A 144179-nucleotide genomic window follows, 5' to 3' on the forward strand; every position below is an offset into this window, starting at 1 on the left:
TGTGTGCCAAAACCCAGGTGTTTAACCCATGAACGTCTAGTCTAAGCAATCATTTTCACCTTTTCAGCATCTGTGGATAGGAATAAGGATTGAGTTGTAGTGAGTTTAGCCTGTGGGCTAGGTTAAGGGCCAAGATAGTACTGTCTGTAGTTTCCTGGCCTGGGACAAACCTGTTTGATCTTGGTGTACTAGATGCCCCATATAGAACACGAAGAGACAGAATTTTTGCAAAAATCTTGAGATCAATATTAAGGCGCAATATTGGGTGGCAATTCCAGCACTGCTTGGGGATGAGGGAAATTGAACAAAGTGCAGTCCTAGGGTCTCAAGGGAGAGTTTGTAGTTTTTCAGTGATAGACCGTCTGGAACCGGGCACTTTTAAGTCTAAGAGAACTTCATGGGTAAATCTAGCTCAGGGAGGGTAATAGGGCACTCAAGAGACTGTCTCCTCCTCAGAGAGCTGGCGCTAAACTGTTCGTTGCAGGGGTGCAGTAATACTGAAGAGAGTGTGCTATTGATAGGAACACTTGTAAGAACTTTGTTGGGAGAAGGCTAGGGTAGGTACGGATTTTAGAGATTACAAGAGTCTCTGGCTTTTTAGATATTTACCAGGCTTTAATGCAGTTATAGGTTCGGTGTAGTTGAGGAGTCTGAGGAGTTCTTGCAGATCTCCCTCAAGTAGGGAGGTTTTGTGGAAACGCTCTTCAGAGGCAATACGCTCATATAAAAACTCTAGTTTTTCAGAGGTTTGCTTTTTCTTCGGAAGTGTGTAGTAACTAAGGCTTTAATATTGTTCAGGCACCATGTCCATTAGTCAGGTTGGAGGAGATGGTGAGGATCAAAAGAACATGGTTGAAGCAGGTGGAGACTCCAATTTGAGTATGGAGTAAGAGTGGAATATGTTAATAATAATATTAATAACTAGTATTTATATAGCGCCTTTCTTGCTTTACTAAGCTCATGTAACATGATTACCAATGTGTCTTCCTTCAAGAGCCCTAACAGAAGCCTTCCTGCCACCCTATAGTGTGGATGGGTTGTGGATACACAATACTAACACCTCTTCCCCCACCATCTAATCAGCAACAACTAGGACTTGAAAGCTGAATTGCATTCTTCAGTAACTGTAGTGAGGGCTGGTTTTGGCTCTGCCTTGGGCGCCAGAATCATGGGGGTGCCAGCAAAAGTGTATTTTTCCTATTGGTCCCAAATTCCTCTGTCCCTCTTACCTCCCCTGATGTCTGTCTTCCCCAAAAGCTCAGACTGTTTGCCAAGTATGAGTATACCCAATATTTTTTACACAATGCAGTAAGTAGGTCTATAAATGATATTGTGTGTATATAACCATACAATAACTGTGTAAAACCATAAAACCTGAGTGTAGTACTATGTACGCTAAATCCTTGGAATCACCATCATAGATGAAACGTTTTTCTGCCTAGTCCTTAAAAATAGGTCTTTGCCCTCTTCATTAACAACCAAAAAATACTCCCAGTGGAGTGAAGGGGTGCACTACACTAGAATCCAGTCTATTTTTTGGTAATATCCCTGCTCATCCCTTAAACACCATTCATTAAATCTCTAATATGATATTTAATAACTAGCAATGATGTTGATGCTTTTACAATAACCATTTTCTATCATGCTTGTATCATGAATCTAAATAAAAACATAAAGCAGAAACAAATTATATTGTATTTAATTATTTGCAAAAATAGATATTATTATCAACCCTTTAAAAAAAACAGAATGTTTCCATGAATAACACAACCACTTAACTTACATAAGAATACATTTATACAAGCAAAAATATATGAGGTCTCACCTGAGAAGAAACACTGATTGTTTATTATTTAAGGAACTTTTCAAGGTCTAGACTGACCAACAAGGATGATTATAAAAATTCAATCACCTTTTAACACTCCGTCTCCTGATAACATAAAACAGTTTGAACCCAAAATAATATAATCTGTGTTATACCCAAAAGACGATGACTTTTCCAATGCTTTCTGTATAAGAGTAAAAACAATGGGTACTTACAGGTAGATTAGTCAGTAATCTGCAACAAGGTACCATATACATCAATGATCAAATCTGATGTCATTTTCATTCCCTCCCGAAAAGCATAATATTAGGAAATAGTATTTTACACCAAAGTCATCAAACTGTTTAGCACAACTGTCTTAGATTTGCATGGCAAAACACTGTAATTGTCCCAATATAGAATATTTCAATATGACATCATCATTACTTAGAGTTCCGTCTCCTAATGATGATATGAATTGCTGGATTTGAAGTCCAACGTTGCAAAGACTGGGAAACAAATTGAAATACTCAATTTCAAAATAGGATATACAAGTAAATATATATATAGGGTACAGAGACTCTTCCTCGAATGATGATGTGTTTCAAACACCGTAATGTGTATATTTCGTCGGATAACCAACTGCTTTAAAACACTAGTCAATCCATTGATCGACTGGCTTTTCAGGAAAGACAGGGATCAAAATCCAGTATGAGCATTAGGCCTACCTGGAATAAAACCTAGTAATATGAATGTGTGCTACCTTTTTAACCATAAACACAACCCTGTGTGATCAAACATTGAAAAGACGTGCAAAGTGGCTTAGTGAACAGTCCTTGTAATCGGTGAAAGTCAGCCATGATCCCTATAGCAATTAACATTTGCTTGTGACTGTTAATGAGTCTCTTCCCTGTGAACAGCAGCAAATGTAACAAGACTCCCCAGTACCCTGCATAAAGGTTACACGTTGGATAAATATTCTTCCATAATCCCCCCCAAAAAGATACCAGTAAATAGTGGCCCAGTGCAGCAATAATTCCAGGTGAGGCATGTCCAACCTGCAGCAATAACCCCGGACCTTTGTTCACTTTGACATTTAGATGTTTCATATCATTGTCTGTTTTCCAGTTCCAATGTATAAATAAATGTGATCTTAACACTTCTTAAAAGTATGGGTAAGTAATCAAAAACAATGTTTCCACTCCATTATAAAAACGCATAAAATGCAAATATATAAATAATAAAATCTGCCAAAAAAAAAGAGAGGTTTTCTAGGAGAATTATAAAGCTAAAGGATCTGTTAGTTGCCGCAAGGTGAAAGCTAAAACTGCACCAGGGTTCACAGGTCACTGAGCCGTTTCCCTTCAGAAAAGATTTGATCTCATAGGTAGAATTCATGTAATTTTGAGTGGAGACTTCTTCTGAGCACAGAGTAAGGTGACGTACGGAACCCCAATGAAAGCCCACTTTTCACTTGGCCAGAACTTGATGACGGGCCCCTGTTCTGGGATTTCAGAAGCAGCATCGAAGTAGGCGAAGCACACACAGCCCAGATAAGCAGCGAGGCAGATCAGGATGTGCCTGCAAGAGAAAAGATAAGTAAGCGATCAGCTGCTTCACCTCCCACCCAGTACACCGAAAAAACGTCCTCTTTGTGCTGGAGCGGAGTAAAGAAGTTGAACAGACACTTCCTCGTGCCTCACACTTCATGCAAATTATGGTTTACATATAAAATATAAGATTATGGCTAAATATTGGATTGTGGGACCACCACTTTAAGAGCACTGGTACATGGAGCTGTACAATCAATGAAGGTTTGTGATATCACATTACAGACCTCCATAGCAGCTTCCACTTGGGTTTCTCTAACAGAAGAATAATGATATTGCCGTATTTGCTCAATTATTTCCCGGCTGTCCCATTAGACACCAGTGAATCCGAAGCATGGGGGACAAGTCTAGGGATGCACTGGTAAGTTGGGGGAGGGTAAGAGTGGCATATGGGCGGTATAAGGGCTTTCTGGAGACAGAGTGGCATAAAGGGGGTTAAAGGGAATATCAGGGAGGCAGAGTGGCATATAGGGGGTTAAAATGAATATCAGGGAGGCAGAGTGGCATAAAGGGGGTTAAAGGGAATATCAGGGAGGCAGAGCGGCATATAGGGGGTTAAAAGGCATATCTGGGAGGCAGAGTGGCATACAGCGGGTATAAGGCATATCTGGGGGAGAGTGGCAAATAGGCGGTCAAGAGGCATATCTGGGAGGCAGAGTGGCATATAGGGGGTATAAGGCATATCTGTGGGGCAGATGTGCATAACTGGGGGCAGTGTGGCAAATAAAAAGGAAATAAAAACAAAAAATGCATTTTTCTCAATCATAGTTTTTTTTTTATTAAATAAGAATTTTTTGTTACATGTGATTTAATATTTACTAGTAAAACATTGTTCCTATAGGGTAGCCTTATATTCAGGCTTTTTCTTTTTTTCCCCCTAAATTAATATTCACATTTTGGGGGTTGTCTTAATCAAGCAAATACGGTAAACTAGTTTTTAGTGGGACGTTACCTGATTTACTTTTGACATAAGCTGCCAAACATCCTGTTTTCCGGGGGACAGTCCCAATTTTTAAGTTCTCTTCGACTGTCCCACATTGCTGATAGTGGCCATTGTCACCGTTATGTGCATTATTCATTATGTGGATTGCAGGCGGGCACTTACCATACACAATGGAGGTACGGAAAGTTGAAATATGACCATATCTCGCAGAAAGCCTTGTCACTGATCCAGCAGACTAAAGCTAACATCCACCAACATCCAGACATCAAGCCAAGTTTGTAAACACGCATGTTGTCACATCTATAATAGTCACGAATTAGGGGGGAAAACACATTTTTAAGACATTGTTATTGCCTTGTTACAGGTGCTAATGATGCTAAATATTTAACATGGTTTTATTTAATATGGGATTGTGCATAGGCGGCCAGGGTGGTACCCCTGTCAAGCATTTTAACCCCTTTAGTCCCAGGGGTTTTTGGTACCTCAAGGCCCAGAGCATGTGGTCCCTGCCACTGCAAGAAGGTCAGGGCGTCAGGGCGTACCCGTACCTCCATAGGGGATTCTTGAGATGTGCTTTATGGACGTACTGGTACGTCCATAGGGGACTGAAGGGGTTAACTCTATGAAACAAAAATTATTTTGTATACATTGTCCCTATGTTAGCTGTTATTAAAATACAAACTACCGTAATATATCCCACCTTCACAGATGTTTAACACAATAACCCTTTGCGCTACCTTACAGATCAGTATTTTGACAACTGATTGCATATCACGTAAAAGCCATTTTCTCTTGATTTGTGTAAAATGGACATATTGAAGTTTTAGATAGTCACTATTCCAGGAAACTATTCCAGGAAACATGACTTGACACGGACCTGAACAATGACATTGCTGAAACTGCACTACATCTCACATCCACATGCACCACAGCTGGCCAAGAAGGAAACAGATAGACTGGAGAAGGCACACTTTGTATACATTGCGACACATGGATTGCTGGATTAGGCCACTGTGTGTGTGTTGCTTTTTTTGTCATAGTGTCAAAACAATGTGCATGTCTTTTGGCATTTTAAAAATTAAAAGGATTTTTATCATTACTCTTGCAGTTTTGTGTCTTTAAATGTCTGGCATTGTTATAAGACAGTGGATTCCCAAGCACCAACATAGTTTTATCTCTAGCTTTACTTGAATACTAAGTAAATAAAGCACAGAAATTGCTTCATTTCTAAATCCATTGTTTTTCTCCATCCTTTGATCACACTCATTACACAAAATGTTTTTGACCCCTGTGAGCCGTGTTACGGTGTCACCTTCTCCATTTATGTTGTATTGTGGATCTGAATGCTTGTGTCTAATATATTATTCCAAATGTGTGAGTTGAGGTCAGGTATATGAAGGAGCTATATTTTCTCCACATAAATAAACCAGTGATACACAATTAATTGGTAGAGAATGCCTTTAGTGATCCACCAAGAAGTTGCAGGGGCTTCATGGGCCAGGGGTAAGCCCCTTCCTCTGAAAAAAAACACATAATGCCAAAAGAGTCCAAATCCAAGAAAAAAAGTCCAGAACTCACCTCTTCAGTTCCGTTATCAGTAGCACAGTGCAAGGAATTCCAAGAGTCATAAGGGAAATGTTGTTCATGGCAGGCTTGATAAAAGCTAGTATTGTGGTGATTCCAGAAAGAATACCCACAGCTGCTTTAAATCTCCATCTACAATAGAAGGAAAAGATAAATCACAAAAGTCTGCATACCATATCACAGTGTTATCAGCCTCTTTCCTTCTGGGTACTATATGATTCTGTCCACCAAGTATGCCAGAACAACTAGACAAAATATAAATAGCATTTTCTAGTATCTTAAAGGACACTCCAAGTGTCATATGTTCTTTAAAGGGACGCTGAGTATATGATAGCGGAGTGTCCTCTTTAAATTATTTTTTTGCCCTTGCAAATGCATGGAGGGAATCATCAGAATGCCCCCTATGCATTTGCCCTCCTTTCCTGCCACCCATATCCTTGGCTTGTAGGAGAAGCATTTGGCTGAACACATCTCCTGCTTGCCACAACACATCTGAGCCTGAAACTCTGCTGAATCCTTCACGTTCCCACCAAAATATATATTTGCACTCAACCCTCTGCATCCTTGCTATAAATTGGGCTTTTTTTAGTTTTAGTATGTTCTAATGTACACTGGATACAGCTGATCAGATGGTCTTGTTGTTGGATTTCTGGCAACATGACTAACTGTGAACTGCAGGGTAACAGGCGTCAGTCTCCCACTCGCATACATCTTCAATGCAAGAAAAGGTTACCTGTCATTTCTGAAAACTCTAGGCAAATGTCTTTTGGGAAACCACATAGCCAGTGCAGACATCAGCACCCACAAGATGGCCAGTTCGTCCAGCATCTGTCCCAAAAAACTGAGTGTTGCGTGAAAGTAAACAGATCCGATACCTGCAAGATCACAAGGACAAGTGAATCACACCAGATATTTGAGCAATAAGGCTGTACATGTATATTCTGCTAGATAAATACCATGTTTCGTTTGATGCCTGTGCTCTACTAAGAATATCTTAAATCCCCTTTATCCCCACTATGCCACTGGGCGTTCTCGAATCCTTCGGGATTAGTAGAGTGGTCATATCTTAAATATCTCTGAACGAGGAAAGTAGGAAAAGTAGTTACTAGTACTTTGCCCAATGTGCCATATTTTCCGTCCAGGTATGGTGAGCCTTAATGGGAAGGGTGACCCTAGGTAGATCCTTATCAGTAGCGGAACCTAGCAGTAAGAAACCCAAAATGAGAACGTTTCTGGACAGTGAGGTATTTTAACCCTCCAGGAAGCCACGGGAAATGGTTGTACTCTCTAACATACAATGAAACAAACAATGGGTGAAATCAATAGGATCCTTCGCCTAATATGAACCAACATCAAGGAAAAGGGACATCATCATGACGATTTTCTGTAACTGAATATTGATATTTGTCAAAGCTCAAAAATGAAATGTTGAATTTGTGTGATTTACTGGCATGTCAATAAAGTAGAGTACATGCAAAGAATTCTCAATACACGGAACTCGTATTTAAACAAAATGAAAACAATTGTGTAGAAAGAATGCTACGGTTTGTAGTCCAGGATGTAAGTAAGAATGTTCCCGTAACATGTCGCAGTCCTTGGCACACGGCGTAAATGTTAGACGTCACAGTCTGTGTGTTCTATCAAAACGTCCTGTACTGGAAATAACACGAACTTACTTTGTTTTCCAATACGTATAAGATTTCGAATGACACTCACTGACACTTACCGACCACAACAAGCAGGGCCCATATTAAGTAAATCCCACTGTTGAAGTAGGTCGCGTACTGACGGAACAGGCACATGCATATGGGTGGTAACACAAAAAACAAAATGTTGCTGATCTATAATGAAAAAAAAAGGAAGAAAAAGTGGAAATGGGACATTTAAAACAAGGAAAGCAACACAAATTTCACATAATTTCGTATTTTTGTATTAAATGTAATAGTATGTACAGTATGCCATTTGATTTTAAATAAATAATTGGTTTTTAAGCACACAGTGGCTCTTAAAAGTGAATTGCTTTTTTTTGTGCAATTAGTGACCAGATATAAAATCTTAATGATTTCCCAATTTTATTATGTTCAAATTTGATTGCATCGAGTAGTTCCTACAATCCTAAAATATTTGGGGGTTATAGACCTTCTAATGGTTAACAAACTCTTACTAGTGTGACCAAATGGGTGCAAGGCTATTTTATTATTACTTAACCATCCATAGATTGTATGGCTTTATTTTAGCAACATTGTTGGCTGAAGAGTAGTCAGGAGATATTTTAGTTTATATGTAAACAGCATTTCTATGGCATAAGTGGGCTCCACACCTTGCGAAACATGTTCCAGAAAACTTTTTAACTGTACAGTTACACAGGTAGTTTTAAGTGATTCTATAACATTCAATAAAACAAAACATTTTTTAAAGGCGACGGGTTAACTTTAAAAATATTAACAAAATATAAACATGCCGGCAATAAGTGTATCCAATGGAGGATCAAAAATGTTATGTTACTCTTTGTGATAACCTGTCCTGCTCACATACCTCTTATAACCTGTATAATATGTTCTTGATTCGTCCCTGGATGTTAGTTAATATCCTACCAGCATTAATAAACTGTATAGCTACCATTGAAAAAATCCTATCATAATCTGTCAACGCTGTCGGATTGTGAGTCCAACTACTGGCCTAGAATTAATAAGAGTTGATCTGTAATTGAAAGGGCAGAGCTGCTTTAGAAGAATGACAGCCTACAGTGGATGCCTACACTATAATTGTCCTTATCGGTTCCCCAATCCTACTTGTCAAATATCTTTAAACTATACTGTCATTAAGTAACAACTACCTTGTGTTACTGGCCAAACAAGTCGCATCATTTATAGACATCTGGATCCACCCTCAATGAATCTGTCATTGTGAGACACCTATCAGACGAATCACTAAATGCATCTTAGAGCGCATACAATTATCCGGAATCTCTGAGATTCTTTAAAATACTACTGCTGCTGAAGGTGAAGATAGAAAACCTAAATAAAATGATATCTTCTGCGAAAAGGACAACCAACAGAGCAGAAGACATATACAGATGGATAACGTTTTTCTCACTCTCTTTATCATTCTTACCCAAATAAAAGAAAAGATCTAAAGTAGGAGAGATAATTTAGACTTTACAGACTGATAAAATGACATTAAAGAACTGGCTCTAGACAGATCACCATTGTGGAATCCTTTTGTGTGTTTCCTTTTCGCTATGATCCCACACACCAATTGAAAAAGGGATCATTAGAATTCAATACTGAAGAACCAGGGCTATCTTAACCTTAAAGGCTCCTGGAAATTGTCCCTTGGGCCCCCTCACCTGCGTAGTGTAAATGCCCCCCTCGACACATCTCCAGTGTTAGTTTGCTGAGTTAAGGAAGAGGAAACCATTGTGGGTCACCGGCTGCGGGAAAGGCCTACTGGGGATGACTTGCTAAGGACCCCATTGTTATTAAAGACGGCCCTTGCAGGAGCTGGGAAGATTTCCCTCACTGGAAAGACTTCTCTCCCATTACTGCATCTACCGATTGTCTGCAACATAGAGACCTTCATTCACCTGAATAATACAAGTAGTGATGAGCATTTGGAGTATGATGTTAAATAGAACCAAAGGAAACAGTTAAGGCCACTTTCTATTTTAATAACTGTGTCACATCCTCTAGAACAAAATAGAAATGAAAAAGGTTCAAGAGGGTAACGCGAGGAGGGTAAAGTTCCTGTTTATCCAGATTTATCTATAAGAAACACAACCATGAGCCTAGGCACTTTTGCTTAAGGGCAATGTTCAGAATGAAAGCCAAAACATTTTCAGTGGATAGGTCCTGGTATGAGGTTTTATACAAATGGATAATGGAGAAGGGATGGTGATAAAGAATGTGGATACAATCTGGTGGAAAAATGCTAAATTTGGAACATTTACCACACAGCTGATTACTGGAAAGCAGGGACTTTGCCCCAAAACTGGATATAAGCAGGACAGACTCCAGACTCTTGATATATTTTCCTTACTAATTATGTTATTATGGGAGTTTGTTTAAGTTCATCCAGACTACATTGTGCCTTGATTGGGTTTTAAATTGAATACAACATTATCGGAAAACGTCTAGCACTCTTGAAGGTGATTGTGTAACTCAAATGAAACAAAATAACGCCTAACTTTTATTAAAACATTAAAATGCCTTTCTCCTGACAACAACACACAATGAGGTCTGACAACATATTTTTATTCTTACCAATATGTCCATTGGGTAATATGTATTAAAGGTGCTTTACTGGCGGTGATATTATCATTACAAAGTGATGCTTTATTACATTGATTTGGGTAGGTATGTGCATGTGAGAATGATGGGAGTCCTTTCTGGTCTCAAGTATGTTGATGCCCAGTTAGAAGCACCATTTCAAGGCACTGGTATGGCAGGGCTAAGTATGTTCCTCCACTACAATAAGGTCAGCAGGGCCATTCACTACCAACAGTCACATGGGACCCATAGTCACAGATACTGGCAATTGCTGGGATGTAACACGAGGCACCAGCAGAGGGCAGACTAGCATTAGATCTGCATAGAACATGCTGCACTGAATAGAATTACTTCTACTAATGCAACAGATTGAAACAAAGTTATTTGTAAATACTTATATATAATATAAGCCACTGTTCGTACTTTTATTCTAGTCAATTACATTGTCTCCATCCAAATAAAACAGGTTATGCAGGTGCCAGTAACTGAATGAATCATCAGCTAGTCCTGTGTACAACAGAACCACTGTCATTACAATTATATTATGAGGTTTTCTTCTTAGAATTAGGTTGTCCACCTGTTTTTTTCCTTCTTACGAATGGTTGTTTATTGACATTATGTTTGCTGAACAATAAATATTCAATAAAAAAAACCTAAAACCTGTTTTATCTTCTATCCACAAAAATTTACCCCAGGACTACACAATACATTTCCATCTTGGAGCAAATGTACACAGCACTGGGAAATGCCTGATAAATCATATATAAATGTAAACAACAACCTAATTTATCAAGCTTCATCTTGAAGAAAGATAGGCAAACCTTACAAAGAGAGTAAATGAAAACAAATGAGTAAGTGAGTGATCATGACAGTGATACATATACAATAGACTTGTGATTTTCTAGAATAGTCAGAACATGCATGGTTAACTTTTCAATGAATATCTGTTTTTTTAATAATATACAGGCTATTTGTCACATTTCTCATTAATAGATTGTAGGCTGGCAGGTACAGGACTATCTTCCCCATGTATGCCAGTATATATTGTATATTGTCAGCTTTAATGTTATTGTCATTGTTCACTCTCCTCTTATTGTAATAGTGCTAAGGAATCTGCTGTATATTAATGTAATGGAAAGAAGTTACCAAACAGAATTACAATGGATAAGGACTAGTCTTCTAGCCAAGATCTCACAGAGTACTTGGAGGTATTGGGGTACTTTGCCCTTAATACCATCCTCTCCTAGCAGATTAATTCGAAGATAAACAGGATATGGTAGCTGAAGGCATCTCTTTTACATTGAGCAGAACAATTTGGCTCTGGTATAGCCATGAATGGTGTATTGGTTACTCAAGGAACTATTAATACATTCAATTTCCACAGATAGAACAGCATAGGAAGCAGGAGACAACAGCATGACTTGGATGATACAAACCGTATTGTAGAACTCAGCTATGGAGGGGACAATCTTGTAGTTGTCTTCACACCAGTCTACCTCTGAGCTCCCAGCTTGAAGATGATCCCATATCTTTAAAGAACCCATTGAAGATAGTAAGATGGTAAGCCTGACAAATGGGTAACTGCTGGTGGTCTAGGCAAATATCCCCACTTAGACACAACAGGTGTCAGATGCAGAGACAGACACAAGAAGAAGACAGCAGTGGACGCTTAGCCAAGTTGTTGATTGTCTAGTTGTGCTGTTGTTGGAGTCCTCCTTGTCCTGGGTTCACTGTAGGTCACTTAGCAAGTCTGGGCTCCAGCTGTTATGTGAGTAGACGCTGGAGTGCAGCCTTTTAACATACACTGGCAGTGGGTGGAGCTTGATGTCATGTGCGAGACACCAAAGATTGGAGAAGACAGTGGAGGTCTGGATGAGTCCTGCTGAAGCCTCCTGATTTGGTGTTCTTTGTCAATCAATAGAATGCTGGTGATCTGAGACCTATAGTACCCGGTGCTGGTAATGTCACTTGTCACCAGCCTACTAAGAGGACTCCATGGTGTTGAACATGGTCCTGACCTCCTTGATGAACATGATATATTAATATGGAGACGCTGCAGTAATTCCTGCGTGTAAATAAGCGTGGATCAGATGACAAGGCTGGCTGTCAGGGGTTCTGTGTGGGATAGGAGTGACAGCCTCTGCCTGGGCTGACAGGAGCAGCTGTGCTGTGCAGCTTCTTCTTTTGTGCCTGGTTGTTCCCTGCCATCTGGCTGATACCCTTGCTGCCTCTGCTATTAACCCTGTCCACACACTGGGTGAGATCCCTCCCTAGCATGGGCTCTGTGAGCTGTAACAATGTGCATGGCTGGGTGGCGCCTGGACCTTTTCCCTCCTCTCTGCTTTGCTCAGATCTGTGTAGTCTCCTCCTAGCAGACTCTGTTTACATCCTGAACTGGACGCAGAATCTCACCCACTTCTTTATTTGTTAACCGAGGAGGTCGGATTACAAGGCATGCCACTGAATCTGGATTCATTTGTCACATGTTTTGAGCCAAAGTGCTCTTATGAAGGCAACCTTTCCCCCGGCGTTCTGGATTTATTTTTTATATATACACACACACACATACAGTATAGACAAACACAATGCACTTAAGCTAATAACACAAACTATAATAATGTTTCATGTATATATTGAACACATCCATTAAATATTCACAGTGCTGGTGGAAAAGGTAATTGAACCCTAAGATTTAACAAACCTCCTTTGGCACTAATAACTTCAAACAAGCGCTTCTGGTAGCTGAGGATCAGACCCAGGGGTGTAACTAGAAGCCTCGGGGCCCCAGTGCGAGAATAGGTTAAGGCTCCCCCCGCCCCAACCCAATCTACCCCCTTCTCACACTATCTACCCCCTTCTCATTATCTACCCTCTCCCTACCCCCCTTCTCACTATGTACCCTCTCCCTACCCCCTTCTCATTATCTACCCTCTCCCTACCCCCCTTCTCACGATCTACCCTCTCCCTACCCCTTCTCACTATCTACCCTCTCCCTACCCCCTTCTCACTATCTACCCTCTCCCTACCCCTTCTCACAATCTACCCTCTCCCTACCCCCCTCCTCACTATCTATCCTCTCCCTACCCCCCTTCTCACTATCTACCCTCTCCCTACCCCCTTCTCACTATCTACCCTCTCCCTACCCCTTCTCACAATCTACCCTCTCCCTACCCCCCTCCTCACTATCTATCCTCTCCCTACCCCCCTTCTCACTATCTACCCTCTCCCTACCCCCCCTTCTCACTATCTACCCTCTCCCTACCCCCTTCTCATTATCTACACTCTCCCTACCCCCCTTCTCACGATCTACCCTCTCCCTACCCCCTTCTCACTATCTACCCTCTCCCTACCCCCTTCTCCCTATCTACCCTCTCCCTACCCCCCTTCTCACTATCTACCCTCTCCCTACCCCCCCCCTTCTCACTATCTACCCTCTCCCTACTCCCCTTCTCACTATCTACCCTTCCCCTACCCACCTTTGTAGGTCACTTACCGTGCAGTTCTGTGGTGGGGGCGCAAAGCCTCTGCCTCGCTGCTCTGCCACGGTGCGCACAGCTTTACTGCTGAGCGCTGGGGCAGCGCTGAGGCAGGCGGCGGCAGGGAGCAGAGGAGACAGAAGGGCGCCGAGTGGTTGCTGAAAACGACTAGCAGAACTCCATGGCCCGGTCACAGTCGCGACCCCTGCGACCCCGGTAGTTCCGCCACTGATCAGACCTGTATAATGTTCAGGAGGAATTGTAGACCATTCTTCCTTACAGCACTGATTGAGCTCAGCCATATGCCTAGGATGTCTGATATGAACGGCTCTCTTGAGGTCATTCCACAGCATCTCTAATGGGTTAAAGTCCGGTCCACTCCAAAAGGCAGATTTATTTTTTTTTGGAACTATTCTGTAGTAGATTTACTTTGATGTTTAGGGTCCTTGTCCTGCTACATTACACATATAAACATAGATTGTGTCAGTGGATAAGAACTATTTGGCACATTCAAACTGCCCAATATCTGAACACACAAATTCTACTGAGCATTAGCTGGCAGACCCTGACATTACCCTGTATGATAGACTATCGGATCAGTGCCAGAATGGGAATGAAAAGCAGCCCTGGTAATATTAAGAGCGCATGTGACCACACGCCACACCAGGGGTATAACTAGAAACCACTGAGCTCTGGGGCACTCAAACTTCACAAGCAACATGTCCCATAATGCCACCTTTACCCCTAAACAACTTGTCTGTGCTACTTTTCCACCCAAACAGCTTGTCTGTGCCATCTGTTCCCCCAAACATCTCACATGCCACACCAGGGGTTTAAGTAGAAACCACTGAGCTCTGGGGCACTCAAACTTCACAAGCAACATGTCCCATAATGCTACCGTTACCCCCAAACAACTTGTCTGTGCTACTTTTCCACCCAAACAGCTTGTCTGTGCCATCTGTTCCCCCAAACATCTCTGCCATCTTTCCGCTCAAAGCAGCTTGTCAGTGCCCCACGCAGCATGCAAAAAATAAAAATAAATTCATGTATGAAGAGTGGTAGAATGATCTTTTTGAATCAAGAAGTCTGTGTTCCATTAACATATACTTTTGTGTGTGATTTTGAAATCTGTGAGTGTTGTAAAAACTACACTCCCAGCATATTAAATTTTAAATTTGCAATCTGTGATATATGCAATATATAATTTGTGTTGGCAAACTAGATGAGAAAGAGGAAAGGTATGGTTAAACAAAGACATAGCAAAGTGTTGAAAAATGCATCAAACTTATCGGGAAATGGACAAAGCAATAGAAGAATCTGAGTGAAAAGAATGAAAGGATTTTGTAAGGGTATCTCATGCCAGCCACTCTGTGACATTACTGAGGTTAACTGAGGTTTCAGTGGAGTTACATCATAATCCCAATGGATAGAGACAAATGTTCAAAATTCAGGAAAAAACGGCTTGACTGAACAGAAATCCTGCATTTTAATTAAGTTTATTTAAAGAGGCAGTTTAATGTCACAAACACCCAAATTAAAGAAGAATGCATGTTAATGTACTCCACAAACACTTTAATATGCATTCTTCTAAATGAAAAAAAAATTGTGTGAAAATTCAAATGACTGTATATAAAATAAAAGACTTACCCGACCTTGAAGCTGCAGTTATGTTGCTGCAGTCGCCCTCCTGCTTTGTGGTCTGACGTACCGAGCCAGGGCTGAAGCTGACTGGGAGTAAGTATATCATCTGCAGGGAGATATGTTCAGCCACACACATCACCTACACAAAAGTAGTTGGGGCAGGAGAAGGGGCAAATTAATATGGGGCATTCTGCAGAATCCCCCATGCATTTGCAAAAGGAGCCCCATGAAAATGTAAATGGACCACACAAGTGCATATGATGGCTAAAGTGTCCCTTTAAGGGACAGTCTAATGTCTCTTACACCCCATCTAAAGAAGAACGCATATTAAACTACTATGTAAGTTTCAAAAATAAAAATAAAACACCTAATGTAGTAGCTGCAACCCTGCTGCAGAAGCTGCCACCCTTCTCCCCAGTCTGAGAAATCAATGGGGATGCTTTCTGCTGTCTGTGCATGAACGGACACATAACGAAAAGCAGTTTGACGGATGGGCCAAATGGTTCTTATCCACTGTCAAATTCTATGTTTTAATGCTTCTGTATTATCAAATTTCCAGGAAAAGTACACCAAGCCCAGCCTTGATTCATATGAGAGCTATTCTTCATATTTTGCATATCGTACTGGAACTTCTGGAACCAGAATCTCGGCAGAAGTCAGAATGTTATGCGTTGAGGGCTTCCACAAGCTAAGGTCTTGCGCTTAGTCTAAGATGAACTTTGAAGATTGATTTGTATAATATCATCATAGAGATTCTTTGGGAATATTTTGACTTAAAATGTACCTGGAGCACATACAGGACCACAACTTGCTGCCGCCTTCATACAATATTTCCACCGTCGGCTAGTTATGTGGTGCAGTTTGTGGCAGTGAAGTAGGCTGTACATTACATGTTTAATTTTATTAATAGTGTGCCAGAAGATTTGGTTTCACTATGAAAATTGGGGGGGGTGCAAATTAAAAATATGGTATATGGTAGCCTGGTTCTGAGCGGTCACTTGGCATTATGTACAGATAGGTCCCACACTTGCTCACTCACAACACATACACTAACATCTGATGCTACACAACACACATGAAGCTCTAGCTGTGTTGCAGAGAAAGACACTGATGTCCTCAACTGCATTTTGTGGTTAGGGACCCTAAATGTTTGCCTAAGGAGATAAGAGAAAACATCTCTCAGTAAAGACTGTTATTGGATGGAAAACATGAAAAGGAATGAGGGGAGTTGTAAAGAAGTGGTGAAGCGGGATCTGTGGTGGAGAAAACTGCATATTTGTCCCCAAACAACGTGTCCGTGCCCCCAAACAGCTTTTCTGTGCCATCTTTGTCCCCAAGCAGCTTGTCAGTGCCATTCTTTTCCCCCAGTTTGTCTGTACCATCTTTGCCATTAAACAGCTTATCAGAGCCCTAAAACAGCCTGTCTGTGCCATCATTGCCACCAAATAGCTGGTCGGTGCCCCCAAACAGCCTATTTGTTCCATCTGTGCCCCCAAGCGTGGTATCTTTCTGCCTGCCTCACTCACTCACTCCCTTACCCTTTCTCTCACCCAGGCCCGGACTGGCCACGGCAGGGCTGCATTGACTTAGGGGCTGATGGAGCTGCAGCTCCAGGCCCCTACCCTACCTACGGCCGCATTAACGCAGGGCATAAGGGGCACCTGCCCCTTAAGCCCGCCGCAACTGCGACCGGGTCCGCCACTCTAAGGGGCCGGGAAGTCCCCACCAAGGCCGACCTTACGGGTCTGCGGCCGCACAGGGTTTAAATTAAAACATCGGGGTTTTTTTAACTTTATTTAACATCCTCCATGTTAAATAAAGTGTTTTTTAACTTTATTTAACATGGAGGATGTTAAATAAAGTTGAAAAAAAACCCCGATGTTTTAATTTAAACCCTGTGCGGCCGCAAACCCCTAAGGCCGGCCCTGGTGGGGGCTTCCCGGCCCCTTAGAGCAGGACCGGCCTTTGGGGTGTGCGACCGCACAGGGCGTCACACTCTAGGGGGCGGTCCGCACCGGGTGCCGCTCATCAGGGGGTGCCAACTTGCGGCACCCGGCACCCCTCCAGAGACGGACAGTAATGTCCGCCGCTGGAGGAGCAGGCTCGCAAGGGAGCGGTATCGGAGGTCTTTAACAGACCTCCGGTTCCCTTGAGTGATTTTAAGCCGGGTTCAACCCGGCATAAAATCACTCAAGGGAGCCGGAGGTCTGCTAAAGACCTCCGATACCGCTCCCTTGTGATCCGCGCGGCAACAGCTGCTGTGCGCCGGGGTTTGTTGTTAGATCCCGGCGCACAACACTGAAGCCGCGCCCACCGGTGTCCGTGCCCTCTGAACCGGAAGAAGACAGAGAAGACAGAAGAACTGAAGAAGAGGAGCGAAGAGGAGGAAAAGGAGCTGTAAGGAGTAAAGAGGAAAGGTAGGAAAATATTCAGTAAGAGTGGATTAGTATATATGTGTGTGGATTGGTATATATGTGTGTGGATTGGTATATATGTGTGTGGATTGGTATATATGTGTGTGGATTGGTATATATGTGTGGATTAGTATATATGTGTGGATTGGTATATACGTGTGGATTGGTATATACGTGTGGATTGGTATATACGTGTGGATTGGTATATACGTGTGGATTGGTATATAGGTGTGGATTGGTATATAGGTGTGGATTGGTATATATGTGTGGATTGGTATATATGTGTGGATTGGTAAGTGTGTGAGAGTGATGGGTGTTATGCTGTACCATTTCCAATGTCTTTTTCATGATCTAATTATGCTCTAAAAGTACATCATAACTCCCATCACTCTATACTGTTCCATACAGTGGCAGAGCTGGGAGGCAGAGGCCTTGCACCCTCACCGCAGGACTCCTGAAAGGTAAGTGAACTTCAAAGAGGGAGAGGGTAGATAGTTAGGAGGGGGTATATAGGGAGAAGGGCGTGAGACGGGGGAAAGGGGGTAGATAGGGGGAAAGGGGGTAGATAGGGGAGAAGGGAGTGCGAAAAGGTAGATGGGGCAGAAGGGAGTGAGAAGGGGTAGATAGGGCAATCATACTCATGCCAAGTCTGCGAGTACATCCTGGAATCTGGGTATGCCTGGGCATGATAGGAATGTGATTGCTGTTAACAATCATATATATATACATATAATATTGTTTTTTAATTGTTTTGTCCTATTTTGGTGTGTTACTTACTTTAAATAAAAGGGGTTTTTTTATGGTGTGGGGAGGTCATATTCGGTTTCGGACAGGTAAATGCTGCATTTTCGGTTTCAGTCCAGAATTCGTTTCGGTGCATCCCTACTACTAAGCCAGACAATGAAGTGGTAGGCCTACACCACAACAATGTTTGGCGTAGTATGTAGTGATTGGGGTTATGCTGCACTATTGTCAATGTCTGGCTCAATGTATAGTGATAGGGATTACGCTGTACCACTGTCAATGTGTGCCTCAGTATATAGTGATAGGTGTTATGCTGTACCACCGTCATTGTCTGCCTCAGTATATAGTGGTAGGTGTTATGCTGTACCACCGTCAATTTCTGCCTCGGTATATAGTGATAAGTATTATGCTGTACCACCGTCAATGTCTGCCTCAGTATATAATGATAACAGTGAGAAGAGGCAGAGGTGGTAGATAGTGATACAGGGGGATAGATAGTGAGAAAGGGGAGTTTTGTTACAAGTTTTTATTCCTTTCTTTTTTTGGGATGGGGGGGCACCAGAGGAGTAGTCCGCACAGGGCGCCAGAACACCTAAGGCCGGCTCTGCCTTAGAGTGGCGGACCCGGTTGCAGTTGCGGCGGGCTTAAGGGGCTCTGCCTTAATGCGGCCATATAGGCCCAGTCAGTCCGGTCCTGACTGGGCCTATTTTAAGGTAGGAGCCTGGAGCTGCAGCTCCATCAGCCCCTAAGTCAATCCTGCCCTGCCACAGGCGCGGTCGCAGTTGCTGCTTGCTCTGGCAACAAGGTAAATAGGGTGAGGGAAGGGGCTGCAGTGAGAAGGGGCAGAGGGGGGTTAGGTAGTGAGAAAGGGGGAGAGGGGATAGATAGAGGCGGTACATATTGAGAAGTGGGGAAGGGGGTTACATAGTGAAAAGGGGGAACATAGTGAGAAGGGGCAGATAAGATGATGAGAGGGGGTAGTGTGAATGCGTATGAGAATGAATGAATAAATGTGTGGATGAATTGTGTGAATGCGTATGACAATTAATGAATTCATGTGTGGATGAATTGCTTGAATGATTTGTGAGACTGCATTAATGAATGTGTTAATGATTTGTGTGAATGATTAAATGCAAAGATGGTACATGAAGGGTGGGCTTTAACAATAAATAAATAAATAAATAAATATGGGCTGCTCAGGCTTAAATGCCCGGGCCTATTTTTTGTCCCAGTCCGGGCCTGCTCTCACCCCTCATACTCTTATTCTCAAAATCGGGCATAAACTGTATTAAGTAAGCAACATTAGCTTTTGTTTAAGATAATGTACTTACATATCTGTTTGATGACTCATTTACTTAATATTTTATTTTAGTTAAAGAAAAAAAATCAGGAAAGCTAAGAAAAATGACACACAAAAATAGCAGTTATGTAATAGCTACAGCTTTTCACAATTCATTGTTAAACACCTTAAAAAAACTATAAGGAAGATAATTTTGTCCTGTGTGTGATAAAAATACATCTGATAACCATAAAGAAATTAATGGAGGATTTACATTGTGTATTTTATAATATTTTTGTAGCTTGTAAGTTTGGTTTTAGGCAGCATTCTGTTCTGGAAAGCATTCTAAAGAATATCATGTCCAATGAAGACTGCAAAGGTACATACTGACTGTAAATGTTGTATGGTGATTGTGACAACTTATGCTTATACAACGTATGCTGATGAAATGTCACAGAAGAAATTCTGCGCAAATTGTTGCCACTATATAATAATAATATTAATATTAATAATATATACAGTCCTTAAATGCGGATTTTAATCCTCAATCAGGCCCTAGTTCTGGGTATATAAGGTCCACCATACACACTGAGATGGTTCTCTGTGTCAGAACGTAAACAAGATTTGGTGAGATCTAGAAACTTTTTCTTGAGAAAACAAAAATAAATCCGTCCTCTCCAAATCACAGAATAACTGTCCTTTCGGGAATCCGAGTGAATACAACATTCACCACTTTTGTGTGCTGAACACTATATGCTTTGACCCCATTGGATTGTCTTCAGAATCCGATATCTGCCCCAGCAACAAGTACATCATAAATAACCATTCATGCTAAAATGATCCAATGACATCAGAGATGACAACTGACACTTCAATGAGATGCACATAGAATGAAGTCTTTCTATTCACAACAAGGGAAACCCCATTCTCAATTGTTTATTACTAGTAGAGGACAATATCCCACTGAGCTAATGTGTTGAAGACAATCTTATGTAGTGACAAGAAGATACTTGAGGTTCCTTTGCACAATAATCGATTTAATAATTACATTTTTTTAAAATATCGTATGTCTCATCCCTAGATAGTATAATACAAATTTTTTGCTGTGGCATCTAATTTCCAGTTATATTCGGCTATACATTTGTTGGTAAATGATGAAAGTGAAGGTGCTTACCAGGATGGAAACACTGCCACGTTTTTGCATGATATAACGAACAGCATTTTATGGTTTACTTTAAAGTGTAAGAAACATCAGCGAATAAGTTTGGATATTAGGCTTTCTGTGGCAAGCAATTTCTGGCTTATTTTTTAGCCAGATTAGATTTCCTCCACTAATGTGCCTCATAGTGTTGAACAGCTCTAATGGAGTAATGTGTATAATAATAATGCTAATCAATAAAAAATTGTGTGTAGAAATAAGAATATTAATAATAACAATAATTGTAATAATAATACTAAACAATTAAAAACAATATTTGTGTATAGAAATAAAATAATAATAATTTCACCTACAAAGTGGGGTTTAGTGAATACACCCCAAGGTGTTAACTACATGTTTTAATTCACTCTGTGAAACCCTCCACTGGCTCCCAATTACCTTTAGAATTAAATTTAAAATCCTGGTACTGACATAACACTGCTCCTCCATACATTTCTGCCCTCATAAGCAAATACTCTCCTACTCGATCCCTATGTTCTTCCCGTTGGCTAAGGCTCTCCTCCTCACTTATCACCTCTTCCTTTTCCCATCTACAAGATTTCACTCGGCGTGCCCCATATCTTTGGAATCTACTCCCACCGAACCTTCAGCATTCACCCTCCCTCCCTACATTCAAGAAACATCTCAAAACCCACTTCTTCAGAGAAGCCGCACCATCTTAGCTGCTAGAACTTCCTTTTCATTGATACAATCACCACACTTCCTCTCACCCGTTCTCTGTGCCTTATGTTTGTCACCCCATTCCCTCAAGATTGTAAGCTTGCGAGCAGGGCCCTCTCCACCTAATTTATGAGTTTGTCTTAGTCTTTCAATTCTAGTCTTCTCATACCCCTTGCAAATATCTATTGTATTGTATTAACCGCTATATAAATAAAAGAGAATAATAATAATAGTTATGGCAAAGAGCCATAAAAAATAATGTTGTTTTAGTTTTCCCGGGTTCTGCATCTCTGGAATGCGGAGAATGGATTTGTAGGAAATGTCAGAGATGCTATCTAATAATTATCACATTCCGCATTCGTCTATATCGGCGTCAGTGTTCTATTCGAAATAACATTCATCAACTACATTTATGACCTCCGACCAGCCGATGGCGCTTACACACTGAGGGTATCTTACTGGTGACGTCACTACCGCCTTCCCCCCCTCCTCTCTATGTGAGCTCATCGCACGGAAGTTCGGCCTCTTTCCGGTGGGGGATCCGAGACTGACTGGTCTGCTGCCATGAAGGTGAGCCGGGACCAAACTAACTAAATCGTGCTCGGGAACTTTACCTTTCGGGAAATATCGGGCGCCTCCTGCAGAATGGACTATGCGGCAGGCGCTGAGCCTGTGCCCGCGGCCCTCCGGCGTCACGAAGGCCCCGGATGGAGTTGGATTGAGAGGACTCTGGTGTTGGGGCCGGGGGAGTGAGACATGGCGGCGGCCTGTACCACGTCCCCACTACTTTAGCGCGCAGCGGCATGGAGTTGAGCTTGCGTGCTGTCCAAGTGTCAGACTCTCCCTGTTACAGCAGGACAGGCCAGGGCGCCATGTCTCCGTCCGGGAGCAGTAAACTGTCTCATCTTCGCACACCGCTCGCTGCTAGCCTGATGTGTGTCAATGCTGCCTCTTGTTACCGGTAACGGAGCGTATTGTAACAGTGTTATACGAATGACGTATGTTTAATGCTTCTGTATAGCATGTGATTCTTTTACGTTATGTATTGCATCTTATGTTAAGTCTTCTGTGGCAGTGATCGTTTGGGTTTACTTTCAGGCTTTTATGCCGGCTTGTATAAGGCTATAGCACATGGCAATTATATGATGGGTATATATTGGGAAGTACTGCTTCAAGTAGACCTAAAGCAAGTTATGTTATAGCCTAACGTCTTCCTTTTGTGTCCTGCAGCTGAATATCTCTTTCCCAGCCACTGGCTGCCAGAAGCTCATTGAGGTTGATGATGAGCGCAAGCTGCGCACTTTCTATGAAAAACGTATGGCCACAGAGGTTGCCGCAGATCCTCTGGGTGATGAATGGAAGGTAAGTTGTTTAATGTATGGAGACGCACCATGTGTGCGTTCTGAACTGTGTGGCAACTCGACAATTAGGCTGGTTGGCTTCTTTTGGTGTTTAAATCATGGAACGCTGTTGCTTCTGTTTGACTAAGCTGTGGGATAATTGATTCATTTCTTTGCAGGGATACGTTGTCCGCATCAGCGGTGGAAACGACAAACAGGGCTTCCCAATGAAACAGGGAGTCCTCACCCACGGCCGTGTGCGTCTTCTCCTGAGCAAGGGCCACTCTTGCTACCGCCCCAGGAGGACTGGTGAACGCAAGCGCAAATCTGTCCGCGGCTGCATCGTTGATGCTAACCTGAGTGTCTTGAACTTGGTTATTGTCAGGAAAGGTAAAATGGGGCTTGATGCATAAGTGCTATTTAATCTCAGGGAATAGAAAATTCTTTATAAACTAATCAAATCTGAAGTGCTGGCAGAGACCTGGTCTGAGGAAATATGAACTTGAAAGAACTCTTGTCCTAAGTTTGGTGAAGCTCTGCTTCTCCTGTGACTGAGGAGAGTATCCCAAATACATAGTCTCGTTGGGGTATTTGAATAACGGACACTGTTCTAGGCAAGCATCTTCACTCTGTTTTACCTGTATTTTAGTGCATAGGGAAAATAAACATGGCTTTTGAGTTATTGAGTGTTAGGGATGGGCATTTAGCTGTAGGAAGGCTTGCGATATAATTGCACTCAACAATTGTTTGGTTCACCGTAATGTGCAGTTATTTAATTATACACTGATCTGATAATATCTCGGGATCTAATCCTATGGTTTTTTAGGTGAGAAGGACATTCCTGGTCTCACTGACAACACCGTTCCCCGTCGCCTGGGTCCCAAAAGGGCCAGCAGAATCCGCAAGCTGTTCAACCTGTCCAAAGAAGATGATGTGCGTCAGTATGTGGTGAGAAAGCCACTCGCCAAGGAAGGTAAGCTTGTGTTCTGATATGAGTTGCTCTGGGTGTATTTGGTTACCTTAAGTATTGACCAGATTATTTTATAACATGGTGAGACAAAATGCCATGCCCTTCATTCATCTTGGCACATTAATGATGCTAACATACCAGAAATGTAACTACAGGTTATAAAATTCTTAAATCTATTAATAAACTCAAAGTTTAATGTTTTAGTATGTTTAGTATTTAAGGCTTTATTTGATATTTATTACTAATATTGTTCCAGGAATCTTTATGTAGTTATTGAAATGCCTCATTTGTAGCAGGGTTAATACGTCTACCTTGTCTACTCGCTTTTTTTGGATCAAGCAATGATCTCTGCGGTCCAACAGCATTATCTAGATACTTGATATAAATGTGTGTAAAGTGTATGTTGGCTGATAGCCCTTGTGCTTGTCTGCAGGAAAGAAGGCCAGGACAAAGGCACCCAAGATCCAGCGTCTTGTGACCCCTAGAGTTCTGCAGCACAAGCGCAGACGTATTGCTCTGAAGAAGCAGCGCACTCAGAAGAACAAGGAGGAGGCATCCGAGTATGCCAAGCTGCTGGCAAAAAGGACAAAGGTATGATCTCTTGTGGTAGTAATACTTAATGATGCTGTTTCCCCTAAACACTGCAAATCTGTCGTATTCCTAAAGAAGCCAAAGAATTGTCAGTTTGTTTCTCTGAAAGTTTATTGTATAAAAACACTTCAGAAGGTTTTTCCGTTGTACCAGTGCCTGCTTTTTGAGTTGCGTGGCCAGTCTCCTGGAAATATGAGGCTGTTTAGGTTATTTCTGGGAAGAGGTTGGGCATTCAGCAGTACTAGGAAGGTTATAAGTTATCGGTACTAAATTCAGCAGGGCGAGCTGAACACCTTTTTAATTGCTTTGTATGTAATGTGTGCAGCTTGGCATATTCCTTCCTGTTCCCCTGAGAACTTTCTAGAAGAGCGTTTTGCTATAAGCTTCGTATCTGCTCTAAATGCACTTTCTATTGGAAAACCAATGAGTTTAACACCCTGACATGATATAGAATCACTTGGTGACAGCGGGCAAACAGTTTCTTTGCCTTTTGCTCCTTGTGGATTAGAAAAACAGTTTCTGGGGCTTAAAGTCTCTGTATTGAGCAAGCACGGCCACAAGTAGGCCCCTCTAATGGACCGATTGCCACACAAGATGATTCTCCTGCTTGATTGTCTTGAATCTAGGCAGTGCAAGAATGAGATTTCAGTAGAAATATGCTGTACACTTGACCTTGGTTTGCTGAAATTCTATACATTCAAATGCTATTGTTTACCTATCGCACTGTTGCACTTTATGAATGTGGTTGAAATAGAAGTGTGGCTTCTCAGGGTTAATGCTTTAGTCTGTTCAGATAGTTATTTATGTGCATAAAGGTAACTATTGGCTTCTTTATGTACCTGAAGGTCTCCCACTTCATTTGAATACATGAGTTCAGACCTCTTCTGTAATAGTGCATTTTATGTATATTTACATGCCTCATCTACCATATTGTTGTGCTACATGGTCATATGTATGGGTTATGCACCTTGAGAATAGTCTGGCAGTGTGGTTAACTTATTAGGTAGCAGTAAAACAAAAGGTACTTCTTTGTATCTAAGCTATTTATTCCCACCATTACCCATTACATTGTTCATATTCTCCCTCATATTGGCCGTTATCCTGTCTCTATTCCTTTGCTATCTTACTCTTCTTACACTGCTCATCTGGAAATTGCCACTCTAAATGAATTTTACTGAACACTCAGTGGCTAGCTGAAGCTTCTTACATCACTACGTGTAATCTCTATATTACGGCACTTTAATACATTGGTTTTATTTTTTGCTTTATAGGAAGCTAAGGAGAAGCGCCAGGAGCAGATTGCCAAGAGGCGTAGACTGTCTTCACTGAGGGCATCCACATCCAAATCTGAATCCAGCCAGAAGTAAATCCTCATGGTGTAACCAAATAAATCTTGTAAACTTAATGACACTTCTGTCTCCTTTTTGTTTGTCCCCTGGCTGTGTCTATTGAAACCAGGAAGTTTGTAAACTTATATATACGCAGTGCTTTCTGAAGTAGCAGACAAACGGCATGTATGCCAGCTAAACATTCTGCTACTATCATTGATTTTGGTTGGAGCTCAGTGAGACGTGTGCTGATTAACACTCCCAAACGAGAGAGGATTGTTTCCGAATGATTGCCTGCGCAGATCTGCATGCAGTAGATTGCACTGGGGGGATTTCTTTAAGTATCATTTAAGCAGGTAAAACCATTTTTGGTATGGTAACCTATAATACCAATATATGAAAGGCATTATGGAATGATGGATGAAATAATGTATGGGGCATTCAAAGCTATTAAGGCTACTGGGTGAAGGAGGAAATCGCCCCCTGAACATTGACACAGGATCTGTGCCGCAAAGCAGATTGAAGGACATTGGAGCGGCCCCGCTGCCTCAAGTTGCAGAAAGATGCTTCAAGGCGTTTGTCCGGGAGATATTTTCAACACAGAACGTTGTCAGTTCTAGGAATTCAATATTTAAACACACAAGAAAATAGAAATCACTCATGGAACAATAGAATACCAAATGGCTATATGAGTTAAATGAAATATCTTGTAATACAAGATAATCACTGGTGATAAATGATGTGGGAATTGGAAGAAACAAACAGCCTAGAAGCAGGATTGATAAATCTAAATTGGCTGCTTAGTGTAGCTGGAGGTTTTTGTGGCAACAAAAGCTCCCAGAACACAGATACGTTTTTGCAGTGGAAACTTGACATTTCAGCACGAACAGTCTTTGTTGGTGAGATTAGTCAGGTGTTATGATATATACATTTTATTCCTTATGTAATAGCCCAAGATATCCTCTGCTGTTGAACCATTCAAGGGTTAGTATGTAAATCCTGGTCTAACACCCACACACAGGGCTATGTCGTGTGAAGCATTTTGACTAAATTCTCATGGTAGCTGAATACAGATGCAAGTACTAAAAAATTAAAAGCATGCATTCTATTCAGCCCTTTACGTTTTTAGACGTGTACATTTATATATATATACTTACAAATATACCATTTATATCTAGCTCTGTAATTTCTTCCTTTACCTGTAGTAAGCTAAAAATTAAACACATTGTCAAAAAATCTATTTGTATAATAGAATGAATTCTCTGCACATTTCATATTTTTCATATTCAGGGGAGTACTTCCAAAAGGGGCAGAATTAGCCCCTATATTAACAGGCACGTGTTTTCACATGCACATTAGTCTGGGTTTCTAACCTAGTGCTGGCTGGAGCTTACACTGAGCTCTTTACTCAGGAGGGGCTTTTGAACTCTCACCTGATTAGATCAGCTCATGAGTTGAGAAGTCTTTCCTGATTGGCTGAGTTCATTTCTTTAACTAACTCCAGGACTGAGGCTGCAGCAAACAAAGTCCCACTGTGGGACTGTCCTGGGCAATCCAGGACCCTAGCAAGGGCTTCTCTTATAGCCCCCTATAATTGGTGGTCCAGTAGTACGGCTGCCAAGCTTTTATTTTTAGAAAGAAAACTCCCGGAGCGGGCTCTCCACGGCAGCCAGCCCCCATATTACTGTAATACTTGTACACCCTGGATGGTAGCCCTGCATTGGACACTGGTGGGTGTGCATGAAAGGAGTTGCTGGGCTAGATAACAGCTTTCTGGTCCCAATAACTAAGGTTCAGTAATAGGACTTATTGGCAGTTAAAAGAAGGCTTTAATCATTTTCAAAGCACTAATTTGACTTTGGGGAGCTTGGGTGGTACAGACCACGTATCGACAGCCTCTGCCCGAATGGCTGCTGTGTTGCATGGGTGCAAGGGCTTGGAAAATGCCATATAGATGGCACTACTGCCGCTTCCAAGTCCTACATCTCTCCTTTGCTTAGCTTTTTATGCTGCATCATCTCATATACTCTGACAAGATGTGCTTTTTGAAATTTTGAAATAGTTGTTTTAAGGGACAACTTGCCCCTAACCCTTGGGAGAGGGGGGCCAGCATGTACTCTGAGGTGCCCATAAGCCTTGCTCCTCTATCAGACTTCTGATCAGTGTTTCAACCTCCACATGTAATTTGTCACGTGTTTCAGAAAGACATGTATTTTCTGTATCCCAAAATTCGGTAGTTTTAGAATTCGTACGAATGCATGTCTAATAGGAGTTATACCATACCACCGTCATGCTCAGAATATAATGACAGGAGTTATGCAGTCTCACACTATTTAAGGGGAGATATGGTGCAGCATTATCTGGCTTGCTATATAATGATGGGAGTAATGCATACAACCATCACTTTATTGTCCCTAACATCCCATTAAGCTCATGCCAAACACTTGCTTAGGCCGGAGGGAAATTGCTTTAATATTTATGTTTAATGCTGCAATGGAACACAAGTTTTGGGTTGTTTTTTATTTTGAACAATGTCTCTTTAAGTACTCTTCTCTTTGTTGGTGAAGCCACCTGTAGGACATTCAACATTACCTATACCATTTGTGATAGGAGTTGCCTTGGTGAGTGACCTTTGGTCTGCGCTCATTTTGCATCATTCACTTACACACAAATTAAGAGTTTTTTATTTATTAATATATTTTGGATTCTGTAAGTAGACCACTGATTTATTACTTTTATTCTGAGTGCCATTTTTGCCATCATTCAGAGCTATATGCAGGCAATGCTTTTTAGGTCTGTTGCACACACTTAGTCCAGTTTAATCCTTTTACTTTTTTGCTTGTAGTTTTATTCTGGAGCTCAAACCTGAAGCTAGCACAGATTTATAGCATTCCAAATACCAAAGAACATAACATTTAACACTTTTCTTTTATACTTTTTTTATTTTCTTTACCCAAGAAACACATTAAGAGGTAATTTCTATATAGATCACTTTTCCACTTTTCTATACACGATTCTGATGACAAAACAGAAGTTTTGCAGTTCAAACGTACAAAACCATTTACTCTAACTAAAAGCATACAAAAAGAAAGATACAAAACAGATTGCATCCCACCTATTAAATACGAGTTTTAAACACTTTATATACATGGCATTGCCAATTTAGGCGTACAGTTCCGCCCTGAAAGCTGTGTAAACCTCTAGACTATCTTGATATTCAATCATCGCGTGTTTACAATATATACACGGATATCCACATGTATATATATATATACACACGCACGCATCACGTCATTTATTCAAGGCCAACTGCGGTGGGTTGAATAAGCTGTATGAATAAAGCATCCCTTCCGAGTTCCACAAGAAAGTGGTAGCCTTAGAGAAACCAGGAAAAAAAAAAAAAAGTCCAGAAAATGTGAAATGATTGTTTAAAGATCTTATATAGATATTAATGCAGATCTCACACTGCTGCAGCATTATTAATTAGGCCAGTAGGACAATTAACATTGCAAAATGCAATCACACAATTCAAGAACTGCTTGTCAGGTACAAGGGTTAGGTTCCTGATCATCCATATCCTACCCAATATAGCATTACACATAGCTAAAGACTGTCTTCTATAAAGACTAAGAAAGCAGCAGTATTTAGACTAATATTGTATAAAAAGCAGTAATTTTTCCCTTAGTGTCAGGTGTAATCTGTAGATATGAGCTTCTCTGTTTACCTTTACTGCAATCTGCTCTGATTGACTGCATACAAGCAGAAGCATCATATACGCTAAACACTTGGCAGGGGATCCCGTAGACCCACTAATATTCATGTCACCAGAGATCTTTTTTTTCCGGAGAACAGTAAAAATATACTAAAGAGTTATAGGCACAATGTGAATAAAGAAGGTTAACCAAAACAGTAACAAGTTCCCTTTAATGTCAGCTATTTGGATACATACAGAAAATGCATAAAATCAATGGGCCGCAACAAGACCTAAAAATCTTTTAATAGCCAGAAGACTTGTTAAAAAGACACCCCCATCAATACAATGGATTGACACACACACACATACATACAATGGACGGAAATGAATTATAAGAAACCCAGAAACAACTGTTTTGGATGTAAGGTTAAAAAAAAAAAAAAAAAAAAAAAAAAAAAAAAAAAAGAAGAAGATTGATGAAGTGTTATGCAAAACGTATAAGAACTCCAGGGTCATCATTTTTAAATAATTTTATATAAAAATACATTATATATAATCTTTCAGAACAGCAAATGAAGTAAAAGCCCAGCGAGCCAAGTACAGTTTGTGTCCAAAATAATAATAATAAAAAAGTTACGTGAATGGATATCTTTCAATGTTTGAACTCCTATTACCCACGGGAAGGCCACATGTGAATATCACATAGACCACCGTGGATGCATGCAGAAGCCATCCTGTTAGCTGCTGGTACATATTCTGCCCAAAGTAAACCTTCACAAAGTCTATCTTATCGCCTTCGCTTCCTCACGACCTCTGTCCAACATCTCTGTGACAAAAGCAGCTGTAACTTACACGCTAGCACAGACTTTATGAATAAGCGGTCAGATTGTTCTTCAATCAGAATGAATACAATGTCAGTAGACCTCTTCTGTACAGTCTAGCGGGATTGTAAACAAAGACACAAAGCTGGACAAAAAATGTGCCAGTTAAGTTCTCTGGCACACAACGAGCTAAAATCAAAGTAGCCGTGTCAGTAAAAACAGTTATTTAATAAGACTGGACAAGCAACGCCAAAGGCATAAGCTGAGGACAGCAATTGTATATATATTTCTGTAACAATGCAGCTTTGTGAAAGCAGATCCTAAATAGAAAATATATATTTTACAGGTGATTTCTTAAAACAAAGAAAACTATAGAGTCATAGAGTAAATGGTGCGTTGTCAGTGTAATAAAAGAACGGTAAGGCACGAATGGCTGTTTAATTTGTCAGGAGGGCAAGTTATGTATAAAGTCCATCAAAGGTCAAGTATCATTGCGCACATTATCCAATGTAAAACCAATCAATTATCTGATTACGTTTCTATGCTAAATGTGCCACTTTTGACTAATTATTGGTGAAATGTAATTTGGAAGCATTAAGTCCAGCTGAGAAAAAGACCACATCTGAAAGATCTTGTCCTGATGGAACCTCAACAATAAGCAACAAGTAATGCTTAATTATAATTCTGCTGCTGTTAATATGGAGCTTCATCCCTGTTATATTATAAAAAAGGTCACGTGTAGCTGAGGAAAGCAGACATACCAGTGACTTTTGAGAAGGTCTGCAATATATTACACATGTAGGAGGTACATGGCTTTAGGTAAATCCCTTGGCAGATATTCCCTTCATGTTGTACCACACATAGATGGGTCAAACCCAGAATGTGAATTCAACAGGTTCCCTCAGGCACTTTAGGAACGAGTATAGTAAATAAATACAATATAAGGCGCCCTGAGTCTTGCTAATAGCGAGTATCTAGTTCAGCCTGTGAGCTGTTCACGCACTATAAAGCTATGAGCGGATCTACACGGCATCTATCCTGACAGCCAAGGCCACTAGAGAGCCAAGTCAAATAGGGATCAGATACTGTTTGAGATCTTGAAAAGGAGGTTGGATTATCTATTCAATTCTAAATTCATTTACCAAGTTTGCAAGTTGTTACGATTACATTTCAGCTGTGCACAGGACAACAGACTGTCTACATAGCTACAGTGACTTAGTCTAAATTGTTTTGGTTTTTAAAGACTACTACACATGCAGCTCCATAGAGTACATGCCACATAATTGCAGTCGCCATAAGCAACAGAAAACTATACATAAAGCCAACATAAAACCAGGCGTAAAGAATGAATAATGTAGTGTACAATCACAGAATGTTTAAGGCACACTCGAACCCTGTTATTGCCGATATCTGTCATATGTACAAATGCAATGCGATGTGCAACGAATGAGGGCTCTCGGGAGTACTTTCTGACTTATGTACCCAGTGATGATCTTAAGAAGGCACCATGATTATCAGTTACCTTCCACAAAATAAGGCACAACACAGATATGGAATATTAATGTGCAAATAACGCTGCAGGAGTTACACATGTTTTGAAGCGTAGTCCTGTCACCATGGCAACCCCTGGAATGCCCAATCAGCGAGTACATTCTATTGCTTGCTATGGTGAGAAGTCTACTTTTTATACTTTGTATCGCAATCACTTTTTTTTTTTTGCACATACAGAATATTTCAACTGTCAATTGTTTCAGCTGGGGAACAAAATCACCTATAAATCACAATTATTTGAACTGCAACATTTCAATAGAAAATAGTAGTGCTAGTAAATATGTATGAATTCACAAACTATAAAGGTAGGTAATGGCACTGGTTGACTGACCATACCAGTAGCTCAATGCCAACAGAAGTCCCCAATTATTCAGTAGCTTGGCCGGTGAACCAGAGTTAGGATGCAGCTTAATGTGTGGATGAAAACCCACTACTTGTGATACATTGTAAGTTAGAATCATTTTTCCACTAAAGAGATTGTCAGATAATGTCTGGGGTCTTATTGTAAAGGGAGTTCGCCATCTATTCACTATCTACAGGGCAGCAAAGCTGTTTCCAGCAGTTTGTCAAAGAACAAGTATATGTCACAGCAATAAATGTAAATACAAGGGGTAACAAGAATGATTACAGGAGCTGTAGAGTGCGTCCAGCATCTATTTCATACCCACGTACTGGGTTATCTAGAAGAATGTTTTTGTGTTATTATTTCTTTGTATTGATGTGAGCATCAAATGTAAAAAAAAAAAATAATAAAAGGCCACATTAGTAGACTCGCATTTACAAAATAGGGGTGCATTTACAAAAAGGGCCTGTCGTATTAGGCCCTTTTCAGAAGATCCCAAATGCTTCCTTGCCCATATGTCACAAAAGTGAGAATGAGGATATGGTAAGCATGTCCAAGTGGGCAGGGTGCATGTTCTTTGTCTTTAAGGTATCCTCCTCCTGCTCCTCACTTGTGCAATAACATGAAACTAAAATAAGACTCTGCTTGTGGCCTTACAGTTGAAAGCGCTTTGGATCTTAGGATTTCAAGGGAGCAAAGTTCAGTTCTAGGTATATAATTTCTCTCAAATCACAGGGGCCCCAAATTTACTCCTGCAGCTCTCCATGCTTTTGTTTGGGGGTATATCGATTTTCTTCATTTTGTGAAAGAGCTCAATTGGAAGTTTTTCATATGCAAGTCTGTATTCACTGTCAAAGGCCTCTGCAATATGAAGACAATAAATGCATTAGTATTAGAACTGTGTGCACACAATATTAAACAATTCAAAACTTCATGCCACAGAAGCATTGGTGCATAAGTCCAATATCTTTACACATGTATTGTTGCCGGGTTTGCTTGTGACTTATTTTTTTAAATCTAAAAATATTTTACTGGATTTACACAGCACTTTCCCTCTATCTGCTATGAAAAAATAGCATATAGTAATACAGGGGCGTCCAACATGCGGCCCGCGGGCAACCGATCTTACGCGAGCCGCACCTCAAGCCCTGCTACTTACTTGTGGGAGGGTTTTCTGGACTGCACAGAGGAAGCGGAGTTCACGTGACCTCCTACTTCCTCTGTGCTTTAGCAGAGAAGGCAGAGGGAGGCCGCGCCCCCTGCTGAAGTCTGTGAGCGGCATCGAGGAGCTGCAGTGCAGGTAAGGGGGTGGGGGTGGGGGTGGGGGTGGGGAGGGTGTTTGAATGAGTGTGTGTGATTGAGGGAATGAATCTGTGAATGAATGATATGAATAAATGAGTGTGTGTGTGTGTGATAGCATGGATGTGTAAGTGCTGGAACCTAGGCATGATGGGACTGTGATTGCTGTTAGCAATCACACTCCTATCATGCCAAGTCAGCCAGTACATGCTGAAACCTGGCTAGCTGCCCCCCTTGTGTATTGATATTGCCAGCAGTATGGGGTCTGCACATCACTTACAGCCACCCTGTACCAGCGTGTATTGGCTGACTTGGCATGATAGGAGTGTGATTGCTAACAGCAATCACAGCGAGCACAGTCCCATCATGCCTAGGTACCAGCATTTACTGGTTGCCTGGGTATGATAGGAGTGTGATTGCTGTTAGCAATCACACTCCTATCATGCCAAGTCATATTGCTAATTTTGTCCAATTGTGTGTTACCTACTTTTATTAAACATGTGAGTTTTTATTATTATTTTTAAAGGTGGCGGTCATTTTCGGTTTTGGCTAAGTGAACCCTGAATGTTTTGGTCCAGAATTTTCATTTTAGTTCATCCCTAGAATAAATCTAGGGAATCCTGAATTTGTAGTCGCAAAACTTTCAAGGCCCAGAAATCAGTGAGAGGAAGAGTAAAGGTTTTGTGTCATTTTACTTTATTTTAATCTGCATATTTTATTAAAGGCCATATTTTTTGTCACAGTGAAAAATGAGTGCGGCCCGCGCACGTATACAATTCTGATGAAGTGGCCCACTGCAGAAAAAACTTGGACACCCCTGTAGTAATAGCTGCTATTAAGTTATAATAGTCAGTCAATTTTAATTGGTAGCCATGCCCTTTTGTCTTAATTCTTGTTGAAACAAGAATTTACTGAATAGTATTTTATTAATATCCATGAACGCTGCTAGGCACCTAGATTGTAGGTGCCTACTAACATCTGAACAGCATACAGTGTCCTCCTTCCTTGTTTCATATATTTATTATACACATTTAAGCGTTTCAGATCATCCATTTCAGTTAATCAAAACCTATATCACCCATGTCAAAAAGTAATTGCCCCCTAAGCCTAATAACCGGTTATGGCACCCTTGGCAGCAATAACTGTAACCACATTTTACATCGCTGTGGTGAAATTTTGTCAGAGTTGTTTTAATTCAGCCATATTAGAGGGTTATTGAAGGTGATGACACAGCATCTCAATCAGATTCAAGTCGGGGTTTTAAGTCAGATGTGGACTTGCGTGAGCTTTATGTCCTGTACTGAAGGCCGGGCATTCTCCTTCACAATTTTCTGGTAGAGGGCAGAATTCATGGTTCCATCAATTATGGCAATTCTCCTAGGTCCTGAAGCAGCCCCAGATCATCACACTACCACCACTGTGTTTGACTGTTGGTATGACGTTCTTATTGTGGAATGCTGTGTTAGGTTTATGCCAGATGTAATGGGACCTAGGTCTTTTTTTGCTTTGCAACTCTCCCATGCCTGTCATTTTTGCACAGTCTCTTTCTTATTGTGGAATCGTGAACTCTGACCATAACCGAGGCAAGTGAGGCCTGCAGTTCTTTCCATGTTAGTCTGGGTTCCTCGTGACCTCCTGGATGAGTCGTAGATGTGTGTTTGGAGGAATTTTGATCGGCCACCCTTGGAAAGTTTTGGAGTAACAGAGTTTTTGCTGGAGCTCCAGAGCCTTAGACATCGTTTTTTAAACCCTTTCAGACTTAAAGATGTCAATGACTGTTTCTCATCTGTTCTTGAATTTCTTTAGATCGAGGCAGCTTTTTGAGACAGGTTCTATTTAATCGATATTTAGATTCAACAGGACTTGTAGTGGGCATGCCTGGGTGTGTCTAGTGAATTCTAACCCAATTTTCAATTACATTTGGTTAGTTAGTTGATTTGGTAACAGAGGTGGCATTTACTTTTCCACATAGGGCCAGGTAGGGTTGGATAGCTTCTTTACTGCATTTTGCATTTTACTCCGATTAACTTTGTCTATTAAAATTAGTTTGATGATCTGAAACACTTAAATGTGTGACAAATATGCAAAAAAAAAAAAAAAAAAAAAACTCGGCAAGGGGCCAATACCTTTTCACAGCACTGTAGCATTTCATGTGCAAGGGGAAGCTAAGGGAACTTATAATTATAATTTATTGTGGACCGTAAACAAAATAAAAATCTAAACTTCAGCTTACCAATGTCGATATATTCTCTTCCAAGAGCAACCAAAGAAAGGTATAATATTTCTCTGTACAAGCTTCTGTGGGATACAAAAAGTCATCTATTAACCATTAGGACTAAAATGTTTTTAATTATGCTACAAAAGGCATTCATATGATATATTAAGTGCTGATTAAAGGGAAAAAGAAGAAAATGAGCTCCAGGGTGTGTTTCCAAGCCTCACCTTTGCCGTTTGGCTGCTGTATTATATTTCAGCAGGAGAAGGCTGATCGGTCTCAGGACATCATTGTGCTGGATGCTGAGAGTGATGCTTTCCAGTAATTCATTCGTGGCTTGGAGGTCAGGCTGCAGAGAAGAGGTTGTCTTCTTGGCTGCTTCTTTAAATTAAACACAAATATTTATTTATATATATATTTATAACATGACCCCTTAGTTTTGTTTTGTACTCTTCGTGACAATGGCTGTTTTAACAGTTCTGCGGTGTTCGTGCTGTAATTTACTTCTCTTTTAGTGAACCCACACAAGTTATATATTGATTATTTTTCTGGGCAAGAAAAACTTTTTCTGTTTGAAAACTAGACACCCCAGTGTATTTCCAATGCTAGTATTTCAACTCTTTCCGCGCACTAATTCTACCACCAGCCTTTGTGGAAGTAATTTCTTTCTACAGCCGTTTAAAATTGTGATGCATCTGTACACTAAAAAGGGTAACATTTGAAAACCCCTAAAGAAAATCTTAGTGTCTAGATATCGCTTGTGTCATAAATATATAGATTTATTTTGGGAACTTCATAACAACAAGTTAAAAAACAAAATATACCTAGATTTCTCCACTTGATATAAAGTGCCTCTCCTGGGTCTTGATGTAGGTGGACATTATCCCATAGCAGCTGGACATAGACAAGCTTGCTGTCCTGGGACAGGGATGACTGGGGGAGCTGCAGATAACAGAGAATATTATCCAAAACTGGAAAGAAACCTCTGGTTGGTGAGACATAAATGTCACCATTTAACCTACATAGGCTTTAACATGATCAGGAATTAAAATCCTCACCTGCACTCCGCCATTGCAGTGTTCTGAAGAGAGGATGAGACCAGGCAAATTGCTGGGTAGGTCCATGCGCCTGAAGTACCACACTAAATTCCAGTAGATAATTGGATGTTGGTTGATAAAGGTGGATGTATGGATAACCTGGTCTCCATCGTTTTCCAGCAGAGACTCCAGCTCTTTACGCAACACAAGTGGGCTAAGGTAGGGCACTGAGACAGGAGGGGGATTCTGCCTCTTTTGCAATGGATCCTAGACAACAGAGATTGGTTAAGCACTATGCACTCTTCATACACAAAAATATGAGCTTGGACTTAACGTATCACCATATGGGACTGTGCTTCTATGTATCACAATGCATACTACAGATCAATTACTATGACAATGGAGAAATCCAGATTACAAAACTAGGAAGAAACAAGATAGGTGACAAAGATTTTAATAGAGGTTATTTGCCATGAGCTGGAATATATCTTCCGCTTATAACTGAAGTCTTACAACTGTCTCCTTTCTAGCCAATGTCAATTATATGTCACTCAAGTAAGTGATCAATTATCCTTTCCTGAGGATAAAGGCCTCTGAAGACGACCAGTTGATAGCATCTTCAAGCACTTACAACTTCCTGCAGGCTATTTGGAAGGCTAACAGTGGACACTCCATGAGACGGCCTCTGTGACAGGTCGATATTCTGCAGAGGTCCTCCCACACTGTGACTTCTGGTCAATGAAGCAACTTTCTTTGGTGTAGTGCCCGTTTCAGAATGTGTTGCATTTGCCTGTAAAGCCTCCGTAACCTGTACTGTACTGGAACTGAAAAACAAGGAGTGCATCTCAAAAAATATGCTTGTCACAAGAACTGTATGGTTTGTCATCTCAATACACCTCTTTGCTTTAAGCAGCTAATCAGTGGCAATAAACGCTGGACCACGAAGGTAGCTGCAGAGCCAGTGACACTGCACAAGTTAAGTGTTTGAAAACCCAGCATATGTGTATGTATATGGCCTATTGCCAACATACAACTACTGTTACTATTCTCTCTTACATACACACACACACACATATATATATATATATATATATATATATATATATATATATATATACACACACACACACATATACACAGTACATGTATCATCTGAACACCACTAAATTATAGTAATTTTACTTGCTTTAAACCAAGTGCATAAATGTTATATGTTGCACTATAGGGAAAATACCAATTTAGAAATGTAGACATGTAGGTAAGGGGGAGCGTGAGGAGAGGGAGCATGATTAGTGGACCTCTCACATACCCCTGTTCAGAGGCTGTGCTTCCTGCCACTGTAGCCTGAAGTGGGTCAGGGGGATTTACGCTCATTAGGTCACCGTCTGCAGGGCTTGATGCAATTTTATGCTCTGCATTCTCCGCTGACTGGACATTGGTACTTTGAAGGCTGTCTCCAGAATTACTTGGCTTGAGAAAGAAACTATAAAAGGTAAAAAGGATCAAATGTCAGACTGCCTCACATGACAACAAGAAGGTTGTAACAAACCAGAGAACAATGCACAAAAACAATGCTAAAACCTTTCCGTCTTTTTTTTTGACCCCATAGTCCTAATTAATATTCCATTTAAATAAATAAAAAAAAATACAACATACATTGATTTCAGTAACAGTTCACAAACCTTGCAGAGCCACGGAAATCTTTAAATTCAATGTACAGAAAGGGCAAGAAGGTGGCTTTACAGAAAGGACAAGTGGTGTTGAGGTTAGAATCATCAGCAGTCCATCCTGCCATGATTTCCTCATCATAAACGAGTGCATCACAAGCTCGGCATTGAGAGCAGCTGGATATGAGGACCTAGGAAAAAGAAAAATGCGAAAATAGGACAGTTACAGAGTAGCTAGAAAAAATAAGAGCTTTACTAGAGTCGTGACCAGGGCCGGCCCAAGGCAAAATGCCGCCCCCCCCCCATCTACCCTTCCTCTCCCTCCGTCCCTGCCGCCCCCCCCCCCTTCCATTACAAGCCGGCACCGAGACTGAACAGGGAGACTCGCCGCAGAGGAGAGCGGGTACTGACCACTCGGCACCCCTTTTGCCGCCCCAAAAAAGGCTTGGGGCGGCAAAGTGCCGCCCCTTCAAAAGTGCCGCCTGGAGCGGTTGCCCCGCCATTGTCGGGCCGGAACATCTCTGTTCTTTAAATCTATACTTAAATGTTCAGTCAAGCATACACTAGCTTAACCAACAGGTTCGCAACATTATCCAACAGCACATGAGAGCGAGAAGTGGCAGTGACAAAGCAGAGATCTCTGTCAAAGGGGCACATACATCTGATTCCAAAGCCCCTGTTCCTAAATGTAAGCAAGAGCAAGGGATGCATCTAAAAATGTTGTAAGCCGGCAGCAGACTCAGAGAGCTGAATCAATGTCCATATTTACCTCCATAGCACAATTCTGAAAGATACTGGAGAGGCTGGTGTTCTGAGAAGATGCCTGTTCCGATTTCTCACGTTCCAAGCCCCGTGTGCTTTTCCCAGGAACAGCTTCATCTTAAGGAGACACAAAAGAGTTTTGCGTACCTCATATACCAACGAAATGTTTCAAGAGGGCGAGCATATTCTCATAATGTTTGGGTTGGGGGTTCTTTCAGTTAATTTATTTGGATCCACTTCTTATCTAATGCTAGCCTCATTCATAAGCCTGCAAAACTATGATCCTTTCCATAAAGCAAGGAATAAAATATTTTTCAGATCTAACACGTGTTTTCTGTAGGACTCCAATCTAAAGATAGAACAAAGGGTCTTGACAGCAGGCCCAACATCAGAACTCTCAGGATGCAGGACAGACTTAAAGCCTGGGCCCCTTTGCCCTAACATCAACCCGCCCCATGCCCATCACATTTTCCCAGCTAGGTTTAGTGGTATTTTCTCCCCCTCATAACCAACATGCGTCCATACTAACAAGCAAACTCAACACCATACACTTACATTCAGACACTCGTTCTCCTGCTCCCCTCTTATCTCCCAGGCCCCACTAACCCTAAGCTCACTCCCGACAAAATCATACGCCGACATTCACCAACATACGCACTGATACACTCTTGCTAACAATTACATACACTTTTACCCATTTTAACATATGTGGACACTATACATACGCACAAACACACACACGGCCCTGTCAGTGCACGTCTAACAGGTGAGTCCAAGTGGTTCACAGTTAGAAAGAGTATTGAATCTTAGGACCTTTCATATCAAGTCTACCAGAATGCTAGGAAAGAATATAAGAATAAGATCCCTGGGAAACAATTTGGCTGGTCGCTGTTGCAGGAGTAATCTTAATACAGAAAGCTGGACTGTCAATCCATACTTAAGTCCTTTTCAGACATTCTTGGAATAGGAGCAGTATATCAGTTGCTTAATATTAGCTATGCAGAAACTCCTAATGAAAAATCATTACACAAGTTGTCTAGCAAAAAACGAAGGGTTTCACAGATGAGCTACTTACTATTTAAATAACTATGCACACTGGCGTCCCCACTGCTGCTGCTAAGGCTGGTGTCACTTTGTGTAAGATCACTAGCAGGTCCTTGAAGGCTCATCTTAGAATTCACACTTTCACCGTGTTCTTCAACATTTGAGGAAAATTCAGACCGACCTCCAACTTCATCCTACAACGCAAGCACCAAAGAGAACAAAAGACACACAAACTAATTTAGCTAATACTTTGTATAAAAGCTTTATGGAGGTCAGTAAAAACTGTAGCAAGTAAAGCTTTGTAAAATGTAAAAGATATTTTAGCTAGGGCTGTGAACGATTCACATCGATTGTAACAACCGATGTGAAACGTTCGCAGCCCTAGCTAAAATATCTGGCAAAAGTTCTGGCAGTTTTTGCAATACAAGTCTCTGGTGACTTTTCACACTCAACTTATATAATGTTTGAACAGAAACTATGTAAAAAAAAAAAATATGTATATAGGCAGTGAATGAGCTGACAGCAAGGACTGAATATATTAATTTTAAAATTTCAGTGGATAATTTACTTTTTTCTTAGAATAATGTAGCAAGTATTCATATTTACACGTTCCAGTATGTGGAATATGATTAACATAAAGGGGATTTAGCATGACCACTTAATACTTGCCTCTTCATCAGAATAACTGTAGGCCGATGAAACTGCCCCCCACATCTTACTGGCAACATTGGCTGCCTGCTTCATGCCAGACTTCAGGACATCCATTTTTGGCCCAGTCAGGAGACTGTCCAGCTTAAGACCAGGAAAAGAGTTTACTACAGAACCCAAAGAGCCATGCTGCGACGATCGGACAAGGGCAGTCAGTGACAGCGACCGCTCCTTCTGGTTGTGTAAGTGGTGCTTCGGACTGGAAGTAAAAGTCTTAGACCTTGAGACAGCGTTTTTCTGGTTCTCACTCTGCAGGTCATCTGGAGGAATCGTGTCTGCCGGGAGGCTGGAACGTCTCTCTGGACCACCAGTGGTCTGCTTATCAGTTACCTTGACTAACTCTGCGCTTCCAAGTTCCATGCTGGAGGATTTGCTGCCCAGTGGGCTTTTTAAGTTCATATAACTTTCAATCTCATCCGCTAGGTTGCGAGCCACAACAGGTGAAATGATCTTTTCCTCTGGAGGAGGTGGACTGCTCTCTACAATCTGTGAAGCCAGAAGGGACAGTGGATCAAGACCCGTTTCAACTCCCTCCCTCTCTGCAGTTTTGATGAGACCATGGAAGCTGTTCCTCTTGCTTGGTTCCTCCAGATGAGGTGACTTAACAGGCAATCTTTTCTCCACTGTGCCTTGTACAGTCTCTTGTGTCCCTACAATGCTTTCTTCTTTAACAGTGTCTAGCTGATCCGGGAACTCCTGTTTTTTGTTCCCTGATGCAGGTTCCAGGGCTGGCTTAGCTGCAGCTTCATTTACATCAAGTTTCCTCTCAACTACCTGGCTATCAACAACATCAAAGCTAAATTCTTTCTTTCCTTGCGGAGGCGGTGGTGTTTTTGAGAGTGCCGCGGTGAGGATCTTGGCATCAGCTCCCATTTTCATGGCCATCTCATTGGTAGCCAAGTCAAGGCTGCCTTTCTTAAGGAGCATACCTGCACGACTCTCAGAACTGAAGCTGCAGCTTCGCTCAGAAAAGACCTTCTGTCTCTTCTGAGTTCTCTCTCCAGACTTCTTACTTTGAACTTCATTAGAAAAGACTACATCCTCAACATCAATAATGAGCGGTAATGGCCCACTTCCTGTAAACAAAGAAATCTAGCATATTTACCTCATCCAATACAACAAAACATGCATGGTTTGCCACAGTACAAAATGCACAGATATCAATAAAATTCTTAAAACAAAAATTGTTGTGTTGACAAAATTTGTCACCTTTGATATAGACTTAGATTTACAAGAGCAATACCATCTTCTTGTTCTGGGTCCAGTGTTTTCCATGTTAATTTTGTATACTATTGATTTTAATGTTGTTAAGTCTCTCACATTGTAACCATGCTATTAAATCTGCTGGCGTTCTATAAATAAAAATACTAAAAAGGCTGACAGGCCTTAACAAATGGTGTTCATACAATGGCACGATGTTCCACCTGTTCTATATGAGAAAAAGCCTAATGTAAAGTAGATACAACAAAAGATAAGGCATTTCAGAGCATTAAAGTTTCATTAAAGGCTAACACAACCCAACACCTTTGTTCATAAAATAACAAGCCGTAGCTAGAACAGACATCACAAAATTCAAAACCAAATCTGTTAACATACATCATATAAGACAAGCACATTGTGTCCCGCCAAAATTCAAGGGTGGCCTCTTTAGCTATATGCTATATCAATAAAAAAAAATAAGCAGATTAAAAATACACCACTACTATAATTATGAAAAGCTTGCTCATTCTAAATACATTTCTTTTTAACGTGATTTCCAAAAGGCCATGTTGGAAAGTTTCACCCTTGTGATGGCTACCCTAGCTGAAGGTACCTTAGATGATGAGTCCCTAAGGGAGGGGGATTTGGATGGAAAAAAACACTCTAGTAACCTTGCAAATAACTCACCACTGCTGTTCTTCCTCCCACTGTTGTCAAAGATGCCAGAGGGAACTTTAACAATGCTGCTGCCGCATGGAGAGTATTCTGGTGGGTTTGATGTTTCAGAGAGAGACAACAATCTTTCTTCATGGTTCTCTATGTTGGTTACTGCGACCCCCACTACAAAATGAACATATAAATCAATCAACAGTATGGCAACAATAGAATATGCTCTCCTAAACATTCCTGTTCACAAATGTCAAAGTATTGCCCTTTTTATTGTTCTCATTTATTTAAATAGCATATCAGGTGTAAAGGAAAATGGATACACCTATATTGGTCCAAGGGAAGATGGAGTCTATCGTGAAAAGTAATTCCTCTTATTGGGCCAACACAGAAAAAAGTACAAGACACTAAGTATCCAGGACCTCAGAGGTCATAAAGCTGCTTTTTTACGTGTTGGGCCAATAAAACCCTTGATCCGTGACTAAAGGCTCCATATGGCGTACGCCACATAAACATTTACAGACAATGTGTACCCACCCACCCCTCTTAATTATAAGGTTGCAAGCAAAGGAATAATATGGGGTACAAAAGAGGCGAGAGAAATGGCAAGAGACAGGAGATGACTGGAGATGGGCATCCTACAGGTGCATCAAAGGGAAGAAATAATGGTCAGAAGTTCAGTTGTAGCTTTTTTGAAAAGAAAAAAAATTAAATAAAAACATGCATAAGGGGAAAAAAAATAGTTCCTTTGCTTTCCAGAGCTTTTTCCATTTAAATGAAATGTCTGGTGTCGCATAACGGACATTTATTTCTGGACTTTTCCTTTTTATTTTATTTTTTTAATGGGAATCAATGCAAACTGAAGTCATTTTCAGATAATGAAACTATTTTGGCATTGTTTAAACAAACAGACTTTACAGGCACAATGTGATGCAAGTAACAGCCTTCCAGAACACCTAGGATGGACATATACGTCACAAGGTATCCAAGAGTGCTTGACCAGCAACAAACAGACATAGAAACAGATAACGTGACCCCAGACAGGAACCATTTTTCCTATCTAGTCACCTTAATAAGACCTAGCATGTTTAAGTCCCCTCACTGTATCCACTAATTTGACAACCTTCCGGTGGGCAGAACTGCCTTTGAGAGACATAATAGAGCTACAGCATGCATTTAAAACATACAAAGAAATTAAAGTCTAATTTTATTTCAGTAATGTACAAACTAGACACATCTTCGGGCCCTTTGTTTCAGAGCATCCCGAATATTTACAGTGCTTGAACTCTATAAGAATCGGTTTATCAGGACAACACATGTCCCTTTTCCATAAATTGCGGGTGCTGAAGAAATAGCATTACCAGCTCCTGCAGCAAACGATAACTTACCTATCGCATTAGCAGACGAGGAGGCAATTTCATGACTTGAAGGTGAATGATTTGACTTTGGTGTATATTCTGTTTTAATACCGGGTTGTTCAACATGCTGATGGTGAGTGAGATCTCCCTGTGGGTCTTTCTTGGAGGGGGAACTCTGAGCAGACTGGACCCCTGCAGAGAACCGTGACAACAAAAATCATCCTCCATTGCTTGTTTCAATATCCACATTGGCTAGCTATCGACCTCTGCTGCGTCTCTAAAAAGCAGCAGTAACAAGGCAGTTTTAGCCACCTACTAGACGGTATGAATATAAAAAAGCACAATTACTTTGGTCCATCACTGTTTAGAACAGAAAATCCATGTTGTAACTTCCCTTTGCAGCCCTGAGATTCTGAACCCTTTTTCCCGTCAGGTAATAAATTGAACCAGATTTTTCTGGGTTGCCAAAATTTTCCTTTAGTACACGCCTCATCTTAGAGCTGGTCAACTATTAAAATTAAACACTTAAGCACCCTATGGATATACACATGCTGGAGGCGCTGGCCTTCCTGTTCCCTGCTAGTATCACGGGCGGGTGCATGTGCAGCATCTTTGTATATGGTTTTACATTTACAGTTTCACATCATATTTCTTGACACCTTATCTTGCGTCCTACTTACAGTTTGTGCAGGGAAGATATTTTGCCAGCAGTAGGGTTTACAAATAATTGCCTACCTGTTCTCCCAAAAGCTTGTTTTATTCTGCCATCCATTTGCTTGTGTTTCTCCACCAGCTGTTCTTAATATATTACCTATTCCTACACTTCAAAAAGGTAATTGCTAAGTTTGACATGCTCCTCTAAATTTACACGTTTCCCATTCCAGATCATCACCTTCATTATTACTCAAAAAGTTAAATGCCATTTCAGATTTGGTCCCAACGTTTTCTGCTCTTGCAGATGTCCTTTCCCCCATCAATCCACTTTTCCCTAACCACCCTTACAACAACTGTTTTCTCTAAAACTAGTATTGATCTCCACTCATTTTAGATTTAAATACATCCACAGAATAGTAGTTTTAACACACAGTGACGTACAAAACTTTATAGCCATCCCAAATGGCAAGCACGATGAAAGACAGAACCATGCAGCATCTCTAAACACAAATGCTAAAAGAAAAAATCTAAATATCTAAAAATGGCATGCAATAGATCAACAATTTGTCGACAAACTGATTAGATGTTAACCAACAGCAATACAGTTATGTATCGAGCACCTATTAGATTGACTGCGAGGAGGGTTAAAGGTCAGTAGAGTAATAATGAATACCTGTGCTAGAGCTGTTATCAGTGGAATCAAGTCTGATTAGATCCCCCACGAAGAGAGAGTTAGCATCGTTAGAATCATCCACTGTCATCAAGTCCCCATTACGTGCAAGGCTCTGAGAAGCTAAGGTGAAAACATGTTATTATGCATCAAGCATCCTAATAATAATAAAAAGAATAAACGCGCGAGACAGGAAGTTAACAACAGACCAGATCACACGCCAGGAGGTATGCAGGGCCAACCAAGGGATCACTTTCTTAGGTAATCATCAAGGAAGCATTTGCAACATATTAGAAGTCAACAGAGGAGTTTGGCAGTTCTCTATGAAACTGGCCAAACGTAGTGGAAAGCAAATTGACTGCAGACATCGAAATTACACAGGCTCCTTTATGGAGAGCCGGCTAGCGTTTAAATGTGTTTAGAGTCCTCTCAACTCAACAACTCATGATAAAGGTTAAGCGGCCTTAAAGTTGATTACCTTGTGCCATCTGTGTTTTATTGACCGGTCTCCGGAATTGCGCTAGACCATGTACCACGTTCCGCACTTTGGTCCACAGAAATTTACCACTGCGATTGCTACTTGGCCACTGGCTAACCAATACAACCTAAACCAAGACAAAACAAAACTATTTATACAGCACAAATACACCAAAGCGAAGGATACAAATTGAGGAAAATGAGACAAAAAAAACCGGGGTCCACTGGACTAAAACATGCAGAAGAAAAAGGATATAGTTGTGGGCAGGAGTACAGATTAAAGAGACTGATATTTTATCTGTGGAGAGAAGAGGCGAGACTGTAAATGACCTGCATGTAAATAGGTAATAAGTAATAGAGCATAGCTTACCTTGTTATAGTAGCCGTAGGTAATCGCATTTGGCTTTATACCAGCATTTTTCATTTCAAACAAGACTCTCACAGCAAGAGCCGGAATTTCCCATATGCCACACAACTGCATCACAACTCTGTAACACACCTGAATAGAGACAGGATTTTAGTAATCTGCAGAGGTGCATATTACCACAAACTGCAAAGATCCATTAATTTTGTTTATTGTTATGTGGTTCCTGTTCTCCCCTTATACCACCAACATAATCACCTCTGAAGCCCGGTTTGCACATACCCTCTTTGCCCGACGGGTCCTAGCCACAATCCTCGAACTGTTTCTCAGCTAGGGCCCGAGCACTTGCGCGCTGACTTTAACCCCCAATAACCTGGACACCATTGACCCCACAAGGGCGCCCTTTTGTAGAGTTAATCCACATGTGGTGGGGTACAGGCAAGAGGTGGTTTCGGAGAAGGAGCCTCCCATGGAACCCCAGTTTCTACGACCTCCAAGAGGACGGGGTTCATGGAGCGCATGGTCTGTCCCGGGCAAACTTTAAACTGCTAATGCTCGGGGGCCCAACAGTGGATCATATCGCTTTTTGGACAGAATATTCTAGGGACTCCGAGCTATCCATCGGTACCCCGGGTGCCTGCTGGGATTCCTCATTGGCCGAGACCCTGGCTGATGCCGCTTCCAACCAGATTTCCAAATAAAAAGAAAAGGGCTTGGGAACTTATTATCCAAGCACTCCAACCTGTGGCACTTAAAAATTCCTTCTTTATGCGGCATGATCATGACATACTATGATTAAATGTAATATAGTCCTGTGACCTGTCTTTGTTACACACAGTGGGGGGGTTGCACCTTATGACAGATCTTCTGCGCATGATACCCAAGGACGCCAAACTACTTGCATATGCGTATTATCTGAGTTGAAAACAAAGGCAGCGAAAACCATGAAATCATTCATTATGGGACTTTTTTTTTTTTTATCTTGAGTATTTTATGTTCTGCTGTCTTGATTGATCTTTGCCCATTACCTTGTACTTATTGAAGCATGGCTATAAATACAGTCTAAGAAAGTTTGCTAGTGTGCATCATAAATTAGAAAGCTATGTAGTATAGAATGCACCCACAAACACTTTGGGTCTTTGTTTTATCACTTTTTTCAACAATAAGGGAACAAAGTTGTATCAATGTATACATAAATGTTTAGCTTCATCTATATCCTACATACATTCACTTGTGTCAGGACAGGTCAGTTTCAGCAAACGTCCTTAGAGACTATATACATTTTATAAGTGAAATACCTCTAAGACTAGGATGTTGTCGGACGTGCTTTACACTCACCTCATCCAGAGGATCCACATCTGTTTTCCTCATGTTAACAAGGACGTCGTAAGCTTTCTGAAGGGCCCGTGACTTTGAATTAGAAACCTTGACAAAAGCTGGCAGGCAAATGAACCACATGCTGAAACACTGACTGAACAGACACTTTGCCCACTGGGGTGCGTTAGTGTAATATTTTCTAGCCAATTTATGTGCAGTTTTAATTTCCTATAGAGGGAGAAAATTACATTTTAAATAAAACACTTGTAATTAAAGAAAAAAAAGCTTTGCAAAACAATATAGAAAATATGTAAGTTACACAAGAAAAGCATTTATAGTAACTAAGGATTTTGACGTGTATGCGCGTATTTCATATAAATAACCATCTAGGTGGTTCCATAAACAGTTTATACGTTACCTGTTTGGTCCTTTTTGCAATGAAAGTAGGACTGCTTGCAGCTCGGTTGCCTTTTTTGGGACCATTAAACGTGAGGTACTGTTCCCGTGTCCGGTCAAAAAGAGCATAGTCAAGTCTTGGAAAGCTCTTGTAGCTAAGAAGAAGAACATGCAAATAAACTATTCCTCTGCACCAGCCTATTGTAGCTATATAAAAACACTGAATCCCCAGCAAAATCAGACATGATAATAATGTCAGAATCAAGTACCACTCTACAACAGGCCCGAACTGGCCTTAGGGCAAACCGGGAGTTTGCCCGGTGGGCCGGATTGACTTAGGGGCTGATGGAGCTGCAGCTCCAGGCCCCTACCTTAAAATAGGCCCAGTCAGGACCGAAGTGACTGGGCCTATGCGGCCTCTACGGCCACATTAACGCAGGGCATAAGGGGCACCTGCCCCTTATGCCCGCCGCAACTGCGACCGGGTCCGCCACTCTAAGGGGTCGGGAAGCCCCCACCAGGGCCGGCCTTACGGGTGTGCGACCGCATAGAGGCCGCATAGGCCCAGTCAGTCCGGTCCTTCCGCGGGCCCGGCCGCAGTTGCTGCTTGCTCCGGCAACAAGGTAAGTAGGGTGAGGGAGGGGGGTGCAGTGAGAAGGGGCAGAGGGGGGTTAGATAGTGAGAAATGGGGAGAGGGGATAGATAGTGAGAAGGGGGAACATAGTGAGAAGGGGGAACATAGTGAGAAGGGGGAACATAGTGAGAAGGGGGAACATAGTGAGAAGGGGGAACATAGTGAGAAGGGGGAACATAGTGAGAAGGGGGAACATAGTGAGAAGGGGGAACATAGTGAGAAGGGGGAACATAGTGAGAAGGGGGAACATAGTGAGAAGGGGGAACATAGTGAGAAGGGGGAACATAGTGAGAAGGGGGAACATAGTGAGAAGGGGGAACATAGTGAGAAGGGGGAACATAGTGAGAAGGGGTAGTGTGAATGCGTATGAGAATGAATGAATGAATAAATGTGTGGGTGAATTGTGTGAATGCGTATGACAATTAATGAATTCATGTGTGGATGAATTGCTTGAATGATTTGTGAGACTGCATTAATGAATGTGTTAATGATTTGTGTGAATGAGTAAATGAAAAGATGGTACATGAAGGGTGGGCTTTAACAATAAATAAATTAAATATGGGCTGCTCGGGCTTAAATGCCCGGGCCTATTTTTTGTCCCAGTCCGGGCCTGCTCTACAGATACCGGTCCAAGAATATGAATGTGTGCGTGAAATACATAGCGATCCCATGTGTACAAAAGGCTCGGGACAAAAAAAGCAAGATACATCTGATTCTGCTTTTTCTTCCCCACCTCCTCGGTTTAATGTCGAAGGAATAATAAAAACTATTTTACACACTCCATATTCCGCGTTCTTGGAGCAGTTTCGGCGGAGCGCTCACTGTAGTGTGGTAGCTGCAATCCTTAAGCTATGTTTAGATGTAAGTGGTAGTTGGTGGGACTGATTTGCCTTTAAGAATTATATATGGAATTCAACAGTTCTTCCTGCAGAAGGCAGATAAAGGTTAAGTTCACCACTCAGCATCCATATACACCATAGGGTGAACAGGAATAATTAACTCTTTTCAAGATTACACTATTGTAAGTAAATATTTAAATGGCATTAAAAAATAAATAAAATTCAAATAAGCGCAGACATCTGCAGTATATGCTTGATTTGGCACTAAACAAAACTATTTCTTGAAGGCTAAAGAAAATGCCCTGGCTATTAAGGTCAATAAGGGCCAGTGGGCATACAATGTTGGGCCTTACTGATCTCCATTGTATCTAATCGCTGTGGGTTTTTACAGCATCAGTGAAAACAGGCATGTTTCCTGTAATGGCCTATATTGGTTATTTACAAACCTGGCATCAACATTTTTTACATCCTCCTTCTTTCCCTTCTCCACCAGAGCAAAGTAATAGTATCCCTACTTTTATTTTTCTGCTTCACACATAACAGGTTTTGTGGACTGGAAGTCAATTTTGAATTTTACTGCTGGGTATTTAGAAACATCATATGCTGTCACTCATTCATTTACTTATTTTTAACTTAAGAGACCAGTATAAATCAGAACCTTAGCAAATGGCTTAAGGTGTAGATTTGTTCACAAACACACAACCATTGCTTAAAGCAATCTGCAAGTGGAACTGTACCTATATTTGGGTGGAGGATCTGGGCCATCTTCTGGCAAAGGTTCTGGTGGCATTATAAACACTGTGTGTTCACTCTTCTGTGACTCGTCCAACTCTATCAATCGCGTGTCTTCTGGGACCTCCAAATCTACCTGTGATATAATGTAAACACCAACTCATCTTATTAATGGCAAGGAAACGGAGAAATAAAGGAAGGCAAGAAAGGTTAAGACAGAAAATAAAAGATCAACAGGATGAGGGTGGAAAGAGACTCAAGGTGTACACTCAGAAGGTGTTTCTCTATAGATTAAGAATAACCAAAAAAACTAATGCATACCTTATCCCCCTTTTCCACGCCTTTATCAGGGAACAACTAAAACAAACAAGCCAAAACAGCCTCCATTTAAAATGAACATTTTTTTGTACTTATGCTAGCAACTAATATAATAAAGCAGAGCATCTTTTTTAGTTCACAAAATATAGTTTGCTGTTACATATTACTGAGGAAAAAATTGTTTAAAAAAAAAATCTCAAGACAAATGTAAGCATCTCCTTGGTCTTTGAATATAGCAAAAACCCCCAAAACCACAAAAACTAGGGCTATTGGTAATTGGGGTTAGAGGTCCTCTCCCATGTGGATGTCATAGCCACCGTGTGCCCCTCTCGCCTCGAGGAAATTAAGGCCCTGGTCTCAGAGAATTATATCTATATATATGAGGATCACAAAAAAAGGAGAGTTCCGCATATCTACAGGTACTGCCAATTGTTGCTCCACCTAGATAATTTACCAGTTCTACAACAAAAGGGGGTGCTTTTAAATCAAGCTTTTAGCTGTCCCGCAGGGACATAACCTGGATGTCCTAACACCTTCTTTTGTTCAGTTCATATAGCATAGTAAACAGGGAACAAGCTACACTCAACCAAGCACAGATTCATTATGGCACCAAAAGGTTTCACTTTTCTGACTATTTTCAATAACATTTCGTAAAAATTGCTGCAGTTTCGGTTTTGGCAATTTATCACATAGTTTAGTTATACCTTTTCAACGCAGTCATCAAAGAAGGCCAGGCTGGTGTCTTTATCACTGACGAAGCTGCACTCTTCAATGAAGCGGATGAAGATCTGGGTTTTAGTCAGCAACGAATAGAATTTCATGTGGGCTCGATCTCGGCTTTTCAGAAACCCTGTAAACAGTGTAATATACTTCCTTACCAACAGTCATTTTACTTAACTTCCTTCAGGCAAAGGCATTTATACACTTGTGGGTGACCGCATTTTCAGCATTTTTGCTATGTCCCTTTTCAACCGTAATTTTCTCAGTGTACAATTTATGCTTTTTTTTTATTTTTTTATTTTTTTTTTAGGACAAGCAGGGCTTTTATTATAAACCGTTCATCTATATAACAATGTAGGGTATCGTACTATAGTCATTTTTTGTAAATTAGTTTCACAGACAAGCTCAAAATTAGCGGTTTAAAACATACACAAAGTAATGTTGCTTAGAATGTTTGCAGAAACAAACCGTTTATGTTCTGCAACGTTCCCGAGTACAGAGTATGCCTGACATGCAAGGGCATGTTTTGGGGAAGCTTGGGGCCAAAATTAGAAGTTGTGCATTTTTTTTAAAAAAAATTCATAGTGAGGAACAGTATTTATTTTTTTAACTAAACTCTTTTAGAGGTGTTTACTTACCTATGTCACCAAAGTACATACTGTCTTTATATTTATTTTTTCTTACAGGGAGAAACATTTGCTTCTCAATTTACAATTTCATTTGTTTACAGAGCCAAACTGCTCGGGTTACCTTGATGGTCAAATAAAGAGTTTGCAGCTGTGGCTTTGTTGGATGGAGCAGCGGTGATGGGCTTCAGGAAGGTCCTGTAACCTTTCAGTATAGACACCATAAAACGCAGGAAAGCCTCTTGAATTTCCATCTCTAACTCCTTCATTTTTCTCTGCCAGGAGAAGTCCGCTTCAATGGGAGTCAGCTCTAATGCAGACTCTTCTTCATTCTTGCGGTGAGCTGGTGATGTTGAACACAAATATATGAGAAAATATGAGAGATTAAGAAGTCATCAAATAAAAATTTAATCCTCCACTGGAACAGTAGGGATCATGTATAGAAAACCATGCCGATTGTGTCAAATAATTCCATGGTGTCTAGCTTAGGCTGATTAGGCATTAGGTCTGGATGGACTGGAGCCAAATTGCTCTTGTGTGTGAACAACTTCAAAACTGCCAAATAGAGATCTTCCTTGCAACAGACCCATTCACATTAAAAAGAGACAGCCCTGGCCGATTGGCATTAACATTACATAAGGAGCCCTTAAAATTAAGGAAAATGACCTTGGCAAACAATAGTTGTGAAAGTGTGTGCATGCAACTCTTTGGGATTGATTTGTATAGATACAAACCATTTTAAAACTGCAATGAGATAACAGAGACAAGAGGCTCTTCCTAATATTTGGTGGTAAGAATGTTCAAATCGGAGCATTACCTGAAGACAGTTGAAGATGGAGTTTTTTTAAGGTTGCAATGAGGTTCTTTGCTGGTTTCTTAGGCAGCAGCTTCCAGTTCAGGCTTCTTTTATCCTCCGACCTGTGTGGTCCCATAAAATATCATATCTGTTTAATGCATCCCGTAAGCACAGTGAGTATGCCACATGAACTAGATTCTTTTCTGGTTTTTTTTTCAACCCACGGCTACTTACCTACAGCTTTTTTTTTTTTTTTATTAATACAATAGAGCATTTCCAAATTTCTCAACCAGTTTTTACAGTATAAACCCCTGTGTAATTATTTTCTCCTTTTAAAAACAGGCTTCCATCATCCTACCTATTACTTCGTCCATGTTCCACCCATCAACCCACCTTATGATCCTCCCATATGCACACCTTATGAACGCAAGGACGAGCCTAGGGTTAGTAATGCAATATTTCTTTGCCCAGCCCTGTAACTAACACACATACATACTAACATATAAATTCACTCTAACACCGTACATTTTCTCTCCTGCGCCTATATGGATTTTTAGTATTAGGTAACAAATATCCTGAGCTACGTCAAAGACTCATCTACATTAATACATGTATTTTTAGTGTTCACCAGAGCTATCTTCCACTCACGTGTAGACCATGCTTGTGTCCAGGTCAATACAGACGACATCTTGAGGCGGATCACATAGGTCAAAGTATCTAGAGTCTACCCCAACAATAAATGGTATAGGGGCACTGAGCACATCTGCCAGAGACAACGGGCAAAGGGGAATATATGGGCACTGCCACTGGAACGGGAATATCATCTACAAAATCAAAAAAAAGATTTAGACACATTTATCACCTTGCTCAAGATGCAAGAACATTTGTACAGAATTGTGACAAAACTGATATGTGCTGCAACAAAAATACAATTAACCACTTCTGCTCAATAGGCATATCATTTAATTATAATACTCATTTTCTCATACAAGTCCTTCATTAAGTTCTGGACAAAAAAAAAACAACCATGGCTACATTTTTATTAAGTCAATTGTTTCAGCAGATTGTGTTTCATCCACATCAGTAAAAGTTCAACAAAATATGGATCTGGTAATACATCAACGAACTACATGACCTGAACAGAAAAGGTGGCAAAACGTAATTTTATATTCCAGTAAAACATGGATGAATCCAGATGTGTCCCTCAGTAGCAGCCACATGGAAGTTAAATGGCTTCATTACTTTATTATATATAAATGGCATGACACCATGGGAATTGTTGGATATGCTGGGCAGGACATTAAAGTTCATATCTGGGTTTCCTCATTGTTGTGGACATGGATTGCGTCGTCCATTATTAGTGATTCACGTCACAGACACAATATCTGTATCTCCCTTTGGATAAACCACTCCCCTAACTGTGGCATATATTACAATATCAATTAGTTCTATTGTTTATTATTCTATTGTTTAAGAAGTGCATTACCTCTACCACCAGGTAGCACTAGAGAGTGAGTGATGTGTACATCTATTGTTTATCTAAGACCATACATAATGGCTACCTACTTGAAAAGCCATGTGGGCTATACCAAGAACAATGGGATATCAGGAACTCCAGGAAGAAGGGGGAGGAGGAGAGGAGACTGGAAGGAGAAGAAGGAAGCAGCATGGCAGAAGCTAAGGGAGCTGTGAAAGTTTGCCAGAGAAAAAGCATGAAATAGAAAGCTGCTCTTCCATCTTGGGCTAGTTAAGTGCCAAGAAGCTAGGACTAGTTTAGTGCCTAGTATTGTAACTAAAAATTAGAAAACTACTACTGAAAGAATCCTTTAAAGTCTTCTATATGATCCTGGTATCTAGAGCCATTTTGGAAACTGAACACCAAAGGAGTCATTTGATATGCTGATACTCTCTGAAGCTAAGTACATATGTTATTAGAATATAATTGTCTAACTTTCTTATGGTAACCTTTTTCGATATATTGTTTTTACCGCTATAGGTATTAATAAAGTATATCATTATATATCATAACATCTGTTGGTATTCGTCTTTACATCATTTAACTGTCTTCCTGAATCAAATGTATTGTTGTATTGTTAGATGTGTTTTTTTTCTAAATTGTGTATTTAAATATTAGCATAATTTTGCATAAAACAGGCCACGACCACAACACTCATGCATTTGATCATGCCTAGAAATGCCCAGAAATTTCCGCAGACCTATGGTTTATATGTAAAGCACCAACGCATCAGTAGCACATTGTTCAGCATGCATAAACATGTCCAGTTAAAGAAGAAGGATTGGCGAGACGTTTGAACACTTACAGCTACGACCGCCTCAGCTACTCCCGTCAGCACGGCGGGTCTCAGGGAGTGCAACAGGATCTTACTCTCCAGCAACACAAATAGCAGCAACGTAGCGCAGTTTTCTGGCCCCAGGCTTGACAGCAGAGTACTAAAATCTGCACCACTACGAGAGGGGAAAAAAATGGGAAGATGGGAAAGAAAAGTGTTATCTATTTTACACACACAGCTGAATGACAAACAGTAACACCACCGGGTTTACTTGGCAGCCAACTGAATGAAATCAACAGGAACATTACATTGTTTGCCGTGGCGATGACACCACTTTTTACATTTTGTTCTAGAGTCATTTACATGGGACAGAAACCCTCTCCGTATCATCAGGTTAGCAAAACACAACATCATTTCCCATAAACACTCGAAGGTAAATGTATTGAAGTCATTAACAAAGCTATTCCTGATGTATGTGTTTCCCCACCATTCTACAATATGTCTCAAGAAGGGACTATTGTAAGGACTTCACCCAAATAGGCCATGCCATGACACCTCTAGCCTTACCAAGGAATACACGTCAATGACAAATTAAATGTTAGTTTTTCTGTTGCTCTGAAAAGCGTGAATGTTTCACAAATATTCAAAAAATCCATCCCAGATTCTTAAATACAGGCCAGCGACATATTTCGTGCAATGACTCAATGCTCAGTCATATATACAAGATATCCAAAGTTTATTCACTGCGACAATCCAAAGTACATACCTCAGGGGCAAAGGGGTGGACACAGGCTGAGAGAGAATCAGGGTGTCGTGCGCAGACAGCTATAAAGTAAGGAGAAAGTATTAGATAATCCCACACAAAAAGATATCCTAGTGATTAATCCACCCACGCGTCACCGTGGGAAGTGAAGTCATTGCCAAAATACAAACATGAAAAAGAATCCATAAAGCGGACAAATACGGCCCTAAAACAAAAAAATTTCATATTTTAAAGCACACAAAAATCTTAAAAGCATGCAGGAATATATAAATAATTCATGAACATGAACGGTCTGAGGCTTTTGATCAAATCCAGCATGAACTTACTTGAACGAGGATTCTTGGCCTCTGAGGAGATGGGAAAGGCACGTTGTGCATGAAGTGTGAAATGTGCCTATAAAAAAAAAAAATACCAAATGAGAACATTAACACAACATGCAGTGTAAAAAAACAACAGCACTGAAGAATCACGCAAAAGCCCACTTGTTAAACTAACCAACTTCACATTTCCACCAAGAATGCGGTTAAATAAAGACAATCCAGTAGACATTTTGGACAGTATAAAAAACACAACACACACACCTGACCATAGCATGACAACAAAAGCCTAGCAATTTGTATAAGACCCGGCAAAGCCTGTGTGAAAATGTCAACCAACTAAAAAGGAAGACTATTTTAAAGTACACATTCACCGTTACCGCAATTATTAGAGAAAAAAAATTAATTGGGCTCATCATACGTTATGTTGCTTGATTCGACTATTCACATGTCAACAACTATTCATGAACTCAAATAAAACCAGACATTCTTAGGATTTTTGTTCACATTCTGTGGCGAAAATGCACAAAATCTCTGTCTGTCACTCGCTGCTGCCAAGAACAGGCAGCTACCGAGACATGGCAAGCAATACCAATTTTACAAGCCACTACACGGGCAGCTTAAACAGAATAATGTCTAACCTAATGGGGTTTATCCACTAAACGGCTAACACTGGCAGGTTTCTCCAGTATGAAGAGCTCAACTGGCCCTGTATAATGAAACTATACTAGGCCAACCAAACTCTTCTTGTGGCAGAAGCTCACAACGTATAGTAAGGTCAAGGTGTCAAAATCCAATTCTCCTGTAGTCATATAAGTCAACCTGTTTTGTGGGAACCATAAAGCTCAATACGGGACAGTTAGAATGAATACAATATTAGCCTACGTAGTACACATCCGTTTCAAATATCGGACAAACTTTAGACTCATCAAATTGTCAAGCAAACACATTATTTGCAGTCAATGATAAAAACAATGCGGTGATATATCTCTAGAGAAAAGGTTCCCCCAATGCGCCAGCATGGGCAGGGATAGACCCTTTAGAGCCCTAAAACAAACGACATGGAAAGCAGAGCATTTACAAGAAATAAAACTATGAATGTATTTCAATAAAAGAAAAGTCAACCGCAGCTTGACAAGGCCTTAAGCAGCAGCTGCAAGAGAGACATCCACTTGTTCCTGTTAGCATAAAACTTAAGTTCTGCACTTAAGAATCCAACATTTACACTTACTTTTCAATAGGAAGGGTGTGCGGGCCAGACACCGACAGCTTATAAATAAACATAAGGAATTTTCGGAAGGTCTCAAAGAAAGGCCAGTGAGACAGCAGACAGATGCATTTGTTTGTGTTGATGGCTTTGGAGGTCAGCACTTTCTTCTCCACCGCGGTTATAAGTCCCAGCTGCATCATCTGCTTCTCCGACAACATTTCGCGTGGAAACGGCTCATAGAACTGAATAGCAGCACCATACACCTTTAACAGAGATCGTGCATAGTGTGAGGCATATATCAGGTACAGCCAGACAAGACATTCAGTCACCGGTTCTGTAGTTTGCTCTTTATATATATTGAATCCACATGTTTGATTTTCAGCTCCAAAGAAAGTACCCAGCTTGGCTGCGGCTCAGTAACCATTCTATTGATTCAGAAATCACAGGTGCTCGATTGCCAGTACCTAACCAGACTCTAAAGTCCAGGTCTTCACTCACATAGAGCTGCACAAATCCCATACAAAGGAGTATGAAAAGCAATTCTGGTGCAAAGTGGTGAACATGGAGCAATACTCAGGGTATTGCATTGATTTCTATGGTGGCTGCACCACTCTGACTACTGTGTCCCTCTTTATATGTAAATGTATATGAAGCTGGTATATGTCAGTCATTTTATCTGCTTGCATGCATTAGTTTGTTACAATATAGTCAGTGCTGTGAACACGGTGCTTGTAAACTGCGCTATAAAGAATGCACAAACAGCTAGTAAAATCTTGTATTAAAGGAGATCTAAGTGAGTGATACCAAAGTCCACCCTAGAGTTTATTCTTCACTCTCAGTAAGCTTTAGTCATGTAAACATGTTTAGTTACTATAGGTTATTATTTATTTTTATAAACCCCGACGTGTTGTCACATACATCTACACTGTGACATTTATGGTGATACAGTATGGGCTGATTTGCCCTGACAGTATTGAAAGTGTGGGGCAGTTACCTTTTCAGCTGTGGAGCCTGTCAGGACGAACGTGGAGAACACGGGAAGAGGGAATCGGATCTCAGGAGCCCAGCATTCAATAGTAGCACCCATTGGCAGACAGAAGAGGGGCACAGATTCTGAGAGCGGGAAAGACTCATGATCTTCTTCTGGATACCTGAAGATTAAGCCTAGAAACCAAACAAAATGTCACTCCTTTCACCAAACGTTCAATTTGTATACAACTGCTCTGATGGAAAGCAGTGAAACGCACTCAGAAAAGGATTTAAACGTTTTGAACATGGTTTCCTTTGAAGTGAATAGCTTCTTTATGATTGGCACACCTAATTCTCGGCTGCTGGGGGAGCCACGGGTGCCCGGCATCCAGGCGTCTGTGTTGTGTGACCTCGCAATGGTAGAGAGGCAGCATTAAAGCAGTTCATGCACAGTGCATGTGTGTTTGTACGGATAGTGCGAGTCATTGTGTATTTCTGATTATGTATAAAGCGTGTGTTTAGTGTAGTGTTAGTGTGTAAAGTGTGTACGTATTAGGGTAGGTTGTTGGATAGTTTGTGCACATATAAGAGTATGGTGTTAGCGTGTAAGATCGCATAGTGGTGTGTGTGTGTTTTACTGTATGGCATTAGTGTAAATGTATATAAGCATATTGTGTTAAAGCGTGTATATTAGTGCATGGTGTATACTTGTGCATAAGTGTATTGTGTTAGCATGTGACTGGGGTGTGAGCATATAATTTTAGCATGTGTGTGTCTGTTACTGTATGATGCTAAAGTGTGTAAGCGTATGCAATTCAATATTAACATGTGCTAGTAATTTAATCTATTAATCTATCATTTTATTAAACAGATTAATGTTTTCATTAATTCATCAATTGCGTAATAAATGGATTATCTTTAATATGTGCCGTATTTATTACATATATTTTACGAGAGATCTTTATCATTTTTAGAATGGGACATAATTCTTAATTAAGGTTCATATAATATTTTATATTAAGGACTTTAGAAGGGAACATTACATTAGAAGAGAGATATGATTGAAAAATAAAACATCATAGGGAGGAAAAAAATGGCTCACACATTTTTTGGCTAACTCCTAGATCCAAATTAAATTTGTCAAGCCCTGGTCAACCCCACCTTACTCAATAGAACGTCTAAGTTTCCAAAACTCTCACCTCTGCCCCTTTTAATGGAAGGCCCAGCAGAGGCAGCCGTGGAAAAGTGTAAAAATATTTTCATATATTAGCACTTGCCAAACTGTATACGGTAATTTTAAGTGCAAATAAAGCTGGTATATATATATAAAGCTGCAAATAAATATATATTAAGTGCAAATAAAGCTGGTATAACTTCTTCTTGATTGGTTGCTATACATATTCCATGTTGCTATTAGAGTCTCAGATGTGCATAATAAATATTTTTCTCTCCTATTAGAATAATAGGCAAGTATGAAGTATAAAAACATAGTGCTTTGAAAATTCATACACTGCTAATGAGTTCAAGCTGACTGGGCTGTAACATCTGCCAATACAGCTTCATGTATTCATGTAAATTATCAATTGGGAAAAAAGGGAGAATTGTAGATTTGAACAAAAAGCAAATAACGCTGCACCAAGATAAAGGAGAAAAGGAGAAAAGTGGACAAAATCTAAATTTTGGGCACTGCGAGTCGGGGTTGTGTAATTTTATTATTTTCACAGCAGCTCTGAAAACAGATAAAAATGCTACATAAGCCTGAATAAACCTAATGGCTGTTACCTAACTGCAAGATCACATGCCAGAGGTTATTCACCTTTAAGCATATAAAAAGAAAAGCATAATAATAAAATAAGGATCAATTGTCATAACCATAGCAAGCAAAAAAGATAACTATAAAAACTTTGATAAAATTATAAAAGCACCAATACATACCAAATCTATAATTAAAAAAAAATAAAAAAATACTAACCTGGTTTATAAGCAATGGCATTCGATGCTGGAACAGACTTCTTGTAACACAGGTACACATTAGATCCCCACTAGAAGAAGAGGACACAAAAAAAGTCAAAACTTCTAACCAGTGGAAATTAACATTAATGTATATTAAAAGCCCGTAGGGATGCACCGAAATATCAGTGGCCAAAACATATTGGCCAAAAATGGCATTATCGGCAAAGTGCCGAAATAAAAAGAAAAAACTGCCAAAAAGAATCTTCCTCCATCCAGGAGCAGGCTGGGCAGGCGGGGCAATTGCTGCTGTTTACCTGTCTCTTGTTCCGCCCAAGGGAAGCAGGAACCTGGCAGGTCAATTAAATTTGCCTCGTTACAAGAATTGTAAGGGACATCACATGCACTTTAATGCATATCAGGGAGTGGGGCTCTGTAGCCGTTTTCATTTTGCTTTGCATGTTAAAGAATGCATTCTTAATTTGTGGGGCTGTACAGGATGCTCAACCAACCCTTTTAACTAAATGAACATTCAGGCCAAGATTCACTATAATAATCTTACCAACGTATGTCATCTGAAAGCAAGCCTCTACTCACCAGGCCACAGTTGAGGTTTTTGTCCACCTTGCAGAAGGTGTGGGGCGGCGTCTCCCCCTTGTTAGTGATGATCACACAGATATCGGTCACAGCCAAAGAGTTCTGTGTACGGACCTTATTTGCCCGGCGGCAAGTGATAAATATCCGTGAAGAATTGGTCGAGCTGTTGTTGACATTTGCACATCGCCCATATGGAGTAGCAACAATCGTCTCACAGCCGGGCTTTAAACGCTCCTTCCCTTCATATAACACACTGCAAAATAGTAAAAGACGACAACTGTATATTTTGGGGGCAAAAATAAAATTTAGTGTTATTACTTGGCTTGGAAGTAGTAGGGTGATTTCCCTGGCCTATGTTTTGAACTGCTTTTATCTTGTATTCTACCAAAACTACATCAATCCACATTTTTCCCATTCCTTCCTGACTTCTGCAGCCCGAGATAAGTCTCAGTCCTACAGTGACTTTACTATCTCCATCAACTGAGTGCCAATATCTGTGTCTGTGTGATAATAAAAAGTGACACAGCCTAAAACAAAAGATTCTACCCTACGCAAAAATACATAGTACATAGTCCATTCTTGCTGCTGATCCAGAAGAAGGCAACCCCCCCCCCCCCAAATATGAAGGGATTTACAATTGTGCCTCATAAAGATGGGAATTCCTTCTTGACTTCAAAACGGCAATCATATTTTTCACTGGATCAACAAGCTATAATGAATCATGTCCTTTTAACCAGCTATATTCCTGTATAGCCTCCATTTTGGACAATATATTGCTGGCCCGTGCAACACTGTAGTCAAGTTTATCGTCTACAATGATTCCAAAGTTATTCTTATTTAAGGATTTCCATAACACAACCTCAAAAAGTATTTGCACATTTTTTCCTTTCCCAAAGTGCATAACTTTGCATTTGTCAACATTAAATCTGCCACTTGGCTGCGTGTGCTCCAATTTGTCCACATTTCCTTGCAGGGAAGTAATGAGTAGTTTAGACCGTATTACAAACACATATACACATATACCAGAATGGATCAGTAACATTTAAACAACAATTTTACCAATCTCCTTCAACAGTTTTCTCTGTTAAGAAATGTCGATGCCATATTTTTATTTGTTGAATTTTCACAGACAAAAATCATGTCATTTTTGCATGTAAAAAGCTATATTCGAGTAACCAATGGATTGGATAGAAAGATGGATATTGGCATATTAGAGAAAGAGAAAATGAAGTATCTGGAAACGGCGATTCCTTTTCTTTGGCCAACACAGAAAGAGTTACACACGCTTTGAGGACCTCAGAGAACTCTTCTTCCATCTGAACAAGAGACCTCTGAGGTCCCACAAGCTTTTGTAACATTACAATTTTTTATGTTGGCCCTAGAAAAGGTATCAGATTTGATAAGACTCCAGATTGGAGGGAAAAGTAGCCAAAATTTGTTTGCTTTACTATAACTAGAAGCACCTCAACTTTGCCTCCAGGTTGGATATATGTAAAGGGATATCCCACCATTTCTCTCATTACTAGCATCCGATTAGACATTCATCTTTAAATATTGCGCTGTTTTCTTTCTTAAACCAGTTTTAGTTTTTTTGCATTATATAATGTTTTCAGGCAGCTGGATATTAGCCAATTTTAAGTGTTCTTGCTCTGTTATCTTAGCCCAATCTGCTACACAAACCCCATGACTGCTCATTATAAAGCTCAGGTGTGGATCGGTAATATCCCTCGTTCAATAGAATCCTCAGGTGTGATTTAACCCCTTACTGCTATGCTCACGCCTCATGTGTTCTGCTTCATGCATTGCATAGAAGTAAACCAAAATGAAAGGGCTTGAAACTATTCTATAACGGAGGTGCTTTCATCTTACGCTATATAGTGCACACGGAAAAATGACCAGCTACCAGGGTTTTAAACAAGCGACAACTCCTTTTCAAGTTGATTTAACGCAATAACAAAATCAAAAGCATCAAGGAAGTCTTTATGTCAGACCGCAAACCTTCAGCACATGAGATCTGAACCTGCTGAACCTGGAAAACAGTTGATACACAGTGTATAATTGTGTCGTTAGTACGCAGAACACGAGCACGGTGCAAGGACAGGTGTGTGAAGACACCTTAGCCTGTGGCACCAAGTGACACCCGTGTCACGGACCTTCCCTGATAACACGGCAGTCAATCACAGCAGGCTTGCTCGAGTTAGAACCCTGTCTCTCTCAAATAAGAGTTAACAAAAAATGCGTAGGAAGAATTGGCAGGAAACCAAGGAAAGTCTCTGCCCCACGCTAGGTTTCCAGGAAACAAGGGTCACAGGGTCCCCTCGCTCGCAGCAGGTGCGCACCTCATTACTCTGTACAGGAGCCGCAGAGCTGGCAGGATATGGGAACGGCCGCGTGCCCATCCGTTTAGGAAAAACACACAAAAGCTAAGCCCTGGCAGCTAAGAGCAATCATTCTCCTGCCTTGTGTGTTCCTTCAGAGTAAACACCACCTCGAGTACCTGAAAACGTCCAACAGCTTTAAAGAGCATCGCAGGGCGTAGCAGTCTAAAAGGGCTGGGGGACTTGAATACCTCAAAGTATGGAACGCCATATGGAATTGTTTCCATTCAAATAACAATAAAAAAAAAAAAAAAAAGTTCTTTGTAAATAGCAATACGCATAATGACTGACACATGGGTCTGCATATCTTACTTGCTCTTCCAAACAGCCTTACCCAAATTCTTACTTATACAAGTAATTTCTCATATGATGAGCTGTAGTATTTCCATGAGAGGAACAATACTTTTGTGGCAAAGCCCATCCTTTTCCCCATCACTGACCCAGCTGCAATCGAGGGTTTGTCAGGGGCGCTCATGTAAGTACAGAAGATAACTCGGTCAGACATCTTTGCTGGGTAAAAAGGGAAATACTATATCATGTAACAGAAGAACAGAGGAACAGCCATAGTTTGCATCATTGGCCCCTGAAAAGAGAATTTTGCCCATTAGTGGTCCTTTCACGTATCCTCCGATTGCCATAAGTACCAGAAGCTCTGTGATATAATATTGCTGGGAAATCAATATATATATCACATATATACATAAATATATATACACACATGCATACATATACACAAACCTTCACAGAAACAGTAAATAGTACAGTAGTAATAATGCAAAGTTTTTTTGCATTTTGTTATGGTTGTGCTAATCTTATTTCCACAATAAACATTCTGGAAATATAAAATCACCATTTACTTGTGTACGACGTCCTATAATTATGTCAAAACACTGAGGTCATGTTAATTGTGCTTTTGTTATGGGTGAGCTTCTGAAGATGTTCTCAAAGATATGCACACGTCTGGTGGGAACGCAGATATATTTATCTCTAGACAGATGCTCCTAACGAAATACAGGCATGCTATCGTTTAATGCCTTCTAGGCAGAATTACAGTTCAAAACTACAAAAGCCGCACAAGATGCATTTATTTAAGGAAATACAAAATGATAGTTAGGCCAGTTATTCCTCTCTGCAAGGCGATGATATGTGTGTGTGCTGTGTTCTGGACACCGCTTCCGTCCGCAACTCATTACTGGGACATTATGCCCCCAACACAATTTCCCAGTAATGAGTTGCCAACGGAAATAGGCTGTGATAGAGGAAGCGATGCACTGAAAACCAGCGTACTGGTACAGTTCTTTCCACAGGAAATTAAAGTTTTCACCTTTTTGGTCTGTACTCTATCACAAATATAGATGAACTACATATTAATGGCTATGTATTTAGAATGTGATGTCATAAAAGTCCCTTTTGGTGCCCTAATACTTTTGCCCATATACTTCAATCAGACAGCATGTTTTAGCAGCCAGCTTTCTAAGCAGGGGAGGGGAATCTCCATCAGTAGCTTAGCCATCTCTTGTAATATTTTAAAACACATGGCTACCAGTATAGCCACAGAAGGTGTAACAAATCTTTAGTGAGCTGCGGCATTATGGGAGAAACATATCTTGGCCGCTGACTGCATATGACAGCACTCTTAGAGTCCACACTGTCTCTTAAGCAAATAACCTGGTCATTTTCTCCAAAGTACCTCCATGTGTTATAGAATCCTAGTGCTTAAAGTGCTTAGAAGATCTGCAACAAGACATGTTTACAAGATCACAGCCCATATTTCACAATTATATTGGACATACTTGGACGGTGGGTAGAAATATTTTGCAATATTTTTAAATAAATTTGTCAACTGTTTATTTCATAGCTCTCCTCTAGATATACTTTTATTGCTATACAAACTGAAGCTTCCTTGGACAAATCATGCAGTATTACATCTGCCTGTAGGAATGTGGCGCTTCCAAGCACTACTTAAGTCCTCAAAACTTGCCAAATGTTGCAATCCAAGCACCAGTACTTGTTACACAGACGCAACTGTATCTACCAACACCTATCCCATATACAGGAGAATGGAGCGTGTAACTGGAACCAGGGGGTCTAGCTGGACGTCCCTGGCCATTGTTGCCACCTTCCTCGTAGAGGTGGTCACCTACAAGATAGGTAGCCGCTCCAATCCTCAGACAAAAGGTGTTCCTACAGGTGGTCTGTACCACCAGTCATGACATGAAACACCAGTCAGGATACAAGAGAACACACTTTATTGGGACAGGACATGGTTTAGATAACAGTTGTAGCAGGAGAAAGGGAGTTGATTTAAGCAGAAAACAGGAAAGGTTTAACATAATTAACACAACAACATACTAGCAAGGTATTATGCAGACAACATCGGCAGCAGGATAATCTCCTCACATTCAACATTGGCAAATGCATAACTGAGGTGAAGGGATTACATTTTAATTGCATTCCCATTAATTTCCATTAAATGGGGGTCCAGCATCTGTCACAGGCAGGTATGTTCCTTAGCAATTGCTTTTCCCCTCTATTCATTAACTCACCAGTAGACAGTGGCACTTAACCTATCCATTGTTGCTTATTAGGTTGCATAGTAAAGTTTGATGAAGGAGAAGAAGAGTCCTTTTGAATCGAATCTATCCAAGATTGAGCTGTATCTTTCACGTACTGCCCACATGGTTAAAAATCCACAATAAAGCAAACATCTATTACTCCTTCTGCATTCTTGTCCATAAAAAACATTGGGCGTTACTGATAATAAACTATGATAATGGAGCAGCTTTTCCATCAAGAAAGCTTCTGTATCAGTAAGACTCCTTTTATCACTTGGCTCTGGAAAAATACACATTAGGGAGCAAGTATACACCGTATGTATTTTCTATTTTGTACCAGCAATCGTGATTCGGAATGTGTAGCTGACACTAAAGCTGGCATGGCCATACCAAGACAGCTAACAGACTAATGTGTTAACTAAAGCACGTAATTTTACTTTGACACTTAACAATATAGAACACTGGCAATCAAGACTGACGACTACAGCCCAAGCAATCTTACTTCAAGAAAGAGTGGGAGAATCGATTCTAGACACTTAATATTACATAAACGGAAAGAAACATAGCAAAAGGAGAGAGGAACTCACCCAATATCTATCAGGGGTACCTTCCCTCTTTCACGCTTGTAACAGAGGTACAGCTCTGGGCTTTTCAAGCTTCCATGGTTGAGATTAGCTTGGAGGCCACTTTGTGTGACTTCGATACACGTATAACCCTCTGGCACAGTCTCTCCAGCTGTTTTATTGATGACGGCAATGTCAGTAATCGGCGCTTTAGGGCCTGCTATCTTAGTTTCCATGCGACCTGTGTCATGGTCCAGGAGTTTTGAAGTATCAGTCAGTCCTGCGACCACAAAGTAGTCAGCAACCCGATGACCTTGGTCTTCCATCATGTCTGCAGCAGGCCACCTAAAACACAAAACATTCATTTAGCTATTTTTCTGCTTTGAAAGAAAAGCTATAGGCGCAGTCCCAATAAAATGTACACGTATTAAATAACATCACAGACAACAATACAGACATGAACATCACAGGTACAAAAACACGTGGTGTTGTGGCTTCCCATTTTTATGCATAGGACTATGTTGCCGTTTACACTTCTATTTGCTCAAAACCACGCTGACATGCGTGAGTTTGCAAGCGTTACATGTAGACGTTACACAGAATGTGTGTTTGCCTGAAACTGTAAACTTAGTTACCCATATAAATGTAGAATTGTGTCATCCAAGGGGCAACAAGGCTTTATTATGAACAACTCATATGTATAACACATTGAAAGACGTAAGCATGCTGCTTATGCTCTGAGCTAAGAGGTTTAAGAAATTATGGCCATTTTAAAACCTGTTCATCCCGGAGATCCAGCAGTATTTGAGAAAACAGAGTGCAGCAAAGATGGAAGACACGCTAGTATTTCTAGTGAAGTAATGTTGACGTAAGCCTGTAGCAAAATTCACCACTGCTGGGTATTGAGGGAGCTGATGTACCTCACCGCGGCCGGTAAGGGGAATGCTGCGATCAGCATAGATGAGCAAATGGCTAAACCACAACATGCTAAAAGTTGCTTAACACGAAGCAGTTTAAAGACTGAGGTTAGAAAAAGGGAGCAGATTTTTGAATCTATGTAAAGGCTGTTTTGTGTGACAATTAGCGGAGACACAACGAGAAAGGTCACCTGTCGGGATCTGGTGAGAACTATACATATAAACGTTTGATGAATATCCCAGAAAGACAGCATTTGGGGAACAGCTACTAAAACATGGTGACACGAGATTAATTCACAAACGCAAACTAGTAGAGACTCCAGCAAAACACTGAATTTGAGGAAGGCCAACGTTAGCAGCAGGGCCGGCCCGACAATGGCGCCGAGTGGGGCAACCGCTCCAGGCGGCACTTTTGAAGGGCCCCAAGCCCTTTTTTTTTTAAAGCGAAAGAGAGAGAAAGGGGCCCCGAGTGGTTTTCGCTTACCAAGCTGTCAGTACCCGCTCAGCGCCCCTCTCTCTCTCTCCTCTGCGGCGAGTCTCCCTGTTCGGTCTCGGTGCCGGCTTGTAATGCTGAGTGCCGGAAGATTTCCTCATTTCCGGCGCTCAGCATTACAAGCCGGCACCGAGACCGAACAGGGAGACTCGCCGCAGGACTGCTGAAAGGTAAGTACAAGGGGGGGCGGCAGGGACGGAGGGAGAGGAAGGGTAGATAAGGGGGGGGCGGCATTTTAAAATTTGCCCCAGGCGGCATTTTGCCTTGGGCCGGCCCTGGTTAGCAGGTTAAGAGCATCCCTGGAGCTAACTGACTGGGATAAGGCAAGTGAAACCTTCAAACTAACAAAATAATCAAATACATTTCTAAACAAAAGTAGCAAATTAAAACCAACGCGGCTTAATAGATAAGTCAGTCATGAAATAAGGGAAAAACTGAACGGCATTTAAAGTACATAAATCAATGGGATAATCAGCATTATTTATGAAATACAAAGATTACAAAAGGGCAATCAAATTGGCTAACGCAAAGCTAAGCAAGCAAACTGTTGGCCCATGAAGTCTGGAACTGGTAAGTTGTTTACTGAAGATCAGGAAGCAGAAGTTTAAAGCCTGCAGGCGAACAAATAATTGCTACAAACAACTTGCGACAATCATGTGATTGGCTGACACAGGACAAGGTGATAAAGACCCAGGGCCAGATGGTATACATCCTTGGGTGCCCTTAGGGAAAATCAGCCAAGAAATAGCCAGACCACTGCTCTTTATTTTCATGGATTCTCTCGTCCGATATGCTGCCAAAAGACTGGCATAAAGCAAAAGTACTACCAATATTCAAAAGGGCTGAAAAACTCAACCAGCGAACTAGAGACCCTGACATCTGCGGTGGGGAAATTATTTGAAAGCTTTCTAAGGGATCATTTTCAGCAATACACTTCGTCCGATAACATTAGTAAGAGACAACGCGGTTTTATGAACGTCAGATTGTGTCACTATAAATTAACTGAATCCTACGAAGAAGTGAGCAAAGTACAGACCAGGGTCTTTCAGTAGATGTGATTTATTTGCATTTTGCTAAATTTGATACAGTTCTGCATAAAAGGTTACTGTACAAATCAAGATATAGGGGGTTTAGGGGACATTTTAGCACCTGGATTGAAGACAGGTTTAAAGATAGCATTTAGAATGTTTTTTTGTTAATGGAAAAATCTCCAACCGGACAAAAAGCGGTATATAAAGTTCCTCGGGGTTCTGTCCTAGGTCCACTTATTTATTACTTAGGTAAGGTAATACAATCTGATCTAGATGTTACTAGCAGATTTGGTCAATTGGAACACTGGGGGAATCAACTGGCAGATCTCATGTTGACAAGTGCAAGGTTATGCACTTTGGAAAAATAAACGTCTAAATTCTACACATTACCGTAAAACGTTTGTGTTCAAAAAGTTATTGAAGAAAAAGGAAATAATTGCAGACAATAAACTTAGCAACAGTGTTCAATAGCAGCCACTGTAGGGGCCAGTAAGATATTGGCTTGTATAAAAAGAGGTATTGAAAAAAGTGCAGAAGTGAGCTATAAAGTTAAGAGAAATGAAACATTGTAGTGGTGAAGAAAGGCAAGGGAAGTTGAATTGGTTTACATTACAAAAAGGCAGCTTATGATAGCATTGTACAAATGCTCTATGAAGACCTGTTCATTAACTGGACTGTACAAAGAAAAAGAGATCGCCCATTCTAGAAGAAAGAAATGTTCACTTTGAGTTGAGAGAAGGGCTCTTTACAGCAAAAACAAAGACATTGATATCACAAAGCCTCTGGGTATTTAATTCCAATTTAACAGATGCCTTTACATATGGGCTAGATTATTTTAGAACAATGAACATAAATGAATATAGTTGGCTAAATCCTCTTTTTAGGGCACGATTAGAAATCTTTTTGCCTTCTTTTGGATCAACAGCAAGGTTGGACATGTGTATTTTTTCCAGCCTAAATCACTACGCAACACCACCACCCTTACAAGCACCAAACATTACTGGCGAGAGCCCTTAAGAGGCTTCAACAGCACTTCCAAAGCAACAATTACAAGCAAACTTCTACCTTTGAGGAGAAGGCACTCTTGCCGCACATCGGCCGACGTCACTTCATTTAACGAATACAGCGCAGCCAGAGGCGTATCTACTGAAAATAGCGCCTATGGCAAGCACTGAAATTGCGCCCCTGTCCAAATAAAAACCCATTTACTAGCCCCTGCTGCCTATATATATATATATATATATATTAGTCCCTGCTGCCGATAGTGGGTATAGATCAACACGCAAACCCAGATCAATTGAAATTCACTTGTGATCTCAGCACTGAAGGTATATATCAAATAAACAGAATCAGACATACAAGTCCTGTATTTGCAGGTATACAATAAATATATGAAACGTAGCATCGCAGGTATAGATCAACTGAATAAGACATATTAACCCTGTATTTGCAGGTACACATAAATGATGTATGGAAACATAGCATAGCAGATATGGATCTACAGAATAACACAAAAACCCAGCTTTACAGGTAAAGATCAATTGGAATTCACATAAAAACACGGCATTAAAGGTATATTTAAAACCCCCTAAATTACAGGCATAGATCACAGGTTGCACACCCCAAAGCCAGCCCTGGCGTCCACACTGCCGACATAGAACCTGACCAGCGCCCAGATTACACACACAAAATTTGCCATCTTTGTCCCCAAATAGCCCACCACAAGTCAACTTTGTCCCCAAACAGTCCGGCCAGTGCCATCTTTGTCCCATATACACCCTGCCTGTGCCATCTCGGTCCCCAAGGCTCAAACCTCCTGCTAGTGCCATCTTTGCCCTTCCACAATTATACATCTATGATACACAAACACTTTTACAGTCACTCACTAATTCACACTTTAATTCAGAGAACTCATCCACACATTAACTCATCCTCTCCCTCATTCAGACAATTCATCCACACATTAACTCATGCTCTCTCTCATTCACTCAATGCATCCACACATTAATGCACACTCTTTTCTTATATCTACCCCCCTCCCTCATCACTTTTCAACCCCCTCCCTCCCTTATCACTTTTCAACCCCCTCCCTCCCTTATCACTTTTTAACCCCCTCCCTTATCACTTTTTAACCCCCTCCCTCCCTTATCACTTTTTAACCACCCCCCTCTCACCTTGAAGTCCAGCAACGGGAGCACGATGTTGCCGTCTTCCTGCACCGCTCGCTGGTGTCCGCTGCTTCACTGCTGAGCACCAGCGAGCGGCTTTTAAACACTGATGCGGAGGAGATAGAGGGGCGCCTAGCAACCGCTCGGCGCCCCTCTATCTCCTCCGCATCAGTGTTTAAAAGCCGCTCGCTGGTGCCGGCATTTCATGCAGAGCGCCGCAATATGCCGGCATATTGCGGTGCTCTGCATGAAATGCCGGCACCGGGATGGGGGTAGAGGGCTCGTGGAGGAGAATGAGGGGCGCCGAGCGGCGCCCCTCTCTCTCCTCCGCATCCAAAAAAAATAAAAAATTAAAAGCCGCTCACCGGCGCCCCCCTTGAGATGGCGCCCATGGCACGTGCCATGGCTGCCATACCCTATATACGCCTCTGAGCGCAGCTTATCTGCTTCTTTAAAAGTCGTTGATAGGTAGCCAACAGTACAGGGGGAACTTAAACTGTGTGGGGATGGCTATGCACATAGCTACAGTTTTAGAGACTTTTTCAGTTAATGAAATGTTGAATGGAGAACTCCAGAGAAAGGCAAGCAGCGATGGTACACTGGGTACAGAACAAACAAAATGTCCTCAGAACAGTGTACCCTGCCTCAGGCTGGGTTAATGCATTTCAGACTGTCAAATCACACAAAACATTTATCAGAGAATATACAATACGACGGTCTTCACAACACTACATCATGGCAAAGGCTGGAAAATAACTTAAGACTTAACAATTAAGTTATATTAAAAAAAATGTTTACTCCGAACAATGAGGATCCTGCAGGTTGTTGTTACCGTGCCTTCATAACAGCCCACAGTTTATCACTGTTTACATTTCTCCTTTTGGACTACAGGATAATTAAGAAACACGTAGAACTTAACACCGCTGTAAAAGGTTGCCATTAAACTGCAACTGAGGTCATAAGAGGTTCATTCCTCCGATATACAGATGGCTTTTTCGGAAATTCTTAATAATAAAAAGTAGAAAAAAAGTTTGAAATAAACATGAATATACAAATGTGCATTCATACTCCTATAAAGGATTCCACAATCTTCTATTTCTATACTACAGTCAAAGTGAACTGCTGGACAAAGGAGATATGCACTTTCAGCCCTATATGCTACATTATACAACTTTCAGCAAACTGGCCGTAATTACTGTGGGGAGAGTTGTTTGAAAGTGAAACTGAAATGTAAACTAACAAATCTATAAAAAAAAAATAAAAAACACCAGAGTAACGCTTCTGAAAGGCCGATACTATGACTTCTTCTTGTTCATTCCTCAGGTAGTTTAAATGTTCTGGAGATATTTGGTTTAAATGAAAGGGATTGCTTTAGTCCATGGGGGAGTGTTGGCTAAATCTATGTATCAGTTTCCTGTGACAGGATTGATAGACTTACATTAGTCCATTTGTGTTTACCCAAAATCCAGCATACACAAGCTTTGTTAAACTTGGCAGAAGAGTAGAAGGAAAGGTCAATGACCTGTTACATGTGACAGCATTAGAAGTACCCTAAACACGACATTATGCTAACTCAATGTATTGTCAACAGCAAGCTAATGACTCGGAGGCACTTGCATAGAAACAGATAAATCTCATGTCCTTTACAAGTATAATAACCCAAGACACAAAAAACAGCACATTTCCCCATAAGTGACCAACTTCCCCCATTACACCTGTAATACCGGTTATGGGAACTCCCCGGGGGACTGGTAACTACCGGATTAGAGGGATACTCCTGCCATCAGATGCACTTTAATGCACAGGATAGCCGTGTTGTCGCATTAGTTGTTTGTGTTGTACATTTTGCAAACGCATGGGGTGATTCTGCAGAACCCCCCTCCATATCCATGTCTCTTTCCTCATCTCCAGCACAGCATTTAGATGGAGATGGGTACAGTCAAACATCTCCCAGCACGTGATGTACTCACCTACGGTCAGCTTCAGAACGGGCTGGGAAAATGCTATAAGTGGGGTCTGTTTAGTCACTCCATGCACATACGTGGAAAGTGCTTCTCACAGGGGATAAGGGCAGCTTCAAGCAGCCAATTAGTGGCAAGGCATGCTGGACCATGGAGGATAAGGGCAGCCTCTTGTGTGTCGGGAAAGAACAATGCATTTTAATGTACTCACAGAGCGAGGGTTATTTGGAGAGTACTTTTATATGCATTCTTCTATAAAAACGGTGGAATATTTGCCAGCCATGAAACACTGGACTACCATAAGATTTATCACATAAGAGTAGCTTCTAGTTTGCTTATCCAACAGATCATGGCCATCAAGAGATAAAAAAAAACAAACCAAAAAAAAAAACCTCAATCCTTTGACAAACCTGGCACACAAACAGATTTTCAGGCAAACACGACACAGAAGCTTCAGACGCAGATAAGAAATCCCCTCAAAAATCCCAAAACTACAGAAATATCTCAGCAAGCTTTGCTTTAATGTCGGTAGAGAATCAGCTTTATGGAGTATATTGTAATTTTCTTTCACTATTTAGTTCATCTTTAAATTATTATTTATTGGGCAGGATAACCAATAAGAACTATGACTAGTTGCTTTCAGACTATATTATGGTTAAGTATCAATAAACTCCTGCTTTGCATTTGTCCTGTTGGGATTCGCTTGTGGCATTCAGCAGTAGCTTATTTACAATTCTGCATGGCAAACAAACAAAAAAGACCGGTCCCACAATCTGTCCATCTCCCCAACAGTAAGCAATTTCTACTGGCCTCATAGACCGACTAGGTTAACATTATGCAGTTGTGGCATTTCCTTTGGAAGAGGGAGAACTTGTCTGAAAGATCCATTGTTACGAGGAACATCTGCTGTCCTAGTTAGTACACTAGCTTCTGTAAATGTACTATTTTTCACACAGTCGCAGCTGTAGGATAGACTCATCTCGTCTCCCCGTGATTGAACTGCTGTGCTTGCTGCACATGTAATATCCCCGATTACACACGCTGCCATAAACAAAGCATCCAGCGCCACTCATATCATGCCCATGAAATCTTATTAAAATAAAGTAAATGTGTTGATACCAGATCGGGCATACTAAATATTTCCATCAAAAGCTGTAAAACTGACCAATGACACGTGTGTGGTTTTATCAGGGGCTTTCTTGCCACAGGATAATAATGTTTTGCTTCTTAGAAGTGAATGCGAACACACAGTACGACTGCTGTAATAATGTTAAGCAATTTAACCCTATTTTACTGCACGCAAATCAGCACATGGCTTCTTTCCTCGAGTTACCCACTCTTATTTAACTCCTCCCTCAGATGAATCTACTGAAAGCGGGGAGCATTCTCCAGTACACTTCTTTTGCATACACCTAGTAGAACTCCCATTTAGTCAATAGGAAGAGAGATGCCATTACAACCAACGGGAAGAGAAGTATCCCATGTTTCATATCTGAACATTGATAATTTGCTATCATCCATGCTGTTGGCTGCTGCTCCAATTGCTTCATTTGAGTCCTCTTTCTGATCCCTTAACCTAGACTTTTGTGAGTTTATATGTAAAATTCAATCACTGGACTACCAACATTTAGATTCTCATGTCTTAATTATACAAACTCGGCTAAATAAACTCAACGGTTTTAATCTAAGACTACAGTTAGTTATGTGTTCAGAAAGTGTTTTTAAAAGGCATCCTCTCACTCTCTGGCACAGCAAACTGTGTAGGTACAAACAGATGGCCTTGTGTATTAAACTCAGGTGACACATTGCCCTCAGTTCCTCGTGTTCACCGTCTCACAATGGAAAGCACAAAACAGAACTTGCTGAACCTGTTATATGGAGGTCTAAAATTTGCTGATCCATTCTCATTTAAGTGGCTCATTGTAATTTCCCCTAGAGAATTTGATGAAACATATAAACAGGCATTAGCCTTATCAAAATGAAGACTTTTATTTATGTATATAACAGGTGTCCATGAGTGGTGATCTGGCTACTACACCACTTCTTCCCGAGTTTTGTATAAAGACTGTCTTATACAGCGGGCAATTACTCTTAAGGGATCCATGTATAGAGTGGATATAGAGACAAAGGTGATTATTGTTGACCTTATCTGCATGCGCCTACCCAGAATCCCTTGTGGTTGTGGCAGCACCATGAGATTTCTGAGGGAAAAAACAAGCCTTCTGGCTTGTCTGGTGTCTGTAGATGAGTGTTTAATAAATTTTTTTTTTTTTACATGTTACATTTGTTCACTTGTTTAAATCTGCACACTTTACAAGGCACAGTTCAGACCACACAGGTGGCAAAGTTAGATGCCAAGAAAGTGCAGCCGAGGATATTGTACACGTTCCAGCATGACATCCATATAACATTAAAGAGCTAAGATGTACAGAGCACGCTGTATACGTGTATTTGTACAATTATCCATATGCAGACCAAGCATTAAATAACGCGGAATAACACGGTAAGCGCTGGTATTCCGTTTATGCACATTGGGCTAGGTATTGCGTAGCACAGAACTTCCATAAAACTCTAATGGAGGAATTCAACTATAATAGCCATTGTTTAAAAAGTGGCTTTAAAGGATGAGAAGAAATAAACAGATCGCAGGGGACTTGACATGATGCCAAGATGGGGATATCAAAAGGAAACACGGTTTCGTAAGAGAAGGAAACAAAGCTAGTGGTGATGTTTACTACTGAAATAGAATGGTTGAGATAGAAAAAAAAACTCCTTTGGAAGTATAAATACAAGGGGATATTTGCCGGTGGTCTTAGAAGAAACATAAGTGGATTGTAACAACTGCTTAACACGAGAGAAGAACATCAAATAGGACACTTTGGCAACATGCCTTTTATAGTGGATTGATTGCTGATTGATATACTCTCTTTTTAGTGGAATGGTAGCATAGCTGGTGACATCGGAATCAAACACGGAAGGAGCACAAATTTACTACGCTACCACTTTCCGAGTTATTTTCTTTCTTCACTCTGCTGCCTTTGGCATGTCCCATTTTCTTATGATATATATATATATATATATATATATATATATATAGATATATAGATATATATATATATAGATATATATATATATATATATAGCAATATTGCCTCACTATACACCACTCTAAATGGATAAAGACAAAGAAAAATTAGAAAAAAAATGTCCAGCACTACGCATTTTATAAAATGATTACCAAATGATAATTGTTATGACACCATGACTCAGTTACTTACCATACAGAAAACATCTGTAGTTGTATTAAGAGGTATTAATCAGGCAATTATCAGTCATGTTTCAGTATTCTTTGCAGCGTTTGTATTCCGCTAAACGACTTAATCCACTCGCACTTACGCTGTTAAATATACGGCAAGCTTTCTGCGTTAGAATGTGTGCTTCCGGAAGAGATAAAAGCCAAAGCTTGGATTGGCGTGTATTAGCACCAGGCCCGGGTGTTGAAACACACCTATACACCTGTCAGATGAGTAAAATATTTGCGGGCCATTAAAACTCTTAGTGTTGCTCTTATTTCAGCCTCGTCTTCCTGTGCTTCACACAATATAAAGCATTGTAACTGGTAACCATATATTACATTCTCCTTCACACCTCCAGCCGTTAATCAGAGAGACGCCTGATTAATCATTAAGCAGTCTCTGTACGATTTATCATCATCTATGGGAGGGGAGCGGAGATTGCAGCCTGAGCTTCAGATAAATGGAGTGCTATTACCTGCTACGGGCTTTACATTCTAGTGGAAGTGGAGCGGTTTAGGACTCTATTATACCACTTTGCTTTCATCCACCCAAACCGGGATGAAGAGGATGGCAAACTATTGGATTTTAAGGATTTCCTAAACAATGGAGAATGGAAAAAATGGCCTTAAATATTAGAGCTATTTACCATTATAACTGTGGATTTATGCAGCACTCCCATAAAAGTAGAATTTCCGACTAAGACAAACCAATACACAGGTAAAGAAGGGCCCGCTCAAAGCTCGGTGATTTCTGGCAGCTGCCGATGTTTTGCGTTGTAAGACTGCCAGTGTACTTTGTATTGGGCAGTGTAAACCACGTTTCAACAAGAGGTCCCATTTCATAGCGCTATCAGATTTCCCACCATTACACCGGGTCCAAACAGTGCTATTCTTGGGAACATGCACTGCTGTCCAAAAGTTTGGGGTCACTTAGCTATTTTCATGGAAAACAAAGAAATCTTTAGCTGTGTAACATAATTGCAAAGGGTTTTTTATAATAATCAATTATCCCTTTAAACTTAAGCTTGGATTAGCGAACACAACGTGCCATTGGAACACAGGAGTGATGGGAGTGATAAAGGGCCTCTGTACGCCTACGAAGATATTCCATTAAAAACCAGCTACAATAGTCATTTACAACGCTAACACCATCTATCATCTATAACTACTGATCCATTGTCCTTTCAAAACCAGGGACATTTCTAAGTAACCCTAAACTTTTGAACGGCAGTGGATATATACAGTATATACACACTCTAAAAGAAAATCCAGCACTTAAACATACTTGAACGCTAACCGCATGGATAATATGTATGTAAAAACGAAGGCACATTTTTCAAGAAAACTAATGAAATCCAGATGGACGAGGATACAACACACTGCTTCTAGAACTAGTGATTGGCAGACATAAAACTAGATCCAAGAAACCTATGTAAATACGGACGAATCCATATTACACAGCACTAACATGTCACCAATATTCTACCTTCAGCGCTAAGATGCACATGATGTCTGTTATTTCCCTCGCAGATGATAACTGGAAATGGCGGGGGACATAGGCGTTGAAAAATACTTACTTGGCATTAAAAATAGACATTGGGTGTATAAAAAGTGTTTCCGGTGCAAGTTCTGAAAACCCTATTACCATGGCAACCATAGATGTTCTGGCAGACTGGACCGTTCCGTCGCTATGGTAATAAGATCATTATTTCATGATCATTTCAAGATCATGTACTTCATTTAGAGCTGGTTCTGTTTGCAGCACAAGCCGTACGGATGCCCTTTGATGGTATGTTTGCTACATTTTAGTACGTGTTGCTTGTGGATACTCTAAGATTCTGACGGGGCTTAGGTCACCAAACATATAATATATTAAAATGTCCGAGACGTGAAGACTTTCGGACAGTTAGTATGGTTAGTAAAAATGGTCAGAGATCAGGGATCAGGGATCAGGGAGCAGTTTGCGACCACTTCTGCTGGGAGGCTGTTCCATTTACCTCTCATGCCACCCCCCCTCCCAGCAAAGTAAAGCTTCCAAACATCGCATCTAAGCCTCTTGCTTTTAACTAAATAAATTAGATGAAGATGAACCCTTTTTTTGTCAGTTCCGGTTCTGTTGTGCCTGTTGAATGTATGTGCTGTAAGAAGCACAAGTTGTTGCCGTTATGTTAATAAAATATAAAAGTATATTTTAACCCCTTAACGTCCATTGCCGGGTCAGGCACGTCATGTAAAACGGTCACTTAACGACCTATGACGTGCCTGACACGTCATCAGACTTAGATCACTTTCTAAGCTTAAACGGTGTTGCTGTAATGCCTCGATGTCGAGGCATTCAGCAGCACCGAGATCGGCATGATGGGCCATCTCTGGCCCCTCCCCGGGGCGTCAACATCCGCCATACATTGTATGGCAGCGGACGCCCATTTTAAAAGCGTTTAGGAGGCGATCAGCGATCAACGATCACCTCCTAAACTTCAATGGTGTCGCTGGAATGCACGCAGTCTTCGCCATCCGCAAGATGGCGGCGACCCGGGAAAAAAAAAAAAATAAAGTTGAAAAAGTTCGCTAGACGTCTCCAGACCCTCTAGAGAACTCTGGCTCAACTTGCATTCAACCAAACAAGTCAATGGAGCCCAGCTTTCTAATCACTATGTGATTAGTAAAATATTTAAAAAAAGAAAAAGCTTAAAAAAAACATGGTAACATTTAAAAATTATTATGCTTTAGAGGAACTATCCAGTTCCAGCAAAATGTAAAAAAAAAAGTCCAAAAAGAGTAAAATAAATAAAATAAAAAAATAAAGTTTATTATTATGAGCAAGTGCTAAAATTAGCGCTGTATCTTCCCAAAAATCCTGACGTGGAAAAATTTAAATAAAAGCATTTCAAATACCCAAGGGGTGTCTATTTAAAAAAATGAATGGTTTGATGGGGTAAATTGGAGTGGCTGGGCTCAAAGATAGGGCATAGGCACAGACTGACCGAAATGGGGAAAAAAAAGCACACTTCCAAAATGTGGCATTTTAACCCCAAACACCAGACAAACCCATACATGTGGGGTATGACTGAACTCGGGAGATGTTCCTGAACACATATTAGGGTGTTGTTTGATAGTGACGTATACCTGGAGCTATAAATTTATACCCAAAGTACAATTTGTGTGAAAAAAAATACCAAAAAAATACTAACAAAGTGTGGCAAAGGCTGGTGGTAGAATCTGATGCATGGAAAGGGTTAAATACTACCATTTTAAGTACCTTGGGGTGTCTAGTTTTAAAAAATATATGGTTTTATGAGGTAAATTGTAGTGGCCAGGCTCAAAGATAGGGCATTGGCACAGACTGACCAAAATAGGGGAAAAAAAAGCGCACTTCCCAAATGTGGCCTTTTAACCCTAAACAGCAGTCAAACCCATGCATGGGTGGTATCACTGTACTCGAGAGATGTTGTTGAACACATATTAGGGTGTTGTTTGATAGTGACGTATACCTGGAGCTATAAATGTATACCCAAAGTACAATTTGTGTAAAAAAAAATACCAAAAAAATACTAACAAAGTGTGGCAAAGGCTGGTGGTAGAATCTCATGCATGGAAAGGGTTAAAATACTAGCATTTGAAATACCTTGGGGTGTCTAGTTTTCAAAAATCTATGGTTTGATGGGGTAAATTGAATTAGCCGGCTTCAAAGATGGTCCTATTAGGACATGGGGGCAGAATGACCAGATCTAAAAGTTCCAAGTTAAAAAAATGTGCACTTCCTAAATGTGGCGTTTTACCTCCCAAACAACCCGACAAACCCATGCATGGGGGGGTATGACTGTACTCGGGAGATGTTACTGAACACATATTGGGGTGTTGTTTGAAAGTGATGTATACCAGGAGCTGTAAATCCATACCTGAAGAGCAATTTTAGCCATAAAAAACACAAAATAAATGACTGCCACAAAGTTTGACAAAGACTGGTGGTAGAATTAGTGCATGGAAAGAGTTAAAATTCTAGGATTGAAATACCTTGGGGTGTCTAGTTTTCAAAAATATATGATTTGATGGGGTAAATTGCATTGGCCAGCTTCAAAGATACCCGAAATGGCACATGGGGGGAAGAATTACCAGATTTGGAAAAAATGGTTTTGAAATCGCAAAACGCTACTTGTACTTAATGCTCCATAACGTGCAGAAAAAAGCAAAAAAGCATAAAAACATTGGGTATTTCTAAACTCAGGACAAATAGTAGAATATATTTAGTAGGTTTTTTCATTAGCTTTTTTGGATGAGTAAAAGATTTTTGGGGTAAAAGTCAGAAAATGTGGGGTTTTTTTTACATTTTTCATCATATTTTATTATTTTTTTAATGGGAAATTAGATAATATGGTTAAAACAATGGTATCTGAAGAAAGCCCTTCTTGTCCTGAGTAAAGAGAAAATTACATCTAAACACGAACACCGCAAAAGTGTTAAAACAGCCTCGGTCCCAACGGTACAAAAGGTAAAACACAGCCTGGTCCTTAAGGGGTTAATAAACCCGATCCAGTACCATAAGTAAAACGACATTAAGTATCTATACCACCCTAGCTAATAAGATAAACCTGCTGTTTTCCTATTTTAAAAAAGAAACATAAAATATAATAATAATAATAATAATAAATAATATAGGTATATTACTAAAAAATATAAATTTAAAAAAGTATAAAGCATGGAGACGGGCTGACAGCTAATAGAAAGGAGCTTATAGACAGCGCTGTCATAACATTTCCAGACAACATTCCCGGCAACCATAACACACTTGGTGTTTAGAAGCCTTAATGGCGTAACAGAGCATAAGTAGCTGGTCCTATCTCCACGCCGCCCGCTCATAAAAGAGCCCAAGCACTCGTGTACGGCGCGCTTAACAGCACAGCGTGCTCCTTTAACGCCTCGCACAGCACTGTGCACATCACCAATAGCACAACGGACAAGAGACACGACGTGCTCAATGCATGTGATGTTAATGAGTCACGGGTGCAGCGCCGTGCACACCAGGTAACCTGATAACCTGCACTGTGTACACGCCACTGCACACACAACGAGCTCACTTCAACCACAGAATATATACACATATATATATATATATACACACACACACACATTTACATACACACTTCCTGCTGATAAGTATCAGTGCAGCAGAGTTACCCTATCACTCCCACTCCTTACATACAAGCACTTGTTGAACATAGCAGCCCCGGCGCGTACATGTGCCATTCCCCAGCCGACCTGCTGCACATACCAGTCACCGGGGAGGACATCGCCCCGCACGGTCCGCCACCCCGCCCCGCACCTTGTTATGACTTTCTTACCTGGCAGGCGGAGAGTCCGCTCCCACGCGCGCGAGTTTCTCAAGTCAAGTGTGCTGGCGAGGCCGGATAACTGCAGGAAAGTCACCAGAAAGATGGCGGCTACACGAATATAAAACTTCTTGGAGCCGACGCAGCGGCCGTGATCCGTACCGCTGGCGCCATGATCTTGACTGGAGACCGGAGAATACTTCCGGGCTTTGCCCCGGTGGTCGCCTCACTGCTGCCCCCTGGCGCCGACTCACTGGCACCACAGCACCCTGTCAGCGGGGCAGGGCCTGCGAGTGACGTCACCCGCTTGGAGGTGGCAGTCAGCAGAGGTCGAAACGTTACAAGACGACTTTAATGTTACTTTTATTTATACATATATAATTACACTTCTAGTTTTCCTTATTTTGGACAATCCTAACATGCATACAAAACCCCCATCGTTACGGGAACTCTTACAAAAAACTTTTTTACTTCTCCCCCTCCCCCCCCAAAAACATGGCATATAAATTTGACAATTACAAATATTATTTATCGAATTGCTACAAAAGGAGTATGAAAAAATTCATTCATTGATTTTTTTTTTTATTCATTCTACTGTTTAACATTTTCCTGCCGCAAAATAATTACTAGACGATAAACGAACATTAGTCCTAGCCACCGTTAAAGTAATTATTAATCCACGACCTTTACATTATAGTAGATATGCTGCATTATATGGTGAACATGCAGGTAATATCTCTATGGGATCGGTGAGAAACTGTTATTTATTAGCATCATTACAGGCAGACTAGTTATTACCTGCCATCAAATTCTGTGTTTAATTGAATTAATTTATAGAAACCATCTATAGCTTGTGCATTTTGTTTTTTAATGAGTGTAACTGCTTTGAGAATCTTTGGTTTAGATATTTGGGATTATATCACCAGGGCTGGCCTTAGGTGCTCAGGCGCACTGTGCTGGCCACCCCTATTACTATTTTGGGTCTAAGAGTAGAGAGAAACAGAAGTGGGGAGAGATAAAGAGAAAGTAGAGAGATGGGGAAAAATGGGAGAGATAATGAAGAAGGGTGAAGATAAAGAGAAATGGGGAAGATAATCAGAAAAAAGAGAGATAAAACAAAAGGCGAAAGATAGGGAGGGATGGCAGAAGGAAGAGAGATGGAGAGTGATAAAGATAAATAAAAGATAAAGAGGATGAGAGATAAAGAAGGAAAGGAGAAGACAATAGGGGACAATATAAAGGGTAAGAGAAAGGGGAGATATAATAAGACATGAGAGGGAAGAAGAGAAATTGGGAGAAAGGGGAGAGATAAAAAGAAAGGGGGAGACAAGGAGAAATAGGGAGCGATGGGAGAGATAATAAGAAGAAAGAGAAATTGGGAGAGATTAAGAGAAAGAAAGGAGATGAAGAGGAGGAGAAATAAGGATAAAGAGGAGAGGTAAAGAGGCAGACATATAGAAAAAGACCAGAGATCAAGAGAAAGGGGAGAAATAGGGCACAAAGGGAAAATATAGAGAAAGGGGAGACATAATGAGAAAGAGGGGATCAAAGAGAAGTTGAGTAATAAAAGAGAAATGGGACAAATAAAGAGATAAGGGAGTAGGTAATGAAAAAGGGGCAGAGATAATGAGGAAAAGACGAGATTGGCAGAAAAGGAGGGATAATGAGAAAGAAGAACTATGAGATAGCAGAGAAACTATAAGAAAGGGGAGTGATGGGGAGAAATCAGCGCATCTCCAGCAATCATACTTGGGGGGCACATGAGGACCCAGGGACAAGGGTGGACAATAATTCTAAAACATTATAAAATCACAGCTTTGTTTTATCAATGTAAATTCTTGTTGAGGATTACGATAGTCAGACAATTAGTGTGTACATGTAGGTCTATCAATGTATTATTGATCAACTGATCAAAAATTAGACATGAAAAAACGTGTATTTGTACAATATTCCCTTACAGAGTAAACAAAACATGGTAATTGACGTTACCCAAGACTAATTTAGTTACAGTAACAGATAATGTTTATTACCGACCTTGGCCACCAGAGGCTGCAATGTCCAAACAACCTGGATGTGAATGCTCTTCTATTAACACAACAGCCTATATTAGCTAGAAGAGGTAAACATGCTACCAAACGAACTAATTTAATATTTTTATATATTATAGTTTTATTTTTAACTTAAATGAGCCTGTTATTTATTGATATGTGTTTATATTTTAAATAGAAATGTGTGTCAAATATGTGTGCAATAGTATGTCTCACAACTTGCTGTGACCTGAGCGTGCAGTAGTCCACTAAGCACTTTCACCTTAAATCTCTAAACACCACTAACCACTTTTCCATCTTCTTCCCATAGATATGTGTGATTATGCAAAAGATGCATATTTAGGCTTACTGCAAGTCAGGTGGTACAGGAACAGATTAGCAGGTACACTTTACGATGGAATGAATGGGCTTCTAACGATTCACTTACTGCAGCTACCTTAGGCATTTAGAAAAATAATATGCTTGAAGTACAGGGCTAGTACTAGAATTCTCATGTAAGGTACCAAGATAATCTTATTCATAATACATATACATCATGAAATGGTCAACTAGCAATCAGATTGTGGACAGGTAGCCATTATAATCACACATATCATCAGATATGTAAACTGAGTACAAAGAGTACAGTTGCCGGAAACGCAACTTTGGAGTTTCTGGGTTTTAAAGATAAGTTTAGTCAATTTCGCAAACCTGCACTTGAAGTGTAAAAGTCTGCAGTGATGTATGTGTGCAGTGTTCTTCAATCCTAGAGCTGTTAAAGGGACACTCCAAATATCATTGATTTCAATAGGAGCACTTTCCTGTCACTGATTGGCTGCTTAAACCAGCCAATTAGTGGCTAGAATTGTCTGCAGGTCTGAGAGCTGTAGGTCTGGAGCTTTAGCTTCTACCAAAGGTATATTAAAGCACCCACAAAGAAAGTACTTACACTAGTATGCACTCTTTACAATATGTATAAAAAAAATAATATGTATAAAAATATAAAACACTTTCCTTTGATAGCAGCTGAAGCTCCAGACTTGCAGCTCTCAGCTTCCTTGTGGTCTGAGAATTCTGAATAATTCAAGCTTGAAGTGTAGCAGTTAGAGTGATTGATCCCCTGGTCAATCCAAGTAACAAGACTATGAAAGAATATACAATGCACATTCTCATCAAAATAAAGACAAATTAATCATTAAGCCAACTTTGGCCGTAAGTGGCCTTCATCAGGGGTAACAGTTAAAATAGATCACTTGCTGGCATGCTTAGATTCATTGAAGAAAGAGTGTACTATTTCTTGGTTACAATCCACTAGAGGGCGTGCCTAATGGTCCAAGATTCACCTGTTGAGTAAGATTGATTTAATGTAATGTTGTATGGCATTCTATCAGTGGTGAGTATAAGTTGTGCAGAGGGGGATAGTCATCCAAGTCAACAACTCAAGGCCTGTTCTATGAATGCTCCTGTAGTGTGTCTTTCTCCATAAAAGCAAGTGCCCGCAGCAGCATACCATGCCACATATGGCCGTGGACATCTAGAATAAGACACATACAGGTAAAGATCACTTGGTTTCTGCTGGATCACTTCTATAAACGAAACTTCTGTTTTAAATAGAACTAGCTTAATATGTAAGCAAACACTACATTTTCCAGTGTTTCAATACTCCAATTAGGTGCTATGACAAGCTGTTTTATGGTTGCCTATGAAGAACCACCTACATCAGCAATGAATCAATTACAACATTTTGGTACATTGTCAACCCCAAGGATCCCTGTAAGAGAACAGTCAATGTTCTCTTACAGGGTCAATGGTTAGAAAATGTAGGGCTTGCTTTACTATGGTTTTATAATGGGAAATGTACATTGATCTCAAATCAGTGCCAAATGCCCTAAGTGAAAAGATCTGTGTCCTTCAGCGCCTTGTGGTGAGCATAATTAAATGTAAAGGGCCTACTGCTAAATTTCTGATCTTTCCATGTACTGAACAAGCTTGTCGGATTTAACATCGTCGCTGGAATGAATCTGCACTTGCTCTTACATTGGTTACACTTTTGTCTTTGAGATGACTTCTTCTGGCTCCTTGTTTGAAATGGGAGATGGATTTTCCAGGAGTTACTTGACCAGGAGAGAGCTAGCAAATATAAATCTGGTGGGACAAACCCAGTAAAACAGTGGCCCAAACATTTTGTGTGTTTGGCCATATACCACAGGATAGAGAGGTAAAGCAATCCAAGTACTTTCATCTCATGTAAATTGTTTTCCAATTGTTTCCTTTGTTGATTTTCAAGTTCCAAAATAACAGCTAAATCTCATTTCTTGGCACTGCTCCTTTACTTGTTCTACAGAGGGATCAATTTGTTGTCTGGAGATTTTCTTCACCCAAGACCCAAGCTTTTCTATCGTTTACAGCAACAGTTGAATCGCTTTTCTCAGCAGAGCAAAAGGGTCAGTAATATCTCAGTATACATAGATTTTATTTTACACACTGAAAGAACTTAAAACATTTATACAAAAGTAACCAACCTCTGGGCCATTATTAAGATATGGACTAAAGCAGCAGATTCCTCAACTCTTCATGCCAAGGCTTATGAAAACTGCAAATAAAAACCAAAAAACCCAAGACCCATAAAATGTACATACATTTTAACATGTAAGATTGAATGTCTCGAAACATGAACTTTTACATCAGCTGAACTGAATTAAGATGCATTGAAAGAGATATAAACAAACATTAAAAACTAAATTGTAGTATCAATATTAAATAAAAAAACCTAAAATCTTTATGATTAAACAACACGATTAAACAACACGATAGCTTTAAATATCATATTCTGATGGTTATGTCTCCTCTTTGTTCGCCATGTAGCATTTATGAGTAGGTTGAAACCAAGTGACCTAGACCCAGAAATTTTCATTAGTGTTGAAAGGCCTGTCATTACACAATGAGCTTGTTGCAACTTTGGACCTAGATTATTTTTTATGAAAGCAGTTAGCAATTTCATATGATCTTTGCCTCCATAAATCTAATATTGTGTAGTCATGTTGTTTTAATTACCCATACTATTCCTTTAGATTGTAAGCTCATGAGCGCGGGCCTCAAAAGCCCACCATTCCTGCAGGAACTTAGTGTAAAAGTACCATAAGGCTAGATGGCAGCTCACAGGCAGCAACCTCATCTCCTGATGTGTCTGTATGTATTAATGTATATTTTTTATGTACTTAAATTGTACAGTGCTGCGTAATTTATTGTCGCTTAATAAATAAAAGATAATAATACTGAGTCTTCTGTTACTGTACCATAAAGTGTATCTGCAGGCAAGATGGTGCTGCTCATGACGTGGCCGAATTCATAAACTTTTTTTATATGAAGATTTTTTTTTGTAAAAGTCTCAATCTCTCTCATTGTGTCTAACACTCTATAAAAATGTAGATCAACAGCTTGTGCATTCTGGCTCATCGGAAGGGCTGGAAGATGAGAGACGCTAAAGTGGTTCATCTGCTTTGTGTACAGGGTCCTTCTATGCATCTGAAAGGATGAGTGTCATGACCTGTATTTTCTGAGGTGGGCAGATTGATCCTATGACAGTACAGGGTCTGGGTTGGCGCTTTTTATACAATGCACAAGGTCGACAACAGAGAAAGTAAAATATGCTGCTTATGTCTGTTTGTCAGCCGCACACCAGCGAGGCCCACTGCTCCAGCAATCATGGGGACCACTGAGCGGGCTTCCCATGATCATTTGAAGTCTCTCAACTTACCTGTCATTCTGGTGGGCATTGCAGGGACCTCTAATGCTTCCTTGGAGGTCCACGGTGCAGACAACAGCAGACCCCAGTCAAACTCCTCCGGCCGCTTCAATGCCCCCAAATGAAATGAGCAGCTTCAGCAAAAAACATGAGGATACCACTAATTTGTCAAGTTGCTTCGGCCAGCCTCCTGGAGGTGTGGAAAGGCTTGAGCGGTTTTTTGAACCCTCATTTTAGACCATTGCCTTTCAACATCGTTTATTTACTTTGCCTGTTTGATTATCCGGTTCTGACTCTGCTTGTTCCTGACCTTGATTTTTGAACGTCTTGTTGTTTATAGTGTGTCTAATTGGGTATTTGACCTCAGCTTGTCTGACTATTCTGTTTGCCTCCTGCTCCTCCTGGTTCCTGGTTCCTGCTTTCATACCCTGGTTTAGTCCTTCCACCTTCGATACTATTGAGAGAAGTTGGTGCAACCAAGTGCTCAGTGGGTGGTGCCTGCTGCTTAACCAAGGGTGCCCTCCCATTAGGGTGAAATCCTAATCTCAAGGTACCAAGTGGTGACTAGCATTGCGGGCCCATTTACCATATCGGTAGCTAACAATTCTTTAATACTACAGACATTTAGGAAACACTGCATACCAACAGAATGTAGGTGAAGGTTCACACTAATGATTACACTGCAGTTAATCAGAGTTCAATGCTGAGGGAAAAAAGAAACTACCATTAGTTTATGGAGTCATGGCTATGTACTGGCTATGTACTGGCTATGTAATGGCTATAACAATGTATATGTACTGAAGGGGAGTTGCACAAAAAGCGGTTGCATATGCGTCAGCTTTACTCAACAGAGAACAGACCACCCAATTAAGGTAGGACAGATATGGAAAATGTAAACAATGGGTATGGTTAAGTTACCTGTCAAGCCCACTGGTGTGAATGAGTATGTGTGAAAGAGTGAATGAATGAATATCATTGAATGAGTGGATGAATGTGTGAATGAGTATGTGCAAAGATGGCACAGACATGTTGTTTGGGGAAAAAGAAGGCAAGTCTTACATGTCCAATCTGGGTACTGAGTAGGTCCTGTGAATGCAATCTGTGTGCTGAACCAAGTCCTATGTGTGTGCTCTGGGTGCCAGGGCTGTCCATTGGGGTGTGCGACCTGTGATCTATGGCTGCAATTTAGCGTTTCCATGCATTCTTTATTTGAGCTTTACATTCAGTGTTGAGTTTACATGTAATTTCCGTTGCTCTATACCTGCAATGCTATTTTTCCATGTGTTATTTATGTACTCTATACCTGCAAATACAGGGTATCAGTCAGTTGATCTGTACCCTCAGTGCTGTGTTTCCATGAGTTGTTTATTTGAGTTGTGGTACAGTGAAGGAGGGGACAAAGTGACTCTGGGGGTGATAATGGGGGGAGGCACCACAGGGTGGCCTGAACAGGCGCCTGTACAGTTAAGGCTGGCCCTGATCACGACTCAAATGTCCATTATGGGTCACTTGCTGGACCCACACTAATTCACTTGCTGTGCGATCGGCATAGTATTGTGCTCCTCCCTTGCCCTGTGACTGTGGCATGAGGATGTCTAACACGGAGTCACACTAGGGTTAGAAGGAGAGAAGACAGAACTGGCTGTGACAGTCTCCTTGTAATCTGCAGAGGCATTGCAGTAAGCAAGTTTTTGGGGTTTTTTTTGGTGTTGGAGTGGAGGGTGTGAATCCATGCTAGGGAGTACTTTAATAATGAATATTAAAGGCAGCATTAAATACGACATTTGTGCGTCTTTCCATTTCTGAAAAGGTCTGTGTAACTAACTTTGTTCTGCTGTTCAGTGAACTGTATTGCAGATGCTGTTCTATGGAAGGTTACAGCAGGGAGAGGCACACTGCGCATACACTATACGTGAATAGAAAGTGGGTGAAAGTTCACAATGAACAGCACATCCTTCAAAGAGGAAGCACTCTATGAACCACAATTATTTTTCTTAGTCACAATCAGTTCTGCTATTACGCATCTTTGGTATATGCCACATGTGTCTTACAATGTCCTGACTACCACAGCAAACCTATAAGGCGACATTTAAATATTCAAGTAGAAGTACCACTGTGTGTATTAAAAAGAAACCATTCAGTGATTAATATCTGTGTTTGTGATGGGCTGTGGCAAGTGTATCATCCAGGACCCAGAAAGAAACAGAAGTGTGCCGATTGCTAACTGACATAATAGGAGTTTAATGTCCACGACATCCTAGGAGCAACCTATTGGATACTCAAGATTTAGAACCAAGAAGACTGCAATTTACGCAGCACTTAATACAATACATATATTCAAGGGCTATGACAAGACTAGAACTGACAGACTATGACAAACCGACACATTAGGTGGAGAGGGCCCTGCTCGCAAGCTTACCCATTTTTTTACGCCAAACCCCTTTGCGTTACTTTAAATATGATGCCTGCTTTACTTGTAATGATGCGGTTAGCTGTGTGCCATTATAATAATACTCAAGTTTCAGGCAAGAGTGTCAGACCTTGGAGCCAAACATCTTAATATGAAATTAATTTAAAATAAATTTCATACATTTAAAAAAAATACTGAAAACAAAGTTATTTAAAATAGAGAAATTACTTTTACAGTAGGTAATAAACATTGCAAATAAATGTGTAGTTCCCCTAAAAGGATTTATAGCTAAAAATATAAGAGGGTGGCTGAGGGAGGGGAATGTGAGCCGCATGGATTATCAGAGAGCGTGGCTGTGTGTATATTTAAGTGTATGGTGTTAGATTGTGTGTGCATGAATGTATGTTTATATATGTAAGTGCATGGTGTTAGAGTGGCTATGTGTATGTACATATAAGTATATTGTGTTTGAGGGGCTGCGTGTGTATGTATGCATAAGTGTTTTATGTTAGAGTGGTGTGTGTATGTAATTGTATGTGTATGTTGTAAGAGTGTGTGTGTGTGCATGTATGTGTAGGGTGTTAGTGGGTATGTGTATATGTATGTATGTTTATGGTGTTAGAGTGGCTGTATGTATGTAGAGCTGCCCGTGACTATCCATCATACCACCAATATCATATCCTCCTTCATATTCATACAATATTCAACAATAATTTTCATTCATACAATTTAAGGACGTAACTAGAAACTGCAGGGTCCCGGTGTGCAGCTTGTCCGTGCCATCTTTACCCCAAACAGCTTGCCTCTCTTTCTTTGCCTCCAAACAGCCAGCCAGTGCAATATTTGCAGCCAACAACCTGCCTGTGCCATCATAGCACCCAAACATATCTGTGCCATCTTTGCCTCAAGCAGTTTGTCAGTGATCCCAAACAGCTTGCATGTGCCATATTTGCCCCAAACAGCATGTCAGTGGCCCCAAGCAGCTTGTCTGTGCCATCTTTGTCCTCAAACATCTTATCAGTGCCCACAAACAGCCTACCTGTTCCATCTTTGCTAAAGAGCTTATCAGTCCCACCAAAGAGCCTGCTTTTTCAATTATTCGCCCCCAAACAGCCTGCCTGTGCCATATTAGCCCCCCAAACACTTACAAAACCATGCTCACACAAAGGCCTACACAACTACATACATATTTATGCTCACATACACTTAGACGTTCATGGTAACACACATTTATACTTATATTTTCATTATAACATACATTTATACACACTCTCTTATCCTCCTTATTCGCTCACAAGTTCACTCTCTCTTGCACCCACTTGCCTCATCTGCAGCTTTCTGGGGGTCAAATCAGCCAGTAAGCACCTGGCAGAGGTGACCCAACCGTAAAAGCGAGAGTGCTTGCTTTTATACATGTGCTTGTGACCATGCGCATCAATGTAGCTGCAGGGACAAAATCTATTTTGCTCCTGCAGCTTCATTTTTGGCTGGTGTGGACACACTTATAATTAGATGGCCGGCCTAAGGACCAGTCCAAGGAGAGGCAGCTAACTGGGAAATCTTCCGGTATGCCAGTAGGCCAGTCTGGCTCTGACTCAGCCAAGAAACAACGATGAAAGGACCCAACAGCAGCAGTGAAAAGTTCCTCTACTCAGTTGTGATGTAGACTGGATGCTCAGTCCCAGGATACAGAGGTATCCTTGACTTATCTATTTATGCCCCAGGAAATGACCGGTGGTCATGTGCATCCACGATGTGCAAACACTGGACAAGTGAAAGTGTCACGATCCGGGACGTTCTCGTCCCGAACCGCAGCGGAGCCATTCTCCCGAGTACCCGCGGATAGCGGGTACTCGCCACTTACCTTCCCCGGTGCCCAATCTTCGGTGCCCGCGTCCGGCGGGCACTCGGGGTCTGCTACTCCCCATGCCGCCCCTCCAGAATATGGAGGAGGAGCATGCACACATGCCACGCCCCCTCCCTCTCTCTATGCCTCAGTAGAGATCATGCTGCACGCACAGCTCCACGTCATCAGCTGGGGGCGGGGCTTGGAGAGGCGGCAAGTTTAAAACCTGAGCACTGACACTCATTCAGTGCTCGGTTGTTGTTCCCAGCTGAGCTGTTCCCTGCTGCATGTTGCGTTTACTCCTGATTTGGTTTGTTCCTGGCTACTCTGATATCTCCACTCCTGACCCGGCTTGTCTGATTACCCTCTCGTTGCTGACTCGGCTTGTTCCTGTTTACTCTGATTTCTCCACTCCTGACCCGGCTTGTCTGAGGAGCCTCCTGTTGCTGATCCATTGCCTTACTCCTGACTACGTTACCTTCTCCATTCCTGACCCGGCTTGCTCAACTATTCTTTGGACTCTGTCCGAACTGTTCCTGTTGCTACCTTTCCTGCATACTGGATTCCTTACCTGCATTTACCATCAGAAACATTACATAACAACCGAGCCCTTATGGAATCCGCAGGTTTGGCTGAGGCTGTGGCCGCACTTACCCAGCAAATGGCCGTGTTTAATCAGTCACTGCAAGATGTTCAAGCAGGACAGCTTCAGATACGCCAGGAGATGCACCAGAGGCAAGGCAGCTCTTCCGCTCAAGGCGATCCTTTCTCGGCTCCTTCTATGGCACCTGAATCCATGACTCTGCAAGGAGCATTTGCACCTGAACCTCAAATTCCTATGCCTGAACGTTTCTCCGGTGACCGTAAGAAATACACTACTTTTATGATGTCTTGCCAAGTTATGTTTAACCTAAGACCACGTACTTACTCATCGGACTATATAAAGATCCATACGGTTATTGCACTATTGTCAGATGAACCTCAACTTTGGGCTCACCACCTACTTCGTAGTAATAGCTCTATTTTAGAGTCATGGGGCTCCTTCCGCCAAGCTATGGACGCTCTCTACGAGGATCCCTTCCGATCCACTTCCGCTACCAGCACCCTACGGGCACTTAAACAAGGTAAAAGACCTGTGGAGGAGTATATTGCTGAATTTCGTCGGATCTCTATGGAGACTTCCTGGAACGAACCTGCACTGCATGATCAATTTCGGTTAGGATTGGCAGAGAATATTAGGGATGAACTGGCCCGCACCAATATACCCAATTCTCTGGATGAGTTTGCTAACCTAGCCATTCAAATTGACCGTAGGCTACGGGAAAGAAAGGCCGAAAGACAAACCACCTCCTTCTCAAATTGGTCGTCCATACGGCAGACAGTCAAGGTAACCCCTAAGGACAATGGGGAGGAACCAATGCAATTGGGCCTCATCAGGGGACCTCTATCAATGGCTGAGAAGGAGCGTCGCCGAAGCCTGGACTTATGCCTGTACTGCGGAGGTAAAGGTCACTACGCCAATGAATGCGGAACCAAGACACGTTCCCCTAAGGGTAAGCAGAACCCTCGGTTTATGCAAACTAACAAGAGAGCATCCTTACACTTCTCCAATCACTTATCCCTTTCAATATCTTTACAGTGGAAAGACGACCCCATCAACCTTTTGGCCATGATTGATTCTGGTGCCAGCAGTAATGTTTTGGATGCTGACCTCATACAACGCCTGGGAATGACCACCAGGGAGAAGACATCACCTATTTTTCTTCAATTGGTAGACGGAAGCCCTTTAAAGACTGGTCCTATTACTAAAGAGACTGTACCTTTATGTATGCGTATTAGTCCTAATCATATGGAGGAGATTATATTTGATGTGGTGCCTTCTCCTGTTTTTCCAGTCATATTGGGTCTACCCTGGTTAAAGACTCATAATCCTGTTATCAACTGGGAGACCGGTGCTGTACGGTTCACCTCTAATAAATGCTCACAACACAATCAACCCTCTTTGTCTCTTAATGTGGCTCATGACTTTAGTTCACTGCCTATACCTAAGATACCACCTCAATACTCAAGATTTTCTGATGTGTTTGAGAAAAAAGGAGCTAATGAACTACCTCCCCATAGGGAGTATGATTGTCCGATAGAATTGTTCTCCGGTGCTCCTATTCCTTTTGGTCGCATCTATCCAATGTCTGAACCGGAACTAGTTACGCTCAAGAACTATATCGACGAGAATCTGGCCAAGGGATTTATAAGACCCTCTACATCACCTGCCGGAGCAGGTATTTTCTTTGTTGCTAAAAAAGATGGTGGCCTTCGCCCCTGCGTGGACTATCGCGAGATCAACAATATAACCATCAAGAACCGTTACCCTTTACCTCTAATATCGGAACTTATGGAACGCGTTCGCTCTGCCTCTGTGTTTACCAAAATCGATTTACGAGGAGCCTACAACCTGGTCAGGATTAAGGAGGGACACGAGTGGAAGACTGCGTTTAGATCACGATATGGTCACTTTGAGTATTTGGTGATGCCTTTTGGATTATGTAATGCTCCTGCTACCTTCCAACATTTTATGAACGATGTATTCAGAGACATGTTGGATCAATTTGTCGTTATCTACCTGGATGATATTTTGATTTACTCAGAATCTTTACCGGCCCATCGAGAACATGTATCCAAGGTATTGATGCGTCTCAGAGAGAACCGATTATATGCCAAACTTGAGAAATGCGTTTTCGAGACTCAATCAGTGGAATTTTTAGGTTTTATTTTGTCTCCTACAAGGGTCGAGATGGATCCAAAAAAGATAACCACGCTCCTTCAATGGCCCCCTCCTACAGACAGGAGAGGAGTTCAAAGATTTGTGGGTTTCGCTAATTTCTACAGAAAGTTCATCAGAAACTTCTCTAAAGTCATTCAACCAATCACATCACTCACGTCCATCAAAAGGAGGTTTGTCTGGACTGAATCTGCACAAAGAGCATTTGAGTTTCTAAAGGAGAGATTCACTTCGGCACCCATATTGATTCTTCCGGTACCACAACGACCATATGTACTCGAGGTAGATGCGTCTGATTCTGCGATAGGAGCAATCCTCTCCCAAAGAGATGAGTCAGACAACCAACTTCACCCAGTCGGATTCTTCTCTCGTACACTTAACCCTGCGGAAAGAAACTACGGGGTAGGGGAGAGAGAGATGCTGGCTTTGAAACTGGCACTGGAGGAGTGGCGACATTTATTGGAGGGTACTCTTCATCCCATCACTGTTTACACGGATCATAAGAACATGGAGTTTTTTAAGACTGCCAGACGCCTGCAACCCAGACTTGCCAGATGGTCTTTGTTCTTCTCCCGCTTCCAGTTACACATTACATATAGACCAGGTTCCCGTAATACGAAGGCTGATTCGTTATCCCGTATGTTCGAGAGACCCACATTACCCTCCCATGACGAGAACACCGTATTACAATCAGGACATTTTCTAACGCTAACACGTTCTCTATGGGATGAACTTCGTTCTCTCTCCTCCCACCTAAATCCATCTGATTTCCCTCAACTACAGTGCCGAGGAGGGTTGTACTATCACAAAGATGCAATTTACACTCCTCCTGAAATACGTCTTATGATATTGCAACATTTTCATGATACCCCTGCAGCTGGACACGGGGGCATCACACAGACTATTGACCTAATTCAAAGAACCTTCTGGTGGCCTGATCTCAAGGAAGACGTTTTTAAGTTTATACGATCCTGCAATATATGTGCTCGTTCCAAGGGTTCTCACCATAAGCCTGCAGGTTTTTTGTGTCCTCTGCCAGTACCGGTGCGGCCATGGTCCGACATTTCCATGGATTTTATCACGGATTTACCTGAATCTAACCAACACACCACTCTTATGGTGGTCGTCGACAGATTTTCGAAGATGGCTCATTTTATTCCTGCAAGACAATTACCCACATCTGAAGAAACGGCTACCTTTTTTGTGAAAGAAATTTTTCGTCTTCATGGTCTACCTGAAAATATTGTTTCTGATCGAGGAACACAGTTCACGTCACGAGTCTGGAAAGCTTTTTGCGAGGAATTACACATACAGCGTTCTTTATCTACTTCATTTCACCCTCAGAGCAACGGACAGACAGAACGAACGAACCAAACTTTAGAACAATATCTCCGTTGCTTCACGTCTCACCTACAAGACGACTGGTATCAACTCTTACCACTGGCAGAATTTGCCTACAATAACCATATTCATTCCTCGATACAGATGTCCCCCTTCTTTTCTAACTATGGCTTCCACCCTTCCATGCTTCCTGGCTCCCCCATCTCCAGTGCAGTTCCTGCTGTAACCAATCAGATCTCGAGGATGACTAATATTTATCGGGACTTACGTACCACCCTTATCAAATCTCAACAACGTTACAAATTCCAGTCGGATAGACACCGTAGTGTCACACCTGCATACAAACCTGGGGACAAGGTATGGTTATCCACTAATCACCTCAAATTAAGTTGTCCTTCCAGAAAACTAGGACCCAGGTTCGTGGGTCCCTACACAATCCTACGAATCATCTCTCCCGTGGCAGTTGAACTAACGCTCCCTCCTTCTATGCGGATTCACCCAGTATTCCACGTATCCCTTGTGAAACCATGGATTGAGAATCCTTTTCCAGGTAGACACCCAGATCCTCCTGCTCCCATCGTCGTCGACGAATCTGATGAATATGAGGTTGAGCAGATTATGGACTCCAGAAGATACAGGGGTCGTCTCCAGTACCTCATAAAATGGAATGGATACGAAGTGAATGAAAATTCTTGGGAGGATGCCAGGGAAGTACATGCCGATGAATTGGTACAGGACTTTCATTCCCTTCATCCTCACAAACCAGGTCCTTTGAGAGCCCGGAGGTCTCTCTTTAGGGGGGGAGACTGTCACGATCCGGGACGTTCTCGTCCCGAACCGCAGCGGAGCCATTCTCCCGAGTACCCGCGGATAGCGGGTACTCGCCACTTACCTTCCCCGGTGCCCAATCTTCGGTGCCCGCGTCCGGCGGGCACTCGGGGTCTGCTACTCCCCATGCCGCCCCTCCAGAATAGGGAGGAGGAGCATGCACACATGCCACGCCCCCTCCCTCTCTCTATGCCTCAGTAGAGATCATGCTGCACGCACAGCTCCACGTCATCAGCTGGGGGCGGGGCTTGGAGAGGCGGCAAGTTTAAAACCTGAGCACTGACACTCATTCAGTGCTCGGTTGTTGTTCCCAGCTGAGCTGTTCCCTGCTGCATGTTGCGTTTACTCCTGATTTGGTTTGTTCCTGGCTACTCTGATATCTCCACTCCTGACCCGGCTTGTCTGATTACCCTCTCGTTGCTGACTCGGCTTGTTCCTGTTTACTCTGATTTCTCCACTCCTGACCCGGCTTGTCTGAGGAGCCTCCTGTTGCTGATCCATTGCCTTACTCCTGACTACGTTACCTTCTCCATTCCTGACCCGGCTTGCTCAACTATTCTTTGGACTCTGTCCGAACTGTTCCTGTTGCTACCTTTCCTGCATACTGGATTCCTTACCTGCATTTACCATCAGAAACATTACAGAAAGTGGCTAGTAGGGCCTTATAATGTGTGTGTGGAAGGAATGGGAATGTTCGCAGTGTCCTAGGGAGAGAGTTGATGCTCTCTGCATAATTCCATAAAGAAACAGTCGAATGTTGGCAGGCAGCGGTGTCACAGAAAACAAAAAGGGTCCAGAAAATCACAAGGACCCACAACAAGTGCACTGAGAATGACTGTATTTATCGCATGAAGCCACAACAACACGGGGGTGACAGCAGAGTCAGAGAACCAGTAATACCCGCCTGTTAGGGCTAGGACAGGAGTAAGCCCACTCAGTTATAGTATTTATCAGTGTATTAAGTGGATATTAGGGGCACAGAAGTTGTTATATTTGTTCTTGATGTCAAATTGATGCCCTCTGCATGCTTGTGCATAGACAGTAGGTTGAGCTATATTATAAAAGTGTGCTGGAGATATGTAGACTGGGGATAACCCAGGGTCACCTCAGTGCAAAACATTGGAACTCCAAAACTGAGAGGAGGTTTAGCTTTTTTTAAGATGTAGTAGGTATATTCTTTAATTTTCTGGCACAACTGCCAAGGGGGTCTAAATGTCATCGCTTTCCACTTTTGTTTGTCTTTCATATTGCTGTTATTTAGTCTCATTTTATCTCCGCTTTCCTCTTTCTTTGTCCGTTCACATTTCATCTCCTTTAATTCTCCTCCTCCTTATCTAATTTCTTCCATCTCCCTCTGCTTTTTACTCCTCTCTTCCCTATCCTTTCTCTCTTTTCCTTCCACAAGACCACTCCACTGAAAACACCCCAGCTACACCCGCAGACGCAACCTCTCAAAGAAGGTCCAGGGAACAGCTCAGCAAAGGGTGGTATTTGTTCTCCCAGACATAGAGAAAAGGGCCTCTTATAAACAGTAGATTTACCATCACTGGTTACATTATGTTAGTACTTGTTTTTTTTGGTTTTATATTTGGATGACTTACTTTTGACCCAGACATGTCACAAAACAAGAGGTAACTAGAGGCAAATGTGCTATGTTTAAAACAAACTGTACTTTGCTCCTTAACAAATGCAAGTCTCATTTAGACTAGGGAGGACCATCCATAGTATGTACAAAGGTCAATGTCTCGGCGTAAACTGGGAATTGGAGTGTCTGAAATGGTATGTTGTAAGAATGAAGTAATAAAAAAAATGAAATTACTCATCAAAGAAGTCTATTTGATTCACTTCCACAGATGTATTTCTGTAAAATAATTGTTGCTTAAATTTTTGACACCGCTTATTGTACAAAGAAAACCATATCAGTAGGGCACAGGGACATAAAATAGTCTTTTAAAGCTGATACTACTGCTTAAAACTAATTTTGTAAGTATTCTTTAGTAGGTAAGTACAAGGTGTTAGGTTTATATTTATCCAAAATTGGCAATGATTATTTGTTCCGCATAATTGCACATACTGTAGATAATAATGTGTACAGTAATAAGTACATACATAAGGGGTGTCACCAGTTAGTAATGCATGTCTTTTAACTGATCACCTAGATTCTCAGGAAGAAAGGAGACACGTTGCACTGCCATTTCTTGCAGCACAGTATGGATCTTTGTCTAAAATGCAGAACTGACACTTCCACTAACTCACGCCAAAACAACTACACATTCAGCTCTAACACACACAGACACTTGACACTAACACACATGCACACAAACACAATAACATACACACCCAGACACCCACACAAACATACCCAGATACACAAAATACACAGCCAGACACACACACATACTAACATACCCAAACAAAGACACATGTTGACACACTAACATACCTACACACACACACATACTAACATATTTTCACACACTAAAATACCCCCTACACTAAAATAAGGAAGACACATACATATCAAGGAAGACACGCACTGAGATACAGACACACACGCTAATAAACCCAGAGAAACACTTATATACCCAGACAGACACTAACATACACACACACACTAACATACCCAGACAGACACTAACATACACACACACTAACATACAGACTCGCACACTAAAATACCCACGCAGGCACACTAACATACCCAGACACACTAATGTATCCTGACAAACATACATACCCAGGCACACACTAAAATTCCCAGGCAGACACACACTAATATATCCAGGCACACACTAAGATACCCAGACACACACAAAAAACATACCCAGGCAGCCACCAACATACAGCTCACATACCCGGTGAAGTCTCACCCTGTGTTTGATGCTACCCCCTGCAGGGTCACACAATGCCACATTGTGTGGCCCTGCCTCTTCTTGGAAGTTAGGGAGATAAAGAGGTAAGTCCGGGTTTCGGATTCATCTTTTTATCCCTACTCCCGAGAACATGCCTCCGTCAATCTTGGGGAGCCCCTTGGAACCACCAATCCCTCTGGGACCTGCCAATGACTAAATGCAGTAAAGCATAGATGTTTTGCTCCCTTACCCAACACACCACAAGTGTGGCATGGGAGATGGGCGTGAATTTGACGGACAAATGCTGGAAGGAGCATAGAGAGGGTTGTGGGGTTGGCAGAGATATTCTTCTAATAGTTCTTCATCGGATGATCAATGTGCAGAAATTATTAATAGAAATGTGCAGAGACCATTGTAGAAAGTAGAGGTGAGTCAGCACTCAGCATAGGTTACAACAAGGAAAGGTCTAGATGGTAGTTAAGTGTTTATCAAGCACTCGTTCTGCATGATTACCCCTAAATAATGCCCCAGCTCTCCAAGTTGGCTGCAACTGCGTCTTTTTCAATTTAGTATGCCAAGGAGGGTTTCTCAAACATTCAGGCTGGCATCATTCCTTGCCTTCTCTCTTAACCAAGTCTGCTCCTCCTTTGAATCATAATAACTTAGTTTTAGTCCCTTTCAATACGTTAATACTTTTCTAATTCCAATGTTGAAATTTATTTTATATTAGATGGCATTTTACATTTTCGATGTTCTTTCAGCTGAAAAGCAATAGCCAGGTGTGTGCGAGGAGGGGGAAATTCAGATGTCTGGAAAGAGCAGGTTGTGCCCCAAAAGTGGGCAGGCCAGGTGAGTGGCAGACCCCCCTCTCCCCACCACCAGACAGTGGCTGAGAACCATGGCTGTCTCATAAAAACTGGCACTGCTAGGAGGTATGTATTTATGCTAGTTACCTCTCCCAGGTTTCCTGTATTGTTTGCAGGAAGCACATGTGAGACAGGAGGTGAAGGTGGTCAGTGGCCAATTAGAGCTCATGATTGAGAGCCACGGACAACAGATGCAAAATCAGGCCCCATTGTCATGCCTTCATGTACACCTACCTTGTCTGCATTGTATTGTCAGTGTAAGGGGACTGGAAATAGACTGTTAACGGGCTGCTGTCTGGGTGCGCCCCAACACCTGCCTGCCTCTGCTCCTGGTTGGCATGTTTATGAAGGAAGCAGTAACAGGAAGGCATTAAACATGGGCAGTGGACTCCTCGTGTGATCCATATACTCAGAAAAGCGCACTACAGTGTTGAGCCAATGCTGCCACAGCAAATGCAGTTTGGAGAATTTACCAACAGGACAGGCAAGAGTTGGGTACACAGGCAAATATTTCACCAGAGGAGAAATGATTTGTCCTATACTTCCTTTTTGTATAAACCCTGCAGAGACCTGTTCAATAAGAGTACTTCTCTTACCACTTGATTTATGAACCTTTTCACAGGCACATAAACAAAAGGGATTAGCACCAAATGTTCTGAGTAAAGGGTACTTTAGATTAATTGATTTTAAGTAGTCTTGAGGAGGATGACATATCACACTCCCCTACTGGCCTTTTCATTTTAATGTCCAGATTATTTACCCTACCCTACCCACATTCATTGCCCCCTCCCCGTCCCATCACCATCCTCATTCCCAGGCATATTTTTGATGTTTCAAACCATGTAGTATTCATTAACATTTGGGGTATTGTATATATTTTCAAATGTATGTTACAGGGTTTGTATGGTAACAAATTTGAATTGTACTGTTAAAGTTTTTGCAGGACTTTGTGTGACAATGTATTGTATCAACTATAATAAATCTTTGTGCCATATGTATACTGTGACAGTACACTGGTGTCTATCTCTGTCTACAATAGGACCGAGTGATTTCAGTTTTGATTTGATTTGATGTTAAATGTAAACAATATATTTCTTATTCATCTCCAGGTACAAGATAATGTTTTATGTCTCATTTTGTGGCATTCTGTGGCATAGTGTGTACAGCCAGGAGTTGTTAGCAAGGGGAAAGAGGGTAGTTGGACCATTAACTGAGTTGATAACACTGAGAGGTTCACCTACAATATGTACAATTCACATGATTCTCAAATATTATATATATATATATATATATATATATATATATATATATATATATATAATCATAATGTTGAAAAATAACACCATGTGATGTTGTCAAGCAGCAAGAAATAACAGAGCACTCACTGGGAAAGATTAAGCAATCTTGAGAAAATTTGTGCTATTGACTTTTATTTAAAGTTCATCCCCTTCTCTTTCACTGACCCATGTCTCTGAACCAGAGGCTAATGTCTGCTTAGACATGCTAATGATATGATTATTGTTATTTTCTAATAACAATAACAGCAAGGGTGGATGGGAAGGTGCTTTATGTTAAATTATGCTTATTTTTAATTTGTTGCATATTATGTGTAAATAAACTTTAGCAGTGATGCCATCACTAACTGGTGTTCGTGCCACACCACAACTATGTCATAATACACTGTTCAGACATAAGGCATATTTCAACATGAATTGAACTGCACCACCCAAACTGGCCACCATTCAAGTAAGCCAAAGTCTTGACACCAATATTCTGCAGATCCTAAGTAATAATTGTGCCACATCTTCAAGAAACAGCATTGTCATGTTTAAGAGTTAAAATACCAAAAAAAAAGTCACAACCTTTCCTTGTTTTATATAAAATTTAACAAAACTAGTAACTTTTTAGAAAAAGCCTATAAACACTGCTCACCAACAGAACATTCATCTCCTCATCCACATCTCCACCAGCCACTTATCTTTTTCTTCAATCTACATTGGTATCTGGCACCAAGAAGTTAGCAGCAGATCCTTTAAGTTGCGAGGTGGGGCCTCCCTGAATCGGACTTGTGTGTCCAGCACAGGCCAAGTCAACACCTTGAACTCATTTTTGTGTTCCTTAAACCATTCCTGAACCACTTTACGTTGTGACAGGGTACATTATCCTTCTGAAAGAGGCCAATGCCATCAGGGAATACCGTATCCATGAAATGGTATACATGGTCTGCAACAATGCTTACGTAGGTGATACCTGTCAAAGTATCATCCACATGAATGGCGGGACCCAAGGTTTCCTACCAGAACATTGCCCAAAGCATCACACTGCTTCCACCAACTTGCCTTCTTCCCATAGTGCATCCTGGTGCCATATGTTCTACAGGTAAGCGACGCACACACACCCAGCACGTAAAAGAAAGCGTGATTCAGGCCACTGAGGTCCAGTTCTTGCTCACAAGCCGATAGTAGGTACTTTCAGCAGTGGACAGGAGTCAGCATGGGCACCCTGACTGGTCTGCGGCTACGCAGCCCCATACACAACAAACTGCGATGCGCTGTGTGTTCTGACACCTACCTATCAGAACCAGCATTAACTTTTCAGCAATTTGAGCTACAGTAGCTCATCTGTTGGATTTGACCACACGGGCCAGCCTTCACCCCCCACCTGCATCAATGAGCCTTGGCTGCCCATGACCCTGTTACCGGTTCACCGTTTATCCTTCCTTGGACCACTTTTGATAGACACTGACGTTTTGATAAATAAATACGTTTTATTTCTTACTTTCTGAAAAAAATCTCACCAGGATTATCCAAAAAGAACCAGCAGGTTTCACGTTAGTAGTGAGTAAAGCTTTGACATATTATCACGTCTGAAAGTTTTGCATGATACATTTTAACTTGTGCAATTCATTTCTATAATTAAACAGTGCCAGGTGTCTTGCGATACTGCATACATTACACTATGCTAAACATAGCAGCAGAACATTGAACTTGGAAACAGCGATCAAAGATAATGTTGCATCATTATCTAATTTCAAAGCCTTAAGTGAGACTGTATTCCTAAATGCTGGACAGCGGTTTACAGAAAAATATTTTAGGCCGTCTGACTTGGACGGGGCCCGCAGGCAGAACTTGGTGGGGTCACGTAACCAGGGCCGGCCCTACAATGGGGCCGACTGGGGCAATTGCCCCAGGCGGCACTTCAGAAGGGGCGGCACTTTGCCGCCCCAAGCGGGTTTTTTTTGTTTTTTTTGAAGCGGAGGAGAGAGAGAGGGGCACCGAGTGGTTTTCGCTTACCCGCTCGGCGCCCCTCTCTCTCTCCTCTGCGGCGAGTTTCCCTGTTCGGTCTCGGTGCCGGCTTGTAATGCAGAGCGCCGGAAGTGACGTGACTTTCCGGCGCTCAGCATTACAAGCCGGCACCGTGGCATCACAGGGAGACTCGCCGCAGGACTGTTTAAGGGTAAGTACCGGTGGGGGGGTAGATAATGCCGCCCCCCCCCGGTGTCGGCGGGGGGCGGCATTTTAAACTTCGCCCCAGGCGGTGTTAAGTCTTCGGCCGGCCCTGCACGTAACTCAATGTTACTTGACACCACGGTAGAAGCCGTGAAGCTTGCTCCGAAGACACGCTACGCATGCTAGTGTTTGTGGTAAATACGGCGGCGGGGAGTCCCTCACTAATAATGGTCAGGTCCCTCAGGAAGAAAAATGTGTCTAGACCCCAGCACTCAAAAGGTTAAAAATGTGTCCCACTAGCATATTTCTTTTTTTAAATTACCCTTTTTTATTATATAATTGAACCAATACAATGTATTATTTAATTCAAGCATCCATACGCGCCTTTCAAATGCTTTCCGCCCAAGCTTTTTCAGCACTATATGTATCGAAAACTAGCATTTATTCTATGAGGGTTATAAAAACGTGTTCCTCTATATATTTTAGTATTATATTTAAAATATTATTATACCGTAATTATTTTTATTTTTTAACACACGCCAAGTTATAAATGTCTTTTTTGTGACACAACAGCACAGGCTGGTGTGGCTTGTAAATGAAATTAGCAGGCACAGTGTCTACTGGCAGGTCATAGTCCGTTCTGTGTCATATAATATTCCATGAATTACATTGTGCAAGTTACTAAACTTCGACCCCTGTCTTTTGAGCGCAAACCCTCTTCCACGACTCAGTCACGCGCCTGATTTCCTCCGGTGACATCACCTTATTAGCGGAGATCAGCAAACACTCAGGAAGCTCAGGGACGCAGCTTCGCAAGGAGAGGGCGTGGTCTGGTGTGCCTATAAATTCATTTACTCGCTGTTTTTTTCTTTAGTCCTCCGCCTCAGTTGGTTCTTGTGAGAAAGAGGTGAGCTGCTGTAGTTGGTGGTTAGGTTACGCCTGTTTTTTTTGGTGGGTGCATTTTCTGATTTTGGTTCCGTTTGGTGTATATTTTATTTGAAACCCCTGTTTATTATTTTTATAGGGGTTTTTTTCTAAAATGGCATCCGAAGTTGAGCAGCAGCAGCATCAGCAGCAGGTAACTATATGATTGCTTATGGAGTTCCTGAATAGCGCACTATGTTGTGCATTAGGCTAGCTCGATCCGTGGGTGTGGGAGGCAGGATAAAAAGGTGTGTGTATATATGTATATGTAATTAGTGTGTGTGCGCCATAATGATCTATAATGTGCTCGGGTGTCTATGCTGTCAAACAAAGGGCTTATTAACTAAATACCCTATGTCTGTTCACATGTTTGATACATGCCACCTAAAATCAATAAGGGGTCTACTGCATGATGTCATTCCATGCACATGGCTTCTTGTGAGAAGATCTTGGTCATGGGATTTATAAATCCCTTTCTAGTTCTGTTTCCTGTCATGGAATGTGTAATTTTCTGGTTAGTGGCAGTGTTGTATGTGTCTGAGGTCTTGTGTAACACTACTTTTTTTTTACTGGGCCAGCACAAATAAAGTTGGATAGTAACTAAAGAGTCTACTGAGATAAAATGGCTAAATACTCTAGTATTATAAAAGCAATGAACCATTCATGTAATGCAGTATTGTACTTTATTATATATTTTATATTGGCTTTTTTTGCCCTAGAATGCAGTTGTCAGGTTAATTAACCTGCCTTTGGTGAGCTCCACCTATGACATGGTGTCTAATGCTTACACCAACACAAAAGATAATCATCCATACTTGAAGTCTGTCTGTGATGTGGCTGAGAAAAGTGTGAAGACCATCACCTCGGTGGCAATGGTTGGCGCCATGCCTATCATACAGAAGCTGGAGCCTCAAAGTAAGACTTGACTTTTAGTGTGAATATTCTGGCTAACAGAACTATTCAGTTTAATCAGTGTTTGCATTAAGACTGCAGGAATAGCTTGTGGACCATCGGTATGTCCCTAGTGGTGGTCTCTTTACCTTGGGGTGTTAGTGTGTCTAGATTCAATGTTCTGGTGTTAACGTTTGATTCTTTGGGTGTCTGATGCTTCACAACCAAAGGTTTGACTTTTATCTTTGATGTTGGGATGTTTCACTTTTCCTCAGCCCTTTTGCCTTGAACTATTTGTTGACCCGGACTTTCACAATACAAGCTCTGTAGCCTTTGGCGTATGTGCTGTCCTGCAAAGGGCACAGTGACACTACAGATGCTGCCCAGAAATGATCTTGGAATGCCACCCCTCCCCCAGACTGTTATACAGTCTGCCCTTGAACATTAAACTTGGAACGTATTGCTATGTTGACTGAATACCAAACTTTTTCCTCCTTTAGTTGCTATTGCCAACAGCGTGGCTTGTATCGGCCTGGATAAAATTGAAGAAAAGCTCCCTATCCTCTATCAGCCTAGTGACAAGGTATGCGTCGCCTTCTAGGATGTTCTGTCTAGTGTTTTTTATGTAGACTAGTCAATCTGCTTTTGGGAAGCATTGAGTGTCTAGCCCAGTTCTAATGCCACTAACAAACCCTAAATAACAGAAACTTGAGCTCTTAGCCTACCCAAAGGCCCCAAAGTTCTTGGTATTTGATGCTTCCAAAAACCAACATGGCCCTGTAGCTATCTGTCTTGTGACGGAAAACTTATTAGACTGCTTTTTAATTGTTTTTCTACTACATCTAGGTTGTGTCCAGTGCAACAGAAGTAGTGGTTGGTGCCAAAGACACTGTCATTAATGGAATTACAGGAGTGGTTGATAAAACGAAGGGTGCTGTCCATGACAGTGTGGAAATGACAAAGGCTGTTGTGAATGGCAGTATAAACACTGTGCTTGGAAGCAGTGTGGTGCAGATGATGAGCAGCACTGTTAACACTGCCCTCACAAAGTCCGAGTCCTTGTTGGAACAATACTTGCCGCCAACTGATGAAGAGATGGGTAAGTAGAGTCTAAAGTTCATGGTAGATATTTTAATCCTTATTGCTATAAGTGAGCTCAGTATCTCTTGTTGCGATTGTACAATAAACTGATGCTTCTAAAGACTTTTTTTTTTTTTTTTTTTTGATTTGTTCCTTTTAGCCATAGAAGCGTCTAAAACTGAAGGCTTTGAAGTTGGAACTGAAAAACCCAACTATTATGTCAGACTGGGTTCCCTGTCTTCTAAAGCTCGTAAGCGTGCCTACCAGCAGGCTGTCAATCGGATGAAGGATGCCAAATCAAAAAGTCAAGAAACAATTACTCAATTAAACAAGACTGTTGATCTTGTAAGTGTTTGTCCCACCCTCCACATGTCAGACTTATTGTAACTATTTTAGCTCTGTCACTACACATTAATGTGTATTGGGTACTTAAAACCAATACTGTCAAAATGGAAACCTGCACAGAAACCAGGAATAGACAATGGGTTCCTTAACCCCCTTAATGACAGCCTGTACGTGTACAGGCTCAAAATGCATTGTTTTCAATGGGTTTAGGGGCCGCCCATTGTCCTTAAGGGGTTAATAAAATCTGCTTTCAGCAGTCCGCCTTCAGGCAGACCCAGGCAAAGTCCCCATGAGCCACTCCACTGGCTAACCTTAGCTGTTGGCTCCATTGAGCATATAGAAATGCTTTCTTCCATAGCACTTGTGTTTCTTAATAGTAGCTTTGTGGGAGTTCCGTAACAACCCTCATCCAGTCTACAACTCTTTAGCTAGCCTGGGGGAAATTGGCTCTCTAAATAGGGCTAGTAATGTCTTAAAGGAGAAATGTGAGGGAAATCACGCAGATCTCTTTTAATGGATGCCTGTCCTACTGATAATGCTAGAAGGCTTCTGCTCATAAGTTCTCATCATGTTTTGAACAAGTCAGAACATGATCCACAAGTGTCCCAGTTTGACAAATGTTAATGATGCAACAAGGTATTGATGTAATGTTGCTGTGTACCTAGATTGAGTTTGCAAGGAAGAACATGAATGATGCCAACCAGAAGATCCATGGTGCCCAGGAGAAGCTGTACAGTGCTTGGATTGAATGGAGAAAGGGCTCAGGGGAGACTGAAGGGCCAGAGAGTGCTGAGGTAGTCTAGATTTCTCCAGTTTAAGAACTACTTAAACATGCTTACCTTGTTTAAAAGGATTATGTAATCAATTGAAATGTTGACACTTCCAGCCGGTTTCAGTAATAAATTTAGCAAAGAACGTGAAATTGCTTAATAATGTAACACGATTCTTTGTTTAACACTTTATTTTTGTTCCTCCAGCAAATTGAGTCCCGTACTCTATCAATTGCACGAAATTTGACACAGCAACTTCAGACCACTTGTCTCTCCCTGGTAACAAGTGTACAAGGGCTACCACAGAACATCCAAGAAAAGGCTCACAATGTTAGTACCATGGCTGGAGAAGTGTACCAAAACTTCCGTTCCGCTTCCTCCTTCAGGGAAGTTTCTGACAACCTTCTCACAACCAGCAAAGGCCAGCTTAAGAAAATGAAAGAGTCTATGGATGACATGATGGACTATTTGGTCAACAATACACCACTCAACTGGCTGGTAGGTCCCTTTTACCCCCAGTTGGGTGGGTCTCAGCATGGTGAACAAGAATGTGATGGGGCAGATAAACAAATGAGCCAGGAGGAAAGACTGAATTAAATTCCACATATATCACACTCTGCACTTAAATATTTGCAAGACATGGGTGAACTCTATTTCTGCTCTTCTGGATTTCAAGCAATAGCTTGTATTACCACATGGGCTTTAAAGCCAAGTCTTGAAGACTGTCTTTGAAGCCTAACTTTGCAGCATCACAAGAAAAACTCTTGCCTAACGAGCGCTGCTGTATTACATGCTCGTCTAACTTTGTCCTAAGTGTTTACGTCACTCACACAACCTACACTAATTTTGTAAACCCTAACTTTTGTATACCTTTTTGTATCTGCAATAAACACATCAGCATTAGAGAAAGTTTGTTTAACCTGAAACTCTATGCGTAAACCACTCTAAGAGCCTAATTTGTGGAATATGTTTGAAAACTTAAGCTAAACAAGTGTATAAACCACTGCTGGAATGCACAAAGCTACTCAAATCCAGAAAATCTCCTCTTCCAAGAGTACAAAAAAGTAACGCTCCCAGCTTTCGAAGCGCCTCACACAAGTGATTGCATTAATACTCAGATTGTACATACTCTTGTGACTGTAATAAACTTGCATCTGTCCACAAAGACTAGATATTCACCAATTGTAACATTTAAAGTTCCCCTCCATAAAAGTGATTGCTGTAATACACCTAACTTCCAGTATCTTGAACGTAGCACAGTGTATGCTAATCATGCCATGATACAGGTGTGGCGTATCAATCAATATTTTAAAATTGCTAAGCGTCCGGAATTCTTGGTTTTGTGTTTTTTGTTTGGTGTTTTTTCTCCCCTTATTTGGAGCTTTCAACCAAATCTGCACGAACAAATGGCTGTTTCACTGAGTGTCTATAGTGGCTCAAAATCCATTCGATAACAAACCCGCTTCATTAGTTTACTGCCTCCAATGGATTATATTGATTTATAGTTAGTTGGCAAATACAAAATCCGTAGTCGCTTCTAAATACAAGCACTACTCCTACCACGCATCTCGAGTATTCAACGCGCCAGCTTGGTTTGTGTTAAAGTAGGAGCCGATATTAAAGGTGGGGCTGTGTGCCGGTGGCAAGGCTTGTATATGGGGAGAGAGGCTTTATGATCATGTGTAACTAATAACACTACAGCAGTTTCTAACACAAACAAAATTAGAGGTGGTGCTGTAGAAACAATCTCTCTGTACTGTAGTGATGCTGACCAGTGGATGTCTCTCTTTAATATTCTAAAATCAAATCTTAAATGTTGGGATTGGTACCATGGCAGAACTGTAATGCCTTAATAGCAGAGTGAGCTAGCTAAATTATCACTTGATGTTGCGTTTTCAGTTGCTATGAGATTCATTTCCATTTTTCCCTTTTACTAGGTACCAGATTTCACAATCACAGACCTATCTTCAGAACCTGATGACAACACTGATGACACGGAGGAGGAAATGCAAGACTTTTCCCGTGTAAATGGCCGTTTAATAAGCCAGCAATCTAACTAATTTATATGTAATCTATCACTGTTGATTAAAATAAGATTGTGTGCTGCCCTGGTCGCTGGAAATTAAGTTGTATGCACAGGGTAGTAGGAGATTGTCCCTGGGATTACAAAACACTTTTTTGGGGCGGGCGTACAGATGTTTTTCTGTTGTAATTGTATGAAAACATACTTTTTTTGGGGGCCGTAGACTTGATTGTTGCAACCATTAAAGCACTTAATATACAAAAGTAATCTATAAACATGTTTAAATATTTAAGTATTTTCTTTTTGCTCAAGCTCAGTAGTGCTATGGTAGGACTTAATATGTTTGACAAAGTATTGGTGTTTCTAGTTCACTGTGCCAATAACTACATTTAATAGTCTACCTCGAAAACGGGAATGAAACTGGTCATGTGGGGAGAAAAATAAAATCCCATCGCATTGAACAAATAACAAAGAATTCATGCCAGTTCCAAAAACATTGGCTAATAAAAGAACAGTCCGGTATATCTGGAGGTTGCCTCTGTTGTAAACGGTTGGATGTAGGGCTGCAACTAACGATTATTTTCATAATCAATTAGTTGCCCGATTATTTTTTCGATTAATCGGATAAAAAATTTAATTTTTCATTTATTTTAAATTTAATAAAGTAACATAGGATGTTAAAAACAAACGGCAGAATAAAATTTTTTTCTTGTTTTTATTTCCCCCCCCCCCCCCCCCCCCAGTTATGCATATTTGAGCCCAGGCTTGCCACACTGCCCTCCCCACATATGCCTTATATACCCTATATGCCTTATACCCCAAGATATGTCACTCCGTCGTCCTCAGGTATGCTTTTTACCCCCCTGATATGCCATAGTGCGCTCATAGGATTTGCAGACTCGTTCACAGACACAATACTTTTATAAATAAATACAGGGTTAATATTCACTGCCCCCAGGATTTGGATTCCCCTCAGTTTGCCCCCCCTTTACCTCTAATTGCACCTTAAATTAACCTTATTAAATTGATTAAATTAACCCTCAGTCCGCAGCATTAAATTAATCCTGAAGAGAAGACCCCATTAACCACAACTGCCCCTAAATTAACCCTGAAGACCCCCATCAACCACAACTGCCCCTAAATTAACCCTAAACCCCCCATTAACTATAACTGCCCCTAAGTTAACCCTAAACACCCCATTAACTATAACTGCCCCTAAGTTAACCTTAAACACCCCATTAACTATAACTGCCCCTAAGTTAACCCTAAACACCCCATTAACTATAACTGCCCCTAAGTTAACCCTAAACACCCCATTAACTATAACTGCCCCTAAATTAACCCCCACCTCCCCTAACTTTCAGCAGCCCAAATAATAATTTTATACTCTCAGATGAGTGTCACAGCCATGGCGATGCTAAGGAAATGGGTGGAGCCAATCGGCCGTTTGGCTCCACCCCATTCTTCCTCCCTGCAGTCGCTGCTGATTGGCCCCACCCCTTTATTTATCCAGCAGCGATTGCAGGGAGGGACTGGAAAAAGGAAGTGGGCGGGCCAATCGGCAGTGACTGCAGGGAGGAACTGTAAGTAGCAACTGCTGCTGTGACTCCTGTGAGTCACACTAACGGATTATAACACGAGGGGTATTTTTCAGAGCATTTGCTCTGAAAAAACCCTCATTTTATAATCGATAAAAATCGATTCAACTAATCGATAATGAAATTCGTTGCCAACGAATTTCATTTTCGATTATCATCGATTTTTTCGCTTAGTTGTTGCAGCCCTAGTTGGATGTGTTTCATTCCGTGCATGTTTTCTAGTAGGCTTGTTCGTTGTGTGAACCTAATGTTGGATTATACTGTTATATCATATTTGAAGGACAATACTTAACACAGTCCCCCCCCCCTTTTGAAAAAAATAAACTACATGCAAAATTGCCTTGTTCTAGTTATGACGCTACTGCCTAGCGATGGAAAACACGGCTATATTGTGAATGCATGGCTTCAAAATACAAGCGGGTTATACAGTTCTACAATTCAGTTTCTTTATCATCTAAGGTCTTTACTCAAATGATCTAAATGTTTGGGAACCCTGAACAACTAATTACATCCGTATTGATGAACCTCCAACATGCGGCCCGTCAGATTAAGAGGTGCGGCCCGCATGAGCAGTGGCCCCCGGGAGATATAAATATCGTAATACAAAAGGGGGTGGCTGGGTTGTGGCATACAAAATCAATAGTGGGGGTGGCAGTGGGGGCATCGAAAGACAAGAGGTTGGATGGGCATCAAATTAGCCAATACAAAAAGGGTGGGAGCATCAATACACAAGGGAGGGGTTTGGTTGGGGCATCACATAAATCAATATACAAGGGTGTGGGGGCATAAATGTACAAAGGGGGGCAATAGACAGGGTTGTGGGTAGGGCACATTAATCAATGCTAAAGGGGGCCGGGCTGGGGCATCAATACAGTACAGTTAATGACAAGATACAGTGTAGCAGTATTTTTTTTTTATGCTTCAGTGCGGCAGAGCCTGCCCTGGTGAGTGTGTTTGGGTGTCGGTGTGGCAGAGACTGTCCTGATGTGTATGTTTGGGTCACGGTGTGGCAGAGCCTGTCCTGGTGTGTGTGTGTGTGTGTGTGTCGGTGTGGCAGAGACTGTCCTGGTGTGTATGTTTGGGTCACAGTGTGGCAGAGCCTGTCCTGGTGTGTGTGTGTGTGTGTGTGTGTGTGTGTGTTTGGGTGTCGGTGTGGCAGAGACTGTCCTGGTGTGTATGTGTGTTTGGGTGTCGGTGTGGCAGAGACTGTCCTGGTGTGTATGTTTGGGTCTCGGTGTGGCAGAGCCTGTCCTGCTGTGTGTGTGTTTCGGTGTCGGTGTGGCAGAGCTTGTCCTGGTGTGTGTGTTTGGGGGTCTGTGTGGCAGAGCCTGTCCTGGTATGTGTGAAATGCTTGTTTATGGCAGCTGATTGAAACCTTCTGTATCTTTTTTTAAATTGTATTTATTAAAATATAATTCAATGGGTTAACTTTTATAGCAATTGGATTTTTTAGAAAGATAAAGTGATTTTATCATAATCCTAAAAAACTAAATAAAACACTATTATAAAATTGACAATAATGCCTAAAATATTGTAAAAGGGAGCTTTCCCCTGGGTACTGACAGACCTCAGAGGGTTTATACCGGTAAGACCAAAAACAGGCCAGTGAAACAAATGCGCCTGAGACACCTCCATAGAAAATAGAATCTCATTTAACTTATTGGCCTAAATTGCAGTGATCTGAAGTCAACAAAGAATCTGATCATATGTTGCTGTCTGGATCACACCTGGGGGTTAAACCTTTACAGTCTGAGGCGATATTCCCTTTTTAATCTTAAAAAGTATATATTGATTATGTTGAACACTCATATAGAATAATTAACGGAATATGCGACTAAAAACTCTATAGGTTTCCGCCCTAAGAGTTCCGGCCAAAATTCCCACTTATCCCCGCCCCGAATGGCCACTTTCTTACTTCTATTGGCTGCATGTAAGCGGGGCGTTTAGAGCTCCAAGAGTTCTAAATACAAGACGCACTGGGAATCATTTACGTACACGCTTTAGCCGTAGAGTTAAACAAAGCTTGGTCGCCAGACAAATGGCCGTTATTGTCTCTAGTGCTTTGAACTACGCCAACATCAGGTACTATATAAGCCTGCGTTGCAGTTTGATTGGACAAAGCAAATTACCTGTTTTGGCGGTTCTGGATGAGACCATGACGGCTTCGGTTATCACAGTATATGGGAAAGTAATGCGCTCTTCACGAAAACAGATACGTGGTGTTGAAGCTCCACGTGAAACCGGAGAATAAAGCGACGCCGCGGCTCATACTACTGTCGTTGAGGAGGCTTTAATACTGCGGACGCCTCACGGCATAACTTTCTCTCAACTTTTAAAGCGGGTTTGGGCCTGGTGTTTGGCCCGGGTTTGGGCCTTCGGGGGCATACCCCCCCCCCCCACTATCTGGTACCGCCGTCCTGTGTGTTCGCGTCTGCCGTTTTAAAGCTCTTGCCGTTTCATAGAGCGGACGCCGCCTGCAGTTTTTTTTTTTTTCCCTCCGTAACCCTTTCATTACCGGAACAGGGGCGGATAACCACCTCAGCATGCAGGCCGCGCCTCGTCCTTCCTCCTCCTGGCAGAAGGAGCACCTATGGATGTCTTTACAGGCTCTGGGCTTCGACCCCGGCACAGAGGCAGCTGCTGCGGGCAAAAGCCTGGCCCATGTCACCTTTGGAGTGTGAGTATGTGTGTCATAAGGGCATGTACGGAATGTGTTATAGTAAATATGTAGTTAAACAGGTCACTACATATTTATAGTAAATATTTAGGACTTAAACATGCCACTACGCTAAATGGTCATAGCGTATACTGAGAATGTTTATAAATATCGGGTAAAGTGTATTAATGTTCCAAGTTATAGTATACACGGTTTATACTGTGTCTGAGCCAAAATGGCAACTATTTTACAGGTTTTTTTTTACACTGTATTTATAACACCCTGGGGTTGCTGTTCATAAATACGTGTGGTTTGGGCTTTTCAGTAGCTAGCTGACCAATTTTTATTTATCTTTATGCAGCAACATGTTTGACAGGCCAAACAAGGATGCTTTCTATGTGGTCTTCCACTTCTTGTTTGAGAAGCTGGATAACGCACGTTGTAAGGAAGTCTTTAGGTGAGTTGGACAGCCCCCGCTTCATCTAGCAAGATATTAACGCTCTGGAAATATAAAATGGTTTATATTGGTAACCGTCCCGTACCTGCTTAGGTATTGTTGGCCGCACATGGATAAGAAGCGAGATGCTGAATTCAGAAAAGCTTGCTGTGAGTGGCTGCGGAAGATCTCGGTAAGTGGATTTATTTCAGACTTCTGACATAAGACATTTGGGTTCAGAGGTGTCTGTTTTAGCAGTTAACTTTTGATTTGTTTCTATTCTGTGTAGGAGGATGCTGGTAGTGGCTTTCCTCAGGTGGTTGCATCTGTATTTCTTTCCCCTGGAGGGCCAAAGTTTGTGCACCTCTTGTACCATTTTGCAAGATATGTTCTACTGCAGCATATTAAAAAAGATGTTGATGGTGAGTTTGCCATTGTGGCCGTTTCTTGTCCCTGTACATTTTGGCTTAACTTGTGTGATGTAAATGTCCTGGTTGACCCATACTCTTGTTTGCCATGAAGGACAACTTGAAGCCGTCCCACAGAAACATACAACATACATAAATTGTAACTGTTGCAGCATGGCCTCCTATTTCACTACTCTTCTGTGAATATCTGAATATATATACAAGTGTTTGTTTTTTTATGATGAATGGGTTGAACAGTGCTTTTCTATTAAATGTGCTTACAACTCAAGCAGTAAGCATGTTAAGTCCTCTTGCTCCTTCCTGAATATCAAAGTTGATTTAGGCTATGAGCTTGCACTCTAAACTGTGTGCGCGCATTCTGCAGCGGTTGTATATCTCCCTCGCACACTTTTATATGTACATTCTATCCATCAATTTCTGGCTAATGAAAGAGGTTCATATAAGGAAATATAATCTGCTTTCTATGACTCTTATTATATGAACCGGACAAGCAAGAGTATATAGATTCCAAACTTGTGTAAATTGTATGGTCAAAGTTATAGAAATGCCTAAATACAATATTTTGTATGTAAATGCTTTATTTTTAATACTCTTCCTCATAACCAGGCTATTTTTGCCTTTGTTTTTTTTCCTTGCATTTGTCAATGCATTTTTTTTTTTTTTTAGGTGCCAATTCTTACATGCCGGAAGCCCTGCAGGCCAGAGTTCAGGACCCCCAGAAAGCCTTGATAAGAAATAAAGTGGCACGTCGGAGATACTTGCAGATGCTGCAAAGAGAGAACTTTGTGATCGGAGAGTACCAGAAAAAAGCACAGTGAGTTACATTGGTGTTGCTAATTTTTGGAAGGCTGTCAACTCCTGATTCTTCACTGGATAAACATCAAGCTTTTAAATGGTAGTCTTTTAGTCGCCTCCTATTCAGATTTATTTTATTGCAGTGCATCAATTTTTGTTTTTTATTAATGCATATTATGTTAAACGTAGGCTTCTTGTGAAACAAATAAGGGACCTTCGTTCTGAATGTGCAGCCCTGCAGAACCAACAAAAGTATGTGAACTAAATTGCTTTCTTTACAAAGTAGCTTCACAATGTCTGTCAAGTTGTCCAAACCAAGGGTTTTAATTTACTTTCAGGATGGTAGAAAATCCCAGTACAGACCAGATTGAAAGGAGTCGCAATATTGAACAGGTGAGTCCTGGGGTAATTGCTTAATGGACTGCCTTGGTAGTTCAGTATCTTTCAGACCATTTGATTGCTAACTAGTTATTTTCCTCTCATAAAGATACGATCAATGTGGAATACGATTATGCAGACTCTGAAATCGATAGAAAAGGAGGTGGAAGTTGTGGACTGCGTGGTTAGAGGGAATGTCTATCAGTACTATTTAGATGGCTCAAAAGTTTCTTTGACCATACCAAATATATTGGTCACCAGAATTGAGAGCGAAATGCATAAGGTAAGTGTTCAGAAAGCTTTGAAGACTTAAACAGAACTTGGATGCCTCATCACTAGATGACTTCATGTCTTCCCTCTCTGTTACAGTTGCAAATGGAGAATGTGTATGAAGCTGGAAAGGTGAATCTTGTAACAATTTTCCAACTTTTAAACGAAGCTCTAAAAATAGTGAAACGGGAACGCTGCCAATATGATAAAGGTCTTCCACTAGATCTGCAGTATTTAACTGGAAAAGCAAAATTTGAGACTGATATTCTGACAAGGCTGGAAAGTATGAGGTAAGATAATCATGAGTGTTCAGTTCGATATACTTGTATGGCTAAAAATCACTAGATGCCTCGGTATGTGTCAGAAGTTGTCTACCATGTTAATGTCCTAGTACATCTATGGTGTAGTGTCCGTTCTTATGGCTCACTATGGGTGATTGATACACAGACAGAACTTACTCTGCCTGTCACAAAATCGCCCTAGATTAATAATGCCTTCTGATGACCGGGGCGAATTGAGAGAAATCGCAACGGACAGATACGGGGCAGACAGACTGACCATGTTAATGTCCTAGTACATCCATGGTAGTGGCCATTCTTTATGGCTCACAATGGGTGATTGATACACAGACAGAACTTACTCTGCCTGTCACAAAATCACCCTAGATTAATAATGCCTTTTGATGACCGGGGCGAATTGAGAGAAATCGCAACGGACAGATACGGGACAGACAGACTGACTTGATTGTGGATGTATATTCTATATGCTCAAACCAATGTATTGCAGGCATAAAATAAAGAGGGAGGATCTTGTATCTATAAACAAGTCTATTGCTGATAAAGAACATGAGTGGGAGAAGAAATGGAGGAAGGTCCTTGGCAAGTCTCCATTTGACATATTCAAGGTTCTGAATCCAGTAGGTATTCTGAAAGGTGTTCATACTAAATCCCCCTCTTAGAAGTTGTGACTTTCTAGGAGGACCATGCACTCCCTGTCAAATCCCCCTCTTAGAAGTTGTGACTTTCTAGGAGGACCATGCACTCCCTGTCCAATTGTGCTCCGGCATAGTCATCTTGGTTATGGGTTCCATGCAACAAGCTTTTAACAGTAAGTAAAACTGTTTAGGCTATAAGTGTTTGGGACACAACTGAACTCGTAGTGAGTCCCTAGTGGGGGCTTAGAGTTCAGAGTGGTGCCTGGTGCAATATTTCTTCAATCTTGCAAACACATTCTAACGCCATACAGACACTCCCTCTTGTCCCCCTCTGCCAGGTGCCACTAATGCCATAAGTCTACACTTGCATGCTCCCATACTCCCCTTCATCCATTATCCTTCCTGCTCGCAGATGACATGTCAATCAAGTGATGCTGCAGGAAGCCTTGGCATTTTGTACCCACAGCATGGGAGATAATGTATCATGAACAAAACTGTCAACTGTTCATGCTGTTGTAACTTGTGAATCTCAATCTGTTTATTTTTAGGTTCTCGATCTCCAGCCCCCCATGGCTCCATTTTCCTTTGAACCCGCCACAGATGAAGTATTAAGAAACAGTGTGTTTTATCAGTACCCACCATCTGTACAAGGTGAGAGCCTTCTTTCTGAAGCCAGGTGCTTGAAACAATCCCCCGAACCCCCCCATTACTTCAAGTGTGATATGTTAACTGGACCCAAGCTGCACCTGTCAAAATTGTGCTAGATAATGTATATCCTTACATAGTATAACTTTATATGGGGGGAGCCAAAAGCTCTGACAAAATGGGTTCACAAGCTTGCAAAATGTCAAGGCACTAAAAGCACCGAGATTCCCACATGTCTAATAGTTCCTACATCTCGCTAGATCAACATTCGACAGATTCAAAGGATCTGAACCGAGAGAGTGGGCAGTTGAGAAGAAGCTTTATGGAGTCTACAGTGTTAACTCCATCTGGAAGGTGTGTTTCTACAGTAACTATGTGCTAGAAAGGAATAAGTGCTAACTGCCAGTTTTATATAGAAGTCTGTTTCAAACTCTATTTTGGTACTGCAGTGCATTTAGGTTTTCACCAAAACACAAGTTTGCAGCCAAATAGTCTGATAGTGGGGTTGTACAACTCCTGTGGATATTGAATGTAAACTGGAAAAACACTGGAAAGCTTTGCTTTGAAAGCTGTCCTGCTATTGGGCAGGCCATCACAATCCATAGCATCTGTAAATGTAATTTGTAAATATCTTCCCAACCCCCCCCCCCCTTAAGACATTGCAGTTGAGTTGAACACTTTTCTGTGTCTATACGAGTTTAATTTTTGTGAATGAAGATCCAGGTTAGCAAATAAACCTCTGTACAATGGATGCAAATTCCCAGTGATTAAAAGCTTTAATATGAAACTACACCAGATATGCTGTGTATAAACTGTTGTATTGATTTTTTTTTTTCTTCTGTGCATCCCGATCTGTCTCTAGGAACTCTTTGCCTCTACTCTGTCAAACCCCTACCCTTAAACGCAGAATGTCCTTAAATGAAAAGGTATGGTTTCATTGCGCAACAGCTGGCCTTCTCAATGCAACATTAAGTTAGTGAATTAAGATTGCAGCCCCCACTCTAGCGAGTGTTAATATTAATCAAGTATTGTAGTACATTTTGCTATAAACTTCACCCCTTTTGGGTCCAGTAAAGTATTGTCATTCAGGTGACACTACTTTTACATGTTCTAATTTGTATCTCTTTGACAAAGGACTTTCGGATGCCGACTCCAAACGCAAAAGACAGTTTTCTGGAGAGGACCCCAAGTTCTGCTTTAAACAAGAGGAGGTCTGATACCAGCTGGAAAACTAATGCCGGTAGCCTGCTGCTGCACACGCCAACGCCATGCAAAGCAGATCCAATGAGCGCAGCACGCCAGCAACTTGCACAACAGGTGAGCGCATTACAGCCTTTCATGTTCTTGTAACTTATCTATAATCACCATGGGAGTCTGATACACGGATAGATCAGTCATGTTCTGTCTGTCACTGAATCTCCCTAAATTAACACTGCTCTCTGATGACCGGAACGACCTGAGAGAAATCGTGACGGACAGATACGGGGCAGACAAGTAAAACAAACTTTGCAAAAAGGTTTACTTGCCCAAATGCATTTGTGAGTCTCTTCTACAGCACCTCTCCCCATGCCAAAAACCCAATTAACCCCTTTAGTCCAGAGCTGTCTAGCAATTTTTTTTTTCCCGTATGCGGGTTTCATTAAGATTCCCCCTTTTCTGTTTGCTGTACCCACACATTACATTTTATTAAATGTTCTAGAGGGCCACATCATACCTTGCATAGAGATCAAGGTCTTGAACATGTCATGCTAGCGATCAGTGACATCACTTAACGGACATCTGTCTTTGTGAAGCTTTCATAACTTTTGCATTTTCCTCTTGTATAAAACTTATCGTGCGTTTCCCAGTGATTCTGCCTGCAATGATCACTGTCTCGATAGGCTTGCATTGTATATTGCCATATGTGTAATTAGCCAGTAGGTGGAGCGATTGGATAGCCTGGCCTTCTGGTTGATGTCAGCAGTCAAACGCCATGCAATCAGGCATTCTCTTCTGGATTGTGCATGGCATATGTAACTGCTTACCGGCATGTCCCTGCAGCTGTTACAAATGATCAGCTCTGGGGGGGAGAGGTACTTGTATTTTCTAAAGGCTTCTAAGCAGAGCTTCTTAGGATGTAGAAGTACTTAAACATAAACCAAAGGGTGGGAGAACTCTTCTCCCACCCTTTAAACTATGGTAGACACTTTGTAATACCTGATAGGAAAACAAACAGGTGTGCAACAGCTTTCAAACTACATGTGGAATAGTATGAAGCGTGGCAGATGCTAATCTTTTACTATACTCTATACAGTGTATATATTACACCCACCACACTGCCTTCTGATAAGTTCCAGAATGATGTATATTCAACTGCTTTAGTTAAGGCGCACTATGCTACTTACAGCACCTTTGGGGAAAATATGGATCTTCTTGCAAGTGCCTTTAACAATATCAGTGTAGGGCTTCATTCCATGGATAATTTATCCTGTCTTGAGGTGTTTGAAGTAAAAACAAAACCCACGTCCACTGTTTGTTTGCTCAGGTTGCAGAGTTTATTGCTTCTGACTCTCCTAGAACCTTGGGTGGCAGAGGTGTGGAGCTTGATGACTTAATTGGCATGTTATCATCTGATCCTTTCTTATCAAGGAAGGAGATCCCTCGGACACCAGAGAACCTGAGTGAGTTGTCTTATTCAGCATATTCTTGCAGAGATCATTTTAACGGCACTAATTTGGCATGTAAACTTTTTTTATTTATTTATTTATTTTTTTTTCCTCCTCCCTGCTCCTAGTTTCAGACATTCGTACCTCATGGAGAAAGGCTATTCAGTTGGAAGAATCTTCTGACGTTGTGGCTAGCCCTCTGGAGCCTCCATGCTTGGATTCTCCTGTTGAGATGGATTCTGCGCAGTGCAGTCAGATAGACCTGAGCATGGCATGCTTTATGTCCACCTCGCATGTTTCTGACCTTCACAACGAGTCCGTAGAAACTACTAGAATCCTTTCTAATCCAGGGACGTCTGTACCCTCTCAGTCTACAGGAAGTGAGATGAACACAATGGGACTGGAAGAATTTATTCCCATAAAGGAAAGTGGTACACTGCACTCTTCATTTGTGGACAGGAACCAGACTTTTGTTTTAGACAAGGAGCCTGTTCGAATATTGGACAACCCGCTAGTTCTCTCTGTACCTAGAAATGAAAATGCATCGGCGCATTCAACCCTCTCATGGGATTCCTCCAAAATGGTAGACTTCAGCAATAGCTTAGATGCCTCTGAAATAATTCAGCTTGGCATTCTGCATGAAACCCTTCCAGACAGAGTGGGTAACATAAGTCTTAACAGCACCAACAGTCCAGAAACCAGAGACATTAATAGTCAACTAAATGAAACTGACTGCATTTTGGACACAACACAAGGTAGTTTCAAGTCTTTGGAGCGGAAAACGGACATACATTCTATACGCAGCCGCTATGAAGCTCTTAAAACAACTCTCTTTACATCTCTGATGGACAGTGGAAAAGGTGACAAACATACCCCCACCAGGTTCTCAAAGCAAAAATCCGAGTCTAGCCTAACACTTGACGCTGGTAGCGTGTTTAGCCCTGCAGAAAAAGGTTTAACTCTGGACGTGGAATACCTGATGACTCCTTCACCAAAGGATAGAAAGCTTTCCCTCCCACAGCTGATATCTTTTTCTCCAGCCGAGGAACTCGTCCATGTTGGAAAGGATGACCTTGGCGATGTCTTTGAGACCCAGGGTAAGCAATGTCTGCTGTTTTGATGTATACCTGGTTTTTGTAGGTGGTCTTTAGTTGCCTTATATTTGGCCCTCTGATAGTTATAAAAGCATAAGTATCTCGGTGTTTCTTCAGATGGAATTAATCTAGAAATGTATAAGGCGTACGTCTGTTTTGCCCATGTGAACAAAACTGAGGCCTCCCAATATAATTCCTTTACGTAGCTTGTTACCACTTAACACAATTTCCTACTATAGGATAGAAAGGAAAGCAATGTTTGCGATTGCATGCCCAAAAGGTATTGCTTGCTTGCATTTTTTTTTCCTCTTCCTTCCCTCTGTCTCCTGCCTTTATGACAGTGACAATGTTAATGTCTAATTGACTTCTGTTGCTCTCTTCCCTGCTGCAGCTGCTGTAAACCTGAATGAAACATTTGAATTTGCTACAGATCCACTGAAGTGTACAGATGAAGGGCTGGGACAACTCATAACTTTGTAAAACCTTGAAACCATTTGAGGACTTCAAAAAAATGTTGTTTTTTTCTTACGGACTTCATTCGTAATCATTGTTTAGAGGGAGTTTATTACAAATGCTAACTTTTCACTCGCTCTTCATTAGTTTGAATGAGCACAAAGGCGTATGAAATGTTTACACTCCGCTTGTATTGTAGTAGAGGGTCCAACAATTAAATCTAGTTCCAGGCCAACAGCAAAGATGCTGTTTCAAAATGTTTTGTACCTATGCACATGGAAACCACTTAATTTAAATTCTTAAACATCTATACAAGCTGTGCTTGGTGTCAATCACTTTAGCTAAAGATCTGTTTCTAAATACACCTGTATAGAAAAACATAAGCCTCACACAATTAACTTTTTGTATTTAAGTGTTTGTCAGTGACTTTAATCTAACATAGGTCTGTAAAATAGCCAAAGTAAATTGTAAATAAATATATTTTTGGTAATGTTTGATTTATCCTTTGCTCATCTACAAGCATCTTAAATTAAAATATTATTGCAAATGTCTGCTTCTGGCTGCAGCAATTAACCAAAAATGTGGTTTCTTTTTCTGAAATAGGATTAAGAATGGTCCTACATGTGTCTGCCTCTGTCTCTCTTCCTGTATTGTATGATCAGGAAGACTGTGTATGGTAGCTTTGACTGGCTTAAAAGATAGCTGGGACCATCTGTCAGCACGTATGAACAACCCAAACCTGCTTCACCCTCCTTTACCCAATCTGATCTGTCTAAAGTTGATGGCATGGCTTCCCAGGGGGAGATCCTGCTGAGCGTTGTGACTGTGTTTTTTTTTTTAAATTATATATTGGAATTTTGTTTATAAAGGAACATTTGGTCTCATGGAATGAGTACGTCATAAAATTGCATCTCCTTCAGCTGTAATGAGGGTGATGGAGTTTCAGCTTGTACAAGCAGCACCTGCAGAGGTGTAAAATGTCAGTTACACAGATGTTAAAACCAATAACCCCCCCCCACTCCCTATAGGTTGTTTGAGCAGGGCCCTCCTCCACTGTCTCTAAGTCACACAAGCGATTGGTTTCCTGATCTTTAGTTGCAGTATATAGACAAAAAACAGGGGCGCATAGATATGTGGGAGAAAAATAAAACAAATATAGTGTAATAAATTTTAACAGAAAATTAAAATTTTAATATTAATTGCACTCACAAGTGTACTTGAAAGTGATTGCTCATCAAAAAACCAGACTCTTTTCTGTCTTGGAATTTCTGTGATGAAGATAGGAAACGAAATAGTGCAGTACAAATTGGTGTTTCTTTAATAAAGGTAAAAAACTTACAAACGGATGGGCATAACAAATGAGTTATGCATAAAAGCAGTGTGAGGATGTCTTTCACAAAAGTGGAAATGGTACTCAGCCAGTCCTTATAAAGTCCAAATATCGATGATAAAGTATCAACGCGTTTCGCCGACTTCAATGTCGGCTTCCTCAGGAGAAATTCAAAAGTTGCAAACAGTAAAAACAAAAGTACCTTGTTAGGGTCAGGGGTTGCAAGTGATCCCTACGTATCTCCACCTGAGCAAGGTTGTTAAAACCTTTAAAGAATATCCAAGATGCAACAATAAGAGGTCCATAAAGCAATGAGTACAGTGGTAGTATTCATAATGGTGATGCATGACCATTGCGACTAACGATTCCCATCTTGCCCTCGGAGGCTCCTACGCTCAAAACAAAAAAGTACTCAGGATACCAGACCCTAGACCAGATTTTGGCCTTTCTGGGGTAGAGGCAGAAGACGGGGCTTCAAAGAAAGCATGATACCAGAAACATTGCAGTAGGGGGGTCAGGCTGAAGAGTTTTCTTCATCAATGGGCTCTATTTTGGTTGGACGCCTGGACCGTGGGGATCCTTTCCAGAGGGTACAGGCTGGAGCTTGTCCGTTCTTCCCCCAGAGCGGTTTATATGATTTCTATTTATATGCCTCCTGCGGATCCATGCATTTCTGGACCTTGTTCAAGAGTTTGACAAAATAAGTGTTGATCCATGTGCCTCCAGGCCAAAGAGGAAGAGGTGTTTACTCCCGCGTCTTTGTTGTTCCCAAATCGTCAGGAGACTTCAGACCCATCATAGATCTCTAAACTGTTTTGTGGCTTATAGGAAGTTCAGGATGGAGTCTATAACATCCTCCATAGAGCTTCTTTCCATGGGAGATTTTCTTGCTATTCTAGATCTTCAGATGCCTACTTTCATGTTCCCATCAGGCAGGAGTCGCAGTTTCTTTGGGTGGCCGTTATGTATACCAAAGGGACTCTTTATTTCCAGTTCCAGGCCCTTCCTTTTGGTCTCGCTTCAACTCCAAGAGTCTTCACCAAACTACCGTCAGGGATTGTTGCCCTCCTGAGAAAGGAAGGAATCAAAGTGGTCCCTTATTTAGACGACTGGCTTCTGGTAGCAGGCTCTCCAGATCTTTCCCACCAGATTCACAGGGCTATTTGGACAGTAGTGTCTACAGACGCCAGTTTATCCGGTTGGGGAGCCATGTTTGAGGAAGAATTCAGACAAGGTTTTTGGTCAAACCAGGAATGTCATCTTCATATCAATGTGCTGGAACTTTTAGACGTCTAGAAGGTGCTCTTTTCTTGGCAATCCAGGTTGCGGGGCAAAGGCAGTGTGAGTTCTGTCAGACAATTGCACATTGGTGGCTTTCCTGAACAAGGAGGCACAAGGAGTCTTCAATTGGGCACTCTTCTTCAGAAGATGGAAGTGGGCCGAGCTCATTTATTGGAAGGAGAACATTACCGCAGATTTTCTCAGCAGAACATCTGTTTTTCTAGGAGAATGGAGCTTGAACACTGCGATGTTTCTAAAGATCTTGAGAGACTGGGGTACTCCACAGATCAACCTCATGGGAAGGCAGTCAACAGGTAACTGCCTCTGTTTTATTTCGGCGGGCCATGCGTTAGCTCTGGATGCCTTTTCCCAGACTTTAATTTGGGTTACATCTTCCTCCCTCTACCTCTCATCACCAGGGTTCTCCAAAAGATCAAAAGACAGATGGTTCTCTATCAAGGGCCTGTACTCCACACTAATCCCACTTACTTCAAGTTGTCAGCGTGGCTCCTGAGAGGGAGAGATTAATTCAGGCTGGTCTCTTCGAAGAGGTGGCTGAAACCCTGATGAAGAGTCGGAACCAAGTTACCAAACTCCGGTATGAGAAGATCCACAAGTCCTTCTCCTCCTGGTGTGCTAACAGACAGCTCCACCGCGATAATGTCTCCATCAGCAACGTCCTAGACTTCCTCCAAGCTGGTTTTCATAAAGGTCTGTCAGCACCAAGAAAAAGTTTGATACTAAGTAGTCTGCTATCTATCTATCTATCTATCTATCTATCTATCTATCTATCTATCTATCTATCTATCTATCTAATATATATGTATATATATAATATAATATATATATACGCACACACTTATGTACAATAGTGACTAAAGTCTAGTGCTGTGTACACCAAAAAAGTGAGTGACTATAAATATTAATGGGAGTACTTCCCCTTTAAATGTTGAATCCTTGAGTTCTGAGGTGATTTTGCTCAATGGTAATACAACCCCCCCCAAAAATAAACCTGATATGGTTCAGCCCAAACTCTGTTGTATCTGTTTAGTGCAGGGGTGCTCAAACTGCGGCCCTCCAGCTGCTGCAGGACTACATCTCCCATACTCCTCAGCCAGCCCCTTAGCTGAAGGAGCATTATGGGAGATGTAGTCCTGCAGCAGCTGGAGGGCCGCAGTTTGAGCATCCCTGGTTTAGTGTGTCTATGAGTTACAACTCTGCTTGCATGTACAGGGCTCCCAGAGGGAGCCACAAGAGAAGGAAAGGAACAATTCCAGTAAAAAAAAAACAACACTTTTTAATATAAAATTAAATATCCACTTACATTAAAGTGCTGTAAACAAGGAATGCAAAGAAAGCTGCAGTGGCTTGCAGGCCAAGTTGCATCTGCATCTCATTCACAGCACTTTAAAGAAGAAATCTGGCGAAAGGTGTAAGTGCGTAAGCATGAAAGCTTGCCATGTCATGATTATACAGAGATTTTACTGATGGATTTACTGGCCCCATGTCTTATTTGGGAAAGGTGGATCAAGATTTTACCTTAACCCAAGAAAACTATACATTATAGAAAACTAGCCCATATGAACATGTGATGTGCAGCTGTTTGCACACCAACATCATCAAAAGTTTTATTCAAAAGAATAATAAAATAAAATAAATTTTTTTCTGACTGGATATGCGCAAAACGTCTCAATTTGTATTCTGCAACATCTCCCAAGTACAATATGCATTGGATTGGCATGGTTGTGGGACATTGTGCAGTCTAAATCGGAATGTGCCCAAATTTGGGCCCAGTAAATCAATCAGTAAAGAACCCATGTCTCATTTGAGGCAGAATGGTGGTCCCATATGTTAAAACTGGTTTATATTTATGTTGGGCCACATAAACATGTTATATGCAGCTGCCAACACACAATCATCTTCCAAAGTGCATTTGGTAACATCTCCTAAGTCCAGCAATACCAAAATGCATAGGTCTGTAATGCTTATGGGGCATTGCGCGCTGTAATTGAGAACATACACATTTCTCATGTCAAGCTTGGTATTTTTAGATATAGAGACGTATGTATGCAATTTTTGGAATAAAAAGTTAAACATTTAAGAAAATGTAATTCACATGCACACATCTTTAACATAATATATGGAAAATTAGCTGAGCACAATATATTTGAGGATTTTAAAGGCATGAGAAGAATCGACACATGTATGTCTGAAAATAAAAGACAGTCCAACATGCCAATTAGTGTGTGATCCAAAGTCTTGGTGCATATGCGTACATATACCTACTATGCCATATACCATACTATATAGTAATCAGGTGTATCAAACATTCTCTTAATGGCTTTTTATAGTTCGGTATTATGGTATGATGTCATCACAAACTGCGCTCATAGAATGCTGGCTTTTCACTCCACTGTGGGTATGTGTCATCTCTAACAAATACTTCTAACTTCTACTATGGGTAGCAGTATACAGCACAAGAATATATTTGGGGGACTAGTTGATCACCGTGATTTTGGCATTTATATGTTAAATGAGTGTGATTTTACGCTTCTTAACGTGGTCGTACATTGATTCATGTCCACTAGATGGCGAAATACACTCACAATAGGTTATGAAGGGATGCTGATTGTAAATTATATTTTATTCACTTTGTATTATTATTAATCTTATTGTCTTTTATTTATATAGCGCCAACAATTTATGCAGCACTTAGTACAATACATATATTCAAGGGGTATGACAAGACGAGAATTGTCAGACCAATAATATTACATTTACACACCTGACCCTTGTACTAAGTCTAACCTAATATTTATCTGTGAAGAAAGAAACATGACAACAAAAGTACATTTACCTTTTATTAACATTTTTTTTTTTGGCGTTATTTATCTGGTTTATTTTCTATCATCATGTTCTGCAGTGCTGTACAATCAGGACATAAATAACATAAGTTGTTTATTGCATACCAGTCTGGATTTACAGAAACAAATGTTAAGAAGGACCCAGCTCAAACAAATTTACAATCTAGAAGGAGGTTGGTGGGTGTATTATACAAGAGATGAAAGTGCAATGTTTTAGGTGGATCAGTCACTCAACCTGATGCTAGTGTAAGCTTTGTTTAAATAAATGATATTACTAGGCATATGTACAGACAGACTGATCCATATGAGGGCAACATATTTGTCTTCTACCTGTTGTCCTAGTCCTTTACTGGTGATCTCTGCCTCTTAAGGACGTACGGTGCCTGGGAAAAGCATGCTCGGTAGGCAGTGCCAGCTCAGTCTTGGCCAGAATACATCTCTAGAGTCTAGGGAAGAGTCTGATAAGATGGGATAAGAATAGGGGCAGCTCTTGGGTAGCATTTTATACATACATGAGAGGTAGAGATTAGGGCAGATGATGGGAAAATAGCACCAGATGAATGGAGGAGACGGGTAGGTCTGTAGAAGCGATGAGATGTGGGTAGATGAACTGCTTTGTAGGCGAGAGTCAGGATTTTAAATTTAATCCAGACAACCAGCATTCTTGGAATACAGTATATGTTGACACACACAGTTTCCTTTCTTCTTATTTTCTCCTTTATCTCTTCCTTTTGAATCCTGCTTGCTGCCAGGCCCAAACAGGCCATTAGCCAGATGGGGTAAATGCCCAGTGGGCTGGTGCCCAGCAGCTCCTCCAAAATGCAATGACTGATTTTTTTTTCTCTCGTTGCCAGGTCGGCCCTGCATGTCATCCGATGTTTAAGCTTGTTTTAGTAGGGGATATCATGTTTAAATTATTGATCTCAGCAAATGTGCCCATTTTGCCATTGCTTAAAGTGACTTTTATGTGGTAAATGGAGAGGTGTGGTGATTAGCGAATGTTGTGCCTGGGAAGCAGTCATTGCCAAATACACCTCCCCACATCAAATAAGCTGAATAAGCTGTGCTGAGCTGCCATGACACAGGGAGATGAAAGCAGTCGGCGGAGAAGGTATGGAGACATTCATAGAGAGAGAGTGAGAGAGAGTGAATGAGAGTGTGAGAGAGTGTGAGAAGGTGAGCGACAACCAACTTCAGTAAAATGTTTACAGATCCGTTTGCACAATTCTATTAGATACTGCTTGCCCTGACAATCTCAGCTTCCATGAAGTGAACCTTGAAACTGAATGGGCCCAAAACAATTACACTGACAAAGAAAATATCAAACTATAGTTTGTTTCAATAAGGAACTTTCTTATGGCAAATCTGACAGTAATAGTTCCCCTTTAAAGTCTACGTTTCTTAAATCAGACATTCTGCTTACTTAACACGCACAATATATGACAAAAAGTATGTGGACACCTGACCATTACACCTACAAGAGCTTGTTGGACATGCATTTGTTTGGCAATATGTTACTAACTTCCGCACCAGCTCAGCACCCTAGTTATAAGCCAGGGTCCCTAATTGGTAATGTTGACTCAACAGACTTTCTATTGATTTTACACCAATGCCATTAGGATGAGATATTCCGCAAGACAATATAGTAATTCTTTGCCTGTGCCATAATAGTAATTTATACCAATTTTCTCTGCATTTTGCACTGATTGTGTACTTTATATAACCCAGATACCTACTACAAGCTCTGCTTTACCTCTGACTGTCAGAAAAGTTAGTGAGTGGAAATAGTTCAATTATACATCTTGTATCTTGTTATTTCAGTGTTTAACATTACATATCATGTTTCGGGCTAACTCTTGGTTACATTTCTGAGCTAACTATCTCTAATTATAATCTACAAATATACATGTATTGGCTGTGAGTCTGACTACAGTATTTGTGGGAGCTCATAATTAATTAAGACAACTACACGAAACCTTGCAATTTTTTAAATTTTTTTTTCACTAAATACCTTAAAAACTTTCCCGTAAAAAAAATTATGATAAAAAGGATATTAATAAAAGACAATATTTAAACAAGCTATGATGGATCTTTTCCCATTTTGCAATATGATCAGGCTATCGTGTCCAAAATATACATTAGAATACATTAAAGCACACATTTTTTTCTGTGCATGTCGTGTTAAGATGTGCCACAGACTCACTCTAGCTAGGTAGACATCTGACACAATGACTACAGCACTGAGGATGTCTGAAATCTCACATTCTCTTACCAAAGCTAAAAGAGAAAAATAGATAAAATGTATACTTTCCTTTTGACTTGTTCAGATATATTGACATTGGTGTATCCATGTATATTTTTGTGATTTAAAACAGCAAGCATTGGGGTGCAAACTTCTCATTTATCATGTTATTTTAATGGCCAATATTTGATATTTGACCCCAAACTTTTGAATGTGTGTATATATATATATATATATACAAAATATAGGTATATGTGGATTTTTCCTTCCAAGATTTAATTTTTTGAAGCGTTCTCAGGAAGCACCGGCACTGAATTGCTTGGCAGTGAAGGTATGTTCTGGGACGGTTTTTGGAACACTGATTGTTTGGCCAAGAGTTCCATCGGACAGAAAAAGATCATGTTGAACAGCTTTGGCCATGCTGAAGAATACTGGCCTGATGCCTTTCTATAAACTCATAAAGATGGGAAGAAAAGGGTCATCAATTTGAAGCTTTACAATAGATCATCATAGCTGCCAATAGAAGGTTTGGTATTTTAAAGTACCCATAAGCTTAGACCATTCACAACAGTCTCAGATTTATCTTAACATTTGTTCTTCATAATCTGGAGTGAAGACAAGATTTTGGGATCCAGCTGATATATAACGGCAGTTTTTTTTTCACTGCTTGTGGTCTGTTATTCCTGCTGCTTGAGTACTTCAATTTCAGTGAGTAAAATGAGCAAGTATTGGACTCATAAAATAAATATAAAAATAAGCATTAAGTTAAAGATACCTTAGTGAGCCAGAATCATAAGTACAGTATCACTTTTATTTGTATGGTTTGTAGAATTATTTGATCCTCTTCAAAATCGTCGCACATGCAGGGGTGAGCCAAGGGTAATTGCCACCAAGGTATGGGAATATTTTCACAAACTTCCTTCCCTCCCCAAGCCAGACATCACACATCCACATACAGAATATCATATTATTATTTATAGGTATGTATCATTCACACACTTTGGCATGTGTATAGTTGTCTTTCATCCAATTTTTCTCAACCTTTCCCTCCATATTTTGTTCCTCCCCGCTTCACACTTAGTCCCCACCTCTACATTTTCTCTTGTTGTTATTTTATCTTCCATGAAGTTTTCGTTTTGTTCCCTTCACCAAAAAACTGTTCAGACTATAGCAGTTTTGTTATCCCTTTTTGTATTTTTCCCTCTTTCCATTTTATCAATAGTTTCTGTCTTCAGTACGTCATAATAGACCGCTGCACCTTTTGTGGCCACCCACTTTTTATTTCAGAATTTACATAGAACGCTTCAGAAGAATGACCAGGAGGTAGTTATACACTCAACATATTTGCTATACTACATATTAGGGGTTGTCCATGTCCCACAGAGTTTGGCGATTCTCAATTAAGCTTATCCTCCCCTTATGCATTTACCATCAAGGGGAATGACTGGGATGCTCAAAGTAGGGAATGTGAAACCATGGAGGAGCAACAAGATTTGTGCCTTTCACGGACGTCTCATCTCTAGCTCTACTGCTCTGTTTATGTGAACTTGTATGGATTAAAAGCAGATAAACCTATAGCAGAATTGTCGCAATAGAGATTACATGGAAAAGAGTAGCTTGTGGGCCTATTGGAGTTGCTTGCCACTGCTTATGGTTTTCCAAGACATTAACTACAGCTACCAACCTTGTATGAACTACTATGTGACCTTCACTGAAGACCATGCCACATTACACACAGATACACCCAAAGTTATTAAAGAAAGGTTTGAAGTGTCCTGGCAAAACTATAAGCAGACTTATTTAACCAGTCTTTACTGTAGTTCGAGAAGATTGGAAGACTCCACCAACTACAGACCAGTAAGTCTTATATCAGAAATTAATGGAAACCGTGTTAAAGGAAAGGATTGTTAAAATATGGATGTAGATAAAAAAAAAACATGGGTTCACTGCAATGCACCACCAAATAAAAGCGAGCCAACATTGTAATGAAAACGCACACTCTTGGCCCAGGCAAGGACTATGAAAGAAACCAGGACTAAGTTTAGAAGATACAACCTAGTGCTTTTTCTCTTAAGTTTATTCTTGCATTTTGCTTTACCAAGAGGCTGCATTTGACCGTCGGTGAGAAATTCTGCACATTATGTTGAGTCATTGTTGTGTATGGAAAAGAAATGTCAACTAAGGTTAAAGGAGTACTCTGCAGGAAATCTCTTTATTAAATTATGTGCCACATAGGGGAAAATACCGTACGTATTGAAACTTTCTGGACAAAGCTGGCTTCTCAACGCTTAGCGATGCTGTTTTTGGAAACAGGTAAGTTTTTCAGTGCTTGTATTTTGCCATCTTTGAGAGCTTTGAGGGATTAATCAGCAGATGGCCTCATAATCCAACAACAATGGAACATAAAACACATGCTGGGAAATCTATGGAAAGAAAAAAAATTACATTTTGCTTGAAAATTCTTGTCCTCATTTAACCTAATTTTCTTTTTACTGAATGTGCACCTATTTTATAAAAACTTTGCGTATGGTTCATTCTAAGTGTTGCTAATTTTACTGTTTTATTACTATTTGTGTCAAAGGGAAGAAAAAATACCTAAATTTGCATGATGCAGAATTTAAGAAGTTGCTGGAGCATCCAATGAGACGGAGGCCACAGGTTATGAAAGATTCATCTGTGGTTTCCTCTTTCTTCTATGACTGTCTGGTATTTTAACCTGTAATATACAGTATTTGTTGATGGATTCAGGCTAATGTATTGCAAAAAGTTTCTTCTTACATAGTTATACAGGCTGAAATAAAGACATGCATCCATCAAGTTCAGCCTTTCCCATATCTGTTAATTGCTTGCTGTTGATCCAAAAGCTTGCTTGTTTCTCTATTAATGGTTTTATAAGCGACAGATACCCAAGCGAGATCCCCCCGCATAGCAAGCTACATTATTTAGGTGTAGGGAATATCTAACAGACATCTGAAAACAGACATCTATAATTCAGCTGGGCTTAGAAATGAATGTGTAGAAATAAAAAAAAGAAATGAGAAAAATAATACAGGCCAGCCTTCTGATATTGCAAGTAAAGTCTGTCAAATGTAATTTGTAAAGAACCTTGCTGTAAGATTTCTAATATAAAGGAGGATGTGCTCTATTGGCTAGTGGCTTTCAGAATGTGTTGTGATGGACCAGTTCACTATTTTACACACTAACCAGAAATAAACTTGCACAAATGGACCAAAAAAGAATTTACTTTCCCGCCCTTTTGCTTCGGACAAAATTTAGAGGGCTTTTTCCAGTCGGAAAAAAAATTCTGTGTCACCTTGATTCACTCTCCAACACACTTAATGGCCTCCTTACTTTTCTCTTTCGGTCACTTCCATGTCCCAGTCTCCGGGGAGACCCTCTCTCCCGTTCTTTCAATCTGGTGAAAGGGTTTGCTCGGAGGCTCCACGGTATACAAACATTTCCTGGTATAAAGTTTCTCCAATTTGCGACATGTTTGGAATGTCACCATCAAATGCCCTGCTTACATTCTGGGTTTTTCCCAATGCTAGGTGAACAATCTCACTGATAACTATAGTAATGATGAAATACAGTGCAAGGCATCCTGGGAAAAAGGGTTGAACAGCATATTTAGCAAACATTTAAGCATTAAGAGTTGTGACAGCTGGTCCAGTAAACAAAACACCTGTCCACAATAAAATAAAAGTAGATCTAGAGCCTAGGCCTTTTTTATGTAACAATATTCCCCTCCACATGATGGAAAATTAGTTCCCAACACTGCATAATACAGAGCTCCCATCTATGATAAAATACTGTATGCTATCCATATGATCCATGCTACACCAACATTAAACTTTAAATATTGCAAAACTTCACCAGGTAAAATGAAAATCCCAAATGCCGAAGCTTCCAGGCCAGACCCTTTCCCCGTTCCTCCAATCTGGTTAAAATAATAAAGGCAGATTTGCGGGGAAAGAGACACCTTTTTGTACCTCTCTTTCTCCATGAATCAATCTTCATTATTCTGGCCTCTTGCTGCTCTTTCACAAACAAGCAAAGCCATGTGGACACTCTCTCTCCTGTTCCTCCAATAGGGGGAGAGGGTTTGCCCATAGGCTCCCGCCAGGAGGTCAAGTTCACAGAGAAGCGGACAAAGAAAGAAGACAGAACACAGAAGAACAAGAAGAGTCAAGAGAAGAAACAGAGATCTGGGAAAGGAAACAGGGACACGGAAGTGGTTGTCGAGAAGGTAGGGAGACATTCAGAGAGAGTGAGAAAGTGCATGAGAGAGCATCAATAAGAGTGAGTGAGTCTGGAAAAAAAAACAAATTCGGAGCTCTTCGCTTCATTTTCATTTGCTTTGTTGAGAGTCCCTCCTTTTTGGACATGTGTATGAATTGTCAAAACTGGCAAACTTCCTTAAAATGGAAATTCGTATGAATCCAAATGCACAAATGTAACCAGAAACATTAGTAACCATAGTATGATCAGACCACAAAGCTTTTTTTATCCTAGTTCTGGCGTAGGTTGCTTATGTCCCCCCAACATTATGTCAAGTATACATCAACTAGACCCAGGTGTGTGCGTTTGCACATGAAACTAAGTATATAATGTGAATGTGCCCAATTTGCAGATGAAGTTCACTTTTATCTTTCCAGTGTTGGTCACTGCACTACGCATATGAACACTCTTTAGTAATTTTAGGAGGGAATTGACTTTTGTGTGATGCCACCAATATGAAAACACACTTTTTTTTAACCTCATTAATCATTTTTTTTTCGTGTGTGCATGTACCCTAGAGCTCTCTTGCTATGTTTTTGGTTTTACCAAGAGATGAGACGCACAGGAGTTTGTGGGGGAAACAGATGTTCAGTATAAACCATTGTGGTTGTCTGCCAAGTCTTGGGTTAAAATGAAGCCTGTGTCTATACTGGCTACAACCCAAAGACACATTCATATTCCAGGCCTAAAGTAATATAATCACTGATTCCCTAAAATGAACGATATAATAATTAGCGATGCTGAGAAAAAATTCCCATGGCTGGGTACCTGTCTGTCTGGTTTACACCATGGAATAAGAAAAAATTTCGGTGCGCTAAGCTAGTCTCAGGCTCAAATAATACAAATGTATAATATGAGGCCTACCAAACAGTGTGAGCATGCTGCAAATACAGTGTGTTGGCTGTACAATGTATACAAAAAACAAAATACTGTCTGCGCTTCTCACCCTAATAAAGTTGGCAATAAATATATAAACATAATATAAATGAGAGGTTTTGGTTATATGAATTGGCCAAAGCATAATTAAGCTCACCCGCCACGTCAAGGCACACTCTCAATAGGGTGAGAACCTACTCTCACCTCCTGCATAGTGGGCACACAAAGCAGTTTCACCCTATTGAGAGTGTGCCTTGACGTGGCGGGTGAGCTTAATTATGCTTTGGCCATTACACCATGGAATACCTGCTTGCCAAGTTCAGGACAAATGTCTCATTATCCGTCATTTTGCAGAAGGTATGAACAAAAGGACACATCTTTACTTATTTTCTTTCATCTGTGTCCTGCTTATTAAATTTGGCAGGTGTACTGTGCCCCCAGCTCAAATAGATTATTTGGCACCTGAAAATACAAGAGCAAATTAATAAAGAATGTCATGATATTTGGGAAACAGGTCAACCAGCTTCAAAGAATATTTCCTCCCACATGGTTGGTTTGGTTTATGGTTTGGTTACGGACAAACTCTCTAGGAGAGCTAAAGAATGTTGTACCCACTTTGATGTACGGCTTATCCAATGATTTTTACCAAATATTTTTTTTTACCATAATAGATGTATGTAAAAGGACAGTAAAAAATATAAATATTTTAGTAAATGGACTTGGCATTTAAAGGAGCGTTTGATCCTATTCCGTACGATCCAAAAATTTCATAAAGCAGGCATTCTGTACGGAGGGACAAAGGAAGAAGAAGAAAAAAAGCTTTTAAGATTTGGGAGATTTGACTTAACAGTTACTTGGCTGATATTTCCAGAGTTGTTTGAGAATTACATCAAATTACTTGTATCGTTTACTTGAAGTTTAGCCAGTTAATCATGGACTTTCATCAAAGAGTTTATATTCAAAATTGTTCTTTGCGGTTTCCTGAATTGAATAGTGTTTCTGCGTTGTTTGTATACAAATTTTCTATGCAATCTATAATGACATTGTTATTGAACCCTCTAGGGCACAAGTAAGTTGGGTATACAAAGCCTCATTTAGTATTAAACCAGGGAAAAGATTAGTAAGAAAATACCACTCACTTTGCTACACTTATGAAATATGTATCTACAGTAAATGCGCACCAGCTGGTACGTCATATTAGTTTATTAAAATGTTTAAAAACAGCCTTAATTAACAGCATTATATATTTCCTAGATGGAGATGGATAAGAATACAAAGGATTTGTATGAAACTGTAATAGTATTCTCTGTGGCTTATTTCACATGCCCTGCACGGGGAGCAGAACGTTCTGCAAATTGATGTTCCTTTGCTTTCCCTGCCAGATCTAACCTTCTGTCATATTTGTTATTCTCTTGTTTATTTTCAGCATAAGTTATTTTTATATTTTTTTTTATTCCTGGAGAATTCTAACCTATATACCTCTGTTCTCTTGTTGACCCACATGCCCCTGGGAGCCTTAGCCACACTACATGTGCTTGCTCTAATTGGTTGGTTCGTCATAAAAGTATTTAAATGTTGCTATCCTATCTCCCCTCTCCTCTTTTCCTCCAAGTAGCGATGACCTTCTGCTCCACCCTAGGCCTGACTTAGGGCAGCGCCCACGCCCTTTCTCATCAGTCTCCACTGCCTTAAAAGGGGCACCATGTATTAGAGGGACACAACATCTTTTAACACAATCTGTAGGGGCTGTGCTGAGCCCATGTCAGTTCGACTTTCGAGCATCTTTTTGTGTCTTTCGAGCGTGTTTTGTGTCTTTTGAGCGTTTTGTATTTTGTGGTGGAAGTGACCCGATGATTGTAGTGCAGTACATGCATTGATAAGTGTAATAAAGGAGCGTTTCACTTTAAGTACATTTTCGCTTTTTATACACGCTGTGGACCCCATTGTGTATGCCTCTAATAGTGTATTCAAAAGCTTTACAGCTCTTACAGTGAGGTTTACCCGTTCCTTGTTTAAAATGGAACTGTGGCATCTTTAATCACAATCACAATAAAAATACTTCCCATGGGCCATGAGGTGAAGATTTCCATTGCGTATTATGAACCTTGAATCTGTGTATACATTGTGATAATATCACTCCTCTGTTCTCTCTTCCCTAGAATAAATAAATCCAGTTTAGCTAAATGCTTGAAATTGAACCACATATTAGGAATGAAGCATAATTAATGTTTTGTATAGAGACAAGGTAATTAAAAAAAATGAATAACTGTTTTTAGGGCATTTTGTCACTTTTTAATGAAAGCACAAAGAAGTGATACTACATAGTTACTGTAAAATATATGCAGCTGTTTCCTTGATTGCTACAAGTCTGCACAATTACTTTTTGTTGTTACTTTTAATATGTTATACAATGTTTTAAAACTCATGTTCACTCAGGCTATCCAATTAGTGAATGTTTCTTCTTTCTGGAAGGACTTGTGTTAGTAATGCGAAATGTCAAAATAAAGACATAGGTCTTCTTTGTTTTGAGTTCAAGGTTCAACTCTGGTTTAGTTTATAGAGATTGCATATTTGATTTTTGTGTCAGGTGCTGTAGTATGTGTCAGAGGATCAAAATCACTTCGTAAAAAGACTGAATATCCTAACATCTTCCTATCAATCCCATCTGAGGTTGAAAAAGGACACGACTTAATGGCCGCCAACTTAGCATAGAGAGTCATCAGGGAATGAGTCCACCAGGACTTTGGTGTGGGCTTAGCATTGCCAGTACTTTAATGCAGATCTGTCCTTCTGACCTTCTAGCCCTTTTCAAGTTCTGCTGAGCAATGTTGCGCAAATTCTGCTTTGGTCACAGAACCTATAGCCCATACAACCTGAGCAGAAGGTGAGCATTGTTTTCTAGTCAATCAAGATTAATTTACAAATGAATTAAACTGACCAAACATGTTGGTTTTCCAGTTTAGTGCTTTCTTTTATGTCCTTGGCTACTTTTAATACATTGAAAAACAATTGGCAATCTTATTATACATTGCAGCTCATTCTGATCACTATCCATTTGTTTTCCTCCTGCTATGCTTCTTGTGTATAATGATATTTTGGATGCCTATAATGTTAGATTGAAATTGTGTAACTATATTTGTGACAAAATGAGAGATGCTTATATCCATGTTCCCTTTTTGTGTTCATTGGTTGTGTTTTTCAAAATGTCAGTGAGTATCTGTCAAAGGTTCAATGTTCTTACAGTAAGATGTAGAGTCACACAAGCTTTGAAGACCTCATAGCTCTACTACACATTTAGGAAGAGCCTCTAAAATTTTTGAAAGTTCACATCATATCATTAACATACCATGGAGTCTTTGGGTGAAGCTTTGCCCTGAAACTAGCCACTGCTAAAGGCGTTCACCCAGAAGAGGGAGAGCTGCAGGTAGTAGAGGGATGTTCCCACTTATGCTCATTGCACCGCTGACCAAATAGTCTACAATGAACGCGGTCTATAAAGACTCTAGGACAATTCCTGCATTCATTTTGTTGTGACTTTACCCTTTTAGTGAGTAATGGGTATGGCCCACTTGGAAGAGAATCTGACACACAGGTGACCCTAACCGTTACAATAGTAGTAAGAATGACCTCTCAATTACCTGTACTCTACTTTGTAAACTTATCTACAAGCAAAGAGTCGCACATCACAGATATTTTTTTTCAGGTAACCTTTTAGCTGTGACAGTGAAACTCATCTGAAGATAAAGGCTTAGCCATCGTGTCCTTTGGAACTAGATCGAGAGAAAGATCACATTATATGTCCCGTATCCGATACTGATTCTTTTGTGTGTACGAGTCAAACGGCGCTTCAGTCTGAACTTGTTTCCATTATTACTAAAGATTTTTGTGACATATGTTTGAACATTCTGGAATGTTCTTAAGTGAAGGTCTGTCCTCCAAAGTTTAACATTACCGTCGCTTCTAAAGGAAAAAGTTCAGAGCTTTGTGGGAATTACAATCAACCTGCTAACGGTTTCATATTAAAGTCTTTTGTGTAGTTACAATCAAAAACTCCAAGCGTCTGCTTTCCCTGGGGAACTGTTCCTATTTTATATATTGTTTAAGTTTATTTGAAATATGTTTTCCATCTAATGTAGAAAGCTCTGCATTCCTCATACATTCACTGTCAATGTGTTTTCATTTTCCGTTTGGTTATTTTCACCTATTTGTAACTGATAGGGTTTGATAAGACACATGTGCATACAATTCGGTTTTCTTCACTGAAAACCCTTTATTTTGTTTAACTGTTGTCCAGGGGTCTCAAAGCAGGAGTTGTAATAACTTTGTGGTTAAATAACTCATATTGTGTAATGCCACTTAATTGGCCTTTTTCTAGAAGTGTATATATACTGTACTTGGCACAGTAAATCTCTTCACTACGTAGAACCTCAGTTCAGTTCTAAAGTGAACCTGCTATTCAGATATGGCATTTTCCATTAGGTCATTGTATATTCTTCTCTGCACGTTGTGGTAGACGAATAGCAAATGTGTACTGCTGATGCAAATCTAGCACTGGCCTATTTACACGCACTGCATTATAAGACTGCACATGGCATGTTCTGGTATGTTTTAGGAGCAGACATGTCAACTTTCAACAAATTATATATAAAAAAAATGATGTTCCTTATCATAATGTCTGTCGATTGGATATGTTGTCTACTTAAAGAAAAACAATATATATAATATATTCATACTGGCAGACAGAAAACAAAAGAGAGTGTAAGGTTATACGACACAGGGTATGATCCTTGCATGTCCCCAGTCTCTGTAACTCAGTAGGGTAGTTTAAATAGTAACATAGTAACATAGTTCATAAGGTTGAAAAAAGACCAAAGTCCATCAAGTTCAACCTATATACATATTGTGTCCCTACTGTGTTGATCCAGAGGAAGGCAAAAAAACCCTTATGAAGCAGATGCCAATTGCCCCATACCAGGGGGAAAATTCCTTCCCAACTCCAAATACGGCAATCAGAATAAATCCCTGGATCAACGTTCTGTCCCTATTAATCTAATATCCATAACTTGTAATATTATTGCTTTCAAGAAACACGTCCAGGCTCCTTTTGAACTCTTTTATTGAGTTTACCATTACCACTTCCTCTGGCAGAGAGTTCCATAATCTCACCGCTCTTACTGTAAAGAACCCCCGCCTGTGCTGGTGTAGAAACCTTCTTTCCTCCAACCGTAGAGGATGTCCCCCTGTTATAGATACAGTCCTGGGTATAAATAGGTCCTGGGAGTGATCTCTGTACTGTCCCCTTATATATTTATACATAGTTATTAAATCCCCCCTAAATCGTCTTTTTTCCAAACTAAATAACCCTAATTCTGATAATCTTTCTGGGTACTGTAGTCCTCCCATTCCCCTTATTACTCTGGTTGCCCGTCTTTGAACCCTCTCCAGCTCCACTATATCTTTCTTGTACACTGGTGCCCAGTACTGTACACAGTATTCCATGTGTGGTCTGACTAGTGACTTGTACAGTGGTAGAATTATTTCCTTGTCGTGGGCATCTATGCCCCTTTTGATGCACCCCATGATTTTATTTGCCTTAGCAGCAGCTGCCTGACACTGGTCGCTACAGGTAAGTATCACTAGTTATAGAAAAAATTATATATATATATATATATATATATATATATATTGTATAAACAAGAATGCAGTAAACGTATTAATGTAGTGAGGCCTTGTGTAAACTAAATGCAGCATTAGAATCATACTTCCTGGTACTGCTGAATGCCCACACCTTTACCAGAAATTGCTTCATATTTTTTTGCTGGGAACATTTTATTGTCATGTGACACAAATGCAGGCACTTAGTAACAATAGGTTGTTGCCATACAACCTGAAAACATTATGAAATGTTCCAGTGTTTTATATGATTAAACCCATAGAGAATGCAATTCATATTTTGTAGAACAAAACATTTTATTTCCCAAATGTTATAGCCTTCCAGGAACACTGATGGCCAATTCTTTTTTCTTTCAACTTATGGGAGGTCTTGCATGTAGCTACTACTTCTTTTTAAAAAGCAACTCCCATCATTTGTCCCATATTTTTGTTATAAAGGATTAAGTATGTAAGTAATGCTTTTGGTGTCACCCAGGACAGTCCCGCAATGGGACTTTAACCCCTTGACTGCTAACGACGGCATGGTGCCGTCGCTAGCAGTCCCAGTCAGGTGCTGACGACGGCACCATGCCGTCACTAGCACTACCCTACCCTACCACCTACCCCGGCGATCCGCCCCTCAAACTGAAGGACATCACCGGGGCCACCCGATCCGCCCGGTGACGTCTCGCGCAATGACGCGATGACGTCACCACGCAACTTTATTAACAACTGACAATTGTCAGTTAAAGAGGTATGGGGGCATGCTGCTTAGATGCCTGTATCTCAGGCATCTAAGCAGCTACAGACCCCCAACATATACCGTTGGAAAGGTAATTCAACTAAAAATGTTAAGTTAAAAAAAGCCAATGTTACCACAGTGATCATATAGCTATAAAAAGTCACTTTCCTTTTTTAAAAATGGCCGATACTAATTTTTAATCCCATGATCCCTTTGATCATGGGGTTAAATTTAGCCAACGGTAGAGGGAGGCAATTTTTGAAATCCTGATGAACTGCAAATATTAATAAAATCAGCCATTTAGCCTGTGTGCTACGTGAGTAACCATCTTATCCCTGGAGCGCCTTGCATTTTTACTGCAAAATTTATTTTTGCTGTAAAAGTGATTTTTTTCTCCCTTTACCATCCTTTCTTTGGGATTTTAAGGGGAAAGAATGGTGTGTGCTTCTGTCAGTGAATGTATGGAAAGTATGGTGTGTGCTTCTGCGAGTGAATGTATGGAAAGTATGGTGTGTGCTTCTGCGAGTGAATGGAGATATGAAAGGCGTGTGAATGATCAGTAATTAGGGTTGAAGCCTTGACGTGGCATTACTGTTGACGTTGGAAGTTAAATTATGGTACAAAAAGTACACATTTGCAAGAACTACACCCCTTGGCACATCAAATGAGGGGCTGTATGTGTTTCTAGTACAAACCTGGAGTGCGCAAAGCGACATATTCCATCATTATTTGTGCAGTCAACTTTTGTCCTAGAAATACATGTAGCCCCTCATTTTAAGCTCCAAGGGGCGTAGTTTCTTAAAATGGATGAATTGTCCGAATGAGGGAGAGCATGAGTTAATATGTGGATGAATTGTCTGAATGAGGGAAAACATGAGTTAATATGTGGATGAATTGTCCGAATGAGGGAGAGCATGAGTTAATATGTGGATGAGTTGTCTGAATAAGGGAGAGCATGAGTTAATATGTGGATGAGTTGTCTGAATGAGGGAGAGCATGAGTTAATGTGTGGATGAATTGTCTGAATGAGGGAAAACATGAGTTAATATGTGGATGAGTTGTCTGAATGAGGGAGAGCATGAGTTAATATGTGGATGAGTTGTCTGAATGAGGGAGAGCATGAGTTAATATGTGGATGAACTGTCTGAATGAGGGAGAGCATGAGTTAATATGTGGATGAATTGTCCAAATGAGGGAGAGCATGAGTTAATGTGTTTGTGTGTATCATAGATGTATAATTGTGGAAGGGCAAAGATGGCACTAGCAGGATGTTTGAGCCTTGGGGACCAAGATGGCACAGGCAGGGTGTGTGTGGGACAAAGATCGCAAATCTTATGTGTATTATCTGGGTGCTGGCCAGGTTCTATGTGGGCAGTGTGGACGCCAGGGCTGACTTTGGGGTGTGCAACCTGTGATCTATGCAGTAGAGCAGCAGGTAATGCTAGCAGAATGCTTGGTTGTATAGCGAGAGGTATTAGCAGTAGAAAGAGGGAAGTGCTCATGCCGTTGTACAGCTCACTGGTGAGACCTCACTTGGAGTATTGTGTACAGTACTGGAGACCATATCTCCAGAAGGATATAGAAATGTTGGAGAAAGTGCAGAGAAGGGCTACTAAAATGGTTTATGGATTACAAGATAAACCTTACCAGGACAGGTTAAAGGATCTTAACCTATATAGCCTGGAAAAAAGACGGGACAGGGGGGATATGATAGAAACATTTAAATACTTAAAGGGAATCAACAAGGTCAAGGAAGAGAGTTTATTTAAAAGGAGAAACACTACCACAACAAGAGGACACAAGCATAAACTAGAGGGGCAAAGGTTTAATGGTAACATCAGAAAATATTACTTTACGGAAAGGGTAGTGGACGCATGGAATAGCCTCCCAGCAGAAGTGGTAGATGTTAATACAATAAAGTCATTTAAGCAAGCATGGGATAGGCATAAGGCCAAGCTAGATATTGGATAAGGGCAGGTACAAAAGGAAAGTACTCAGAGGTTGGGCAGACTGGACGGGCCTACTGGTTCTTATCTGCCGTCACTTTCTATGTTTCTATGTAATTTAGGGGGTTTAAAATATACCTTTAATACTGTGTTTTTATGTGAATTCCAATTGTCCTACACCTGCAAAGCTGGGTTTCTGTGTTATTCTGTAGATCCATATCTGCTATGCTATGTTTCCATACATTATTTATGTATACCTGCAAATACAGGGTTTGTATGTCTTGTTCAGTTGATTAATACCTGCAATGCTGTTTCCATGTATTTATTTGATCTATACCTGCAATGCTACATTTCATATATTATTATTGTATACCTGCAAATACAGGATTTGTATGTCTAATTCTGTTTATTTGATATATACCTTCAGTGCTGAGATCACAAGTGAATTTCAATTGATCTATACATGCAAAGCTGGGTTTGTGTGTTAATGTGTTGATCTATACCTCCTATCAGCAGCAGGATATAATAGTTATATATATATATATTTATATATATATCGGCAGCAGGGACTAATATTAATATATATGGGCAGCAGGGGCTAATATATATCAGCAGCAGGATCTAATATTAGGCCCTGAAATTATTTAGTGCAAAAGTTAAGGTATTGTGTTATTTAAAGGATTTCAAGGATTAGTCGTACTAAATTGTGGCTTCAGGCTTCCCATGTTGAATGATCAAGTATTGTATTGCCCAATAACAAAAGTATCATTCCATAGCACATTACTTTTGGCAATATATATATGCGGTGTGTATATATATATATATATATGTATATATATATATATATATGTTTTTTCAGTGTTATGATTTAATGGTGGAAATTATTAATGCGCCCC

At 40.8% G+C, this 144179-nt stretch overlaps 4 protein-coding genes, 3 non-coding genes and 1 pseudogene across 7 annotated transcripts; 6 read left to right on the plus strand and 2 right to left on the minus strand.

Moving 5' to 3' along the window:
* Positions 1–3198: 3198 nt before the first annotated feature.
* LOC149276730 (alkaline ceramidase 2-like) lies at positions 3199–11753 on the minus strand. Its single transcript, XM_089503360.1, has 6 exons — positions 11646–11753; positions 7668–7782; positions 6675–6816; positions 5936–6073; positions 4520–4657; positions 3199–3385 (listed from the first exon to the last, which is right to left on the minus strand). The coding sequence occupies exons 1-6, from the start codon at positions 11751–11753 to the stop codon at positions 3199–3201; spliced, it is 828 nt and encodes a 275-aa protein (XP_089359486.1).
* Positions 11754–22206: 10453 nt separating this feature from the next.
* LOC149276731 (small ribosomal subunit protein eS6) lies at positions 22207–25911 on the plus strand. The gene is made up of 6 exons (XM_089503353.1): positions 22207–22212; positions 22873–23004; positions 23162–23372; positions 23809–23955; positions 24386–24543; positions 25815–25911. The coding sequence occupies exons 1-6, from the start codon at positions 22207–22209 to the stop codon at positions 25908–25910; spliced, it is 750 nt and encodes a 249-aa protein (XP_089359479.1). The 3' UTR covers position 25911.
* A 7093-nt stretch (positions 25912–33004) lies between these two features.
* LOC149276732 (DENN domain-containing protein 4C-like) lies at positions 33005–66701 on the minus strand (annotated as a pseudogene).
* A 38045-nt stretch (positions 66702–104746) lies between these two features.
* LOC149276733 (perilipin-2-like) lies at positions 104747–109777 on the plus strand. Its single transcript, XM_089503357.1, has 8 exons — positions 104747–104785; positions 105351–105546; positions 106023–106105; positions 106369–106621; positions 106763–106947; positions 107613–107741; positions 107925–108215; positions 109655–109777. The coding sequence occupies exons 1-8, from the start codon at positions 104747–104749 to the stop codon at positions 109775–109777; spliced, it is 1299 nt and encodes a 432-aa protein (XP_089359483.1).
* A 4104-nt stretch (positions 109778–113881) lies between these two features.
* LOC149276734 (HAUS augmin-like complex subunit 6) lies at positions 113882–132504 on the plus strand. The gene is made up of 20 exons (XM_089503355.1): positions 113882–114015; positions 114356–114451; positions 114545–114623; positions 114720–114852; positions 115525–115672; positions 115843–115905; positions 115992–116046; positions 116141–116314; positions 116401–116591; positions 117088–117217; positions 117784–117911; positions 118743–118806; positions 119015–119197; positions 120405–120540; positions 120654–121622; positions 122011–122095; positions 124725–124997; positions 125186–125394; positions 132025–132102; positions 132371–132504. The coding sequence occupies exons 1-20, from the start codon at positions 113882–113884 to the stop codon at positions 132502–132504; spliced, it is 3462 nt and encodes a 1153-aa protein (XP_089359481.1).
* LOC149276735 (small Cajal body-specific RNA 8) lies at positions 116731–116855 on the plus strand. Its single transcript, XR_016279323.1, has one exon.
* LOC149276736 (small Cajal body-specific RNA 8) lies at positions 116913–117037 on the plus strand. Its single transcript, XR_016279324.1, has one exon.
* Positions 119248–119376, plus strand: LOC149276737 (small Cajal body-specific RNA 8). Its single transcript, XR_016279322.1, has one exon.
* Positions 132505–144179: the final 11675 nt, after the last annotated feature.

The sequence above is a fragment of the Sceloporus occidentalis genome, unplaced genomic scaffold (genome assembly GCF_023333645.1).
Source record: "Sceloporus occidentalis isolate IW3139 unplaced genomic scaffold, rSceOcc1.0.p SCAF_227, whole genome shotgun sequence".
NCBI lineage: Eukaryota > Metazoa > Chordata > Lepidosauria > Squamata > Phrynosomatidae > Sceloporus > Sceloporus occidentalis.

Excerpts from the sequence above, each read along its gene's own strand:
- LOC149276730 (XM_089503360.1), bottom strand. The coding sequence starts at position 11,753 with ATGGGTTCTTTAAAGATATGGGATCATCTTCAAGCTGGGAGCTCAGAG. Across the intron at positions 6,817-7,667 it reads GGCCCTGCTTGTTGTGGTCG|GTATCGGATCTGTTTACTTT; the intron begins GTAAGTGTCAGT and ends GTGATCTTGCAG. Across the intron at positions 3,386-4,519 it reads CCGTACCTCCATTGTGTATG|GCACATCCTGATCTGCCTCG; the intron begins GTAAGTGCCCGC and ends TTTCTCTTGCAG.
- LOC149276731 (XM_089503353.1), top strand. Across the intron at positions 23,373-23,808 it reads CTTGGTTATTGTCAGGAAAG|GTGAGAAGGACATTCCTGGT; the intron begins GTAAAATGGGGC and ends ATGGTTTTTTAG. Across the intron at positions 23,956-24,385 it reads AAAGCCACTCGCCAAGGAAG|GAAAGAAGGCCAGGACAAAG; the intron begins GTAAGCTTGTGT and ends GCTTGTCTGCAG.
- LOC149276733 (XM_089503357.1), top strand. The coding sequence starts at position 104,747 with ATGGCATCCGAAGTTGAGCAGCAGCAGCATCAGCAGCAG. Across the intron at positions 106,106-106,368 it reads TCTATCAGCCTAGTGACAAG|GTTGTGTCCAGTGCAACAGA; the intron begins GTATGCGTCGCC and ends TACTACATCTAG. Across the intron at positions 106,622-106,762 it reads GCCAACTGATGAAGAGATGG|CCATAGAAGCGTCTAAAACT; the intron begins GTAAGTAGAGTC and ends TGTTCCTTTTAG.
- LOC149276734 (XM_089503355.1), top strand. The coding sequence starts at position 113,882 with ATGCAGGCCGCGCCTCGTCCTTCCTCCTCCTGGCAGAAGGAGCACCTA. Across the intron at positions 116,047-116,140 it reads GGAGTCGCAATATTGAACAG|ATACGATCAATGTGGAATAC; the intron begins GTGAGTCCTGGG and ends CCTCTCATAAAG. Across the intron at positions 124,998-125,185 it reads CATGGGAAGGCAGTCAACAG|CGTGGCTCCTGAGAGGGAGA; the intron begins GTAACTGCCTCT and ends TCAAGTTGTCAG.